Here is a 121,896-nt window from a genome sequence, read left to right on the forward strand (position 1 = left end):
AAGGAGAATGACAGGCAGTAACTACTGGACAGCTGAGCATGCACAGAGCAAAAACGCAAGAGGGATGGTTTGATTGGGAATGCGTCTGACAGACAAGGCAAGGATGGTATGCAATGCGGGGATTAATTAGTAATGATAAGCTAGAAAGGAATGATTAATTCTACCTCATGCAAGGACCGATGGGCTTTTGGCAAATGTCTCCACATTTGTGTGCTTTAGTGGCTCCTGAATTCAGGCATAGCATTTCTGCAACGCGTAGGCACGTTGCATGCAAAAGTGAGGGTGAAAAATGAGTGGCAGGTATTAAATCCCCCGGGGTTTGATACAAAGCATGATTCGTTTCCAAGGTCAACACAGTGCAGATGAAAACGTGGGGAGCACCGGCCTCCGGCACGCGATTGGTTGCGCGAGAGCCCGAACTGAGTCATTACATCGCAATATCCGCACTGGTCTGTCAGCAGCGGCACTGACGAGATGGACAAGTCGGGGTGCTTTCTGTATGGGACCCATTGTTTAGCAATCCAGAGGGCCTTCCTATTTGGTTAATGGGTCAGCAAACTCTGTTGCTTTAATGGTTAATCATCTACTTACATTGTTCAACAAGTAAACCCAAGCAGATAATGCTCCTTGCCTACAGTTCATGTGACAGGCCGACTTCCCAGCTGTGAGCAGGGAAAGTATTTGGCACTGGGAGAATAAGGGAGAGGAGAAATGCCAGGCTATGAGGCTCTGACTTCAATCTGGTGGAAACAACAGGAGCAATAACATACATAAATGCATAGATGTGTACATACACATGCAGAAATACGTGTATTGCACACACAGACTCACCTAAAATGAATATTTCAACTCCAGACCATTTTCCAACAATTAAATTAGCTATCAGATGTCACACAAATGGCTGCAAGCTGACGTGCAAAATTCACTCCAAACTCTTTTAAGCCGTAAATCAGATTGAGGGCCGTCACCATTCAGGATTTCAGAGTTTCAGTAGTATCTCTTATTCTGATTGCTTGAACATCATACAACTCTAGCTTTCTGCATCCCAAACTTGCACATCCCACCCCTGCACCCTATGCTGTCTGAAAATATCCAGCAGAGATGTTGTGGACCTTGGAGTCAGGTGGCCAAATTCTACTAGGTGTCATTTTGGAGGTGTCTTTTGCTTGGACATGTCTAATACAGGGAATGCAACAACACTTTGGGTCTTGGAAGCACCTGGAGTCATCCGGATGAGAAGTCAGAGCTTGTCAGGGTGAAGGCAGGAGTCACTGGGTGCAATTTTCTGATTTACTATATTCAGGTTATCAAACTGCATAATTATGTCTTGATCTAAAAATCTCTGTCTCTATGTGACAGTGATAAAATAAACTTCAGGGGCTTGATGGTAATGGTGATTTCACTCCAAGCTCCCCTAATTTGGCAAGAGTTTAATTCTAAGTGTAGAATTACATATAAACTAAGCATCCAGCCCCACTCTCTCGAAATGGTCACTTCCAGAGCACGTTCTGTCCCTTCCCAAGGCAGGTGTCTATGAGTTGATGGGAGGAATCACCAGCCACCAATATGCAGGGGAGATGTCCTTTATAACTATCCTTGATACATTTCTGTTACTTTGAGTAGGATGCAATGACTTTCTGATCTGCTAAAGCACACAGCCAGGCAATCCAACATGGAAAAAACCTGACATTTACTGCTAGATGAAAAAAGACACATCTCAGACAATGACGGCTAACAGTCCAGACAAAGGACTCCCCATGGTGGTCTTGAAATGCTTGTGACTCAATATGGTCAATACACTTCAAGTCCACTTAGGAACAATGGCCTTGACTTCGTGTCATCATCTAGAGTGTTAAGGGGTAATAGGAGAACGGTCTACAAATACTTGGAGTGTTTGTTCCTCCCCGGCGGATACTTGTCACTTGGGAAGTACTTCCAGCCTTCCAGGGCATGGATGGGTAACCTTTGAAGTAAAGGTCCCCTTCCTGTCTGGAGAGGCACACCAACACCGCAACCTCACCAGATTTTTTTGTCGTTAAGCATTGAACCTTGTGCTGGATGATGGGGAGAGGTCATGGCCGCCAGGTTAGAGAAGTGGATCAGCAGTAGAAGTTAGTAACTGTCTGCAGGAACAAAATATTCTTAAATTCCATCCTAAAAATGGTCTGCCATTTCTCCATATGAAAGTAGACTGAGATAAACATCGATGGCCTGAGGTGGCATAGACCTTTTTGCCCTAGTTTCAGACATGAGCTTCTTCACTTGTCCTTGTGCCAGAGCTTTCTGCACTGCTGGAGGAGTTTGTGGGACTATGTCCACAGCCCAGCTACTCCAGATGATCCCACTGCCTTGGACAAAATAGCTGTACCCACTGTGGGCAAAGGGTAACAAAGAAACGGACCTTCTTTTGCTTGGGGACCATAAGGCAGAGCCCTTTCACCTTGTAGTCCTGGATTTGACCTGTTTCAGCACTCTTTTCTCACCCCAGCACAGGAATCCACATGTCCTTCTTAGCAAAAATAAGCCTTGGCCTGTCTCAGACTTTCCACTGCTTCAAGAAAGGGTGTGTCCCCTCTAGAGAGGGTCACAGGACAGCAACCAAGATGAAAAGAGGCCTCTTGAAAAAGGATCTGTGAAGGGCAATGGAGCCCTTGTTTGCTGTAGGGGAAACCAAGAATTGATGGGGTCACTGCTGGGAGAGGAAGGAAATAAACCACTCATGTAGAGGGGAGGCAACAACAGGCTCCGAATGCAGTGACACAAGCTGAAGTTAAACATTAGTGTGACCCGTCTGCTAGCCCATTTGGCAGCAACATGGACCGGGCTTAAGTGTGAAGGGGTCACTCAGAAAACACCAGCCTGGGCCTCCAATCTCAGGAACCTGAGGACATCCAGCAAAATGCTCTGGTGCCCAGTGAGCTAAAACTCCCTTGCTCACCAAGGCAAAAAAAATAGTTCAACAAACAGCTATTTACTCAAGGAAAAGGCAACAAAACAGAAAAACAAAGTAACACACAAAATCCCTCCCTAGCACAAAAAATTAACCTATGTAAAATAAACACATTTCACAGCTGCCTGTTTGTTCCCCCCATTTTAGCTCTGCTCCTCTCCATCCAGTGCCAACACATCCTCCTGCCTTTGGGATCCTGTCCCCATGAAAGGCACCTGTGATGAATGGGTTGTTTTGTCTTTCAAGCCTTGGCTACCAGGCTTGTATTTTTTTTTTTTTTTAACTGGGAAGCCAGTAAAAACCTGGAAACAACCTGCCTGGGGAGGAGATTCCTGCCTGGGGTCATCTGGGTGTACGCAGTGCTGTCTTGAGGCAGGGCAACAGAGTAAATGAAATCCCCAGGACCATTTTCCAGTCTGACCAGTGACAGCTTTGTGAGAGCCACCTCTCCCTTTTCCAAGGGCCCTAACTCATGAAATTCAATTAAAATTAAAATTCCACCTAATTTTCTGCTGATGACTTCTGCAAGTTACAGAAAAACTATGCAATCGAGCCATGCATCAGTCATTTTTAACAGCATACCTGCCTGCAGATCACTCTGCTACTTCTTGTAGCTGGTCTCCAGTTTTCCCATTTTCACTCTTTCTTTCTCCTTTGCACTATCTAAAAGAGTGGTGACTGAAATGCCAGGAAAGAGAGAGGCTGATAGCCCCCACCAGAAATGCCCAATGCAGATCATTGTAATACAATGCAAGTAACCAATAGGTCTCTCCTCACCCAGGTTTCTTTTTCCAGCAGATCCAAGGTATTTTTTAGGTAACACTAATTGTTACCAAAAAAAAAAAAAAAAGCTTCAGATTTTAAATTTCCATTCCTTTACAATGTGATTGGTGTAAAAATAGCCTGGGTAAAGCTATTGACATTGATTCTCGGTGGTTCCCCTTCTGAATGTCCACCACTTTCCTGTAGCAAATGGTTTTATTTTATTGCTTCCTAAGTGCTCCACGTGAGCTCTGGGACTGTCAGGTCTATGGCCAAAGGCAAGACTGGCAGCAGCCCAGGACAGCTCATTCATAGCTAGGTAGGGGTCTGCTAGTGAGAGAGCTCATATCCAAGAAAATGAAGCAGAAGGTAAAGACCTACCTCAAGGTTCCAGCAGTTTGGCTGTTTTCTTCTCATTTGCCACTGCTGACCATAGGAAGTTTTTGGATTAACCTCCGCCTTGAAAGAGCCATAGGAGTAGGATGTGGCTGCACATTAAAGCACCTAAATTTTAGTGTCTACATCTGGAGACACAATTCAGTTGCTTAAGCACGGATACCTACTGCCATCTAAAATGCTCTGTGGGATGCCCCACCAGCCTCCAGCTGCCACCACATCTGAATGCAGTCCTACAAAAGGTCCTGTGTCCTGCAGGCTAGTCTCATGTGGATGTCTTGGATGCCCCAGGGTGTCTCAAATAGCACTAGACACCTACGTTGAGGCAGCTGATTCGAGCTTTGGGGTCTCCATTTAAGTGGATATCTAAGTTCCTGTTACAATCAGTGGAAATCTGATCAATGGGGACTGTGAAGGGGTTCAGGCAGCCATGTGTTGGTATCTCTGAGTCTCTTACTCACACCAGCATGGGGGAGAGCAGTCTGGATTGGTGTCAGTGAAGGGGGCTTGGCTGCCATGGCACTTACCACCATCACAAAACACATGGGCAATCACTCAACTGATCTTGGCAGACACACAATGACTGCTTATCTCCTACTCACGTGCTTGGACCTCGTTGAGCTGCATGGAGTGACCTGAATGTAAGGAAATGTTACTTGAATTTGGTGGATTCAGCAAAGCCTTTTTCCAGGAGGTTTCTAGGGCCCAGAGGTCCATAAGTAGCAGATTAACTTGCACATCGTTGCCCACTGCCCTCAGCTTTGATCTAGAATGAGAAGCAAAACTTGACCTCGGAAGGATCACAGAACAGACTGACTGTGGTTCTGTGTTTACATCCTTTTCTGCCTACCAGGGAGGTTATGAGAGCCCTGATCATTAATTTCCAGTTTACTTTACCTTCACATTACTTTTACTGTCCTTCATCTTCTGGTTTTTTTGAGTCAGTGCCGGGTTTCCAAGGACGAGATAGTAGGAAAATGTTCTGCTGTGTGCACTGGAGATGCTGGATGCTTAGGTCTGTTTCTTTATGTTGCTCCAAAATAGTCGTACCACAACACTGGACCATGTGCATAACTCACAGGCTGGGTGGTTTGCTTGGGAAAATTTGTCCAAGCTTTTTGTTGTTGCATGAAACTTGTACATGTGTATATCTGGAGGAAAGGGTCAGAGTATATATGTATATGTATATGAGTACAGGAAGTGGAGCGATAGGATGAGGGGTAATGGTTTTAAAAAGAAAGAGGGGAGATTTAGATTAGATATTAGGAAGAAATTCTTTCCTGTGAGGGTGGTGAGGCACTGGGACAGATTGCCCAGAGAAGCCGTGGATTCTCACATCCCTGGAGGTGTTCATGGCCAGGCTGGATGGGGCTTTGAGCAACATGGTCTAGTGGGAGGTGTCCCTGCCCATGGCAGGGAGGTTGGAACTAGATGATCTTGAAGGTCCCTTCTAACCCAAACCATTCTATGATTCTACGATTCTATGAGTATGTAGGTTTTTGCTGGGCACTTTTATCTTCCAGTGCATTTCTGGGGAAAATGTAATTTCCCCAGGACCGAATTTAGGACAGCCACCCTATTTGGAGGGGGAACACCATGCAGGTACCTGGATGTGTGTTGTGCCATTCTGCTTGCCCTCAGATGCAGAGAACACACTCCAGCTTGTTTTACTAGTGGCACAGATATTGCCACAGGCTCCTGGCTCAGACCTCAGGTTGTTGGGCCAACACAGGCAGCACTGCAGCCAGCCTGGCATACCCGAGTTCAAAAAAGCAACGTGACATTTTTAAAATTGCTGCCGGCATTCACGTGTGATGTGCAGGGTTCACGCCAGGTTCCTCCTGCAGCCGATTCCCCATCACCCATCTGCCCTCCCCTCCTCTCCCCTTGTTTTGGTTGCTGCTAAACCTCAATGCGGAGCAAAAGGGAAGCAATCTGCTCTTTCACCCTTCCTTGCACAGCTGATGGCACTGGACCAGAGATGCAGAACCTGTCCCATGCCAGGGCAGCCCAGGGGATGGAGGGGAGTGCATAGCTGCCAGCAGGCAAGGGCATTTCGGCACCTGTGAGAGTGTGTGTGTGTGTGGGCATGCAAACCACTCCTGGCCTGTAAATCATTGTCAGCTTTCACACATATTAGGCCATAGTTCAGGGACTAACCAACGAAGCATCCACTCTCAAACATACCATCATACTGCTGATTTACAACACTCCCAAGACGGTTCCTCATGGAAATTCAGAGGTTTGGGGAGCACGAGACATTTTCAGGTGCTCCTGTGTCACATTCAGATGCCTCACACGTGGAAAATTCTGGTTTCACCAGTGAAGAAATGTTAGAGTGCACCTACCTCTTCTGACAAGAGTGAGCCCACTTGACCACTGAGACACCGCATTGACCACACTCTCATTCTTGTGATTTCTGTGGGTAAGGCATGGGCAAAGCACGGTACACCATAGACCATCAGCCATATGCCATGAATCTCCTTCAGGTTATCTACTGAGAGATTTTGTGTTTCTTAAGCACAATGTTGATTGTTAAAGTGAGCTGGAGCTGGGCAAACAGCAATGTGGATGGAAAACACAAAGATCATCATGGTCAGCTTGCATAAGCCTCTCTTAATCCCCTTAACCTTTTTATTAGCCTAGGTCTTCTCTTTCCTCTATTCCCACATTCTTTCTGCATCCCACCTCCAGGCCAAACGAGTGTCTCCCATCCATCTCCCAACATCTGCCCTCACCCCTAACCCAACCAGATACCTCCTGAAATCCCTACCAACCTGAATCATTCTATCTTTCTGCAATTAACCTTAATTGCAGTCCTAACCCCGTTCCAGTTAGGACAGGGTTATGACAGGATTTCAGTGCACCATGACGGTGGTAGGAAGGGGCTGGAGTAGGTGTCCCAGTTAGGTCTGTGTGATCCCACGTTCAGGGAAGGGTGCAGCAGTTTGGGTTCCTGCGGAGAGGAGTCTGTGTGCCCTTCCTTCCCTCTACTGTGGCATGTTAAAAACCTAAAGGCATGTGCAGCTTCCAAGTACGTGTTTCTGCTGGCCTTTGCTGTTGGGCAGGTAAAAGTAATTCTCGTCTATTTTACCCACTCGCTTTAAATCCTCAAAAGTATGTATGAGTTGGCCAAGGTTTGTTGGCAGTTTTAGTACAGGCTGGACTTAGTCCATCCTTCCTTCAGGTCCTGTCTTGAAGGAGAGCCATTCTGAAATTTGTAAGGGCTCATGCAATTGCAAGTTGCAGCAAAGCCTGGGATTGGCAGGCCCAGCTGGAAAGCGCTGAAATAGGTCTACAGCAGCAGATGCTTTTATAATGAATGCTTAGCTGCTGAAGGTGACCTTGATACTGAAAGTAAGTGTCCTTGTAGTCTTGGCCAGAAGCAATAGTAGGAGCCTAGAGCCTGGGAAGAGGTTTTTGGGTGAACCAGTTTGTCTTGAGAGAAGATGAAGGACATGGAGAACGACGGAAGAGAAAAACTAGGATAATACAGCATTCCTTATGGTGCAAAGTTTGGATATTTTCTACCTGGGAAGCCCAGGACTTGAATTAACAGAGAGAGAGTGGGAAAAGTTTTCTTTTTATTTTTGTCAGCCAGGTTGACTCGTATCTCCAAAAGATGGAAGGGTTTCTTTGAAACTTCACCTCTATGAGTTCTGGAGAAGTGAATGCAATTCTCTCTTCTAGGAAGGGAGGGTTTCCTCAGCTGAAGATTTACCTAAGTCTGCAGTGTGCAGATATTCACAGAGACTTATGGCACCGATACGATGCCTGCTCTAATAGGTGCTGATGGTGTATATGTAAGTGGTGTATGTTCTGGGCTATCTTGTCCTGCTGAAATTCCTTTCTGGTGGACACCAGTGCCATGCTTCTCCACCTTGCTGGGATTTCTGAGCAACACGAGTGATGCTGTGAGGGGACACAAGTCTGGAAACAGAAGTACTTCCACAAGCGTGACTGGCAGTAGCCTTGTAAAAAATATCGGACTAGCACCCACCTGTGCTGCTGGATCAGGGTTGGGTGACTCAGACATGCCCTGGATTAAAACTGAAGCTTGCTGGCTTATTCTTTGATGTTGGAGTTTTTTTGCTTGTTTTAGAGGCTTTTTTTTTTTCCACAGGACATGATTAATTATTCAAAGGTCCAGACAATCAAGTCCACACACAGAATGGCAGCTAGCAGGCCAAAGCAAGTCAGAGCACTTACTCTCTTCCACTTGGCCATTGCATCATGTCTAAGGGGAATTAATCAGCAGGAAAATTCTGCTGTGGGTGCCTTTATTTCTGCTTTGTACATGTTGAGGTCCTATTGCACAAGCAATCAAAAATGACTGTTGAAACTGGAATAAAAGAGGAGCTCCTATCTTCCTCTCCAACTAGCCTTTCTCCATTTTTCCTGCTTTTCCAGACGTGTAAGAACTGTTTTTTTCTGCCATTCTGATGGACCCACTGCTGGTCCCAGATCCCAGTCTGGGAATCCTGTGATTCATCAGGGAGCACCTGACCTCTCCAAAGTGCCTTGAGTCACTAAATTATTAACAGCCTAATTTCCTCAAGGCGCAGAAGAGTCCCATATCAGTACAGGTGGAAAAGTTGGGGACAGAGTGGGTGCATTGCCTTTGGTTCTGCTGGGTGTGGAAAGAGTTGGGAAAAGCTCAGTGAGGTTCTCTGCTGGGGTGCCCTGCTTTGGCACACCAGGAAAGCCTTGCTTCTTCTCCGAGGAACCAACGCTACAGCTCCTCCAGACTTTATTGGGAGAACCGGTGGGTTTTTATCATGGGAAAGAAATGGAGCAACAGACTTGTTCCTGCCTGTCTCCTGGTCTTTTGCAAAGGGAAGCAGGAAAGCCCAAGCATTGACCTTCCTTCTGACAGCATTCCCTAAGCACATACATAGGAAGCCTTCATCCCATGGACGCAGGCACTGGGAGAACCTGTTCTGGTGGACTTGAAGGGAGTAGGTGTGGAAATGGCCCCATCTATTGGCTACAGAACTGATCCGGAGCACAGTGGCCTTCAAACCTTGCTGAAATTACACAAAATTGCTCATCTACCACTGGATAACAGCCCTCAGTTTCCAGCTTCTCCCGTGATCTCTGTGGGCTTCTCAAAGCATGAGCCCATCATCTCCTGGAATGAGCAGATGTACATCTCCAGTTGCTGCTACTTAGCTGCAAGTGTAGAGATAAATAGCAATGAACCTAAACTAACCCTTGCCCTTGTCAAGCTACATACACTTATTTCAGGCGCTTTTTCTCCTTAAGAAAGCAAGGCTTTGTGATGAGGGAGTGAAATACTGCAGGAAGGAACAAAAAAAAGGTGACTTTTTTGTACATTCATAAATGAGGAAACCACTGTGCATGGTATCTGCACCAGTTAAGTAGGAAGAGATGTGAATCTCCAGGATCTCAGCTCTGGCCAGGTGGGAATAAAGCTCTCCTTGTGTTCCTGATAACCCAGCAATCCGCAGGATCCCTGGGAATGAGCGTCTTGAGGAAGGGCTTTAACCAAAGCTGAGGAGCATAAGCGTCTGGGATGGGTAAGGATGCACCTGTTCCCACATGCTCCTCCATGGAGAACCAGTGCCATCTTCTGGCAAATGAGACCTTTCCCAATCTAGCACCAACAGGCAGCCAGCACACGGCCTGGGGATTGCTGGCCAGCCAATGCATCACACCAGATTTGGGGGCACTTTGTACAGGGAGGTCTCCAGAAGATGGACCGACATTGTTTATATTACCACCACACTTTGCCTCATATTACAGCTTTGTTTTGCTAGACAGTGTGCAGATGTAGACTAAAAGATTGTCCCTGCCTGGAAGACCCAGAAATCCTTTCCTTGTCCATGCAGTATTATGTGATTATACAATGTTGTGCCAGTTCAGTTTTGGATTTCTCAGAAACACTGCAGTGGAGAGTGATAAAATAGCCTCACTTCAACTTTTCCCATGGATGATCCAGGGGCTAATTGTAATTTCAGTCCCATTTTGCTGATCCACTGAGAGCGAGGCTGAAATTTTAGCTCTGAGACATGGCTTGGGACCATCCTGAAGTAGCTCATCTCATGCAATGCTGAGGCTGTATAGGTGGGAAACAGACCCCTTAAATCACAGCTTCCTAGCAGTGGGTTCCCTCTTACATCAAAGACAACACTATAAATTGATTTAATGACTTTAACACTCTGCTAAGTGAAACTGTCGGATGAACCTTTGTGGCTAAGCTCTAGCTTGAGACAAAAGGACAAATATAGGCGCTGGAAAGGCAATAGGTGCATAAACCCCTCAAATCACCCTCTCCATAGATAGGACAGCTTTTGCTGAGGATACAAGCACCTAATTGCTCTCAAATATGGTAGCTGTTAAGGACACTTCAGTGAAGTGTGTATTCATGCTGAAGGAGAGCGTTGCCATCCAGAAGGACCTGGACAGGCTTGAGACATGAGCTCCTGCAAACCTCATGAAGTTCAACAAGGCCAAGTGCAAGGTCCTGCACATGGGTCGGGGCAATCCTAATCACAAATACAGTCTGAAGGGAGAATGGATTGAGAGCAGCCCAGAGGAGAAGGTCTTGGGGATGTTGGTGGAAGAAAAGCTCAACATTCATTATGTGCTGGCAGCCCAGAAAGCCAACTGCATCCTGGGCTACAGCAAAAGAAGTGTGGCCAGCAGGTTGAGGGAGGGGACTCTGCCCCTCTGGTGAGACCACACCTGAAGTACTGCGTGCAGCTCTGGGGCCCACAACATAAGAAGGACATGGGCCTATGGTCCAGAGAAAGCCACAAAGATGCTCAGAGGGCTGGAGCACCTATGCTATGAAGACAGGCTGAGGGTGTTGGGGTTGTTCAGCCTGAAGAAGAGAAGGCTCCAGGGAGACCTTATAACATCCTTCCAGACGCTAAAGGGGGACTACAGGAAAGACAGGGAGGGACTCTTTTTCAGGGAGAGCAGCAACAGGATGAGGGGTAATGGTTTTAAACTGAAAGAGAGGAGATTTAGATTAGATATTAGGAAGAAAATCTTTACTGTGAGGGTGGTGAGACACTGGCCCAGGTTGCCCAGAGAAGCTGTGGCTGCCCCATACCCAGAGGCATTCAAGGCCAGGCTGTACGGGGCTTTGAATAAAGTGGTCTAGTGGGAGGTACCCCTGCCCATGGCAGGGGGGGGTGGAACTAGATGATTGTTAAGGTCCCTTCCAAACCAAACGATTGTATGATTCTACTGTATTCTGTTCCCTCCTGCTCAAGAAATGGCAAACCAACGGACAGTACAAAGCTGTCTCCTGCTTTAACCCTTAATTATCTTCACGTGTACCTGCAGATAGGCGTAGTGTCTTTGTCTGAGGCCAACATGTCATCTCCTCTCCCACATCCCCTTGAAATTGCCCCTCAGGAAGCCAGAAAAAGTTTTCTAGGAGCTGTGAGCCGTATCATGGTCACTAGATGGCGGTGACTGTTTACATTTGGCAGCTCTAGACAGGTCAGGGCTATCTAAGGGTGAGAAGAAATCACTGGCACTCGGAATAAAGATTCCCAGCGAGGACATTTTCATCAGCTGCGAGGATGGATGCTGAACTGTAACACACCAGGAGAAGTTACCTAGTGAAACAGCGAAGCTCCTTCAGCAGTTAAGAGCAATTTTGGATCAATGTGTCACGGTAAGTCGGAGCTGGGGTCTCTGCACTCCTTCCCCATCTCTAGTTGTGGGTACCGCCAGTAGCAGCAACAGCTCCAGACTGCTGCCCACTTAGTGCTGTAATGTGGGTGGACTTAGTTTTGCATCAGCACAGGACAGAGGGATCCTGCCAGACGTTTAGATCTGTAACTCCAGGGGCTCTGACAGCAGGTGAAATGGAGTGGTCTGGGGTCATTCAGCCTCTCTGTGGCACAGCAGACCCAGGGTTCAACCACGTCCCTGAACAATCTTGTTCCCTTGGGACACGTGGGTTCACATCCCCTTCACACAGGTCTGACCTCTTGGTTGGCCTCTCGCCCGCGCAGGAATTGCATGCAGAACCATGGAGTTCAGCATGGCTGGTGCTGCCCAAAGCCTTGGGGAATCCTCCAATCATTGTCTTACACTAACAACAAGGGAGGTAGCAGAGTATTTTGCTGGTGACCCCTTTTTCCCTCTGTGAATCCCACATTTGTATCACATTCAGGATATGCTTGAGGCTAACAGTTTGGGAACTGTTGACTAAAAGGTTGCAGTGCTGTTCCAGACCCTATGTGTGAGATGCTCCTTTCACTTCTGAAGTAAGGGTAAGTTTTGCCATACATTGTTCACCAGTGGAACTCACTGCTGCAAGATATCGAGGTAAGACAACTGCCAATAATTTATTTCAATAACAAAACGGATTACACATTTATCCTCTTTATAAAAGCATAGGACATATAACAGCAAATGGGAAAAAAAACGTACATTGTGACAAAGTGAGAAGCATTCTTATTCCAAGGCAGAAAGCAACTCATTACTGCTGTATTTGAGCAGTCTCCCACAAGATCATTCCCCAGGACAGCCCTTAATTGGGCATAGTTTGTAGATGGCTATTAAGTGAGGTAGAAAACTAGTCTGATCAATTATGGTTGGCCCAATGGTTGCATTCGCCCCATGTACATTTATCTCCTGAGGTAGACAACCTCAGGTGATGTAAAGAAACCTTTGAGAATCTGGGCCTCAGAACATGGAGGAATCTACCTTTCCTTGGTTAACCACCGCTCTGACATCTTTGGAGACCTGGGTCTGAGACGCTGAAGGCACATCCAAACATAATGCTTTGCCTTTCTGTTTGAACACAGAACATCAGTGGAGCCTAAGCATGTCCTCTCCTGAGCTTGTCCTTGGCTTGGTGTCTGGTACAGGTGTTTCCAAGTCCACAAGGGGTGGGGTTCCTCTGTGACCTCGAGTGGGCATCCCATTGTCTCTGACAGTGCAAGGGGTTGGGAGAATAGAAGCTGTTGTCCACTGTGTTGTCTGAAGTACCGTGGGGAATGGAGAGGAGATGGGGGAAGAAAGGTGTCCATTCCCCATCTGAGAGCATTGCTCTCTGCTCTGCAAGGGCAGCTCATGAGCTCTGCAAGCCCATGGTGGTGGCCAATGCCATACAGACAACCTTGGGAAAGGAAAAAAAAATTCTTTAAAATAGGCTTTTTTTGACAGTTTTGGAACATACATCCCATTCTTGCCTGGTCTAGTGAGAGGTGTCCCTGCCCAGGGCAGGGGGGTTAGAACTAGGTGATCTTTAAGGTCCCTTCCAACCCAAACCATTCTTTGATTCTGTGATTGTCCATTTTTTCTTGAAAAACCTGAGATGGAGTTTTAAAAAATCATCAGAATCCAAACAGCTATTTTTAAAAACACCCTAATCTGTCCCACAGATGAAGGCTTTCATGGTGATCAGGATTGCAAGGACCTCCCCTAATAACAATGAGAAAATTTGGGGGTTTTGCAGGATATGTCTCTGGATGATTTTAAGACCGTGGCACATTTTCCTGTCCAAATCTCACCAAGTAATACAATTCTTAAAAACCATACAAAAAGGGGATTGGATGAATTGGTTCTTGTTAACTTTTTAACAGAATACAGGGTTGAGATAGCTGGAGGAATTGTTTTAGCATAATTTTTTGGGGGCGGTCAGATCCACAAGCTTTTAATATCAGCTGAGACTGGACCTCACTGTCAGTACATGCCAAATGGGCATAGGGTGGTGGGTGCTCATCTGGGATGAGGATTTTTAATTTTGAATGTAATATCCATGAATAATCTACAGTTATCCCTTGTAGTCAACGAATGCTCACGTACCGGTATGGTGAGTGTGGGGGGGAAGAAAGAGAAATTTATTTGCAAGCTCATCTCCATTTAATCTGTGTCTGTGATCAAGTGCCATCACTTTGGGAACCGCAAAGCAGCCTTACAGATCCTAGAAACCAGATCCAATGCAAGCTGACGTTGAACATCCTCAAGGGACCTCTAGAGAGGCCCAAAACAGAGACTCCAAATCATGCTGGAGGTGTTATTACAACACTTCCCCAAAACATAATCTGGAATTATTTCATTTATCAGAGCATAAACCTGCTTTTTCGTTTCTTCTGGGATTTCTTTCTTTTTATTTGAATCCCACTAAATGCCTGTGCTGTCTTGTGGCAGTGAGTTCCTCAGTTTAATCATTAACTATGTATATAAAAGTGTCTGCTTTTACCAGTTTTAATTTCGTTGCTTTTAATTCCATTGGGCTGGTATCATGAGTCAGAACAAATTATAGCTTCTTGGCTGATTGCTATCCTGCTCATTATGTTGTACATCTCTTACTCACAGCCTCTCAGCAATGAAACCCTGATATTTTAAATCTGTTCCTCTTCTCTCTCTTTCTCTTCTTTTTTTTCTTTTTTTTTTCTTTTTTTTTTCTGTTTTGACAGAGGGTGACTGGAGCCCAATAGTTTTCATATTTAGGCAATCTCATGAGTTATTCCCAGCATTATTCCCACTTTCTTCCTAGATGTATTCTGGTTCCCTTTCTCTTTGTTTCTTTTAGATCGTTCCTGCACAGGGAGCTGTCCATTGAGGACAACGGATTTTTTCAGGGCAATCTGTGGAGAAGCCTTGAGTGGTGACCACCAATCTACGTTCTTCAAAGGCAACATCACCTACTACCTGTACTGGATGCTATCAGCCAGTCTCACTTGCCCAATCAAATCTCACCTGCCCTAAAACATCACTGGAGTTTTTACCACTTTGTTGCCCCTTTCATAAGCTATTTTTTAACCAATATGTTAATTTGGACGGTTCCTTCTTACTCCACCTTCTTTAACGGACACTGGCATTTTCCCTCCCGTTCACATGGTTTTACCTTTCCTTTTCCCATCTCTTCATCTTTCCATCTCCCCCAGCAGTGTTCAGCATTTTCTTTCTGGTTTTGTTATTTTTATGTTCTGGACAGCTGCTGAATTCTTCATGAGACATGCTATCCCTGGACCCTGACAAATCTATCCCATAGACAGATAGTCCATAATGCTGCAGTAATCTTCAGTCTAAAGGAGGTGACAAGCCACCATTTTACATCCAAGATAATGCAGAAAGCTGGAAAATGCTTGAGATGCCTTTTTTACCCTTTGTTAGGTGTTGTCTGTGGTTCCAGGGAGGACATGTGGTGTCGTATCTGTTTAGGGATGCAGGGACTGAGCAATGATGGCCCTGCTTCATCCGGCTGTCCATGTTCAAATGATACGCTGTGGTGTTTGATGGTGCAAAGCTCATGAGAGTATGTTTCCTCTAACCATCCAAGACCATCCAATCATCTACATTTCTCAACCCACACAGGTCGAAGAGACCTCTCATTTCCTGCAAACCCCAGGAACAGGAGAAAGGTTTAAACCTGCTCTTGTCACCTACCTCTCCCTTGAAAAGCCTCCGATGCCCTTTCTTCATCTGTAACTTTACACTGGGAAATACCCTCAGAAGCTTTAAACAAGGTCATTGGGGTCTTTGCTTTAGGGCATTTTCCAACTGCTTAGCTGAGATGAGAACTTCCTTCTGTTGACCTTCCTAAAACTCACTGCCCCGTGTAACCACGGGAGCTCCTGAGTTTGCCATATTCAAAACTGTGCAGGAAGTGTCAGGCAGGCTTTGGATGGGGAGGTGTGATGAAAAGAGTTTGGACAACATGTTTTTTTGTCCTCTCCCACCAGCAGCTCCCCACACCTTCCTTTTACTGGCCACACCGAGCTCATGGGGATGTGTTCTAATTGCCCCTCACCCCCAGCTCTTCAAAAGAGCTTCAAGGAGATGTTAGAATTGCAAAGAAATAATGGCACCTGCACAAAAAGTGAATTTTCTTCTAATATAAAAATGCTTCCAAAAATTTGCATTCTTTATGACCAGTCTTGTCTACCCCATCTGAATATGCCTGTCACTTTTTCCATCTCATGCATTACTTCCCCAAATGTCTGTACCTCCAAATAGAGTTACCAAATATCTCAATATTTGAGGGGTATTTTTTATTTTCTTCTCAACACACCAGCTTTCGCAGTCATACTGTTTTGTGCAAGCATACATCAAGTTTGTGCAAATTGTTTCAGAAACCATCTTCCCCACCTATTTTAAAAATTCAGAAACTAGAAAGTAACTCATGATTCCAAATATATATGTTTCCTTAAAACCTTAAGTGTTCTGGGAGAATTAAACAGAGGCAGAAAAAGCTGACTCTCGATGTCGGGAGCACCAGTGGTTTATTGCTCGATGTCATCTGAATTTACAGGTTCAGACTTGTGCAGCTTTAGCTCCAAGGAGTCCACTGAGGGAGAGAGCAGGTGAGGAGAGTCTGAAGAGAGGACTCAGCAGCCTTGAACTATATGCAGGTCTTTCCTAGCAGGTGGCTGAAGATCTCACTGCTTTCCAGTGCAAGCAGTATTGACACCATGGCCCAGGGATGGGAGCAGAGCAGTCCCTTTTCTGGGAAATTCAGAGTTGGGAAATGATGAGCCAAATCATAGAATCATAGAATCATATAATGGTTTGGGTTAGAAGGGACCTTAAAGACCATCTAGTTCCAACCTCCCTGCCCTGGGCAGGGACATCTCCCACTAGACCAGGTTCCTCAAAGCCCTGTCCAACCTGGTCTTGAACCCCTCCAGGGATGGGGCAGCCACAGCTTCTCTGGGCAACCTGGGCCAGTGTCTCACCACCCTCACAGTAAAGATTTTCTTCCTAATACCTAATCTCAATCTCCCCTTTCAGTTTAAAACCATTACCCCTCGTCCTGTTGCTGCTCTCCCTGATCAAGAGTCCCTCCCCAGCTTTCCTGTAGGCCCCCTTTAGGGTCTGGAAGGCTGCTATAAGGTCTCCCTGGAGCCTTCTCTTCTCCAGGCTGAACAACCCCAACTCTCTCAGCTTGTCCTCATAGCATAGGTGTTCCAGCCCACTGATCATCTTCATGGCCCTTCTCTGGCCCGTTCCAACAGGCCCATATCCTTCTTGTGCTGAGGGCTCCAGAGCTGCACGCAGTACTCCAGGTGGGGTCTCCCCAGAGCAGAGTAGAGGGGTAGAATCACCTCCCTCGACCTGGTGGCCATACATCTTTTGATGCAAATCCTTCCAAGAGAGCCAGAAACTTTGAACTGACCTAAATATCCCCAACACTGTGCTGTCCCTACCTACCACTGGGCTGAGGCCTCAAGGTACCTCTCCTTTCCAGTACACTGGTCCCTGGGAAGTCCTACCTGAAACCAATAAGTCAGAGCCATGAGGAACTGATCAGAGCTCAACAACTGCCTAAAAAGAGAAATAATCTCTATAGTGGGCCCCACTGCAGGCTCCAGGCTTTAACACTTACCTTAGTAGGTAAAGGCATTTTCCAGACACTGGACAAGCTCATCCCTGGTGTGACACCAACAGAACAACGCGCATGGGTGACCCAGTATCCTGTGAAGATCCAAGCGCTTTTTTTTCTACTTGACATGGTTACAGAGAAAGAGTATAACCTTTTTTCTTGGGGGAAAAAAAAAAAATTGCATAGTTGCCAATGGGGCCAAGCCCTGCAGATTTTACTCCCTTCTTACTCCACAGAGCCAACGGGATTTCTGGGTAGGATCGAAGCCAAGCAGGGCTGTTAGGAGGCAAAGTTCTTCAAACCCTGTGATTTCCTTGCCATTCCCATGAAAAAAATGACTGCAGCAGAGCCCAGCTCTGCTCTCTTGCTGAATCCAGCCAAATACAACCCACATTAAGGGAGTTGCTCTACATTCATATTGAAAAGCGGGTGCTTGCCAATGTTAACGTGCCTTAAACTTCTCGTTTTAAACTCCTGAGCACTGGCCTGGGGAAAGGATTGTGTTGAGGAATATGTTCATACAGTGCCTGGCACTGGGGGGTTCTGGCTCAGGACTGGGTTTGTAAGCAGCTCCTGCAAGACTTGCAAAGCGCTGTAATGCATTTGAAGTCTGGTTTCCTTGGGAAACTTGGGTGAGCTTATTATGTTGGGTGTCTCTATCCGCTCGTTTCCTCCCCTCCAACTTCTGAACCCCTCGGCCAATCCCAGCCCAATTTGGCAGAAAGATAAAAGTTTCAGAGAGATTAAGCTGTATGAAAATAAGTGTACAGGTAGGGAAAAAAGACCTTATTACTGCATTTCCCTCCTTTCCCCCTGGGAGAAAAGGGCTGTGATGTGAGCTCAACTTTTATTAGGCACCAGATAGCCCACATAGGAAGGGGGAAGGTCCAGGGGACACTGAGCATCATGAGCATCATTTCCCACTGAACTACTTTCTGCTTAAGCCACTTTGCTTCATGCCCATGGCTTGGAAAAAACCTTTTAAAGCAAAGTGAAGAATGGGAGGATCTAAGCTTAATTTTGGTCCTGCAAACATGCGGTTGAGAGCAAACTGGAATGATGCAGTCCCCCGCTTCTGCTCCTTTTCATCACTTTGCTCCAAATCCCCTGGCAGAAATCCTTCCCTAAGGTGTCCATTGGGTCTGTACAGCACCCAACACACATCACCTCAACTGGGAGCACAGCCTTTCCTCAAGTCATCCTGTGGGCTTTACAGACCCATGCACCGATCTCCAGTGTCCACCACTGCTTACACCAGAGCAAAACGGGCACAAAGAACCTGACTCATGGCATTTTGCCCCATTTTGACACATGCACTTGGATGCTGGGCAAGAAACCATCTGCAGATGTCACTCCTGCACATGAAGTAAATGCACCAGAAGGAAGTCCGGGACAGGTGGCCACCCGGCAACTACATTAAGACATCATAACTTTGACTAATTTGTAAACAGGCTGAAAGAACATCCACCCTCCCTGGAAGGGGGAGAAGTGTCTCTTTAAACCCTGGGGATATGACCTCTTGTCCTCTCTGTTTATAAGAGGGAGGGGAAGGAGAAAAAAAAAAAAAAAAAAAGGAGGGAGAAAGGGAGAGAAAGTCAGACTTGTTGCCCTGTTAAAACCTCCCCCCCCACCCCCATCAGCTTTTGTGATGAAAATGGTAAGGGACACTCTCCAGAGCCTGGTTTTCTCTCTTTGTCATTCAGACTTTGCAAGGGAGAGCTCCTTTCTGTTTATTTATCAACTTGGATCCCTTGTCAACACCTCACTTGACTGAGGTTTTAGCACCTTGGTGGGATTTGGCAACTTTCTTGTGCTTTTTTTTTTAACTCTCTCAGCCAAATCTGTCCCTTTTCCTCCGCCTGAGTGCAGGCAGATCTTTTCTTCCCATTATTTTTGCAAGAATTAATCTTCTCTCAGCATGAGAGTCTCCTACAGCAAAACACCATACAATCCCCAATCCAGCCCTGTCCGGATCTTACCAGTGAGAGTGATTTTTGGTATGCGTGAGAGATATTGTTGCTTGTTTTTATTATTTTCAACTGCATGGCAAAGCTCTGGCCCAGCTCATCACCCTCCCCCATGTCCCCTCTCGCACGCTGTGGAGGGCTGGTACCGCGTGCAACACATCATGACAACTTTGCCGTTGTGATATTTCATAATAAGCCATTTTAAAATAAACCCAATGCCAAACAATCAGATAACCTAAAAATCTTGGTGTTCTCCACTTTTAAAATGCATTTCAAAAAGGTTTGGAGACCTCAACCAGGACTCTATTGCAATACCAGACAGTAACAGGCATGCCAGTCTAGCAGATGCTCCTGTGCTTTCAAATTGTACCCTAGGTTCCTAGTTACTGGTTTTAATGTATCTTAATTAGCTTGCTGTGTGGCTGAAGAGAAGACACTCCAGTCTGGGTAGTTTTTCAGTCCAGTGCTCGTCAGCAGCATAGAGTAATCCCTGTTTAAAATGCATATTGATTTGCAAGCACACGACTGAATCCCAACATTCAACTTGAGCAATAGTATCACTTGGGTTTCAAAGCAGGGTGTTACGAGTGAATTCACAAAGGGATAAAACTCTGGTTTCAATTTTAATTTTTGTTTTGTTTGTTTGCACCTGCAGCAGGAGTGTGGACAGCCCTTTGAAAAGGGGTTATTTGAATTGTATGTTAGAATGGGATTAGAAAATTTCAGTATCAGTGCATCGATGATTTAATAAATAACTGTTTCTGTATCATTAATAAATAACTTAGTTTTCCTCTTCTTTTTTTTTTCCTTAATCCAATGTATATCCCCTCAAAAAATCACTTCTATAAAGAGTGACTGGATGGAGCAGAGTAAAGAAATTACAATTTTTAAAGCCAGTCCTTATTCTGAGTGCGAATTTGAAGGGAATCTTCCCCAAAAGCCTTGTTCTGCTCCTGTGGTTTTCTTCTGAGACCAGAAATATTGCATTTGTAGTGATGCTCATTGCAGTACTGACAATGCTGAGAACCACCTTGCTTGATGTAGGTGAAGGTAGCTGTCTAGGCAGTAGTTAGTGAAAGGGGGGCAGAAAACAAGGACCCCAAAGGACATTTCATTCCACCCATCCATGCACGTCACTTCCAAGGATGCGAACTCCCTTTGGATGCGTGCTATTAACACGTTGTCACCTCTCTTTTAGATGCTGAGACTTGGCGAGATGGATGTCTACAGAAAAGGATGCAGGATTTGCCTCCAGGAGCCAAAATACTAAACCCTAAAATGTTTCTCTCAAAGAAGGCGGGTGTTTATTATTACTCTCTTGGAAAGGTTTCATTGTGCTCAGTTATTAGCATCTACGCCTGCATCGTCCTATGAATGGTTATTTGTATACACAGTAGCAGGTTTGGGTCCCTAGAGATCGTCAGCTTCCACTGCTGGTTAATAGATTTTTAATCTGAAGCTGGCCTAGAGAAATTCCACGTAAGCAAACACACAGTACACACGCAAGGCTCAGGTTGTGTATACATTTATTAAATTAGAGTCCTTAGGGGAAAACTTACACTGATCATATTCTTCAGGTCCTATTTTGGGTTATTTCCTCCATGAATCTGGAGATCTCAATGTGACAGAAAAGCAGGACTGTTCCTTACGTACTCGAGGAGTTAAGTTTGATTTTGACTTCAAATGGTCTTTTGCCTTCAAAATAAATTGTTTTTCCCCAAATCTCATCCCGCGAGGAAGATCCCAACCTATCCTTCGCAGCACTCATTTGTCACAGGATGGTCTCCACCAAGTGATTTTTCCACAACCAGGCATCTGCTGGTGGAGACTGCCTGCAAAATTCTTCTTCGCCATCAGCAAATGGACCTACAGAGCAGAGCACTGACTCCTCTTGCCCAATCCCGAGGGGCTGTGAGAGGCTCTGGAGAAGATGGTTGAAGGTGACCAGCTCAGGGGGTTTAGGAGGAAGGTGCAATGAAAGGAAATGTTTATCTGAACACAGACATGGCACTGACTTCTTGCTGTCTAATAAAACTGTATACGCATGTTCAATTGCCTTCTGCTGTCATTTGTTAGGGGAGATTTGGGAGAAGCCCGTGCTATTTCTAGTTGCCACCACTATTCTCAGAAGATATTTTGCCTGTCTGTGTACCTACTCTTCACCAGGGCAGAAGGTCAGGGCCAGCGGTGTTGGTGTCCCCACCTACCCTTAGCTGTTGAGTGGGCAGGTGACAAGGAAATACCTGCATGGTTGCACCATCCCAGAGCACTGAGCCCTCCTGAGCATGCATGGAGGAAGCAAGGGAAGAGGTAGCACCCACAATTCATCCTCCCACCTTCCAAGGCAAGACCTTACCATCTTTATACCCACCAGGCCTCCCTGGTATCCCACCAGGGACACAGAAACAAGCCCCATCTTGGGCTCTGCCAACTCTTCAGTGGTGGGGAAAGGAAACCAGAAGTTTGGTTCTGCAGATCCTGTGCACTGGCTGCATTGTTGGGACAGTTTTTTCTCTCCAGGTTTGTTCTCCTGCTATACCACTAGGTGGGCCAAAGCTACACTGGTGAGAGTCCTACATCTCCTGCAGAAGACAGGCAAGGCAGGTGCCTGCCTGATCCTTGCCGGCCAGGGGACACGCAGCTGAGGGACAGGAGATGGAGGGAAGGAAGCTGTCAGAGAGCCCCAAGTTTCACCTTGAGCCTTGCTGTCATTCAAGCTCTCACAGGAGAGGTGTCTTATCCTAAAGAAGTGACCATCTCAGGGAGAGCAACCCCGATGGGGCATGACATATGCCAGTGAAGTTGCTTGCACAAAGTCTCACCACAGACTGGTGGCAAAGGCAAGAGCAGAGCCCCCCACCACCAGTTCATGGCCTGGCCTTACCACCTGCTGCCTTTCCAAAGCAGCTTACTGATGGCCAGGACATGCTCTGGTACGGAAGAAACAGAGTCAGCACCAGTGCCTGCAGGTAATAACAGGAGGCACATACAATATGAGAGGAAAAACCCTTCTCAAATTAACATTTTTCTTCCCCTAGGATGAGGTGACAGAAACTCCTGTATTTAAAAGTCCAAAGGAAAGGATTATCTCCCATAACAGATTTGCTCTACTCTGCAAAAGATCTGGCACGTTGCAGTGCAGCTCTTTGGGTGCTCTTCCTCCAGTAAACTGAAAGCCATGTCATGTATCTAATCCTCCCTGTCCTCCTGGGGACATGCCAGTACTGGATCTTATGCTTTCAGCCATCCTCTGTTTCTCTTATGAGCACTGTGATCAGAGGGTAACACTTTTTATATAGAGTTGTTTTGATGGGAATCCAGGAGCAGCCAAAATCCCAGTCTGACATCGGCACAGAATAACCTGGGCAGATGGCAGCCATAGCCAAAGTTGTCCTAGGCAGTGTCAAATGTATACTGTTCCCTTGTAGTTGAGGACATCTCCTTGCAGCCTAAAGAGCTGAGAAACCCACCCCGAATGTGCTCCTGATTTGTTCATTGCTATCAGTGCCTCTTTAGAGCCCAGAGAAGAGGCAATGGCCTGTAGGCATCTCACCTAACTTCAACTATCTGAAGATTAGGCACCAAGTCGAAACTAGTTGCCAAACAAAGAGAAATGCAACTCCAGAAGGAATCCACCCCACCTACCATAGACTGGTATCTACAGTGGGCTGAGCTGCTCAGGTCTCCACTGCATCATTGACCACGGAGGTAGCCAACATTATGTAGTCAGGCAAGGTGAAACCCATGCTATTAGTATAATTTGCACATTTCTAAAACCCCTCTCCATCTCCAACATTGGACCAACCTCCACTTCTGGATAGCAGTCTACAGTAAAAACAGCTGGTCAGAGAGAGACCTGTTTTGAAAAGGGGACACAAATTTAGCAGCAAAATCCATTTTTTCACCAGTTCTGCCACGAATCACATCATGAGCCAGCCATTACTCATCTTCTGTCTTGTTCTTCACATCTGATAAGATAAATATTAACTTACCGTGTTGCCCCTTGTACTGCTGTGACTTCTGGTTGAGATGTATGGATGACATGGATCTCAGTCTTCAGGGACCTTAAAAGGCACAGAGGCAAAATGAAAGAGGGAAGCTGAATGACATGCCACAAGTCAACAGGCCCAGGCCAAAGCCAGTGCCCAGGCACTGAGATCCCAGCATTTATATTTTCCAAGCATCAGTGGAAGGAGGACGTTTAGTGCGCACAGCATGTTTTGATATCTGGGTCTCCAGATATCTGTAGCAACTCCTACAGGCTATTGGGGCCCCTCACCAAGAGGAGCTATTGAGGCTCCGAGCTATTGGGGCTCCTCACGTTTTAGGGACGATGGGTTACAAAGCTGCCTGGTGGGAATTCACTGGTGCTCCCATTATCCCAATGTGCCACAGTGCGGTCTTCTAGGCGTAGAAGGAAAAATAGGCAGTGACTTTCTCACGCCACCATGGTGGCTGGACCCAACCATGGAGACCACTGTTTAGAGAGTAGGGGAGACAGTGAGTGAGTTGCAAACAGGGAAGAAGAACCACCTTCCAGCAAGAACCAGTTGCAGTTGCAATTTGCAAAAGCAGATAATGCATCAGCTTTTACTGGTGGGAATTAAAATATTAAAGAGGGAAGGGGCAGAATGCACTTCTCTCCTCCACCAAAACCAAACAAAACCTTCTGCCCTGCGAGGAGCCTTCCCTGGCTCTGTGTTTGCTCTCAGTGAGGAAGATCTTCCCATCCCACAGCCATAACAAATCATCTCCATGTAGGGCAGAGGGGGAAGGAGAGTGAGAGAAGTGACACAGAGAGAATTTGAGAAGTGTGATGGGCTGCATTGCACCCGTCTGCCCGCCTTCCTGTCTGCCTGGATCCCTCCAAACCTCTTCCTCTTGCCCATGATTTCTTTACATAGACGTCTCTGAGGTGGAAGCACCCTGGATGTGTCTTTATTTGAACATGGGTGAGCGCAGCTGTTGCCTCTTGTGACTAACTGCACTGCGAAGCACTCATGTTTCTAAATCCAGCTCTATTTACACACTCAAGTGGGCCCTGAAGATGCCAGCTGGGCCATCCCCATGAGTAAGCAAGACAGGACCAGCTTGCGATGCCTTCATAAGGCATTCCAATGCCATGACGATGAGGCCTGCTCTATGCCCTCCCATCCCCTTTTCCCCATGCCAGCTTGATAACTGAAGTTACCCACCCCTTTTCACAGCAGGCTTATGGGGCTGAGGCATTGGCCTAATGGCTGTGAGCATGGTCAAGGCTTTATTCTCCCTTTCAAGAGTCAGGGTGGTGGACCTTCACCTCTTGGGGAAGTCATGAACCAAAACTGGTGTTTACTTTGCTGGTGTAAGGATGGGAACCGTGGAAAATCTGTGCAAGGCTCCACCAGGATTGAGACTTAGTGTCTACCACAGAGGGTCCACAACCCTGCAACGCAGACTTCCATCAAAAGTTCTCCCTGGGCACTGGTGAGCAAAGTCAAGAGCAAAGAAGCCAAAGCCATGGCACTGTCACCCAATGGAGAGACAGATCCTGCCCATTGCAAAGCATATGTCTGAGTATTTGGGAGAGGGATGGAAACCACTGGACCACCATGGAGGAGCTTAGGTAGGTTTTGACATCAGGCCCTAAAAATAACTGTTGGGAGAAAATGCTGCTGATTTGGGCAGCCAAATGCCAGCAGTCTCATACCCATGAAGCCCATAGCAGACTTTTTTCTGACTCTAATGGACTGCAAAATCTGGCCCTTAAAGGGCTCTGGCTCAAAGGTGTCATTGCTAATAGATAACTAATCTACAGTAGTCTTCCTAGCGATGGGAATAGCTATTATACACCCAACTACCTTTTTATCGGTGTAATTAAAAGCAGTTGGCGTCAGAGTAAGTAGCAACTGCTGCCTGCTGTAGAAATCAATACGATCCCGCTTACATATGTGTGTGTGTGTGTGTGCGCGCGCGCGCCTATGACAAAGTGGATTATCTCCATCCTCCCCAAATAGCAGCTGCAAAGCAAAGAGGAAAAGGGAGAGTGGCTGAATTTGTACCTTCAGGTGAAGTTGCCTGGTGCTTCCTGGTGGGAGGGGCAGAAGCTTTGGGGGATGTTTAAATCTCTCCCCAGGAACAAAAGGAGGGGAGATCAGCTCGACCCCTGGAAGGGATGTGTGTCCTGCCCCTTCCTCCCCCTCCATTCCCGGTTTGCCGGGACCCCGCGACCGGGCAGGCGCTGGTGGCTGAGAGTCTGTGCGTGTGTGTGTGTGTGTGTGTGTGTGTGTGTGTTCCAGTCTGCAGTGTGAGCAATTTCACTTGAAAAGACAGAGAAATCCCCTCCTTTGAAAGTCTCAGCATTTGGTTCTTTCCAGTAATGCTATAATTGGAAGGGATTTTCTCTAATACAGAGGGAAAGTCCTTAAGATGATTTTTCACACACCACCAACCCTCCTCCTTTTCCTCGTCCTACCTTCTGCAATAAAACTCCCTTCTGCCTCTCCAGCTCCAGCTCCTCTGGGGAGGGGGAGCTCCTGAAGGAAAGCCGGGGCCGGGGTGGGGGTGGGAGGGTGTTGAATTAATACACTCCATATAATTGCAGCATTGACACCATGGGGATTTGCTGAGAGAGACGGAGAGAGCATCCATTCCTCCTCGGGAAGGCAGCGAGAAGCCGCTGAGATCGACTGGAGCTTGGCTATGCCGGGCGATTAGATCTCGGAGCACTTGCCAGAGCTCACATTTGCAATCACTTGTCATCCAACCCGAAAGAAAAATAATCAAGGCCCGACCCCTGCCAAATTCCCAGTGATTTAAATATCCCCGAATGAACTGCATTTCTAGTATAATTTCACTAGAATGAATATATCTCTCCATCTAGCTAAACACAAACATATCTTTATATATATGCATATAAAGCCCTGTGTGTGTAAATAGAAATATTCCCTACTAAGGGAAAATATATATGCAATTCTTAATGAGAAAGAAAACGCATTTTGATTTGAGCTAATGCAAGGTTGCAAGCCTTCCTCCAACAAAGTCATTAAAAATTGTACCTCTCTTTGTTCCGTGTGAGCCACAGAAATTTTCTGATTCACAGATAAAATAAAATAAAGTCAGAGAAATAAATAAAATCTCATCCAGTTTTCTCTCTCCTAAAAAAAAAAAAAAAATAGGGCGACAAAAAACAGCAAAAGAGAAACCCAACAGGCAGCAGCCACGACGACAACAAAAAAATTGTGCAAAAGAGAATCATCGGTGTTATTCCGGGAGAAAATATCTCCTAGCTCATCCAGCACCTCCATTCCCTCGTTTTCCCCTCTCCAGCCCCCTTTCGAATGACCCAGGGAAAGGGGAAAGCCTGTCAGCTGGGTGACACTTGCTCGCAGATACAGCAAGATTTAAACAATATGTTCCAGAGGAGCAGCAAATCTAACCGCGGACCCAGTCTCCAGGAGCTACATCTTTATAATAATACTAATCATGATTTTTTTTTTCTTGTCTTTTTTTTTTTTTTTCCCCCTCATTTCCGCCCCACCGAAAAAACTTTTTTAGGAACCACCCCAACCACCCCAACGCACCCCCCGCCACCGCCACTGAAAGGAGAGAAATTGTGCCAATATGTAGAGAAAGAAATTAAAAAAAAAAGAGAGATCAATTACTACTGCCCCTGTGGGGTGGATCTGGTGGATGAAGTCGTTTGCAGCAGCGTCTTCGCAAAGTCCGGGGCTGGGACTCCTGCAAATGGTGATGATCTGGATTGAGCCTTGTTGAGATTTGCATGGAAGAAGTTGATTTCTTAACAGATGTCTTCAGTGGAGCTCTTGGATATCTGGCTGGTTGGACTGGTGGGGAAGGGGTGTGCATGTCTTGGGGGGGGGGGGGGTGAGTGTCTGGGGGTGTGTGTGCATGTCTGGGTGTAAATCCTCTTTTTTTTTTTTTTTAAATGAAAAAAGGAGGAAAAAAAAAAAAAAAAAGAACCAGCTGAAAGTTTCTAGAAAGTTAGTCCCAAAGCGTCCTGACCGTCACTGTGAGGAAACGGGGATTTGAGAAGAAGACAGAATGGCAGGAAGGAGCATATCGAGAAAATAATAATTTAAAGAAAAAAAAAAATCTTCACACTTTTTTTTTTTTTTTTTTTTTTTTTTTTTGCATTTTAGTAGCTTCGACCCAGGGAGTGAAATCCGGGCAGGTTGTTATAGCTACCCAAATCCACAGGGGTCCCCCCTGTCTATTTAAACCCCCTAAATCTTCCTTCCCCTTTTTAAAACTACATTTTATCCCTTGGCTTGTGGGCCAACGTGCCCCCTAATGAGTATTAAAACACTATCTCCTTGCAATTAGCTCATTCCTGACTTCGCGCTCCTGATTGACAGAACAAGCCAAAGCATCAGAATTCTCCCTTTGGCAATAAGTGCTGATTGGGTCCTTTTTAAGAGAGCTACTTCAAACTTTTTTTTTTTTTTTTTTTTTTTTTTTTTAATATTTGCCTTCAGTGTCTTGGCTGAGAGAAGAGTTTTTTACCTCTCTGAGATTTTTTTTTTCCTTGAGAGTAGTAGAGGAAGCAAAGAGAGGATTTACCTGGTCGGGTTGAGTTCACTTCATTTGACTTTTTTTTTTTAAATTATTGTTATTATTATTATTAAAATAATCATCCTGCCTCAGAAGAAAGGAAGGTTTTTGGCAACTCTGGTTAAAAAAAAAAAAAAAAAAGAAAGACAACTTTTCATCAATGGCCTCTTTTGGATATTTCCTGTTTCTTTGTGGGTTGAGTCAGGCTCTGTCAAGTTACCCAATCTGGTGGTAAGTTTTATTCTTCTTCTTTTTTTTTTTTCTCTCATTTTCATTTATTTTTCCCCTCCTCGTTTTCTCTGCAACCCCTGTGCTTAAGATGACTTGAAATTCTCCTTTCGTTGCCACTCAGCTAAAGAGGTGGGATTGTTCCAGCGCCAGCAAGTTCTTAGAACCTGCATTTCACCTCTTTTATTTATGCATTCACTTTGTTTATTTTGACTGGGTTATACCTGATCTCTCCTTCTCCTACTGTAAAAGAGAGAGAGCGAGCGAGAGCGATCGGAAAGTTATTTTTTTTTTTTAAGTGCTTTGATCCTCTCCTGTGAAGAACAAAAGGCGCTGCCTGAATTAAAGAGATAATGATACAAGTTGACATGAGCATTTCAAGGTGATTTCGAGCTAGTCAGGTGGAAGGAAGGGGGGGAAAAGGATGAAAACGTATATTATTTTTTCCCTTCGTTTTAAGGAATATTTAGGGGAAAACAGGGAAAAAAAAAAAGGGGGGGGGAAGGGAAAGAAAGAGAAAAGAGGTGAGAGGAGGCTGAACAACCTGGTCTGGTTCTGGAAAGGCAGAACAGGGAGCAGAGACGGGGCTGGGCGATGCTGCCGCGGAGCTGCCCCGCGCAAGATCGGCAGGGACCTGCGCACCTCCTTTTCCCCCGGGATAACGCACTTTTTTTGTCCGCCTTGCAGCTCGTTTTACGGTTTGGGGCTGGTTTTGGTGTTGTTTTTATTTTCCGCGCTTTGCGCCCTACGCCTTTAAGAGCTTTTTTTCTCTCTCTCCCCCACAAAAAGCAAATGGTGCTGGGCAAGGCATGTAACTGCAAGATCTGCTCTAATTACCCCGCGGAGGTAATTGGGCTCAGGGAAGCCCTAGCTCTGCAGGCAGCTGGCGGAGGAGCGCGGAGGAAGCGCGGAGCGGAGAGGCGCGGGGGAAGCGGCGGGGCTCTGCGCTCTGCCGCCGGCTGCGCGGGTGCGGAGCTGCCCGGCGTTAGGGAGCTGCCCCCGGGTTAAGGAGCCGCCAGCTCCGCGCCCGCGGAGGGGAAAGCAGGCTGCGTGGCCCTAACGCGGAGCAGGGACCGCTCCGCACCCGGGCCGGTGCTGCAAATAACTCAGAAGCGTCCAAAAAAAAGAGAAATACTTCTAAAAATAATAATTAATTATTTTTTTAAGTGCACTTGATCTCTGCCCACCCACCCACCAGCCCCCCTCCCCGCCCCCATCTGCCGTTAGCGGGGTTCAGGTGGGATGGGCGGTGAGCGGGGGCCGCGGGCGCGGTACCCCCCGCGCTGCCCGGCGTTACAGAGGTGAGGGGTGTTGAAGGCAGCCGCTCCAACTATTTCAGGTATGTCTGAAAGCAGGGAATTCGTTGGGATGGGAGAAAAAAAAAAAAAGAAAAGCAATAAAATGCAAATGTGTTCTTGGGAAGACAGGCAGAAAGAGCACCTGGACGGGAGTCATTAAAAAGCAATCTTTTATTCCCAGCCACCATCTAACTTATAATTAGAAACTCCGGTTGCATTCCTGATTGGAGAAGGAAACGCATTCCTCTAATACCAACATAAATATTCCCTTGTCACCAATCGAGGAGGGCAGAGCGGAGCGGCCGCGTCCCCGCGTCCCCGTCCCCGCCGCAGCGACCCCGCAGCCCCGAGGTGCGCGACAGGCGGCTCTCGGACCAGGGTGGGGGAAAGGGCAGGGAAGGAGGCGATGGAGAGGGGGACAGGAGGGGACAGGAGGTGCCTTCCCAAGCCGGGGCATCAGGTGTGTGCAGGGGGACCGCAGCGGCGACTTTCTGGGGAGGTTTTAGGTGTTGTGGTTTGGTTTTGGTTTTTTGTTTTTTTTTCCTTTTTCCATCTTTCCCCGCTGCCAACCAGCGGTTTTCCAAGGTTCTTTCGCAAAGAGAGCAAAGCCCCCTCAGGCCATGGAAATGCAAAAGAGGTTTTGATTGGGGTGGGGGAGTCGGAGGAGTTCCCCCTCTCGCACACAGACACACAGCCCTTTCCCTCTTTATTTATCCTCAAGCGAGTTATAAACCCAGGGCCACCCCGCTGGCTGGAGGTGGGAGACAGCCCCAGGGACGGGCCAGGCGGAGGCTGGAGGGGGACACAGGGGTCCCCCGGACGTACCCGGGAGCATCCCAACATCGGGAGTGCAGGTTCTTTTCTCCTCATCAAGGACAACCTGCTCCCAAACCAGCTAATTTAGCCAATCTATTGCGCTTAATATTTTATTTTAATTTAATTTCGTTCTTTTCTTTCTTTTTGGAGGGGTTTTGTTGTTGTTTGTTTTTTTTCTTTTTGGGTTTTTTTTTTTTTTAGTCTGGTAGTTCAAGCAGCAAACATCTCATCTCAACCATCTCTGTTTAAAGCCTCCCCTATATTAGCTCATAGCGACTTGACCACTTACAACAGAAAATCCATAATTTACCATCCCCAAATTGTTCCCCCCCTCCAATAGTAGTTTCCAATTAAAGCGTAAACTCATCCTAAAGCACATAGAGCTACGGATATTTCCTCTGCTTTTAGCATCAAGATAATTTGTGCAAAAGCGCAGACTGAGAAACGATATTCTCCTGTAGGTTTGGGTTAATTATTCTCCCAAAGAAAAGAAGTTCAGGGAAACATTGAGTGTGTGTTTGTCAGGGGGAGCAAGCAGACGTGTGTCTGCTCCTGTAATTTCTGTCTACCTTTTAATAGGGCTCCATACTTGGCTGAGCTGTTTAAATTGCTGTTCCCACCATGGCATAGGGGCACGGGTTTAAAATCAGGCCACACAGTGCTGGTGGCCTCCGCACAGCCCCGGATGCGTGGTACCACCTTTGGAAAAAGTTCAGTGGAGCAAAAGGGAAAAAGATCCCCCCAGAGCAATGATGCTCTCACACGCCATCCATGTCCTTTCAGCGACGATGGGGTAGAAAGCTACGGGAGCTTCTTAAAAATAGAAAATTCCCAAATAACCTATTTAGAGAGGGATGAAACAGGCTTTTAAAACAATGTTTCAAAATCATGAAAGAAGAGGGTGCTGTTTCTTCTTGGGACTGACGTGGCAAGTTTTTAGGGATGTGCTGGTGTGATTTATTGCGGCACAGTAACCCCACAGGACCTTCTCCAACGTTGCCCTGTTCAACCTAAAGGAGCTACTGGTAGAAGCAACAGGCTTTTCCGCACCCAGGGGGCCAGATTAAGAGCAAAAATGTTGTTTGGTTTTTTTTTTTTAAACGTTAGTGCTGTTCATTTTTTGGTTTGTCTTTAAAAAAAAAAAAAGAGACCAGAGTGAGTGAAGGAAGATTTACAAAATTCAGAAGCAGAATTCATGGGTGGGAGAGGATTAGATGTAACCTGTCCCCTGGCCTGTGGGGATCTGGGGTCCATGTGGAGTCACAGTAGCAGCACAAATGACAACTTTTTCCACCTAACTTGCACTGCCTTGGCTGAATGGCTGCACATGGAATGGAAAAGGCATTGTATTTTACTTTTTAATCCGTGGCATGAGGTCTGACTTGGTCTGAGGACAGCCAGAGTACAGAAATGATTCAGAAGGGAGAAGAGTTTCGTTCAGGAGGAAAAAAAATAGTGATAAAAATTAACACAGAGCTTCAATGCTGGGGCTTTTGACCTCCTGTAGCCCAGGAGGCTGGAACTAGGGGAGGTGATCACAGGAGAGGATGTCTGGGCTGAACTGGAAGTACAGGTAGACCTCTTCACCATGGGAGGAACCTGCCAACTGGCACCTCAAATGTCACCCTTCCTGGGGTGTGAGGCAGCTTGGTGCATGCTGAGGGATACAGGTGGTTAAAGCTTGTGCCTGGAGAGGGACTGGAAGAGGACATCTTACAGGAGGTCCCATGTGGCTGGGACCTCATGTGGTGGCATCACTTTGGGTGGTGAAGTCTGTCCCTTCCTCTGTTCTGCTGGTTGTGGTGGAGATCCCATCTCCTCTGCTGCTCTCTGTAATGCCTGTATCGTGTTCTAAGTAGGATGGGATGAGATTGGCCCCATTATGAACTGGTCAAGAAAATGAGCCATAACAAGTAGTGGCAGAGGGGATGCAGTGTTACTGGAGATGTCAGGCTGGTATTTGGAAAGTGGTCATGAAGGATGTATGTTAGGAATATTTTCCTGGCTGGGACCTGTGTTTGCTCTTGGCTTCTTATTGCTTATTCCCCAAGATGGGTCACAGAAGCTGTGTTGGTTGAATCATCCATGTAGGATGAAGCAGCCAAAGCCCGTGATATCCTGCTGTCATGGTTTGGGCCTCAAACCAGGACACCTGTAGTAGCCACTTTACAGCCTGTGAGGATGGAGAAAGTGGTCTAAAAGATCTTTCCATCTCTATCTTTTGTGATTCAGGAAATGTAAGTGCATGGGAGCAGGGTGGGAGGGAGCCTTGCCAACAGAAAGACAAGTAACCTGGTGGCATTACTCCAGCAATACACAGGTGCAACACCTGAACGTGTCCCTGTCAGAGTTTGATGGCATCATCTCAATAAAAGCAGCTGCATGGATGAAGTCCTGGCTTGTGACCTGGTTCAGGTCTCTCCTGGGATCTGTCCCCCTTGGGATGGGTGGAACAGCCCCCAGTTTGCACTGGGGTGGGTGAAAGTAAGGCCAGGTTTGGGATCCCATGACAAACATGATCCTCCTTTTCTTGCAAATCCTGGAGACTCAAGCTGAGTCTTGGCAGGCTCCGCACTTGAGAAAGCAAAGCTTAGGTTTGGCAGAGAGCAACCGTGTTAAGTGAGAGATGATCATCCCTCGTTAGCCAGGAGGGAGGCAGAGCCTTGGAAGGTCACCCAAGGGACAGCGTGAGCCATGTGCGTTGGCACCAGAGCTCCTAAAGCAATCTCTAGAGCTCGTAAATATGAATTGCATCTACCCACTTCTCTACTCGATTAGCCGGAGTTGAGGATTTTGACATTTCCGAGGTGATGGCATTTGTCTTCATTTCCTCTGCTTCTGCAGCCGTGGGGCGATGTCAAACAGCTGCCGTGCTCCTCTGCAGAGGTGGCTGCATTTCATCTCTACACAGTGCAATCCCCATACATGTGGCCCTCTCCCACCCTTGCCCCAAGGCTTGGGAATTGTCTTTACATACATGCGTCTGTGTTACAACAGTATCTTACATGGCCCCGTTTTGCCAGGCAGCGTATAATCACGGAATGATGTTTTAGCCTATTCTTGGATATCAACTCACCCACCAGCTTGGATTTTCTGGAACACAGCATGGGGGATTGGCCCCCAAGCAGCAATGGGGACGGAGGGCACCTGGGTCAAGGAGATCTTGTTGTGTAGATGTAAACAGTAGAAAACAGCCCTTAGCTGGTCCATGCATAGGGTATAGTGTGCAAAGGGTAAGGGACATATTTTCCCATCTCTGTTTTTTCATGGTGGGACGGGAAAAACAGACTCTGATGGTATTTATGTTGTTCCTGGGACAGTCGAGGCATGGAGGAGCTGTGCTGGTAAGATTGAATGACCAGACCAAGATCACACAAGAAGCCTTTTTCATGGCAGAAATTGGAAATTTTGCAAGGTCTTAGCAAGAATCCCCTGTTTCAAACATGGGGAGGGCTGGGACTCTCCCAGCGAGCACAGTGTGTGCTAAAGAAGTGCCCTTGTCTTCTCAGATTTTAGACTGATTTAATTAGATTGTGTTGTCCTGCTACATATTCACTTGATTTTTTTTTTCTTTCAATTTTAAGAGGATTTTATTAGATAAATTAACCTGAAAATTAGCAACTTGATATTCAAAGCATGGAACGAGCTCATTGCTTCAAACAAGCAAGCCTCTCCTAACTAAGATAAGGAAAAGCAAATAATTTTTTTCCCCAGACCTTTTCAGGTAGCCCCAGAGGCAAAATATATCCTTTACAGACATTTGAACGCCTCTAAGACTTCTCATCTGAAAACCTTTGAACACCTACTAACACGGCTTAAGCTCTGGTATGGGCCCAGGAAGGGAGAGGAAGTTTTTTATTCCTGCTTTGCAGGTGGGTAAGCAGAGGTGGAAGAATTTAAAGGCCCTGCCCAGGCCCTTGCAATGAGCCTGCAGCAGGGCAGGGTGTAGCACTTGGTTGTCCAGTTCACCAGGGGAAGGCAGGTCTTTTCGTCTTTCTAAAGACTTTCTGCACATACCCTGTGTCCTTGGGTGCTATTGCAGCGCAGAGCACCAGGGCAGGGTAAAGAAGTGTCTGCTTCAGGGCCAGTAGACGCTAATGAAATAAGTGGGTTCTGTTCTCCTCTCTGAGCACCTGTGCGACCTAGATGAGTCATTTCACTTGTGCATGTGGCATTTCTTTTCCCAGACTCAGCTCTACAGCTAGACCTGCTGTAGGTAGAGTAGATGAAATAGGGGGATGGCCATAGCCCTTCTTTCTGTTGGCCAAAAAAGACTTTTTGACTCTTCCCTCTAAAGGGTCAGGCTGGAAGAGCCTTGACTTTGGCTGTGAGTTTGTGGTCTTTCCTAGGAAAGAAAAGTCAAGGAATGATGATTGTACCAGTGGAAATGAGGCTGACTCACTGGTGTCTCCATCCCACATCTATGGGATCCCTTTCCTGCTTGCATCTTGCTTCCTGCAACTGGGATGAGCCAACTTGACTCCAGCCCTGCAGCAATGCTGTTGCTTTTCCAGACAGGGAATGCCACTCTCTGCACCTCTTCCCTTGTTGGTGGTGCTTAGCAGGGGTGCAAAGCAGCAGGGGAAGGAGACTGTCCTGTGCTAGACCTCATGAGGAGCAGATGTTTTTTCTTTGCATGTATGGGACAAGCACAAGAAAAGCCCAATGCGACAACCATGGGTTGATATGCTCGCTTCCCCCTTGCTCAGCATCTGTGCTCGAGTTCCTCGAATGCATGATTCAAATAGACCAGCCGCATTTCAAAGGACTTTATTGGGCATAATGATAGCACTTAACAAGTATTGCACAAGTGTGTCACAGGGGGAATCCTCCGGGCTCTGAGTCACGGATGCTCCATTTGGACAGCTGAGTTGTACGCGGTATGACAAAGGCAGTTGGTTGTGCGATGAGCACACAGTCTCATCCCCAGGGCCTCCTGCGAGCAAGGACGAACTGGCCCTACTCTCACTAACACTCATCTTGAAATTTCCTTCCCAGAGCACGACCAGACTCATGATCTTGCTCTGGATCCCAAAGGAAACCCTGCAGGGCCAAAGAATGCAGCTGGGAAGAGGGGAGGTGAAGCATGCAAGAAGTCTGGAGACCATTGCTGCAAAGATGGAGAAGTACTATCTAGGCTCAAAATAGCAACCCACTGCCTTCTGGTGATGTGGAGCTTGGTGCTTTCTGCCTAGTCAGGTGGTGGCAGGTGCTGAGGTGATGGCGCCAGTTAAAACCACTGAAATATAGTGGAAAGGAAGGGGAAATAACAGCGGGAGAAGTATCAACCAGAGCACGTATGTCTTGTCCACATGCTCAGCTAAGGCTGAATGGGGCACAGTCCCAGGGCTGCAGCAAGAGCTATTTCCATCCTGTCTTACTAAACCCATCTCTGCTTTGCTGACACCACCAAGAGCCAAATGAAAGTCCAGGGTCCATAAGAGCCAAGACAGGTCAGTGTGGCTTAATAATGAAATGACAGGAATACTCAGGAAACTCTGTAAGTACAGGAGACCTCCCATGACATATCCACCAGGGCTTTGCTGGATCAGGTGCAGGGTTGGTCTTGCAGAAAAGCCACTCTTGAAACTGTCTATACCAACTGTTTCCATTTAGCTTGGGCCATTCATAATGCTTTTCTCCCCTTCTGTCTCTTTAAAAGTGGCAAGGTTTGCTTTAAGTCCTGTTGCCACTTCAGCACAACATGCAAAAATGCATCAATTCATCAGTTCACTCCAAATTCTACTGGTGCTTGCAAAAAACAAGGGAAGGGAAGAAGAACCAATACATTAACTCTCTTGTTCTGAACTCCTAACATAGGGCACTGCTTTTAAAAGCAGCCTGTAAACGAGGGGAGAGCATTATGCATGACAAAGATCTTGTTTGCCTCTTTTCCTTGTTTGTCACCTGCATATTCACAGTCCCCTTCCCACTTGGATGTTGCTGATACCCAGAGAGCGCTTTGCATTTGTAGAGCCTGGGCCATCAAAGAAGTTTAAGGTGCCTTTGGTCTCCTCATCACAGTTTCTGTTCTGGTATAAATAATACTCAGTTATACTTTATATAGGTGTAGTGATAATTCTTAGCAGGGATGCTGTTACTCTTTTCCAACATGGATATTCCTCCACACTCTATTAGTATGAAATGCTTTTCTGTCACTGCATCTTTGCACATTCTCAGGCATTGTCAACAAGGTCACGTCATAGCATGCGGGCTGGTTCTGTTCTCACATCACAGGCCTCACAAGACACCACAGATATTTGGGATGGACATCTCTCTTCTTCCATGGGGGATCTGTAGGCTCAAAGTGTGTTGGAGTGTAGGTTTGCGTAGAAGGCTCTGAGAGTGCCTTGAGCTCAGATCATGGTAGACTCTTACTTTTCTGGGCTGGCCTCATGTCTATCACAGATTATGGAAACTCTCCTAGTCACCATGCATCAATCCTAGTGGTCAGTTTAAGCATGACTTCCAGGAAATACATCTAGTAGTCTGAAAAAGATGCCTGGGTTGCCATCAGGGGCCCATGCATAGGTTCTACTTCCAGTTAAGATGCCCAGTGGCATCCTGGCTGTCCTCAGAGGCCTGGCAGGGACTGTATACTATCCACTGGTGGCACACTCCTTTCTCAGCAGCAGATGGAGGCCAGTCGAGGAAACCCCAGAGCATCCCAGTGTCACTTGATACCTATCTGCAGGCAACTGAGCAAAACCTCGGGGTGGAATTCTTTCCAGCTATGACATGCCTGCAATTTCAATGTCTCCATCCAAGGCAGGTGCTCTTGGCTCCTTTCATTGATGGGGAGAAGTGGGCACTTTCTTATGGTGCAATTCATGTCTCAGTCATTCGATTGAGCTTCACTGGTGAAATCCTCTGCGTCTGTGGAGGAGTTGAGGCAACCAGCTCAGAGATATCTCCACCACTGTCATCCAGGTTTAGTCAGATTATACCCAAAACAGGGAATCCTCTTTGAGAGTTTGCTCATTTGCCTATTTCCTAGCTGTTAAAATATGAGCTTTATTTCTAATTTCCATTGTCTGGCCTAATTTCACATGGCTAAAATTGAGTCGTGGACTTCTTCTCCATCATTTTCCTGTATTTTAACAAGCTCTTCAGCGTTTAGTGCTCACTGGTGTATTGGAAAGGATGCAGCCATGGCATGCTATTGCAGGAATGTGTATGCTATCCAAGCGGGTACTAAAAACCTCTGGGCCACCCCTCTCCTCAGCAAATTCACATCAACTTGTATTTTGTCATGTCTCAGCATAGCTACTGAAAGCCTAAGCAGTTTGAGTGTTTTGCAGCTTTCTCTGTAACATATTTAATCCTGCCTCTAATCAAGCACTCTCTAGAGCACAAATACTTCTTCCTAGTGCTCTTTATCCTCAAAAACATCCAGAGTCTCCTACCATCCTCCAACCACATCCACAAGTCATTGACTCAAGCTTGTAATAGAACTTAATCTCAAAACTTTTTAAATAGAGATATAAAATGTCTTTCTTGCTTCCCTATCATGGCAGTTATCTCAGCAGAGGACATGATTACTCTTATTAATGCAAAAGTTGTACCTGCATTTCAGAGAAGTCTTCTGACTTTGTTTTACTTTCGGTTCTCTGAAATCAGACCGCTTTTTTTCCCAGTCTATATCTCTTAATTTCACTTTCCAGCTTCGTATTTCTTCTACATCTCTTTTGGAAGATGCAGTTTAATGCCAGAGGTTATGCACATTCAGGTTTCCAAGGAAGCAGTTATTCAAAAGATCTCACATTGTGGGACGGAGCAGCGAGAAAAGGCAGAGCCCACCTCTGCTACAGCCAGGCCTGTGAAACAAAGCCAAACAGCACTGCACAGAGCAGGAGTTTCTTCTGCTTCCAAAAGGGTTCACCTTGTCTAATAGAGATATTTAGTAAGGGGTGGGAAGGCAGGACTGAAACTCCTTGAGCAGTTGCCAAGCCTACCATTCAGTTTGTCCCTCTGCCCCCAGAAGAACAACAATAGAGCCTGTTGCTAGACAGTGTTGTATGGCATGACAGAAAGCAACTCTAAATCCTTTGCAGGCTGAGGGACACACTTAAGGGAGCATTTCCACTTTTTTACGAGCCTACAGTAGCCGTGAAGAAATGGGAGAGTCTAAGCTCTTGCTGGACAGGTAGAACTCCATTCGAAGCCCAGTGAAGACTGGGAAAACACCACTGGGAATCTGGTAAGATTCATAGAACTTACTGGGAGACACACAGTTCCTTTAGGGGCATAAAAATCTGGTTAATGCTGATTTTTTGGAGATGCAGGTTTGATTCCTATTCCTTCTGGAGGGAGAATCATCTTGTTGCTTTAGCAGTCTCTAGTCAAATTTTCTTTAGAGTTATTGGCAAGAAATAGGATGCAACTCATCTGACATATGTTAGACCTTTACTTTTGGATGAGATGAATCACATGTCAGCTGTGCCAGTTTTCTCACCATTGCCTGCAAAAGGATCCTGGATGACTACATAAGACAAAGATATCTCCTTTTAAGCAGATGAATTCAGCTTCTTTTTTTTTTTTTTTTTTTCGCTTTGAACACACTCCTAAAGGCTAGGAGCATCTAGGCATTTTATGATCTACGTAGACATGTAGAATACTGAAAGAGGATACTTCCATTGGAAGACCCTTTTGAAAATCCTGGTGGGCATTGCTTTACATCTTTAGGGACCGAATTACCTTTAAAAACCCATCACTTGAAGTCCTGGTGTTGCATTCCACATATTTATAGAAGAGCTGAGCAAAAATACCATTGCTCAGAAGGGTGTTTGAAGGGAATTCTTATGAAGTATCCATTTCTTGCATATTATTCCATGGGAAGAGCAGACCTGATGCGTTTGTCGTGAAATAATTTGCTTTACCAATCCAAACCAGAAGATCTGGGTACCTCATTTGATCCTGTGTACCACAGGAGTGCTGCCTCACCTTGTGGCTTTGTAATGCTGGTGGAGAGCCACCCTGGAGGCCCAGGGAACAGTACTCTTTGAAGAAGTGTAGATGCTGGGAAGAAGGACTAAAGATGTTTTGAAGTGTGTGTTGATATAGTCTATTATTTTCTGGCAGTGAGGGGTCCAGGGACTGGGAGGCTCAGTCCAGCCTGGCTCATTCATCAGCTGGCTTGAACAGGGTGTGCTGATTTTTTTTCAAGGCCTTGATACACTCTCATTTACAAATAGTGTAAATCTACAGAGAAAAAAGCGGCAGCCTGATCTCCAGGGCCTGAAAGCATTAGCAGAGGTGAAGTTTGGTCACCATCTGGAAAGATTTGCTGGTGGAAGTGCTCACACAGCACAATAAAAGGCTAAGCGGAAAAGGACCAAAGAAGTGAAGTGCAAGGCTATTGAGACACATAATTCTTGCTTTATGCCTTAGACTTATTGACTGCATTGCTGCAACCTGATCAATTAACTGATTTTACTGAGCTGCCCCTTGTCAATGGATTGCAGTGACTGGTCCATGAATACCCTTAGCTCAATCTGAATGTCAGTAAAAGTGGATTAACTCCATTGCTTTTATTGAAGTGCTTATTTCTCCTCACTGTGCCACAGAGAGAACAGAAGTTAAGCAGGACAAATTTAGCTGTCTAACTGTTAGAAACCTTAGGTTAGCTGAGATGCATCTCACTACATGTTTGCCGTAATAGGTATAACAACTTCTGCCATTATTAAATCATCTCATCCATCCTCGTGTGCCCCAGGCTGGATTAAATATACCTAAATCAAAATTGTGAAGAAGTAATGGATATAAGAGGTAGTTAGCACCAAGCCATTACTAACAAGAATATCAGCTGGATAAGGAAGGAGCGGCTGGATCACAGCCTTTTTCTAACAGAACAGGTCATGGATATTAGTGGATTGATTGCAAAACCTAAAAGTCACTTACGACACAAGACTAAGGGCACAGTGGGAACTAGTTTTTGCCTGAAAGAGTATAAGGTCCAGACAGATGGAGCAAACAACTGAGTTGAAAGAGAATAGATAAGACACATTAGCAGAAGATTGGGAATCAGACAGGGAAATGCTAATTCAGTGGCCACTGAGATCCGTGGTGCAACTTGCCCACAGGCATATGGGAAGTTTGTGATAGAAAGGAGCACTGAGTCCATCTGTCCTGCTGAAGTAATGTGTAGTCTCAGTCTCCTGGTGAATGAAAGGTTCAAGCTCAGTCATAATACAAGTGAGTTGCCAGTACAGCTTTCTAACAGCTCCACTAAAATTAGAAGTAAACTGTCATGTTTACCAGAAGAGTGTCTAAACTGTAGTACAGAAAGTAATTCAAGGGTTATATAGTCTAGCACATATTTACAGCCTCAGACACAGTGGTGATGTCTGCCACCAACTAGTGATGCTGGTGCTCCTGTTGCCTCTGACACTGGTACTCAGACAGAATAAAATGAGAAATTCTGTCCTGCACAGAAGCTTCAGAAGTATGGCAATACTATCTTGGAAATGCTACATTAGGAAGAAATTATTTACTCTGAGGGTGGTGAGGCACTGGAGCAGGCTGCTCAGAGAGGTTAAGGGTGCCCCATCCCTGGAGGTGTTCAAGGCCAGGCTGGATGGGGCTTTGAGTAATCAGGTCTAGTGGGAGGTGTCCCTGACCATGTCAGGGGGGTTGTAACTCCATGATCTTTAAGGTCCCTTCCAACTCTAACCATTCTATGATTCTATAATTCTATGAACACGGGCTCTTGTTTGGATTCTTGCATGCAAGAGTCCAGTTTTGTCCATCCTATTGTACAAGAAGGGTAGGGCAATATGCAAGACCTTGGTTATCTAATGAATTGCAGACTCTGTGATGAACCAAGGGAAAAAAGATAACTCAGGGGCTAAGGCATATTCTACAATTCTATGTTTCTGTGACATGAGATCTCTCATTATATCCCTTCTCTGCCCTCCACAAGCCTAAACAAATGGCTTGGTGACCTGGATAGATGAGAATCAGAAATCTGGAAAACAAGAGAGTTTCCTACAGTCTCTGTCACAGGCAGGCTGCACACATCCCATTTCAGTGTACGGTATGGGGTCACTGAGCAGAGCTGGAGGTACAGGAGGAAAAACTGTACTGGAGTTACTTTGACTCACTGTTTCAAAAAAAAAAACCACACTGAGGTAAGGATAACATCCAGGGTGGCTGGACACACGTGAGTCAGTACAACAGAGACCATGAGCAAAGAGTTTAGGTTTGGTCACTCTATTGTAGAGACCTACATAATGCTTACGCACTGCAGCCATGCTGAGTAGGATTTGTCATACTCCATCTCTGAGCTGGACATCTCATCTGGGATAGTGATCTAAGCTCCCTTCCTAGTCAATGAATGAGGGCTGAGACTTCCTTACTGTGATTCATCAGATCTATCTTTGACGTAAATCTTTGGATGCAATGGCTCTCTGTAGCAGCTGATCTCTCTATGTTGGTGGTCAAAAGAAACAAGATGACTAGTTGGGTGCCTGACTTCTGGATGAACAGGTTTAGGTCAAATGCTCTAACTATCACGTCCAAATCCTTGTGTTCATCCTTCCCACAGCTGTGTGACTCCATGGACAAGGATTATGTATTTCTGCAAAAGTCTTTCCCTTTTGGTTTTCTATGGTGCTAGCTTACAATGCAAAGGCTGATTCAAGAAAAGTGCTCTTGTAGAAGCAAAATTCATCAAAGAAATAGTAATCTGGACTGATTTTTGTAACCAGTTATGAGACGTCAGGTGGAGGTACCGTGACAGAGACCACCCTCAAGGCCAATCACAATTCTGAAATCACTGCAGCAAGAGTCACCAACTTATATTATCTTCTCCTGAGCTTGAGATTTTTATGGTTCTGCTGACCTTGCTGATAAAATCTGTACAAATTCATTCACACACTTGTGCTGTCTAGTCCTCAAATTCCCAGACTATTTCTGTTACTGTGAATGAGGAAGGGTTTGGCTTATCTTAAATTTCCTTGATCTTAAAGATGTCAGGAAAGATGCCTGGGATTTTCTTTGATGCCAGATGAATACGGTGGCATCAATATAATGGCAAAGTGAGAGAAGTGATGTGAACATACCTCTAAACTGCCTAAATTTTAGGTCTCTATATAGGTTTTGCTATTAAAACTGTCTGAGTGCTAAGTTAGGCATGAACTTAGCCCTAGGCACTACTATGCTAAGTTAGACTTTATTATTAATATTAGGAGACAATAGATGGAGACACCTCAGGTGTAATTTGTGTAACTTTCAAACAGTGTCGACCCCCTTTTCTGTGAAGTTATGGCCCTTCCAAAGTGTTTAAAATGCAGACCTGTAGTTGTAAGAGGAGAGCTGGTGCAAAGTGGCTGATGTCTTTCAGGGCACGTGCTTCACGGTCCCTGAGGGGCTGACAGGCTGGGGGCAAGGAGGTGCTCATGGAAGAGCTCTCAGATGCGTTGCTCCTCTGCTCCATCTCTTGCAACTTGTTTCTGCATGAACCATGGCTTAAGCAATCCTGCTGCCTGTCCGTTTGTCCCCCTAATGACATTTGAACCTATTGCCCTAATGAGCTTCAGCTGGCAGAGGTTCTCAAAGATATTGGATACCCACAAGTTTCAGAAAAAATGGGCAGTTAAGTAGCAGAGAGATGTGACCAGTGCCCTCCCAGAGGGAAAGGCTGCAGTGTGTGCACATATGTGTGTGTGCATGTGCGCATGTGCGTAAGCCTGCACATGTGTGTGCAAGCATACGTGTGTGTGTGCAATGTTCCCTGGACATCAGAAATCCAGACAAGAGGACAGAGAAGACAGTACTCACTAGTTTTATTTTCCATTCATCTTCTGTTTCTTCCACTTTCTTTCTCATTTCGACTACGTGATGTGTGGGAGAAAGGAGAACATAGAAGATGTGGGCCATGACATGAATCTCTTGATAGACAGGTTACATTGATGACTGAGGAAGAGATGAAGAGAATGAGCCTTCTCATTAAGTTTAAGGAGGGTGGAGGGCTCCAATTCTTGGAAGGTCCATGCTTCCCAGTCACAGTTTGTCTCCCATACCAGGACAACACATACCACATGTCCCTCACCTGGGAGGCACCTGACAGCATGGCTGTGCATTGCAGGCATTTTGGTAGAGAGTCACAAGATAGAGAGAATGGGAGCGATGAAGGGTTTGTGAGAAAGGTCAGCTTGTGTTTGGCGCGCACAGGAGCAGCACAGCTGCAGAAATGTACCTACTTCCCTGGAGGAGTGGTGTTAGCAGCTCCCAGTGACATCTAGAACAGTCCAGTTAAGGACTGCTTTGAGGATTCTTCGAAGAGAAGAAGCACCTCTTATGAAGGAAGGTAGTTATATACATATATATAATACATATGCCTATGTATACGTGTGATTAGGCATAGACAGGAAATGGATATATCCCTCTCTTTAGCTTTAGCAATACTCCAAAGACAGATCGAACTCAAGGGAAATCTCCCCTTGACTTTAACAGATTTTGGAGCAATCTCTTTGTCTCATGTCTTAGACTCTGAGCTCCGTTAGGTCTTGATCCTGCAAGCTGCTTCACACTTTGAGTCTGGGCCAGGAAAGTTCTGCTTAGCTTTGTGTTTATCCTTAAATATCTGGGCAGTTCTGTTCATTTTCTATGTACAGGCACCAAGCTGGGTCGCACAGGTTGAGATCAAGCCTGAGAGCAGGGAGAGTCTTTCCTGTGTTGGGCTGATACATAGCACATTATTATACATGCTATCAGGGACATACGGTAATAATGTATGTAAATTACAGGCATATCTCTCAGTCCCATCTCCTATCCCATTGCAGGAGAGAGAAAGATCCCAGTTAAGGCTTGTATATATCTGACAACATGCAGCAAAACTTGGCTGGGAGCTGGATGGGGTTTTGGGGCATGCAAAGACAGAATTGCAGAACTTCTGTGTGTATCCTAATGGGCTTCAGCACTTGCAAAATCCATCCATATATTACCTATCCTGATCTGCACCCAGGTCTCAGATACGATGAGCATTGAGAGCTTCAGTTTTGAGCTCCAGAGGTTTCTGGCTGAATCCCCAGTGTTGGCCAAGACTTAATCAATGTGAATAATTGATTTGGTAGTTCTGTGGAACAGCATAATCTGTTGGCTAGGGTGTGCTACTGAGATTTGAGAAACTTGGGTTCAAAACCCTGCTTCAAATCAAGCAGAGGAAACTTATGAAGCTCATTTTCCCATACCATGGGTAAGTGCTCTAACCACTAAGTTGCTGACTATGAGTATAAAGGGGACATTGCGTCCTCTAACTTCACTTTGGGAATGGCACCTTAGGGGATGGGCACATGAACAAATTACCACGAGGTAAATTAGGGTGTGAACTAATAAGATGCCAGTTTTTCTGTGGTAACTGCCCGTGTGAATGCTCTTACCCTGCAATAAATACAAGATGGTTCATATATACCAGGGGGTAAGAACGTTCACATGGTTGTTCACATGGGTGTTCACATAGCCCACACCCTGGTTTGATTCCCATTAACTTGGGTCTGTGCCTCTAACCTCAGTACCCTTGAGAATCCATCCTGAAAAAAAAAAAATAAAAAATCAAGCTCTTCTGTTTTACAAAACCACCAAATATGACATTTATGCATTTTCAATTATAATTGTTTTAGTGCATTTTTGGTATGCCATAAATGATTTGCTGAGCTTGATTCCACTGCCCTGTTTTGGCAGAGAGCAGTTCCACTTGAGATCCTTGTGGCCAGCTTTGGCCAACATGGGCAGATAGTCTACTGACGCCTCACAAGCTTTGCCTGCCTCATAGTCAGAGACCTTCTGGGCACTGACATAATGTTAATATTCCAATTTCTCACAGCCAGACCCTGAGCCCTGAAGAGGTTTAAACATGTGGAGATATGAAGTTAGGTACAGAAAACCCTATTTAGCCATTGGAGAAAAGGTGGTGTGGTTGTGAGATGAACAGAGCTTGCAGGTTGCCTTGAGATTGCTGGATGCTCGGCGCTTTTTCATGCACTTCCCATAGGCCTGGAAAATGGCCACAAAGGCAGCAGCTCTGAAGAGAAGACCTTGATTTCACTTCTTTGTGTACCGGTCTGGGAGCCTTCCAGGGTTGCAGAGATAGACACCTTTACCTAGGAGCAGGCTGAGCGTAACTTTGCATGAGCCCAAGTGACTGAACAAGGGAAAATGCCTTTAAAATGTTCCAGGAACTGGACTAAATGTTCCAGTCAAAAAAAACCCAAAACACTTATGGGGTGGGACCTCGTCTCATGATGATGTTAAAGGCTGGCTGACTTAAGCTATTTTGAGGCATCTCCTTTCAAGTTAGATTGGGAAGATTCAAGTCATCCTTGAGGAAGCGTTCCACCAACTTGGGACAACTCTGTTTTGAAAACAGAGCTTTCTCAGAAAGTTTGAGGGCACCTTCTTTTTCCAAGCATACAAGGAGTTGTACCTGTACTCTACTGGGTCACAGCACACTCCCCTAACAGACCTCTGGATGGAATTCACTCACTTAATTTTAGCCATGTAATGCTTAACTATCTGAGCTCATCATCTTACCTCCCTCTAGAAAGATGAGCATCTTCTGAAGGAGATTCATCCTTCCTGAGATAGGTATCTCTTTAGTGGATGTGATGAATCACTGTCTGGAGTTGCCTATCTTTCTCCATCCATTCTAGAAACAGCCTAAACACCTACCTTTTAGACAGCTAAATTTGAGAGGTATGACTGAGTGCCTGAACACCCAACCAATGTCATTGATGTGATGCCAATTGGTGTCTGGAAGGTTTTTATCCCTATTTTAAGGGTGGCTGATGAGAAACCTTAAGTGTTTGTCAGCTCCTTGACCTTCCTTGGTGATTTTGCCTGGAGATAAGAGGTAAAAGACCCAAATCCTCTCAGATGCAAACAGCACAACTCTTCCAATTTAAGCGCGTCAACAAGCTGAAGTAGGTACTGCTTTGCAGAGTTACTTCAGGAGAAAGAAAAAGCTTGTCCTTAAAAAACGAAAACTGAATGGGAAGGCATGTGTACTTCAAATACCAAAAAGGCCTCAGAAAGAAATGAAAATGACCTCCCTTCCCAGGGAAAGTGTGTTTTATATTCTGTCCTGAGGTTGTGCCAGAACCTGCCAGTTTTTAGCTTTGGGGTGAGCAACAGAATGTTAATCAGGCCAAAACCATAAGGTTCAAGAGGATTTTTCAGGAGAATTTTTCAAGGCACTATTTACAGAGATATTACAAATATCATTAGTGACAGCAAGTATTTGGGGGCTTTTATTTCTGGGCTTAAGGTGACATCTGACTATCGAAGACCAAGAATAAGATTCATGCAAGGAAACAGCGTTCTGCAAATGTCCTGTGCAGAGGGCTTACATTTTCTTGTGGAGCATCTGGTTCTGGCAACTCTAGGAAAGGGTTACTGGCCTCAGATCTGCTAATTTACATTTTTCTATAGGACTGGAGCATTGTTACCAGTCTGGTGTGCAAAGTGCTAATCCATTTACAGCTGCAATGGGGACACAAAGATCTTTGTAGAGAAAATAGAAGCAATTTTTCATCACTGCACCCTTCAGAGGGCAGCTGATGGTTTATGACTGGCCAGTGGCTCAGTATAACTTCAACAATATTTTGGAGAAACATTAAGCTGAGTTGCCAGCAGTGCGTGCTAACCATCCTGAAAGGCGATTTAAAAACCTCCCCCTCTGAACTTGCTGCTGAATTTCGTGTTTGTGTACATGTGGCTCTTGAGAAGAGTAGGAATCATCTTAGCAAGCTTCTGCCATCTAAAAATTAAACATCTAGTTTATGGCTTTCATGTAGGCCCCTTTTGTAGGGACTAAATCCCCCAGAAAGCAATTCAGCCCATCTAGACACCTGTCATATGAGACATTCAAGGCCAGGCTCAATGAGGCTCTGAGCAATCTGATCTAGTTAAAGGTGTTCCTGCTCACTGCAGGGGGGTTGGAGTAGATGACCTTAAAGGTCCTTTCCAACCCAACATGTTCTATGATTCTATGATCTTAGGACAGAGCAACTTGCTCTTCTGAGGCCCCTATCTCTCTGTTATGAGGATAGAGGGGGCCTAGGTGATATCATTAACTGGATTCCTAACTTTTGGGTGGCTACAGAGAGATAAGATGAACTCTATTCCAGGTGACCAGCTTTGGTGTGAGCATTGATTTCCACCATAAGCATGCGTGAGATTTCAGTCTTAGTGAATTGAGACTTTTTTGCAAATCTGTTGAAGTCCTGCAGCCTTGAGAACCTGTTTAAAGCTGAAATTGTGTGAACTGGCACAGGTCTATAGCCTAGAGGTTGAGGACCACAGCTGACAAATATCACAGCAACAGTATTACAGTGCAGGGATGAAATATGAGGTCATCGTGGCTGAGGAAGCTACGGAAGCTGCTTGCACAGTGTTATGGCTTGAGAAGTTTACTAGTACCTACATGTCTTTTCAAAGCCTAATTGTGCTAACACTATAGCAACCTTGACTCCAGGGAAGTTTTTAACCAAGCTATGAATCTCTGGAAGCTTCCTTCTTGCTGTGCTTCAAACCTCTACAGTAAGAAAGTCTCCAGACTAATTTCATAAGCATAAACCTTGGCATTTCATTAGGCTTTTGTGGATGTGTGCTCAGATGAGGCAACCTGGAAACAGGAAGATTTCCTCTGAACATCCTAAGCAAATGAGAGATGTTGTTGCAACCAATGTGGCTTTGCCAGTATGGGTCTGGTCTCCACTGACATTCTAAGTCCCATGGCAATTATTTATTTATTTATTTATTTATTTTAATAATGATTATCCCATTCTTACTGTTATGGCAAAAGTGATAACAACTGAATTTCTCAGTAAATATAAAGTTTCAGCTCTGCAAAATTTAAACAAAATTGTCCTAATTTTTCTCTAATTGAAACTTTCATCTACTTTCCTGTAACTCTACAATGTCTGATCACCTTTCCCTTTATTTTCCTGCTCTTTGCATTGTGTTTCACCTAGGTTTTAAGAAACTCTTTCATTTGTTGGTACAGTGCAAACCATGCATATGCATTATTTAAGAGTTTAGAGGAAATGGTGGGAGTAGCAAGATCACCTCTTTAGCATAACACTGGTCCATTTTCCCAGGACTTTCTTATAGATACTGAGAGCTTGGTCTCAGAGGTGACTGGGGACCCCTGCAGTCCCGGATAGATACGGTTTAGTTGTAAAGTACTCTGTGTGTGTTGGTTTCATTAAAGCCAGAATTAGCCCCATTGAATATTTTTGTATGAGATATCTACATGTGTATGTCGCAGTCTGTGAACTGGGTCCCACCCTGAGAAACTTCAGCATTAAGGGTCTGCTATTTTGACCCATTTGAAATGGGTCTAGGATGTAAGGCTCTACAGGATCATTTATTAAGATGACAATGAAGATTTTACCACATTTTCCCCTACTTATCCAAACAACTTTTATTGGACTGAAATACATTTTTGGGAAGAGTTTTCAGTTGTGCTCCCGAAGCTGTCAAGAGGGAGGGATAATCCATCCTTTCTCTTGATGGACTTGGCCAGTTGGGGAGTCATCAACTTCACCCTTCTTCAGGTCCAGCTAAGAGCTGAATTTGGCTGTTTTCAGTGAACCATCACTAGTTGCTATTTCATGGTTAGATTGAAAATAAGCCCTCATATAATACAAGTACCTGGTTGGGAGGTTGTCTCCTGCTGAGTACGTTATTTCAGGAGTGCCCTGTGGACCACTGGAGATCTGGGAAACAAGCATTTCTGTATTCTGTCCTGGACTTGGTGAGGCAAGCAGGTCTCCCCCGTATGTTGAGATCGCTACTGAACGTGTCTAGCTTCTGCCTTGGCAGCAGACAACATAGATGTGATGAGGGGGAAAAAAATGGTCAATCTCTCTCTTGAAAGATGTTTCTTCTAACAGCAAAGAAGTCGTGTTTCTGACTTAAAGCTAGCTGGACTGTCATGGTACCTATGACTAAGGACCTTTGGTGACCTTTATTTGTTATTTCCCAGCTCAGAAGCAAGAGTACTGTTAAGTTATTTATAACTTAATTTATTTGTAAGAAATAAATGCATTTTATTGTTTTCTGTTAGGCACAGCTCAAGGGATGCTGGCTGCCTCCAGTGAAACAGATTTGTTGCTATTTGATACAAGTGGCCCTTAATGTTTCAAGCTGGAAAAAGTTTCAGAAATGTAGAGGTTTTTTTATTGTTGCCACTGTTAGATACTTCATTTGTGCAAAACGGAAGTTTTTGGAGGAATAGGAACTGAGGCCCACCATGTCGTAGCACCTTCCAGCAGAGAGGGGTATCGGTGTGACCGCTCCCTCCTCCTTAACACAACTTTTAGTCAATTTTGTACTGCCCGGGGCTTTAGCAGAAATTAGAATCCAGGTCTAAGGATTTGCCTGCATGTGGAAGTTATAGCAAATTAAACTCATGATAGAGTTTCTGCGGTGCAACAAGTTACCACACATCAGCTGACCCTTGGTAACCGTCTGTGCGCTCTCTGCTAGCCTGCAGCAAGCGCGGTAATTAGACTTTGCTTACCCACAATAAAAAAAGGGTTAATTTAAATCACATTCACCAGCATTTGCTGTAGGCTAGGAATCCACATATGTAGGATTGCTGTGGGTCAACTAGCACATAGTAATTTGAGCTCCACTTGCTTGACCATGATATTGAGCCCTAAGTGGAGATCTGAATTTATCTTGCAATGGTGTCTGTGTACTAATTCCTTCAGGATGCACTCCAGGACATCCATGCTCAGACATATGCAACAGAGACATCTCTTTCTGTCTTCTTTACAGTCAATAAAGAGGAGAAATGGATGATTATAGTGAGACATTTTTCTTACACTAAAAAATGTTTAAAAAAAAATAAAAATGAAAACACATTGAACTGTACCCTAAAATGGCATATTTCTCTTAAATGCTGAAAAGGAAATCTGGATGACTTGCTCAGATGTAGACCACTACATTGCAGGTGTCACCAGTTGGACAAATGAATCCCACCTCCCAGCGCACGCTGAGGGATCAATTTTGTTGCAGGCCATAAGGGTCTAGTGTCATCTGAGGGGCCTCCACCTGCCCCTCCAAAAGGGCTCCAGTCTCCTAAAGATCTTGTGTCCTATCTGCCGATCCCACAGGCATAGCTCGGAAGCTATGCCCTAAATGTGAAGTGACTTGCCCCTTTTCAAAGAAGGAGTTATTTTTGAGACATTCCAATGTAGATCATTCAAATGCACGTACTGTTGACTATTTTATTTCAGGGTTTGTGAGGACTAGGTGGCAATTAATATATTTACAGTCTAGGTTGCTATGAGACGATGTCTCACATAGGTAAATCATTAGTGATTCCTATACATGTCCTATAGATCTTTATGATGACTCAGAGAACCGGAGATTCTCTGCAGCATGCAATTCCTGCCTTCACATGAGCCAAAATTATAGAATTGGTCAAATTCCAAGGTAGCTGAGAACCTGAGCCCACAAGTGATGAACAGAGAGGCTGAGAATTGTAGAAATAATGACCCAACCAAGCTTTATTATCATCATCATCATCATCGTCATCGTCATCATCATCAGTATGTTTCAATAGCCTGTACAATGCTGCAAGTTTCCTTTCCCTAGCGCAGATCGCCCTTTCTGTAACCTCACTGTTGAGACTCCTTATTTCTGGTCCAATCTGAACAAAGGAAAAAAGGAGAACTTCAGTCCTGTGCTGCATTTTCAAACTGAACACTAATAATCCTGGCTGGGAGTCTGATACATTTGGATAAAAATAGGTGTTGAAAGCCATTTTAGATTTTCCTGGATTCTGTGTGCTCCTCCAGAAGGGTACAGGTCTCCCATAGGTCCCATGTCATATCTGCAAGCCTTGTGTAGGTATCTCATATATGGTCTTTCATGTGGAAATATTTATGCAATTGAATTGATTCCTGATCTCCTTTAGATGGAGATATTTTCATTTGGCTTTCTACAATATAGACATCAATGCTGAGCTAGTTATCTGTGTCCTGCTACAGTCGGTGGAGTTTTAAGGTTCAATATAGTTATGTATGCAGAAGCGCGTAGTGCCTTTCAGGATGCTTTATGTCATCTGAGGTATCCACATGCTTTAGAAAGGCAGGCTGGAGCCAGGTGGACACCGTAAAGCACCTGAAATGGTACTCAACACACCTATGCTTAAGCAATTGAATTCCACCCTGAGAATTCAACATGTGATAAACTAAGGAAAGAAAAAATCCAGATCATTTCAAGCAGGCATATACAATTTCTCCCAAAAAGCAGCTGTTAGCAGGCTTGCTTCAGAATGTGTGTTTCTCAACTAAAAGTGTTGTGTAAAATATTGCTATCTAAATGATGTATAACAATGAACATTTATCCTGGTAATGGGAATGAGACGTCTGCTAGCGTGGCCATGGAGCTCTTGACTATAACAGGACATATTGGCAGTCAGTGATCATGGAGTCAGTGGGACAAAAGATGAAAGAAAAGAATTAACCATCCTCCTGTGTTTTGGTTCAGTTCATTTTGGGCCAGGTTTAGCCTACTTTCAGGGAAGTGGAAGTTCACTTTGGATATGTGGAGATGAAGGAAAACCACAGTTTCCAGAAACTAGTGGTCTAGCACCAGTCAGCAATTTTAGTTTGACTTTAAATACTTTTCACTTTGAAGAGTAATACAATATTACTGATATAGATCTGTGTCTGATTACTGGTGAAGAAGAAAATTAAGACGTTAGTCTTACCTAGAAGGATAAATTCCAGTGTTGCACAGGATAATCTTGAATTTACTACCACAGCAGCTACACTGAAGTTAAGGACAGGTGGCTTATCAAAGCATTTGACTTCCTTTGTGATAAAAACATGCATCATCTTCAGATGACTGATTGCAATATGGTTGCTGTGGCTCAATATGTTACCGGCCATCAACAGCACTGCAACATCTATACATGACCTCAACTTAATCTAATGTCAAGGTGAAAGGAAGAGACTTAAGGCTGTTGGTATAGACTAAGAGCACTCGCATGGACAGTTGCAGCAGCTCTTCTGGCAGGCAGCAACTTGTCAATTACCTGATCTCATTCATTGTGTGCCAATACCCTGCTTCTCGTCACCTTGGTGAGTAAACAGAGGAAGGTAAAGCCCCTACCTGCACTTTTATGAAAAGCGTTGCCATGTCAACGTGCACAACTTCACATAGATAGACATGAACAGATCAGCTATGCACAGGCATGCATCCTTCAGCCTAAGTGTGAAATGCAAGGTGACAGGAAAGAAGAACCCGCATGATCCAATGCACTGAGCCCTTGAATTGAGTTGATATGATGATATGGCTCCAGAGTGAGTGCACCTGGACTACTGTATTTCATCCCATGCTCATGCCAGGAAGATGTTGACAAACTGGAGGGTATTCAAAGAGCCAGAGGGCTGGAAGGACTGATGCTGATGAGCAAAGATTAGCAGGTACTAATCCGGGCCAAATAATGATATGATAATAGCTCTTAAACATTTGTCAGGTGTATATAGTAAAGGAACGCAAGGAAGAATCATTCCACAGGATACCAGTGGGCACAACTAGGAGAAGGAAAGAAAGGGGGATACCAATTAGATGTCAGGGAAGGCAACTTGTCTGAAATTCTAGAATATCACAGTATAGAGGAGTGTTTTTTAAATGGTGGAAATATCATCACTTGACTTACTCAACATGATCCCAGGCAAGACCATGGAGAATTTATGATGGAGTTTTCTATTTTACAAAGAGGCTGGGTGGAACTAAGGTAAATCAGTAATTTTTTTATGGAATTCAGTGAGGGTTTATCTTCACCTGGTATGAATTGCTGTAGTTCCTCTGACTTTAGTAGAGTTGTTGTAGATATCCAAAGACATAGAAGAGGCTACTGAAGAGCCGGGATTCAGTATATGACTGTATGGACTCCTAGGCATTAATCTGTGTACTTAAAGTGAGCACTTGGGCATTCATTTATTTAGATATAAAATTATGAAATTGCCAATTTGTGGGTTTGTGTAGCAGGTATAACAAAGTGTGTAAACTCTTTTCCCATTGACTCCAATATTTTGCCTTGATTAGACTTGTGGGCCTTCACAGTGTTAATCATGAAACATATCTTCTAGCCCAATAAGTAACGGTATTCCACAGATTATTTTTTTTTTTCTCACTTAGCTTATGATAACTCAGACACGTTAGGTTGAATTGCCCCCTGAAAGTCCCTTTCCTTCCATCAAATCAAGTAGGAACTGGATGAGTAGGTGAAACTAAACATCTACATTTTAGATGGCTAATGTTAGGTGAGATGGGTCCTACCTGAGCCACAAACGAGCATTTGAGAAGCTCCGGAGTGTATGAGAATGGATAATAATTTGTCAGAGACCCTAAACTAAGGTCAATGCTTTACTTCAGATTTTCATAAGTGAAGACAGTGGAGTGATTTCCTGTCTCCTGCTAAAGTAGGACCTAGATGTTCCCCTCCTTTGGACACACCCACAGTCTGAGATGGCCATTTTCCCAACTTTCCTGTCTTACAGGGCATGTAAGGGCTGTACCTACAGCAGATGTTAAAAGACTCTCAGGGTCAACACTATTTAAGCGCTCTGCTACTTGTGTCTTTAGCACCCTGCTCAAAAGTTGGGCAACCAGCATGCTTGACAGGCTGAGAAAGTTGGGGTTGTTCAGCCTGGAGAACAGAAGGCTCCAGGGAGACCTTATAGCGGCCTTCCAGTACCTGAAGGGGGCCTACAGGAAAGCTGGGGAGGGGCTGTTTGCAAGGGCATGTAGCAATAGGACAAGGGGCAATGGTTTTAAACTAGAGCAGAGTAGGTTTAGATTAGACATTAGGAAGAAGTTCTTTACAATGAAGGTGGTGAGACACTGGAACGGGTTGCCCAGAGAGGTGGCGGAGGCCCCATCCCTGAAGACATTCAAGGCCAGGCTTGATGAGGCTCTGAGCAATTTGATCTACTTAAAGATGTCCCTGCTTACTGCAGGGGGGTTGGACTAGATGACCTTTAAATCTCCCTTACAATCCAACACATTCTATGACTCTGTGATTCTATGATTATGCAGAGTTGGTGTTAAAGAAAAGGCTCCTCACAGGACATGTAAAATGACCAAACAAATGCATATATATGGGACAAAAAGTCAGAGTTTAGCGACTAAATTGACAAGCTACAGACAGAAGAAGGGAATATGTAACTCGCAAACTCATCTATGCTGGAGTTCCTGTATCCTATTAACTGTGGAGTTGCCATCAATGCTTCAGTCACTGTGTAAATGCACAAGTATGTAGCTGGTAGGAAGGAGGAAGGCTTTTGTCATCACAGTCAAAGTAGGGTAAGTATCTTTAGAGACAGACTGGCTGCTAAATACCTTTAAGGACCTGAGTCCTATTTTTCTGGGAGTTCAGGAGTGTTGCTGTTTGACATCACCTGAGGATCTGTCTTCCCTCAGAGGTGATAGAGATCATTGGATTTCAGCAGTGTTGTCATGTTACATTATGTACTGCTCCAAAATGCCTTGGGATGAGATTTATACAGAAAGCTGCAGAGGACAGAGTGTGGATGAATTATGTCTGCAGTGAGCTCCTTCCAGCTGAGACAAGCTCGGGAGCAGAATCTCACACTTCCCATTCAGCTGGTGGCCAAATGCACAAACAGATCCTCCCCACCCCTTCTCCCAGCATTTTGGCTGGACTTCATGTCTCACGTGCACATTGCACAGAGACCCTCATGGTCCTTAGGCAGTAACTCTATTAGGTGAGTCAAAAGTGGAGCCTCCACCCCGTTGGCCGAGCTGTGCTGAACTTGTTTCAGCTGGAAGTCACTGTTTGCATATTTTACCATAGCTACTGAAATACGATTGATTCCAGGCTGAGGCGTGACATGTGGGTTCCTAGCTCATATAAGCAAATTTGCCTAGTGAATTTGGATTGCCTCCCAGCTGCTGAATTATCCAAGATATATTTTTTTTTTCCTTTGTCTTTGTGATGTTGTATTCCAGGATCTGGGGTGCCCAGGAGCCAGGATCTCAGACACCCAACATTTGGGTCTAAAGAAATCCTTTTGCACAGTATTGGCCTATCAATCCAATCTAACAGACCTAATGCCTCCTTTCACAGCCCGAGGTAGAGATTGTGTTAGGCACATGGCAGGAATTCTGCCATGCAACAGCATTCCCCAGATTCCTGGGTCATTAAACAGCTCCGAGAAGCTCCAAGGTTATTATCAATTATGTTAGTATCTAGATTAGTCCCTGCTCTGTCACCTTATCAGTAACAGAGTCATAAAGTTGGCCTTTGTGATTCTTATCTCCTCACTTTGATCAAATCCCCGGATCTTGATTGTGCGCTAAGTTGATCTTGTCTGCACTGTATGGGTACCCAAAAGCAGTTAGCTGGCAGAAGCTATGTGTTGGACTCAGGGCGTAAAAAGGTTACCAAGATCCTGCTTTATTTTATCCAAAACCCTGGTAAAGCTCTGAAGTCAACTCTTGCCAGGAAATACTGTTGTCACTCAAAACAGATTGAAGTGATGAGCATACAATTAGGGAACATTCAAAATGCCTTCCATTTACCGTTCTTCAGCAGCTGAGCACCTGGGTCCTCATTCTTCATCACCTGAGCACCAGTCTTGTTTCTCCTGGGACAGTGTGTGTGACAGTTGTGGCCACCTGAATCCAGGCTTTTTTCCAGTGGCAGCTTGACCACATGATTCCTTACCTGTCTCTGTGAAAAAGGGATGAAATAGCAATCTTCAGCAACCTGAAGACTGACATTCTAAAAAATTACAGTGCTTGACCTGACTGCCGCAATGCTTTCTTCTTATGTAACCTTTAAAATAAATAGAAATAGAAGCTCCCGACTTGTTTTGAGGGGGAGCTGATACAAGAAGACAGCAAATGTATGCAGGCCTCATGCAACAGTGGTTGAGCAGAGTTAAAGTGAATATGAGAGCTCAGGACTCTTATCTGTGTTGTATTTGTGTGATTGTCTTGAAGGTCGATGTCTGGTCAGGACTTTTGCCTTCAGCTCTGTGAGCACCAGACTTCAGACAACTATGGGCTGCTGCTTCTCTGGTTCATGTGTGCTTCCTATCTACTTGTGCTTTGCAGGCTGAATTTGGCCTGTTGGGCATTATTCAAGAAGATGCTGTAATAGAAAGAATAGGCAAAATCATGTCAGTTAAAATATCCGTTGTGCAAAGACACAAACATTCCACCTTGGTATTTTCATTTCCTAGCTCAGGCTACTCTATCATGCTTCTGTTTCGGCTTCCCTTTAAGCCAGCTTCAACCAGCTGGAGAGGCAGAGGATTCTTAGAGATCTCATCCTGGACATCTCTACTTAGCAGTAGTCTTTGGACTACATGGATCAGGCTATGGATGAAGCCTTCATCTAATGTAAGTGCATGATGTGCCCACTTTCGTCTATGACTTCTGAAATATCCCCATAGGTCTTTGCTGACTTAGCAGCTGATATGAAGAAATAGTACCCTCGGTATTCAAATTCTGAATTAAATCCATAAATGGATTATTATCCAAACTTGCCTGGACATGATCCTGTCCAACCTGCTCTAGGTGGACCTGGTCTGGCAAGGGGTTGGACTAGATGATCTCCAGAGGTCCCTTCCAACCCCTGTCATTCTGTGATTCTGTTATGGTTGGTAACGTAAAGCTGAAGATAGATTTATGGGAAGTTTTACCTGAAGGGTTTTTTTGTGGTTTATTGTTTTTGGTTTGTTGGTTTGTTGCTTTTTGTTGGTTTGGTTGTGTTGGGTTTTGTTTTTTTTGTTTTTTTGGGTTTTTTTTAACATTTGGAGATTTTCATGCTTTTAAATTCTGAAAGTCTCAATTTAAAACATAACACCAATTTCTTCAAGGTAGAGTCCAATGTTACAGAATCTAAGAGGAGGAAAACCTGGGTCATGCATGGGATTACTCACTGTTACTGCATTAAATCTAATCCTTATGAAAACTTTGGTTCAGCCAAAAACTTAACCACATATTTAAGCACCTGGGACATCCTGTCCTTACATACTTGTTTATATATTGATCCATAGCTCAGTTGGGGCATTGGGTAAATCAGGAACAAATGTAATTGACCTAGAAGTGAGAGAAGGAAATTTCCAGCTTCCCACCATCTGCCCTATCTAGTTAAGTGGATTGAAAGGTTGAAAACAAAAATTGACCAGTGATCAGTCAAGGTTTTACTGGAACTACAGAAAACAACTCTATTTGGTGTTGCTCCGAAGACTGCAAGGAGAAAACTTTATGGATGAGTTGGGCAGATTCCAACATAGAAATAACCTCCCCCACCCAAAATAGTGTTGATAGGTGCTACAGTGACTGGGAAGGCAGGTTTGCATACTCTATCATACTTACTGTTAAACAGCTGGTTAGAGGCAGAGACATGGTGTGCATCTTTGCATCCCTTCTAGAAGAAAATACATTCAGCTACCTTCTGTTCCTGTGTTCCTGTGGTTGGCATGAGATCCAGTTTACTACTGCAATATGGCTCATTTATTAATAATCTATCATCTAAGTGTTAGTAGCATTTGTCTTTAATTCCGTAAATACATGGCTATTTTCATGAATGTGTATGGTAATATTGTTCCCACTTCACAGATGGGAAATTGAGGCAAACCAAAATGCCTGATTTGCCTCAAGTCCACAGGGGATCTTTTGTGCAATGAGATATTGAACCCGCAGTCCTCTACCCATGCCTTAATAACTTCTAATAACATCTTCTCTCCTAATTAAAGTTAGTCACTGATATAATTGATCCATGTGCACACTGGAAGGATTATTATCTCAAATCTAATGTCAGCTCCATTAAGGACAGGTTCATAAATGTAATCTTTTGTTGTTGAAGGTTCTCCATCTCAAACAAGAAGTCTGTGAGGTTTCGTTAATGCTTGTGTAGTTTATACCTGTGCTCAATCCAGAGTTGCAAGTCTGAAATTATCATTTGTAAAGTAAAACAAAAAAAACTGGGGAAAATCTGCTGTAGTTCTGATTGGCAGTGTTTGATGATTAAAAACATGATTCATTCAAAAACAACCCACGCCTTTCAGTCTGTTCCCAGAGCTCTGGCGCCAACCAGATTCTGGGTACCGAAGAGACATTTCTGTCCTGTCACAGCAAGCAGCATAGAAATTGCAGCAAGGCAATTCCTTTTCTTCTGCTAGCACAGGGTGTCTTTCACAATGACGACCCAAACTGAGTAGAGTATCACTTACAGGGAGAGTCTGGGGAGCAAACGCCTTTCTTGAGCAGGATGCTGCAGCACAATGGAATGAAAGGGCCACAACTGAGATGTTTCCAAACAGTGGGTTTTAGTTTAGGACCTTTGCTGATAAGTGATTAGATGCTCTAAACAAAAAGGTGGTGCTAAAAGGATCAACAAGGAAAGTCAGTGCTGAGTGGGAGCAATTTGCCAGTGAGAATCAACATCCTTATTCCTGTAAGGCTGAAGAAGGCTGGTAATTTCAAGGCATAAATCCCTTTGAGGCTTGCCACATCCTGGTTTCAGCTAATGCTGGGATGGGTTAAAAGCAGGAGGGGCAGCATTGTAAAGCCATGATCTTATCCAACTCTCCTCCAACTAGCTATTTATACGGTTGTAGATATATTACATCCCATTGTCTAAGGCAGATCTTGCTACTCAGCCCTTTGAGGGCTTGTGGTGAATGCTCCTCTGATCAGAGAATTTTATAGCACTTGGTGATAGGGGACTTTATGGCCTGAAGCCATGGACCATCTTGGGCCTGATCGTGTCAGATTCCTTACCTAAAACAATAAGGTTGAGTCACTACTTGGGTGGGAAGCCTTCAAGGAAATCTGAGTATGATTCTGTCTCTTCAGGACCATTATGACCATGAGGTCTGAGAGCTACACCTGGTCACTCCTTTATCAGGTCTCATAACTTGTGTTTGAGCTTGAACATTTAAAGAGTTGTTCAAGGTGGCATTTCCTAAAATTCCTGTAGTTCTCATTTAGACCATTATTCTTAGACCTTAGAGGAACTTATCAGTGGCATCGGCGATCAAGAAAGTAATGAATAACTTGGGTCAAAACTCTAGCTCTCTCTGAGTCACCAGAAAGAAGCTTTGGTAATATTCAAAGCATCTCCTGTATGTGACTGACTTCAATCCTGTGTCCGCTTTCCTTGTTGTCTGTAAAGGGAGGAATGACGTAGTAGCTATGGACTGCAGATGGTATGAATCACTTGTTCTTCTCAAACTGAGATGTCTTTCTGCTTCTCCAGGCCTTCTCCAGCTCCTCAGTATATCTGGATGTGGTATTTTGGTAGTGTCCTCACCAGCACTGTGTGCAGAGGTTATGGTCTCCTCCTTTGTCCTCACTTTCCTAGCCAGACCTGTTCTGTTCAACGTTCACACCATGGGGGTCAGTCCCCAAACCCCTGCATCCTCTTGGAGCCTCCTCATGGCTTATGTCACTCCTGCAAGCCTGACTTGGCATCTGGGGCTTGAAGGTGGCTTTAGGTGGACACATCCTGATCCCTCATTTTGTGCTGCTGCCTTGTCCATATCCTTCACTCTCACTCCCCTGGTGCTTCAGTATCCTACAGACTTTTTCAATAATGATGTGATGGAGGTTATTTTTGGACCATTAGTAAGAAAGTTAAATAGCACTGAGATGATCTCAGTTTCAGTTAAAAACAGCCCCATCTGATGAAGAATTCCAAGCAGGATGATACTGGAGAGCTGTCAGTTGTGCATCTATTTATTGTATACTATATTATTCCTATATATTACCACTTTGAATTCTTTAGTCATTCTTTTTCTTTATATTCTGATGAGAATGTTATATCAACAGAATTACTTTTATCACCTATGTTTAACAATCTCATTTTTAAATTGCATGAAATTAATTTTCTGTATAACTGTGGTTACTACCACTAATTATATTACAACTCTTTCATTCTCTATGGGCTCAGTCTTGTATCATCCATTTCCCTTTTGGGCCAGATAACAGATTTACAGTTATCCATTTTCTCTTTAACAGCGCAGTAGATTCCTAACCTATTTGGCATTCTCTTGTTTTCCATCATCACTTTGAGATTTATTACAAATGTTAACAGCAGTTATCCAGAAATATCCTAGATTCCCTTCATTCTTTATCTCCTTGTTTATCTGCACATGGTTAATATATTATTAAGGATTATAAATATATGTTTGTGTATGAGTGTGTGTGAATGTCTTTGTATATTCTCTAACAATACATTAAACAATTATTTATCGGTCATTCTCATATTCTTAGCACCACTAGTCATGGATTATTCACTGATGGCTTGAGCTTCCCTTATCACTTATCTGCCTCACTAAATCCTAATTTATATTCACTATGTTCACAATTTCCCACTTGTCTCACATTGTTCTTGAGTGAGTCTGAGATTCATGGGCAGTGCTACGAGCTGAAAGATGATTTTTAAACTATCCCATGGGATTTCACCTACATTGTAATTTTTTGGTAAAAGCAAAGAGGTTCATTTAGGGAATTACATCCACTTTACATAAATTTCTCATGCGACTTCACCTGGACAGACTTTTCTTTTACCCTCCCTGACCTGGACTATAGTTCAGTGCTCCTGTGTCACAGTCCAGGTAAAGCACTAATTCCTTTTTTCTGTATACAGCCAGAAAATGTGTGCATTTTTTTACCATTGACTAAAAAGAAAAAAAAAACAATACAAAAAAACCCAAACAAACAAAAAAACCCACAAAACTTTCAAAATATTTTAGACCCCTGACAGCCCCTCTCAGTCACTTTGTTGTCATTTCACACCTCACCTTTCAAGATCCCTCCAATTATTTATTAATTGCAATACATTAGCAGTTGCCAGTTCCAAGGAAGTCGAAAGGCTCCCTCTCCTAAGCACTGTATGCGCATATAGCAAGAGACAGTCACTGCCCTGAAGCACTTCAAATCTAATCTAAAGAGACAGGAAAAAAGGTGGGTGAAATGAAGAATTATTAGTATGGCACGATGTTAGCAACTCCTTACCCTAGATCCCTGGCAGCTTTCCAGCCCCGAAAAGGGACATGACTGCAGATATCTCTTCTCAAGGTAAGAGAAATGTAGGATTTTTGTGGTGGAAAGCTGTCCACCCTGATTTTGCCAAGAGGAAAGGGTTTTTTCTGGGCATTTGACATACTTGGAGCAGAGCTCTATCAGTGAAGAGGCAATGGCAGCAATCAGACCTGTGCGTGGCTGCTAAAGGCTCTCCCACTGCTATGTCAAAAAAAAATCCACGTTTCTGCAGCTGGAAAATTCAAGGGAGCATTCCCCTTCTCCCTGCCGAGATTTGACATGTGTGGACACAGACAAGGAGCGGGGTTTGCTTAGGCAAGGCACCAGTGCTGACTCCTGCTATTCTGCTAACTGCTCTTCATTTTCTACTTACTGCTGCCTCTCATCCTACCTCATTCCTGGCCCCTTTTCTCTGTTTCCTTCACCCCTTCATGTCCTGCCTGAATGCAGACAATGAGCTTTCTACAGCAGGAATTGGCTGCTTGATGTTTCTCCATCAAGCTCTAAACACAATGGGAGCCCTAATCTTAGACTCAGGTTCAAGGCATAATAGTAATAATTATTGTTATTATCATTATAATAACAATGATGGAGAGATTTAGAGAAAGCAGGAAAAAAAATGTTGCTAACAGCAAGGGAAGATTATCCTGATCCTGGAAAGAGGTGTGTATCAGCAACTTTTATTCACCAGATAGCTGTCTTCTTCCAGTGTGGGATGGTACTACTGTCTGTGAGCTCCAGTCGCAGGCTGTGATGGAGCATATACCAGGAACTTTGTGAATGGGTGGGTGACATTACAAAGAGGTGCAAAAAAGCCATTTTCCTAAATGCAGGTGCAGAGAAAGATGGGGAATGGACTGCAGGCATCGGTCCAGGTTCATCAGCAGAGGGTGGCCCAGACCTCATGCAGAGAGAGGTCAACATTTGGCCACTTCTGGGGTATTGTAGTACGGGGTTAACAGGCAACATGGGCATGTAGGGCTTTCTCCCTCTCTCTTATTTCTTCTGAGCACACCAGATAAATAGCTCGAGGTGAAGGCCTGCACATTCTTTATGAAGCAAAACGTGCTGTCGGTGTAAGGAGGCGAATCTGTGGCCCGGGGCACCATGTGCAATGTAATGTGTCTCGAGTCCCTTGCACAGGCTTGTTTGAAATATGTGTCAATAACACCAGCAGCAGCAGCTTGCTGCTCAGAAAGTAAAAGGAGGTTAGCGTGGTGGGGAGCTGAGGGGAGAGCATCATGAGGTGGAGGGGAGGTAGGTCCCCCGTCCTCCCCCACGAGCCTCCTTAAGCAGTGCAAACCTTCCCCTCCTCCCAACCTCAGTTGGTGAGATCACCCTCATTAAAGTGAATACCCAGCAGAAGCACTTCCAGGAGAGATCCAGCATATTTGCTTACAAACTCTTTTTTCAGCAGAAGGAATAAATGATCTCTTGTAGGGACTGGGTGAAGCCTCTAATAATTATTTTTAAGGAAGTAAACCAAAACCAGATTAAACAATATGGTGTACTGACTGTCTTCCCTTTCTTGCTTCCTATTCTAGACAGGATTCAGGTCTCACTGATTTCAGTGGAGTCAAAATTAGCACCTGCCAGGCCCACATCTGGAAAGCCACATTCCTTTTGCACAAGTCTCTGCACTGTGGTCTATGATTGCCACCGCTGCCACAAGCGTTTGGCTTCAGCATCTCTAGCAGCTCTTACCCACAAAGGTGGTTAGCCATCAGGGAGAACTGGTAGATTCCCCATCTCTGGGTATCTTTGGATCAAGACCGGGTACCTTACTGATGGAGGTGATTCAGCTGAACAAAAGCTGATGGGTTTGCTCCAGGTGAATCTAGTGTCTGAAATGCAATGCCCAGTGGCCTGGAGGAGACAAGTTATCAGGTGGCCTAGCTTGGAAAGTGGATCCATTGATGAATCAGTAAGATTACAATGTTGTTGAGGAGAAACTTATAAGAAAGCAGTTACTTTTTTCTTGAAGAATTTCAGCAGAATTCCTAGACTTTTGGGATTGTCTCTCACCAGTCCCCCTGCCCCAGCTGAGGAAACCTATCTCACAAGGAGGCAAGTGAAGGGTCCTGAATCTTCAGTTCAGAATGTCTTATCTCAGTGAGGGTCTCCCTGTCCTGGTTTAGGCTTCTTTGGGAATTGCTGGGCTTGGGTCTCTGTTCCTGTACTTGTTACACTTCCCATGGAGGGAGTTTCTACCCCACTGCAACCCCTCTTTTCGTCTCAGCAAGTCTCTCCAGAGCTCCTCCAGAACCAGGTCTTTGTTTGGCCAAAGGGTCTGGTAGAGGTGAATACAAACCTCCTGTTTATCACCTGACCACATGATCCTGAGTTCAAGGTGGGATTCGTGGCACTAAAGACCTACAGTGTCAGTAATTCCCACCTAAGGTATAACTCTGTTATAGCCAGTGGAGTCCAACACATGACTTCACCTTGAAACAGATATCTAAACTAAGCCAAATTACTTATGTGCTAATTGTGCCCTTTTCTTTCCAAGGGACACATGGGAAACATAAGATGGCTAGCTCAGGTCTATGCTGTAGCCTTCTATAGGGTATTGAGCTGAATTCCACCCAGATGAGTGGGCCACATCAAGACACCCAGTTCTGCCATAGATTCCTGGTGGTACTCAAGACGCTCAAGTGGGTCTACAACACAGATCCTACAGAAGAAGACCTGTACCCTTTTGGAGTGGCAGCTGGGAGCCAAGTAGGATCCCCAAGCATAGCTGGAAGGCTGTGAGATGCCCTTGTGCAGTCAACGAAACTGACCGTCCGATGTGTTGAAATACCTCCTCAGGTTTTGGAAGTTTGACCCACCTAGTTCTGATCTTCTGATTTCCAAATATTATTAGACAGTACTAGTAGGAAAATAAGATGTAGGAAAGAGTTCCTTGAGGGCACTTAATATTTCTGGTCAATGTTTGGGTGCACTAGAGCAGAGAAATTGTAAATCGTGTCTCCTCAGACAAGGATGTGTCAATAGGTGTGTCTCTGCGTGGGTAGGAAGGGACGGGAACAGAAGACAGAAAACATCTGATGGTGGCATCAAGGATAAACATGTTCTTGTGTTCAGGGGTTTGTTTCCATTGCCATTTTCAGCCTTGCAGCTAAGGAATAGATTGTTCTGTCCAAGGAAAGCTTGCTCATTGACCTCCTGGTTGGTTATAAATGGGCTAATGTCCTGTAGATTAAGTGCTTAGAAATTTTTAAACCCTTGGCATCTTTGTGCTGTCAAATCTCCAGGTGTTCTTGCTTTGTGTAAAATAGGTGATCCCTTCTTATTCCTGCTAATCTCTGAACCTCGATGATAATTTCATAGAATCATAGAATCACAAAATAGTTTTGAATGGGAGGGACCTTTAAAGGTCATCTAGTCCAAACCCCTGCAATGAGCAGGGACATCTTCAACTGGATCACGTTGCTCAGAGCCCCATCCAACCTGACCTTGAATATTTCCAGGGATGGGGCAAAAACCGTGAAATTAGCGCAACTGAGTTCCATTAATTAATACGTTGAGCATTGTAGTAAAATCCAGAGTTCTGCAGGGCCTTCTAAGATAGTAGTTGTAACATCTGTATAACACTTAATATGTTGTTCCTGTAAAAATCCTTGAGAACTGAACTTCCTCTTTTCCAGACAATATGGACAGTTGGAAATTTCTTTATTTATTAATCAAAAAAGTTGCTAAAATTCTGAGTTATTTTTTCAGCTTAATATTTCTGACCGGTCAAAATATCTCCTTTAGATTTCTACTTTTCAATGCTCTAATGCATACAGGACTATAGTGAAAAATTATAATGCTAAAAGTTGTTTCAATAAGCTACTTGTACTGAGACAAAACATTTCATTTTTTTAAAGTAAAAAACAAAACCGTAGCAGGTTAAACCCAACAATGGCACAGGTTTAGTGTTCTGTATGCTACCTGTGCATCATGGAAGAAAATTGCGAAAACACACAAAAAGCTTTGTGAGGATTTTAGCACAATCTCATCCAGAGCTTAAGGTTTTGATTCAGTACTACTAGAAAAGAAATGGAAGGGAACATTCCTGCAGACTTTCTGTTTCTTTCCCTGCTATGGTAGGCACAGCTAGATGTTTAGGATCTATGAACATAGGAAAGCCAAACACTTGAGAGTTAACAGTCTGGTTGATTGTTCCTGCAGCTCTTTGGTGAGACAGAGCAGCTTCTGTTGCATGAATGAGACCAGCTTGGTGGCAAGCAGCAAGCTCCTGCTGCAGAGAACTACATCGTCCCTGTGGCTAAACAGGCTCCTTAGAGCCAAGTAAAGTTCACAGGTCCACATGAGATCAATGTGGATTGATTTTCTCCGGTGGAGCTTCCTTCCCACGGCCTCCCATTGTCACTGATCAGATCTCCTGTGAAACCCAATTATTAACATTGCATAATCCCCCAGATACATCAGTGCATCGGTTCTGCAGGTAAACGAGGAGAAATCCAAGCTGGAAGGAATCCATCTGCTAAGCTGAGTGACCCTGCAGCTTTATTATTATTATTATGAAGAGGAGGGCTCGCCTCTAGTTTCTAAAGTAAACACAGGAGGTATCTTGGCAGAGGAATGTGCAGCAGAAAGCTGGGATTGCTTTCCCAAATTCTTGGCCGCTTCCCTCGCTGCATGTCAAAGCTGGTATCTTTGCCTAATAGTGATCACCCCTCCGCAAGCTGATCACTATCTGGCAGCCTGTCTGCATTTCCCCAGCCACTTTCAGAAAGAAATCATTAAGTCTCCGATGCTGCACAGAGAGGTCTACAGGTGCGGCTCCTGGCTGCCACCCTCTGAGAGTCCTCCTGCAGGAGTCTCCTTGCCCAAAGGGTCATTTATCCTCACCAGCCAGGGAAAAAGAGCCCACTGTGATGGTTATTTGTTCTTCACCCAGCATCTTATTTCATCCTCCAAGTCCGAGATTTGGGTTAGCTTCTCCTCTTCCAAGGACAACTCCCTACCCACTTTCTTTCTTCCAAATCCTACCCCTCCTACACACTTCCTCTCTCTCACTCCAGTTTCTTCCCAGTTTGACGTCCTGACCACCACCAGCCTTTTTCCAGCCAGGCACTGAGTCACCAATCACACTAAGATACTAGGCTGCAGAACAGTTATGTTTTTCTGAGGAACATCAAGGCACCGCATCTGCTGAGTCACTTGGAGAAGAAGCTCTTCAACCCACAGCTCTGGGTGTGCAAACACCAAACTCCAGCAAGTTTAGGGAGAGAAGCCTGGAGAAGAAAGCTTGGTCCTTCTCTGCGAGGTCTGGTGTTGCACACATGGCGCTGTGATTCTCCAGCTGTGTTGCAGGAAATCAGACTGGGTCTGTTACTTGGTTACTCAAAACATTGGAAGAGCTTTCCACCCACATCCCCTTTTTCTAAGAGATCTGGAGACCCTTGGAGTGGGTGGCCTGTTGCTTAAGAGTCCACAGAAGATGGCTAAGAAAAGCAAGCTGGTTGTGATTAGGTTCACATTACATATATATACGGCTTCCCATCTCGAAAGCAGTTTGTAAAAGATTGACTTAATGTTAGATGATTGTCACAGATGTAACAAGTTGAGGGGTTTTGTTTAGCAGCCCAAGAAAATTAAGCTGCCTTATGGCTGAAACATCTCTGCCTTTTCCATTCACACCAGAGCAAATTTTGGGCTGAAGGAGACCCACTACATCCATTTCTGTAAACAGGAGATACCCGCAAACAATGGTAAAAATGAGTGCTGTAAAGCAAATTGAATCTTTCTCTTCTTTTCTTTCACTGCATCAGGTTTTATTGCTGTTGTTAATTCTTCCTGTTCTGAGAGATGATCTTTGAGGGAGAATTTTTCTCTCTCTCAAAGCGTATACAAATGCCAGGACATACACTGGCATTTTTCCTGTACCTTTGAGCGACTCATCAGTCTGTGCCTCCTTAATTTTACTGAGATCTAGCTCAAACATGTCAAGGAGCCATGAGGATTTTTTCCCATGCAAAGTAGTTTCTTTGCAAAAAAAAAAAAAAAAAAAAAAGTAATCCAGTTGTTCTGTTGCAGCAGAAATTGCCGTTTCATTTAAAAAAATAGTTTTATAAGCTGCAAAAAAAGAAGTCTAAAGAAGTCTGAACTTTTGTCTCATGGCAGCCCCGTAAGAATTGAGCTCTAAATGAGAGTTGACTTCCCTTTGGGTTGGGGTGTTCCTCGTGGCCTTCCTCCACATGCATTCTCTGTTGTCTAACAGCTGGTCACCTTTTGCTGGAGCCCTTCCAAAACAAAGGGAAGGAGAAGTTAAGTAGGTCTCTTCCCTTCTGCTCCTTTCCATTTTTTTTCTAAAGAGAAAAACATAAACCTGAAAATCTTCAATGTTTTTTGAAGGAAAGTTTTTCTTCCCTGACTGACTTCCATGTCCCTTTCCCATACATGTTTGTACCAAGATCCGGAGAAATATTCTCCTTAGTCCTAAATCCATCCTGTGTACAGAAATGGTCCTCAAAGAGTGTGTAAGACGGATTTGTATCTATGTATGACTTTGGAAGAGTTGATTCAGTATTGATAAGTCCTTGAGCCTTTCAGAGGGATTGAATGGGATGAGTCTTGTGACATTTCAGACCAAAGGAGGAGCAGATTCTGTGAGGAATGGATGATATGAAAGGAAGAACAACCATAATTTATTGCAAAGTAATTAAATGGGATTTTGATGGATAGTGCAACTAGATGAAAAGCTCTTTCAGGTTTGGGATCTTTTTATTATTTTTTTTTTCAGTTCAGTGGTCCAAAATGGAAGCATCGTTTTCATGGCTGGGAAATCAAGTATTTGATCAGAAATTCTTTTTTCCACAGAAATAAAAATATTTCACTTCAGTTTTGAAGTTCTGAGTATTATAAGATATGCATAAAAGGTTTTTACACAAAGTAAAATTGCATGCAAAACAACCCTCCATAAAACTGTATTTTTACAATGGCCAGAAGAACCAAATTTATTCTGAGTGTTTGGCAAATGTGGCAAACTACATAGATATGTGAAAAATACTCAGAAGATTCAGGGGGTGGAGGATATATATGTATATGTATTTTTACAGGAAATAGATTAATATGCAAAAAATAATGTGCCCAGTCCTAACTGGCAGTTTCAGATAAACTAGTGTAGGAGTTTGCTTTTCCTCAGATGATCAGGGTTGGGACGCAGTGGCCATAAGAAATGGCAAAATTCCTGATGCAACTGGAACTGTGCTCTGGGTCCAAAAAGGAAACAGTCCCTGAGATTGCTCAATCAAAACCTCTAATTTGGTATTGATAATTAAAAAAAAGCACACACAAGAGCACACAGGTGTAACAGAAATTTCCTTACTGACTGTCTTGGTGCAATAAAAGTCCTTAAATGCATGCTTAGTCTTAAATATGTGCTTAAGTCTCATTGATTACAGTGTTAACTTCAGGCGCAGACCGAAGTGCTTTTCTAAATCAAGGCTTTCTGCATTCTCCTTAACAGTATTTTACGACCAGAACGAAAAGTAGCTGTAGGATTCATTAGAGGGAGAAGGGAAAAGAAAAAAGAGAGAGAGAGAGAGTGCAAAAGGAAGGAAAAACAAAGAGGAGGAAACTTTATGGCTCCGTAAACAGCTGTAAGCAATGTCTCTGGTCGGGTCAGACCGGTCTGAGTTGACAAGGCAGTGTCTCCAATTATATAGCATGCTGTAGCCTGTAAAAATGAAATCAATTTGTTATTTTTCTGGGAGAACATTATAGCGTGAGTTCACACATTTGGTGAGCCTGATGACTCAGTGAAAGCCAGAGAAGGAACTCGCAGACGTGTGTGTGTGTGTGCACAACTGAGTGAGGGTATATGTGTGTGTGTTTAGCGTGACCAAATGCATATGCAAAATACGTTCTTGGGAGGAAAGGGTGAGAAATTTAACTAACTTGCTGTATTAGAACAGCGGACAGTGAAAATCGTGTTGTTCTTATAGGAAACACCACAATGATGGCGCTTTCCATCCATGGTTCTGATTTCAAAATTGGCTTCATCACTAAGGAGTTTCAGGATAAAATTCCCCCAAGCACTTAAGCACTTAAGCAATTTAGAAGTCCAAATCCAATCTTCGCAAGGATCTGAGGTCTTTGAGCCCAGTCCTCCAAGGTATTTAGGACTGACATAGCCCAGAACAGACCTCAATTCAGGGGCATGAACATTAATGAGAGGTTTGAAACCACAATATACAATTTATATTGCTGATCATTTGAAAAAGGTTCAAGTTGGGATGCTTTGGGGGTGGGGGGGAGCTAGGAGGGTTAAGGCAAGCCACACTCCTAATTATTATTGAAATTCATAGTAGGAGTCTAAATATCTTTAAATACTGTAGGCATTTAAAGATGCCTTCTCTCTTCCCTCCATTCCCCTAATTTAGCACACGTGACCCAGAAAACTTGATCTATTTTCATCTAAAACTTGATTCCAATGCCCAAGGTATCTAAGCATTTTACTGGGTAGAAAGAGGCAGGTTCTCTCGCAGGCCAGCCAGTCGTTGCATCGCAAACACACGTCTATGCATACTTTCCATTTGTCATGAAACCCTGATAGGGGTTAGGCTGGGAGAAGTCAGAAGTAAGGCAGCAAAGGTGTTTACATGAAACTTTAAATTACTCTTCTTTCATTTGCAAGTAACTGTTGTTCCTCATCCCAGGTAAATTTATCCATCAGCAATATCATTAGATGAGTTCATTATAACCACGAGATTTACAGCTCTCATAAACTGCCGTGTAGGTGGCAGATTAAAATGTTAAGGCTTATACATCTCTAATACCCTGTACTGCGATCCTGGCAAATCTTAGAAGATAAATGGAGCTGGATGGAGGAAGATCTCAGCAGGGAGACCTCCAGGGAGAAGCCCCAGATGTAGGATGTGGTTATGGAAACAATGTCAGGGTCGCTGTGTCCTGAAGCCAGGCTTGAAAACATGGTTTGAGGGGCTATTATTCTGCTGGATGGGTTGTTTTTCAGATGACATGTATAACAGAGGCGTTAATTGCCTAGGGTAATTAAAGAGTTCCTGAGACTTTTTGCAAGGAACCAGGTTGTTAATACTCATATTCTCTCCTCTTCTATTCTGTTCCATAGATCCTAGGGGAAGACAAAGTCAAAGAAACATCTCTTGCACTTAGAGTGGAAGGTGCTGAGTGTTGCGGTGTGCCTTAGTTCCTGTGGGAATTCACTGTCCTGGCCAAACCTCAATGCAGATAATTATACTCTGCTTTCTTAGCATCCACACAAAGTTGCAATTGAGTGTGTTATTTTCCAAATCCAGACCCAAACTACTATTGGGTGTTATAAATAAGCTGTCATGTCCATATTAGAGATAACTGACATCTGTCTCCCAGCAAAGACATTCCTTGGTGTCCTTTTTGCAGCCCTCCAGGGATCTCTGAGATTCAGCAAAAAAGGGTGAGATTCCTGGTCCCTACCTTTAGCTTGCTAAAAACAAGGTGTCTAGTTTATGCTCATCACTTTTCCACAGCCAGTGCCGCCTCTTAAGCTTCTCCAGTGTGATTCAGCCCACCTATCTAAGGCACCTATCTTAGGATGGGCTGAATTGCCCTCTGGAGATGCTGATCTTGCTCCATGGACTTTAGTAGACAGCTAAGTTGGCCAAGATGCCTAACTTTTAAATGGTCAAAGTCGGGTGAGATGAGTCCCACACTTAGAGATCCCCTGATGAAAGGTGCTAGAGAAATACAATGCTGCATCATCATCACCATCTTTATTATTAATGCAGGGCAAGGGTAAGGGAATTATTCATGGGAGAAAAGTTACCTCCATGCCTGTGTGTTTGCAGGATCGGACCCAGCCGCAAAATTATGTACATACTTTCTGGGCTGGAAGAGAGAAAGAATTTAAATATAGCTCTTGTGCTCTACTTTAGGATGAAAGAAGAAGTACCTAACAGGAGAAGCAGAAAGAACAGTTAATCCAGTAGGTTTCAGGTTTTTTTTTTCTAGACTGCAAGAAAAAGTCTGGAAGGACAGAAACCTGCACAGTGCATTTGATCCGTCTAACAAACGGCTTAGATTTCTTAGTTCTTTTTGTGAACTTCTTAGGAATAGTTCTGACGATAGCTAGATGCTCAGAGACCAAAAGTTGAAGACCCCACTGCAATCAATGTTGCAGACACTCATAATTTCTGAATTAAAATAGATCACTTCTGTAATCAGCGTTAGACTCCTTAGGCCTAGGTTTGATTATTACTGAGCAATACACAACAAAAAGAAACCCTCAAACTGAAAAAAAAATATTTTTCATGATAATCAGTTATGTCATTCATGTCTTCTAGAGCTAAACCTACTGCTGATCTCTGGTAAGGTAGTTTTCAAATTTTCAAATAAAACATTAATTAAAAATTTCTTTAATGTCCATATTTTGTAATTGCTTGGGTTTGGGATACTTTTATGTCATAGAAGAAAATCACTTCCATCCAGGAGGGATGTTAGTTAGCAGAATGATTTCCTTTTCCATTTAAAGTGATGGTGTTTGACAAGTTCTATTTCCTTTCTTTCCATTCTAAAATTTCTCCAGGTTTTATTTTCATTTTCTTAGGAAAACAGAAAAATAATCACAACATATGCTAGAATATTGGCTGTTTTCTGTGAAAAAGCATGCCATTAAATTAATGTAGATTAATTAGGTTTTTTTCTGCCTGTCCACCCACCTGGCCTCTGGGCAGGTAGTTCAACTCTACAGAAGACTGGGAATTGAGGTATGTTATAGGAGTGTAAAAGAAGACACAGTAGGCTCAATTACTGTGAGGTGTTTTGGAGTATCCTTCCCACCTTCCAGTTGTCCGCGTTAGGTGGGCACCATAGCTCTTCAGTCATGTGTGCCAGCCCTGAGTGGTGTGGGTTTGTGGGAACAGAATCAAGGGTGACTTAGTGATCCTATCCCATAAGTCTCTTGAACATTCAGGTGCCATTGGCCACTAACAGCTGTATCCATTTTCTTGAAACTTCACAGCCTCTTAGTAGCTCAGTTCTCTCCAAATGTGTCTTCAGGCATCCTCAGATGCATGAAGTTCTTGCTCAACCTTAGCAGCCCATGGAGGATTATGGGTAGGGCATCAGAGAGGGCCTAATTCTGATGCTGTAGAATGGAGTAAGGGCTGCCCACTCATCACTTGAAAGCAGCTTGCCTGTGAGCCCTTGTGGCCTAGTATGAGGAGATGTGAGACAACCCTTGCTGGGTTTTACTTATAGCCTGACAGGACCTATGAAGACTTCTCCAACCACCTTCTTAATTTCCATACTTTAGTGTCATAATACCAAGCCCGTGTTCTGAACGTGCATCTTTTTTAGAGAGGCAGCTCTACACAACTTGTGTCCTTCTCCATAGTGTGGCTGAGATTCATCTTCAAAGAGTTAGACGTGGCGCCATCAAGAGGCAGAAAAAATGAGTGAGAAAGGAAAAGAGAGTGAGGTGAACCTCTGGAGATCTGAACAGGTTATGAGAAAGGATTTGGAAGAGATGTGACATCCCCCTGTTAGGGGATCCCATGCAAAGGGAGCAGTGTGAAAGAAAACCTAGGGTATATGCAAGTGAACATAAATACCCTCTATTATAAGGAGATGGACTTCCTTTGACTTTACTTCTGCAGCAGGACTGGCTGCCACCTTGCATTTGGGTAAGGCAAAGGGAGCAAAGTCACTGCTATTGCTCAGTTCTCAATATTCAGTAGGGATTTAAGTGCTCTCTGGGTCTTATCCTGGGTCGATAGACAAGTTACACTCTTGCTGTACAACATTAACAAATGCAGTTACTCTACCTGTGTCGGGCACCCCAGAAGGACATCGGCTGAGGAAGTTCTCAGCCGCACTTGGAGACAGCAAAAGGCCTCTCCAAGATGAATAGCAAAATAGAGCTCCTACAGGGTTCAAGAATAACAGAATTCAGGAAGAAGCAAGTAGATGTATGCGCCTCTACATGCCGCTATTGATGTGTCAAGGACTTTAGACAGCCATATTGAGAAGGTAGGGACCTTGAAAAGTCAGTAGAGTGGTGCTGTACAGCAAGGTCATCCAGAACTGAAGCCTTCTCTTTTTCTGAAAAAGCTATGAGCATATATTTCCTGCATATTTTCTTCCTCATAAAATGGCTGGGGTGTCCATTCAAAGAGGGAGGGTACATGTAATTTATTAAGAAGGTGGCCAGGTACTTATTTACAACAGCTCTGCTGAAGGAGCAGATAGATTGAGATAAGGGAAATGAAGAGCTCTCTAGGTGTGTTGGCACAGAAAAATTCTCACTGAAAATTGAGTTAAACACTTCAGGGCATGCAAGGCTTAAAGATAAGCCAAGAACTTTGGCTGTGGACATACAGAACAGTGTTTTCATGCCTCCTCCTGAATTAATGGGAAGAAAAAGCTAATTGGTTTGAAAAGAACAGCTCTTTGACCCTTTGCCTTGGTTCAAACTTGAGCTGTACCTGCTCTGGGGATGAGTGTTTTTGTAAACCTGAGTGCTTCACAAATTCTCCAGTGAAAAAGGAGAGGTTCATGTCAATGCATCCAGGAAGTGTTGGTGCTCCAGTAATTCGAAGATGATGCCTGGTTAGACCACAATAGAGGACACTTGGCCCATTCCTCGACACCACATTTTCAAAATCACCCACATGCCAAAGATAGTTTAGAAGCAGATTGCAGGAGAGCAGAAAATGCAAAAGATGGGTTTAATGATTGGAAACAGTGAGAAAAATGAATGATGGAAGCTACTAAAGAATTGAGTAACACTGAAATGAGATTCCGATCTTTATGGACTTTCCCAATGTTTTGTAAAGGTTTTGGTTGTTGGGTTGTTGTTGGTTTTCGAGGGGAGGGGAGGGTTGGAAGGTTCATAAGATTCATATCTCATGATCAATAAAAATGACAGGAAACTGAAAGAACTTCATTCTCCTAAAGATAAATTTACTGTAGAGAGAGAGAGAAAGTGTTTATATCTGGAAGCTAGAAGCAAAGTAGAGACCAAAAGAGGGTGCCCTGATAGGTGTTATCACACTTCAGAGTCTGCAAGTGAGCTAGGAAGAGGACTCTGCTTAGCTGTTTAACAGCAGAGGCACTCTTCATGGAGAGATGTTTTGAGATTCCACCTTGTATCTTCAGCTGAAAGTCAAGTGAATACACACTCCTCCATGAAACGCCAAATTTGCATTACACTGTCTCAGTGCCTGATGACGCCTTGAGAACAAGGCTCTTGCTGGAGATTGTCTTTTGCAGATTAAACTTTCCAGACTGTAACACAGATCAAAGCAAGGTGTGACTGTTTCCCTGCTGTATTGAGAAGGGAGCAGTGTGAAAAGCAATTAAAAGTATTTCTCCATGTTTTTATTTTTTTGTTATCTGAGATGATCTTCCCAGCAACGGAAACGAATAGTTGAGGGCACTAACCTATAAACTCCTCTTCCTATGACTGATGTTTTCACTCTACCACTGTAGTAACCACCAAAAAAAAAAAAGAGACAGGCATGAGTTTGCCTGTTCGCATAAATTAAAGCTTATGAGATTAGAATCCTAAAGCTTCATCCAGGTCCTATTGAAATAGCTCAAGAAAGTCCTCCTGGCTTCACAACATGATGGATGGAGCTTACAGCAGGTTGTTTCTCTCTCAGTGGATACATTGGTTTTGGTGGGAACTGGATGGGGCACTTTTGAAAGTTTTGGGAAGGATGCTGGTGACTCTAGTTAACGTGGGAACAAGCTCTACCGATGTTTCCACCAAAGTTAACTTTAGACACTGGAAAGTGTCCGCATCCTGTACTCCCTGTATAGTCAGTGGCTGAACTATTTTCTGAGGGATGAGTCAGAGAAACTAAGTTAGCGCTCTTTTCTGGAGGCTTCCATGAAGGCATCTATCTCTCCCCATTGTTTACAGGGATAGAACCATGTAGCTCCCGAGCATAAAGTTGGCATCTATGAATATCTCCTAGCTCCCAGTCCTCAGGAGGCTGAATGAGCTGAGATTTGGGGATGTGGTACCCTAAGACTCCGCATTCCCAACAAGGCCGTGGAGGCAACACACTCAGGTCCTCTGAAGCCTGAAACAGTGTTTTAGAAGATGCCTTTAGTCCAGAAACTGTGATATAGTGTTTTGTCTATAACTTATCAATGAAACAGAAATGTACACAGTGCAGTCAAAGTGAAAACACTCTTTGGCTTGGCATGGGCTCCATTTCACTGGTGCTTTTCTGCCACTAGTTGCTCCCCAAATTAATCTAAAGCTCAAGAAAACCCACATCAAGCCACTTAGATAGGGAAAACAAGTTAACTGGGTCTTTTCCTTCGTCTTCTCCTGTGGGTTCCTGTGGGTTTCTGAAGGCTCCTGCAGGAACTTGCCTCCTTCCTACAGCTGAGCTCTTTTCATGGACTTCAACACAGCACCTAGCTTTCCTGGGTGGGATTTTTCCAAGGAATTTAGCCATCCCAATTTGTCGGTATCATGGCATGATTCATCTGGACACTTACAGGTGCAGACATATCACACTCAACCAGTCACCCAGGCTCTCTTGATAGTCTAGCCAATGCAGTCAATGGAGGCAACGCCATGATTCACCTCATCCCAAAGCAGACGTCTAAAATGGGGCAGATGAATTGTGCCCTAGAAGTGCCTGTTTCTCTCCACTGGCTGATTACAAAAGCAAGCTGGGGTGAATAGATCAGCTGGAGATGTCCATGTTGCAGACATCAAAAGGTAGGTGAGATGAACATGATTCCTAGTCAACGGGAGCTGCCTGCCACCCTCTTTGAATTCAATGGAAGGAGAGAGGAACTTGTGGAGGGCAATTCATGCTACTTGTCTCATTCTCCGTCCCTAGGGTAGCATGACTTGTCCTCTAATATCAGGTGAGATCAGTCTTCTTCCAAAGGTGCAGCTGAGGTGGAAAGACGCACCTAAGTTTAGGAAATCAGCTGAAGCCCTTTTGCTTTCCCAGGTACCTTCTGCCTTGCCCATCTAAAGTTCGCTGTCTTGGCACTGTCTTGGCTGAACTCATTATCTTCGTGCTAGACTTGTCTAGCACCTAGAACCATTTGGGATCCAGAAATTGATGTTCTATGTCTCACCTACATGGAAAGGACTGATTTGTAAAGCCACTGAATTCAGACTAAAATCTTCATGTACCTGACCATCTGAATGTCCATCTCCTTTTCACTTCTGTCCCACCTTGATCAGGTACCCACCAGGAAGGGATCTAACTGATTGCAAGTACCTTTCTCCCATAAAAAGGACAGACATTTTAAAATATTTTTTATCCTAGCCTAGAGAAGTGCTAAAGTCAAGCTAATTTTCTTGTGATCTCCAGCAATGATAGAATTCTTGTACTTCTTTTTTTGTCAGAGCAATAGAGAGTGAAGTCAGATTCCCTGACTGCCCTGTTGATAACTCAAACACACCAGGCTGTTCCCAAATGAAAACCACATAGCAAAAACGAATGTAAACAGAAATACACACTGCCCAGGCAGGTTTCTGTTTGTCATTAATTCTGAGAAGAAAAGCCAATCAAGAGATTTAATTAGAAGAAAAGGAAATTATACTCTAAAAATCCCTTCAGTTTTAGTAATCAAGGTTATTATTAGAAGCACCAGTAAAATCACTTTAACAATCTATCTAATTAGCTACATATCTGCTGATCTCTCTACATAGCTGACTTTTTGTCTCTAAGGCTTCAACCAACATAATGGTTCATGGACACTCCTTTCAACAGACTTCCATTTGGCTGAGCATAGAATTTGCACTCAAGTTTTTTTGGTGGTTTGGTTTTTGTTTGTTTGTTTGTTTGTTTGTTTGTTTAATTTCACTCTCCTCTCTTTAACCGAAGAAATTTATAGATTGATGGTCAAAGCACGCTCTCCAGGTCCGTGTGACAGTACAGAAAACCTGGCATTGTTTTGTGAAAATAAACCCCACTTTTGAAAATTCTCAAATTTAAACCGGTGTGAAAGTAAAGTGAAAATGTGCTAAAGTAATATTCAGAAGGACGCTGGCAGCCATTTTAATAATTTATTTTTAGAACATTTCAACCAGATTAGAAAGCCCCAGTATTAAGCTTTGCAAAGCACATGCTTGGATTAAGCAGGTGTGGAAATGGTTTGCTAAACAGTAAAAGTCTTTTCTGGATCATACTTGCAAGGAGGTTACAAATATGCCAGCCATGGCTCCAAATTTTTATGCACCTATGCATGAATGTTTCTAGGAACATGAGTACCACTGTTCATACAAGAATAGCATTGATATTGGTCCTATATTAAGCCGTATGAGAGTTTTTCCCCTTTTTTTTTTCTAATCCAGCAGGGTTATAACTCCATCCCCTTTCCTCTACAGCACAGGAAATGTAACTGCTTATGAAAGCACCACAGAGTAGTGAGTTTATGTTGTACTCCGGCAACGTTTAGCTCAGACTTGGGTTTTTTAGGTTCTCAAGGTCCAAAATGCTTGAGTCTTGAGGGTCAGTTTCAGTGCACAGAAGTTACCTGGTAAGGTTCAAATATATAAGGCACAATGCTGAATTGTATGATGGTTGTCAACCTTTGTTGTTCCCCTTCTAAAGACTTGGAGCATGGTTTCTTCTAATGTTAGGGTTATTACTTTGTGTAACTCTGAAAGTGCTTTTGACTTCCTAATACCTGGACTTCCTCAGCTGCAAAAATTTCCTATAAAACCTACTTGCTCTTGTACAGGTGTGCTTGGCTTTCAAATAAAAAAAACCCATGGTTTTGACTCTCTGTTTGCAAAGTAAACTAGTTGTATGAGCTGAGCATTTTTGGGAAGAAGCAGCACAATGGTGGGTTAAGGCTTGAGAGGATGAAGAAAAGGGAAGGAAGACATTAAAGGTAGAGTTGCTTGCCTTGTTGGGCCTGTAAGGAACTTCAGGAGAGAGATTATATTGTTTTGAGGAGGGATGAGAGTGGAAAGAATGTTTTCTGGAGAGAAGAATGCAGAGGAACTGAAGATGTTGATTTTCCATCCCTATTCTTGTAAACCAAGTACAAAGGTGAAAGCCAGCTTGACAGCATCTCTTTTTCCTTGTGTGTTTTTTTCCAGGTCCTTGGCAATTGGTCACCAGTATTCCTCCCTGGGGACTCAGCCCATCCTCTGTGGGAGCATCCCAGGACTGGTACCCAAGCAGCTACGTTTCTGTCGGAACTACGTGGAGATCATGCCCAGTGTGGCAGAAGGAGTAAAGATTGGGATCCAGGAATGCCAACACCAATTTCGAGGGAGAAGGTGGAACTGCACGACCGTCAATGACAGCTTAGCAATCTTTGGGCCCGTGCTAGATAAAGGTGAGTGCAGTGCTACAGGTTTGGCAACAACAACATCCATGGTGGAGTAGTGGCAGAGATCTTGAGAAACCTACTGTGAACTCATTTGCTTGTGATAAAGTGCCATGTGAAATGGACTGCCAGAGACAGGACTTGAGCTTGACAAAGGCAGGGAAAATTTTGTTGGCCCAGGACCTCATCCAAGCAGTTCCAACCTGACCCAGAAGGTCTTTTGTAGAGACAAGAAGATAATTAAGCCTTGTCATAGGAGTAGCAAGGAAATCTGTGCCTCCTCAATGTAAGGAGGGTGGTTACCCACCATCTCCATTGTACAGCCAACATCCAGTCACAGGTAACAACTATTTCTACCCCTAACCTCTATTGGTATTGTATAGGTGACCCAGAGAACTGGGAAGTGCCCCATTTGGCAGTGGGCAGGGAGTGGGGTCATCTCTGACCCTGCTTGGAGCAGGCAGTTGGACTAGAGACCTCCCAGGGTCCCTTTCAACATGAATTATCCTATCATCCTATATCCCTTGGAAGAATTGTTGTGTTTTCAGTGGTCAAGCTGGATGTCTGGCTCCTTTTCTGATGCCATGGCATTTCATGCCACATTTACAGTTCTCTCAATAATTGCAAAGGGGAAATGAGGGGCTGCTGGGGATGGTTCCTAGGGATTGGACTTATCAGATAACATCAGTTTTGGTACCATAATGGCATACAATCAAGTTCAAAGGCCTGAGGAAATCACCATCAATTAATGGTTCTGCTTTCATTGGTTATGAACGTGGCAAATTAAGACAGGGTCCTAATGCACCCGTTGATATAAGTGGGAGCTCTTAGAAATGTTTTGCCTTAAGTTGTTGAATGCAGTGGGATTTAAGCACTTGGCTAACTCTGAGTATCTGGTCTTTTTCCCTATAAGTTGGCAGGAGCCTATTTTGGCCTATAAGAACTGTTTTATCCTTCTTTGCCCGTGTTGCCTTTTAAAGTCCAGCCTGCTCCTGCTGGTCTCAGCAAGTCTGGATCAAGCTCTGCCTTTCCCTTTAACACAAGGGGGTTCATCCAAGAGGCAAACTCATGTTGCATTTGATTCCTGCCCAGATGGTAAGTCCATATGCCCTCTGCAGAGCTGTGCAGGAATATAGAATCATAGAATGATAGAATCATAGAATCTTCATGGTTGGAAAGGACCTTTGAGATCATTGAGTCCAACCAAACAACCTACAATTTCAGCCACTAGAGCATGCCCTGAAGTGCCACATCTAGACGTTTCTTAAATACCTCTAAGGATGGTGACTCAACCACTTCCCTGGGCAGGCTGTTCAAGTGCCTGACCACTCTTTCAGTAAAGTCATTCTTCCTAATGGCTAATCTAAACCTCCCCTGCTGCAACTTCAGACCATTTCCTCTGGTTCTGTCATTGTTAACCTGGGAGAAGAGGCCAACACCCACCTCTTTACAACCTCCTTTCAGGTAGTTGTAGAGGACAATGAGGTCTCCCCTCAGCCTCCTCTTCTCCAAGCTAAACATGCCCAGCTCCCTCAGCCTCTCCTCATATGACCTGGTCTCCAGACCCCTCACCAGCCTGGTAGCTGCTTCGAATATGGCTGCTTTCTCTGAGGAGAATATTCTCTGGAGAATATGTCTGCGTTCTCTGAGGAGATCACCAACAGAAGAGGCTTGGAAATCCTTCCTTCCTTCCTTCCTTCCTTCCTTCCTTCCTTCCTTCCTTCCTTCCTTCCTTCCTTCCTTCCTTCCTTCCTTCCTCCCTTCCTCCCTTCCTCCCTTCCTCCCTTCCTTCCTTTCTTTCCTTTCTTTCTTTCTTTTTCAGTTTTGCAAAAGAGTAACAGTTACAGGTTCCTGACAGTCTGAGGGTTGGAATAACTTTGTCTGGAATGGCTGAGTAGCACGGTTTGACATCGTATGATAGAGGAGGGAGCACCTGGGATAGTTTCAGGGAATCTCCTGAGTTGGTGTATGTAGCTGAACTACACCCATTCTGGGCCACATTCTTGCGTTCTCCCAGTGCTTGCCATCTGGAGATAGGGGTTTTGTTTGTTTTTCCCTGGCTGCATTACTCAGAAGAGACTTGGGTATTTAGTTTTGAGGGAATTTTGAAAAATAGGGGAGCCAAGAGAGAGCAAAGCCTTGATTTGTATCATGGCAGGGCCTCCACCAGCCAGAAGAGGCATTTTACATGCACCCAGCAGGAGAATGAGTGGTTTCAGCTGGTGGGGTTATCGCATTAGAGCTGGAGAGCTGGGGCACCATATTAATGCTGGTGTCTCACTATTTGGGTTTACTGGTGAGAGATCATCCCAAAATAATTATGCCTGTAAGATCTGCAGTGTGGTGCACTTAACCCCATATCGAAGTGTCATACCACAATATTTTGCATGATTTAAAACACCCGTTTTGGGTTACATCTCCCTTGGATTGAATTAGGCCAGCACAGCCAAAGTGAATATTTTTCCCATACACATAAACCCGGCGTGACTTCCCCAAGGTCATTCACTGGGTGCAGGCAGTAAGTGAACCAGATAACCCAATGTCTTAATAACCAAGGCTGGATGTCCTCAAGGACACATGGAGCACCTTGTGCTCCCAGATGGTCTTGGGTTAGACGTTCTACACCTCCTGTAGCAATTGTACCCCGTGCCTGAGGAAAGCGATCCTCACCTCCTTGCTGACCGAAGGAACCCCAATCCTACAAGCTCGCAAACACTCTTATCTCACAACATTGTCGACATGAAGGGTCTGTCCCTGCTTGAGACTGCAGGCTTTCGGTAGCCGGGCTCAGGCAGGGGAAGAAGGCTGGGACGATTTCATAACTGAAGAATGTTGTTCCTTGAGGGAGAATCAAACCACCCTTCAGTTTTGCTTCACCTACAGCAGGAGGGGGGAGAAAAAAAACAGCTCAGTCACATTCTTGTGCGGCAGATCCCCCAGGGTAGGAACATATTTGAGCTCCTACCCAGAAAGAGAGAAGGAGAAAAGGAGAGAAAGAAAGAAAGAAAGTAAAACTCCACTTTGCAGCTTGATTTTAAGTCACCCGAGATCTAACTTTAGATTCTCATTTGAGTCAATAGGGACCCCATCCTCCCTCAGCACAAACCAGCGTAGTTGCTAAAGCAGCTCCCTTTTGCCTTACACAACTATCTGCAATTCTTTCATTGAAAAAGACTGATTTTAATGCCTTCAGGAAATACTTTCTAGGCCCAAATCTCACTGAGGCTGCCTCACTGTCTGGGCTGCCCTTGCTGCTTTGGCCTCTCATTGCTAATTCAGAGCTAGGCTTGAGCTGTGATTCAGCGGTGCCAAACTGTCACCAGACTCTGGTCCTGTTAAGAGACATATTCCAATATCTCATCTGAAACTAGACTCTTTTTCCCCATCAACCTGTTTGTGGAAGGAAATCCCACCTGTTTTAGCTATACAACTGTATTTATGTATATTTCTTTTTTAACGTTTTCATAGCCAGGCAAAATGAATCACATATTAAACAGCAATGGTGTTCATGGTATTCATGAGCCCAGCTACAAAGGAACGGTGATGTTCAGGGGATCCAAACTTGCTACTATTTGGAGACGATACTTGGAGGCTTGGCCATAACTTGCTGTAGCTCTTCATATGTCACTCAGGACATACAAAGAGCAGAAGTCCCCAATCCCATCCAGCTATTCAGTTACTCAGTTTTGCCTGTCCTTGGCTGTGGAATGAAAGTTCCCTGTTCAAAGACAACAGAGTCACTTTCCTCACTGCGCTGTACTACCTGCATGGGGAATGACTCAGGCATTAGCAGGAGTTGAAATTCCTATGGGGCTATTGGAAGAGGGTTTTTCTCCTCCTTTGTGGTCTTGGGAGCCTATGAGCAGCTGTGCAGCTCCATGGGCAAACATTCAGATAGGTGCCACTCTTGGGTCTTTCTTGCAAAACACTAGGAAATAGTTGACTTGGGTATCCTAAACTATTTGAAATGCAAAGAACAGGATGCCTACATAGGAAAAGAAGTGAACCTGGACTCTTTACCTGAATGTACCTATCTGTCAGTCTATCAGATATATAAGGGACTACAGTTCATATGATTTCTAGTCTCCCAGAATTTCAAATCTCAACTACTGGACAGCAGGAAGAACCGCTCACTTGAACTTTTCTAATGGAGTAATTTCTAAGGGAAAAAAATTTGCTCTCATTTGGTTCTTCACCTATATTTTGTGAAGCTGTGGAGCAGAACATGTCTGTAGCCACATGACCTTAAGTGATCGCCTTAGCCACAGCTCATGTCCAGCCGCTTACCTGAGAGGTTTGGCAGTCTGTAAGGCGGTTGCTGTATCTTTCAATTTCCCAAAGACGGCAGAAGGTTTTTGAGTTGCCTTTAAAAATATATAGGATAAAACTTTGGAGGATGTAGTAGAGGGACATGCCATCACCGGCAACAAAAAGTGAACTGTGCAACCTAAGAGGCGTTTTCCTCTCAAAATTAAATGACGTTTACTGGGAATTATGTTTTTCACCCTACTTTAATATTTACGGACTGAAGACACTGTTCATTTTTAAGTTGGGGTGCATTTTCTAGTCTCTCAATGCCGTGCAAACTCTCTTTGAAACTCCTCTGGGCAGAAATATGAACTGATCTCAAGAGGAGTAATACAATAAAAGCTTATCATGGCCCTGTCTCTTTAACAGACCTCAGCACATAATTAAGTCAAAATAAAAGTTTCCTCCCTCTCCTCCCCCCATTCAATAAAAGTAAATTACCTCAAACTATTTAAGCCCCCAGTTCGTTTAAATTTAAAAAGGGAGCCCTTGTCTATCTATTTCTTTCACTCACTCCCACCTCCTTCTGCTAAAGACTGGCTGGGGCTTTAAACCTGCCAGCTGGACTGAGAAATGGTTAATAGTTATTGTGGAGGAGCAGCTTTTAATGAACTATTGAAGAATGATACATTGATGGAGTAATGGGAGTTTAAGTCGCTCTGTAATGAAACAGGTTCTCAGCGCGGACCCATTGTGGTGTAAATACGGCACGTCTCTCCCACTGTTTGGTCAGGACTAAATAGCAGAGGCCAGAGGGGGGTCAGCTTATGGGGTCTCCGCTTTAGTTAATCAATCTGATTGGATTAGGGTCACTGCGATCACTAATAATGTCAAAGGTTACGCCAAACTGGATTAAATGCTTTGTTGGGGAGGGCTCAGATTCTTTCAGCTTTTGCCGACGGGGCTTGTTTATTAGAGTTTAACACTCGTGCAACCTTGGGAAGCCACACCGTCCCTTTTTGTACATCGGGGCATTTGCTGGCATGTGAGGGGGTTTGAACGAGCCGGGGCGGGTGCGCGTGCGTCCCGTTGCTTTGTCAAGTGTCTGCACCCGTCGGATGTGCCCTCTGAGGACATATATCAAATTCCCCACTGGACAAATGAGAGCCTAATGGGTGATGCAGAGGCTCCAAGGCATAAATTCATTCCGGAAATAATTGTTGGCCATCACCCCTGCTAGAAGGCAAATGATGAGAGCCACGAAAGTGGTGGAGTGACCCACTGTTCAAGTCCCTCTGGTTTAAGGCCGTTCCTGTCCAGCAAAGAAATATTCTTTTTGATACAGCTCCTGTCTGTGCAGTTACCAGGATGAGCATAGAATGAAATACAGAGTATTCAAGACCACCTTATTGCTTCATTCTTAAACTGGGTAGATGTCATGTCTTCCAGCACTTCCAACTCAAGTCAAGGTGGGATGGGATGAGATCCCCTTGTCATCTTACCCAGGGAGACCATGAAGAATTACTATTATCTTCACTCATGATATTCCTGAAGATGACACTGTCCCATAGACATGGCAAAGTGTCCTTCAGAAAATTATACTAAGTAATCTTTTGAAGACCACCTGGCAATGAAAAGGGGCAGCAATAATAGTGCTATATTGGAAGAGACAGGAGATCTCTGGATCTCAAATGCCTCTTTCCTTCCTGCAGTAAAGCACACACTTTTTATAGGTTGCCAGGACTGTCGGATTATCCCTGTGTGATGCAGAATGGAGAATCTCACCTCAAGACTTCTGGAATGAAACAAAAATCTGGATTTGTCTATGACATCCTTCCCAAAGGACATCTTGCCAAGAGCTGCCAAGGGATAGACAGTCTATCTACCTCCCCTTTTACAAATCTCCTTATTTCTAATGCAACATTCCTCTGGTGTTGACAGCCAGTCACTGTATTTTCCTTTGCTAGATTCAGAATAACTCTTCTAGAACAGAGCACTTTCTTTGCCACTTACACTTTACAAAAAGTTAAAAATTAGGTCTGCAGAAAAACAGTGGGTCAGCAGAAGTTTGGGTCCATTATATCAGACAGCAAGACAGGTCAAGGGAGTTCCATCTGATTCTGGGGTCCTCTGGGCCATGATTCATCTGATGTATTGTAGACAGGATTAAGTTACTCACACCCTGAAGTTTCTACATCTCTCCATCAATCACTGAGGGAATCCAGGGAGACTGACTCTTGATGAGAAGACACTTGCTCCCAGGGACCACATGAATGGCAGAGCAGGCATTCGTCTAGCTCATGAGAGGTGGGATTCAAGTCACATCCCATTTCATATGGCATGCTGGGCACCGTTACCTTTGCAGCTAGGCTTATTTTAGACTCTACATCTTTGGGGATAAGTCTCATGTCTCACCTCTCTCAAGAAAGCCAAAACATAGCTGTGTTCATGGATTGACTCTTTTTGTCCCTGCTACTACTGTGGATGAGAAAGCTCATGTTGTGTCTAGCAAAATCCATGGAAGTTTTTCCCCAGGTTTAGCAAGAACGGAACAAGGCTTTTAAATTCAGTTATAATACCTGGGAGACACAAGTCTTCTCAGTGTTTTTTTCTTGCTGTGTCGTAACAAGATCGCTCCACAGGCTCTCTGATAGGGCTGATCTCATCTCCCAGAGTTAGATGTCAAAGTCTGAGCTAGTCACCCCAGGCTCCCTTTGTAGTCACTGGAGAGCAATCGGCATCTCCAGAGAGCAATTCATCTGACCTATCTTAGACACCTATCTCAGGATAACATGAATCATACCAAGATGTTTATTTCTCTCCATTGACTATAGAGGGAGCCTAGGGCTACAGGCTCAGACTTCCATGTGTATTTCTTAGAGGCCCAGTTTGGGGGCAAATAGCTCCCACCTCCTGTCTTTCTCCTGTTAGAAAGCAGTTCTGACATCCAGCCTCTGTTGGAGAGGCCATTTTACTAATGCAAGAACGTGGCACTGGAAAGGATCTCCTGGACCACGGAATACAGTCAGTCCTTTGCTATTTCAGGCATAATCCCATTTCATAATATCTTGCATGATTTAAAAGTAATACTTTTAGCAGACCTCATAATATTTTCCTGATGGCTTTCTGGCATCTCAGTTGTCTCAGTGCCAAATGCTTCCCCCCCTTTCCCTGCTCTAGATCAGACTTCTTCGCTTCTGCAATAAAGTAAGGCATGAGCAGAAAGCCACAAGATACTGATCCATCCAGGAGGTTAGTTACATGTAGGAGGTACTCTGCTCTCTCATGAAACTCTTCCCAAGAGGATCTGATTTCCAACCACACCCTGTCTACCTCTCTGCTAATGGCAATTTGGGCAGCTGCCCTGGTATCAACAACGGAGATCTACAAACTCTACCCTGTAACTATGGGGAAGGAAACTGGAAGGATCAGGATTGAAAATGTGACTATGCAAGCTCCACTCAGCCGTCAAGATGCATAAATACTGCAGGCCAGAGATTTGCCAAGGCTGCTGAGAAAAAGACTGGCAGATCCTGGCTTGAGACAGAAGCATCAGTTGTGTTTAGTGTCAGTGTAAATGGAGCTTGGAGCTGGGGATTACTGTAGGGGATGAGACAGGCATAAGTGCCAGCATATCACTGCATTGCCTGAGTCCGTGTTCCAGCCCACAGGTACAGAACGGTCCACATTAATGGTTACAGGATTTCTGAACTGGCTGTTACCTAGCTAGCTCAGTACAGGCAGCAGCAGCAGGGAGGAAATGCAGCTTGGGGAGGTCTAGATGAGCTGTAGCCACATCTCTGATTTGTAGCCCACATCAGTACTGGAAGATTAGCAGCTTCTACTGAGCCATGGCAAGAGCTGCAAGTTGCAAGGACAGCAAACAGAGATGCTGAGGAAGCTTGCCAACGTGTTAGTCCTTCAGCCTTCAGGAGCAGGATACCAATGAAGTAGTAGAGGAGCTCCTTCTCTTACTGCTGGAGCTGCTGTACGGCCAGGGCACCATCAGAAGGGGTGACTTCAGCCTCTTGTGACTTCAGGGGTGTTCAAGGGCAAGCACTGGACAGCCCTCTGGTACAGTAGCACCCAGAAGAATATGGTTAGCACCACATCTGGCTGCATTTGTCTCTCCATTCCCAGTGCAATCAGGTGAATCAACTGGAGGCTGCGCACAGCCTGGGTTTGGTGGGCTCAAGCGTCGCCCGGGCTTCTTAGCAAGAGGCCCCGACCTCATCACCTCTCCATCTGCAAAGTGATCTCCGGCGCATCTGTACAGTTCTCTGGAGACAAGACAGCCCATGTAAACAGCTGTAAACAGCCAACACCCAGACGCAGGCTGCAAACCCAGGAGAGCGGTTGTGGTGAAAAGGAAATGGCAGCAATGCCAGGAGCCGATCCTCTTTTCTTTCTGTGCTCCCTCTACCTCCCACTGCACCAACCCTCATCTGTCAACCCTGACATGGAGATTTTTCTGGCGACTAAAACATTAGATGGGGGATCAGGGAGGGGAGAAGGAACAAGACAGCCCGTGGCTACAAAACCGGTGGTGGCGTCTCTCCCGGCGGCGGGAGGCACTGGAAACTTCTGCCTCAGGCAACGTGCACAATACGACGGGCTGGCAGGGAGCGGGGCTGCACGGAGTTATAGATTCATTTCCTTCCCCCTCCCCTCCCCTTCCTCCCCTTTCCCTGCTGGGTACATTGCATTCCCCAACTGGGCTCAGGCTGGTTGCAACAAGGAGCTCCCTCTGCCGCATCCCAGAGTGCCAAGTCCAAGCGTGGGAGCTAGTCCTAGACAAAAGGGAACAGTAGAGGGAGCTGATTAGCATCCCTTTGTCCCGGGAGAATCCCGGCCCCAAATGGGCCCTCGGCGCTGGACAGGAGCCAGGGAGGAAAACGGGGATGATGGAGGCTTGTTCGCCTTCACCCAGGCGCCCGGGGGGAAGGGGAACGCAATGGTTTTCACTCCTAAGCACCGCTATGGGATGGGTGCTGAAATGGGGTGCACTGTCCTTAGGTCCGTGAGGGTGGTTTTCGTCAATTGAGGAGCTAGACATGCGTCTGCCAGCGCTTCTATCTACCAAACAGCCAAAACAAGCAAAGTCTTCTGACAAAAAGGGATCCAAGTCCATGAATGTGGCTTTTCTTCCCTGTGAGATGTGTTACGAGCTGGCAGAGCTGAATAGACGCAGGGATTTTAAGGCCAGAAGGGGCTGTGGGATCATCTGATTGGATTCCTGTATAACAAACAGAGAATTTCTTCCTATTCCTCCCTGACCAGACATGACAGGGCAGCAAGAGGAAAAACAGGGCATATAAAGATGCCCTGTATGCTTCTTTCTGTGCTATGGGCTTGCACAGCAGGGGAACGGGGCTGTCTCCTGCAGGGCAGACACGACAGAAAGCCAAGGCACTTAATGGCAGGAGATAGGTTAGCATGCTCCCTGCTAAGGTCTGCTGCAGGAGGAAGCATGCACTTGATGGATCAGCTTCTCTTGTTCCTTGCTCCCCCAGCCCCATTTTTCAGGGAGCACCTCCTTCAAAGGAAGGACTCATCATCGAAAAAATCCAGAAGATTAACACAAAGAAGGGGTCAGCCACCAGGAGAGAGAATGATTCCAAGGGATTGTTATGACTGTTTGGATTTCTGTTGCGCAAGTGAATGATGTGCTCATAGGAATGATTAGGGAACAGTTGATTTGAGACTGAGCAGGGAGGACAAATCAAGAGTAAGAGGAAAGCAGACTTTTGGGGCCTCCAAAGTCTTGGGAGAAGCAAAGACACAGAATCAGAGAACTTCATGTGAGGCAACACCCGGAGGAAGTAGGCAGGGACTTCCACCACTCCAGGGTAGGCAGGGGTGCTGTACAGAATTGGCATTTTTTGGAAAAACCGCATGAGATGGGTGAAGCCAAGGTAGATGAGAATTGTGTGGTGAAGACCCCAAGACATTCAGCAGGGAAGTATATGTTGTACGGTCTCCTGCTCACCATTCAATGTGATCCCATGGGTTACTGAAATGCTTCTGGAGAGTATTTCCTACAGCAGATCACTGTAAGATGGGCCCACAAAAGAGGACTATAGATATATCACAATATGGATATGCTTTAGGGAAGGACTTGAAGGAAACTCTCGTGGGTTTGTTTTAGTTTGGGCAGGCTTTTTTAGGAAGTAGAAAGTGACATCGTGAACCTCAGGGAGGTTCTGGAGCTTTGGATGTAGGTGAACCTAAAACTTCATGGCAAAGCACAGACAGAAAGACAGAGAGCCCACGGCATCCTGGGAAACACAAAGCCATCCACATGTTTGAGGTGGAACTCAAGAGTGGGTGGAGGAACGGAGAGTGTCTTTCACTTTTTATTTCATCTTTACTCATCTCACCCTTCCTAGAGAAGAAAAATGGTTTACAAAGCGTACGTGTTATTTGGCTGACTTCTCCAGATGCAGCCTGGACCAGTGACAGGAAGCAAGGCAGAAAAGACAGGTTCTGGTTCTGGCTCTGCTTCTGGCTGTGATGGGGACAGTGGAGCAGGTCCTCCTTCCACTGCATCTCCGCTTCCCACAGAATGCACCACAGAAACAACTGGATACATCAAAGAGAATTATACCAAAGTAGGACACATGTAGGACCCTGCAGCTCTTGCAACATAATTTAGATAGTTTTATTGGCCTGCTTATGACTGTTGCTCTCAAGTTTGATCGACAGGACAGTAATGCTTCATGGAAAGCTTCCTGGTAGGCTGCAGTTTGTTGACTAAGCATCTGGCACAATTTCCTCTCCATTATTTCCAGGTGCTAAATCACATTAAATGATAGCTAATAATTATGGTTTATCCTTTCCTAATAATGCTACTTTCCCAGGGAAGCTGTTGCCACAGGGAGGTTGTGGGAGTGCGAATGGGTGGGGAGGGCACAAGGAGATATTTCGGTTCACCCAGAGCCATAAAAAAGTTGGAGACCCCTTAGGCTAGGCATGCAGGATCCAGCCTGGGAGATATTATATCTCGTCAAAATGTATTTATTTATTTTCTGGGCCAGTTTTCCATCAGAAAAGGCAGTTGCATCAAAATGGAGAGGTTTTGCAGGACCCTCTCAATTTCAAGGCAAAAATGCACAGTTAGGGGTTTCTTGTTTTGCTTTGCACATTTCAGATAGTTTCATTTGAATTCTTGGGAAAAAAAAAAAACAAAAAAGCACATTTTATTTCTTTTTATTTTGAATGTGATCTTATGTCAAAATAGAAAGTCATTAAACTGTCAAAGAAACACACTGCAGTACCTTTAACATTCTATAGAATATTGGAGTGTTTTGATATTATTGAGGTTGAATGACTTTATCTTGTCAAACAAAAAATTGTGATGTCTTTCCACTTGATTTTCAACTCTGAAAATTGAAACAAAACAGAAATTCCCATAATACGGTAATTTGACTTTTTGGCCCTCCTTACTTGCTTTAGGCATGACATACTCTCCAAACTCCTTCATTCTGACAGGCTGCCTAAATCCAGATTAACTGAGAGCTAAGCAATAGCAGTGCTCTCCTAAGGACCCCTCTAAATTCATAAAGCAGCCTTACAGCTCTGTAAAACGAGAGCTGCAACAGATAAGCCCCAAATCCATGACTCATTCTCCCCCGTTATAAACACTGGATCCTGTCATGAAATGCTTCAACAGGAAATTGCCCGGATTCTTCTTAGAGAAGAAACAAAAGGCCGAAAAGTGGTTTAGTGCTGTTGGGTTTGGTGGAGAAAGGTGTTTGTGCTCATACAACATCTTCAGTCTGCTTTCCTAACTGCATTTTGGATATAGATTCCTTGATAGATGAATTTTGAAGACATAGGTGTATCTTGAGAGATGTAGACAGGAACTCTGTGGAGCGTGCCCAGTCTGTTAGATGTTCAGTCTGGGTCCAGCACAGCGGCACTCTGGTGAGATTTGCAATTGAAGTATCATCTGTGCCCAGCATCTGAAATGAAGAATATTCTCCGTATTTAGCTCACCTGAGCACAGTGTCTTCCCAATCAAAAGTTAATGTACAAGTCACTTGCACCTGGACACATCAGAGATGACTTAGGGAGCTTCTGAAGGCAAGACTTATGATAATAATTATATTATTAATATAATAATATAATAATGAGTTTTGTAAAGTCCTGTTTATGGCTTTATTAAATATAACCCTGGTCCAAACACATCCCCATATCATCGATCCCTGCGGATCAGCAAAGAGTTGAAGTGGATACAAATGTCTTATCATAAGATATACTTCCATTCAGTAAGACGATGGAGTCTTGCCTTCTTGTTTTCATTCTCAAAAAGGCCAGATGGGCACTGAAGTTTTTGAACTTCTCATCCAGTAGAAAAGCACCATCTTGGTTTTCAGTTCCATATTTCCAATGTTTGTCCAAAGGCTTCAAATCACCAATAATCAATATATAGGAATAATCAAATATAAGAATTAAAAACTCCCTCAAACCTCCTCACTTCAACCAAAGTGAACCGCTAACCTTCAGAATATTCCTGCCCTATCAGTCATTAATACTTTTGTTCATTATTCAAGTTAAGGTTATTGTGACTTCCCTGAAATCTTTAAATCAACCTGACATAAAGCTAGTGTTTTTTCAAAGAGACCAGACAAGGAAAGTGAAAAAGGTGTTTGTTTTGTGTGTGTGTGTTTTTTTTTAAGGTATCCAAATATATCTCCATGTTTAACCTGACTTTTCATGTAAATACTTTATAAATCGATGATACTCTGCTCAAAAGGCCATGCTCACCATTACAACTGTGTGACAAGCCTCATACACTAGTACTGGCTACAAAATAATAGTTATTCCAAGTCTGCAGAATAGGGTAGATGTAATTTAAAAACACATGTATCAGCATTACAGCTCCACTAGAAAAGAAGCTGTAGTCACCGATGTTGCAACTCAATGAGGTCACTGCGTCAAGCACTCTGAACTATTAACTACAAGTATTTGCCTATTTTATGGGGTTTACCACTAATGTGGTTGACCAGAAGCTGAAAGTATATTGGGCTTTTCTTTCTAGGGCTGGGTCTTCTGATATTTGAGAGGCTGTGGGGCTGACTGCTAGTTTGTTAATCCCATTTTATGCCTGCTGATGTTTTAGACCTTTCTTTGGTTCCATCATCCCTGCCAGAAGAAAGGCATTCTTTATTCAAACTGGGCAACTGAAACAGGTAGTCTGGTTTAAAATAATAGAAGAGCTAATCTTGGCACTGATTGGGGTCAGACAGTTTGGGATGAACCCCAGTGCAGGATGGTGGATTTTCTTCACTCTACAAGCCACATGTGGTAAGTCCAGGGTAGTGGTGTACCAGGATTGCCTCAGAAGATGACGGTGGCTCCTCTGGTGCTGGCCTGGGCAAGCAAGCCACATGCCAGAGTAATACAGCCCAGCAATATTGGGCTTCTAACCCCCACACAACATATCCCTACTTCTCACCAACCACATGCCATAGCTGGGCAAAGAACCATATGCAAAACTTTGGAGAGCCACATGGGATTCAGGAGCGGCTGGGGAACTGCTCCTGCCCTAACCATTTGAACTTAAGCTACATACCTGAACTCATACACAAACTGCCTTGCCTTAAAAAACTGTTTTAACCTGACTTAGCCAACTGAGGTTAACCAATCTGTGTGAAGTATGCGTGTTCTTTGTGGGCTTACCAGCTGGGAGCTCTTCATTTCTGTGCTTGATCTCTAAGCAGCCCTGTGAGACTGTGAGAATCTGCAGATTGTGGACATTTTGCTTCTTAAGTTAGATGTATTTATTCAACAGGACTTTGAGCTTCAGAGACTGGAATGTTGCACTTGGTATTAAAATAAGGGCAAACACAGGCCCTGAAATTTGAAGAATCTCTGCAGTTCCTCACCAAAATCTCTCCTCTCTAAATGAGACCACACCTCCGGGGTGAAGTGGAAACCCATACTCAGCTCTGCTTTGCTCAGCTCTGCTCTGCTCAGCTCTGCTTTCAGTTCCTGAGCTCTCTGCAGGCTTCCACCAATCCCCCACATTAGCACCAAAAGTTAATGGTGATTCCCACAGCACCTATATTTATTAAGAGTAGAACACCAACCATGCATGTTAGAAGAAAAGCATACCAAAATCTCCACCATAGCCAAGAAACATAGCAGAAAACCTGCACATATTCAAGGAAGCCAAGTGGATGGCAAGGCCCAGGTATGATTTATGGGCAGGACACAACATTTCTTACCAGCATTGGCATTGCTACACTGTAGGATAGGATTGGGCAGTGTATGGGTGACCAAACTTCAGCAGCTCCAACTGGCTGACTGCCTTCCGCACCAGGAGGTCCAGCAGTGTCCACACCACCTGAGCCCTGTGTCCGATCGCCGGTGACATACCCAACGTGGGAGCCATGGCTGAATTTCTGAAGAGTAATTCTCAGCTCAAGAGCAACAGTGTGGTCTCCAGGAATAAGCCAGGAACCAAACCTGATTTCCTATAGGCCACTGACAGCTTTCCACCCTCCCCAGCTTACATCCATTGTCACCACATGCAAAGGCTCCGTATCGTATTGCCAGTTGCTTAATCCATTCCTTCCCGCCCCACCATCAATACAATAATACCCCACAGAGGAGAACCGCCCACCAGGAAATCCCCCTTTAACACCCTGCAAAGGAGCAGCCAGATTTATCTTTGCCACTGTTCTGGAAAACTAAATGAGGACTCATCTGCTCTAATCCCCTCTTAAGATTTCAAGATGAGGCCTGTGTTCACGTATTAGCATATCTAACAGCTCCTACGTGTGGACTGCAAGGCTATTGCTCCATGGAGGTAAATCACGTACCAACACATACTTCAGGTACCCTACTATCTCCCCGCTGAAGACATAAATGACTGAGCATTTGCAACAACCTTATAAAAATGCCTGACATGAAGACTTGGGTTAAATGGGCCTGGAGATCTCCAAGAAGAACAAATCCCATGACTCATCCACAGCCTCCTGATAGACAGTTTGGGGACCACTCCTTACATGTGATGCACAACATTTCTCTTGGCCTCGTTTTTGGCATGGCAGCTGTGACTTCCATGGTGTGGATAGGAAACAGGCACTCCAGTTTGAGGAAAATTCTGAGATTTCTACAGCTTCCTTGGGCTTGCACTGGAATGACAAGGAGGCCTTTCAAGACTTTCACAAGTCTTGAAAAGCCTTGAAAATGTCTCAAAAACCTGTAGGTAGATGTCAGCCATGGAGCAGCTGAAGGTTTGGGGTGAAGGTGTCTGTTTGGGATGTTGATGACCAAAACTGGTCATCGCTTTTCTGGAGGTTTTGTTGTTTCATACTGAAAGTGTTGAGTTTATTAACACTGACAATGTTAGGAAGCACAAGTTTTCATGGCTTGTGGCGGATGGCAGGAGGCTGGGAAGGGGTAGGGAGGACAACAGTCACCATCAGCACCAACTGGTGTGGCACATGGTTGTAAGTCACGCAAGACACTTGTGTCCTCACGGTTATACCACCCGCTGTACACTGTGCACAGCACACCCAGCCGTGTTGTGGGGAGTTGTCCTGGGCAGACTTTTGAACTGAACCACTATTACACAGTTACCTGAAATTGCTGGAGACCAGACTTTCTGACCAAGGTTGTGAATTAGGTCTGGATGATCGTAAACTGAAGACTGGGTGACTTGACGTCAGCCTTTTCCCAAGACCCAAACCAAGTTGTTCCTCTTAGCATATACAAATTCAGATATTTGCTGGGGGGTTTTGGGCCATGGTTTCTAACTCCTTCACCTTAGTAGTCCCTGCCTATCTGGAAGCAGGAAATACTAATATATCCACTAAGCTCCCGTATGATGTTGTCCATTAAGAGACTTGTTGGGCCATGTATTATGCAAGCCAAAGAGTTTTCACTCCCCCCAGCTAACCTGGGAGAAGCATCTGTTTGGAGAGATGCTTTTTCAGGCCCATAACCGTCAGAAACTTTGTTGTGCCGGCACAAATGCCAATTCCCCTTTCCTACTCAGTCCTGCAAGCCTTGTGCTGGCAAGTCTGGAACTGCACTGAAGACCTGAGCCATTTGCATGATTAAAGGTTGCAGGACCAAGCTGATTAGAAAGATCCGAGCAAATTCTCCAATCAGAGCATTAGCATGGATCCACTAGGTGAGGAGCTGGCTCTGAGTACATAGTTGGCTTCTCCTCAGAGTAACTTCCACTGGTTTCCACTGAGAGCTGGAAGTTCTCAGCTTCTCTCAGGATTGATCTCTGCACCTGCAGAGTGAGTGCCTGTAAATATTGTTGTGGGTTTGGTGGCTTTTTCTTTATAATATCAAAACCTGCTGCTTTGATTAGAGATGGGTGGAAAAAATCTGACAGTGTTTTCTGGCATTTAGTCCCTAATTGGAATATTCCCTTTGGGTATTTAAAAAAAAAATAAATTGGCCCAGATATTTTTTTATGAATAACACTTTAATTAAATTTTTACATATTAAATGTTCATCAATCGAAATAGTTAGACAAATAGCATGAGTGTTAGTCATGTATAAGCTAAGGGATGAATCAGTCGAAGATTGCGTGTGTTGCAACAGCCTCTCCCTCTGAGGGCACATGTGAGATGCTGAAAGGCAAGAGTAATTAACACGAGAGATGGAAGGAAGTGAGAAGAGGGAGCATAGAAAAAAAGTCCAGGAGAAAGGCGAGGTACCCGGTGGGATTAATAAGGTAAAGGGCTCCCTTGCTTACGCAGGCATAAATTATGGAGTCAAGGGACCTGAGCTCTATTCCCAGCTCTTCCACAGATCCACTACACAACTCCACAGCATTACTTCATTTTCTCCTCTTCCTTGCACTTCCATGTCCTCCTTCGGTTTGCCCAGGTTAATTTGACAAGTTCTCCTCTACGTCAACTTCAATCGCAGCCGGGGGACTGGGGTTAGACTTTAGGAAGAGCGGTCTAACGGTAAGGGTAGTGAAGCATGAGGATAGATTGCCTGGGGAAGGGGTGGGAGCTCCGACCTGGGAGGTTTTCGAGAACAGGTTAGACAAACATCTGTCAGGGATAGTTAAGGCAGAGTGGATCCTGCCTTTGGGCAGAAGGGTGCGAGGTCCAAGTCTGATCTCTATGATTTTAAGGTTTTCTGAAGCAGGGGCTGAGCCTGCCAGTGCACCGAGATACCAGTTTCATGCAAAATAACAAATGTCTCATTAGAAAAAGTAAGGTTTTGTAGGAAAAAAAAATACTTCTATACCAAGATGCACCCCTAATCATGCTGGCCTAACTTTTCTGCCACATCCACTGAATTAGATAAAGGTTATTCTGATTTACACCACGCCAAGAGGAGAATCAGGCCCCATGTTCTGCTGTTGGCCAAAATACATTTTTTACTTTACTCGATTTATTCAGTAACTGATTTTCAAAGATATTTCCTAAGGGTTCCTGGTTGGTCTTCGCCCCCCCTCCCCCTGCACTTCACATATGATCTACCCCCACTCATTACATAGGGCAGCAGCAGTGTTGCCACCGAGGGAGCTTACATTTAACAGCAAGAGAGGAATCTTTAGCAGCTCCCGTCCCAAGAGACTGCAGGATGTGTAGCTTTGATTTTGTTGCTGTGAGATAGGCAGGGATGAAAGCGATGTGCACGGTCAGTAAACCGTTGAGGTACTGGGTTCCTCCAGCAGCTTGGTGAATGGCTTCCACTCCCACTAAAGTCACTGAAGACCGTGTAGGCAGAACAGGTCATCACCCTTCCTTGTCCCCCCCCCCCCCCAAGTTAATATGCTGGATAAGGAGCCATGTGTCTTTCCCACCATCTTGAGTGCACACACCCATAGCCGTGGGGTATGGATGCTCTTTAACAACCTGTAGCAGAACTACAGGAGCATTTAAATTGCAAAATCCTAAGGAATAACATCATGTCCAGTCACCAAATACAAAGGCAGGGGTGACATAAGAGCAAACAGGCATTGGGTGAATCAAAAGCAGCAAGAATGAGAAGTATTAGCTGGAATTGCAAGTTTTCTTGCAATCAGGTTGGCAAAGCTCTGGAAAACCCTCACAACATGAAAGAGAAGAAGCAAAAATACTGTAATGATGTATAGCCTGAGGAAGGGAGTGCTTCGTCAAAGCGTTATCATTTGGCTTAAAACGGGTTAACACAGACAAACCCAGAGACAGAGATGGAAGCTGGATGAAAACCCACAGCACCTGCCTCTTCCTCCCACTTGCTCACAGCCCCTGTCTCTCTTCAGAGAGACTCCAATCCCCACCTGGAGGTTATTCACAGTCTGGGTGCCCATTGTTTTCCTTGCCTGGGAGGGCAAAACCCATGTGCAGTTTAGACTGGAAGAGATCACCTCCGTAGGAGAGAGGATATCTGCACACTTCCAGCTCTGCTCGCCACGAGGGCTGACGAGTGCATGGCACGGGGCTGGGTGAGAAAACTGCGTCTCTGTAATTAGGTAGGTGGGTGTTATTCAAGCTTAAGAAACCTGCGCAGAATAAGGTAAGCATAAGATTAAAGAAATTGGCTTGTCTTATGAATACAAATAATCACTCGTTGAGAAAGTTGTCTGGAGGTGTTTGGTATCCTCCTCTTCTACAGCAGGTTGGGGTTTTTTTGAGGTTAAGTAGCTATCTCATGCTGCAGCAACTGTGTTGCAGTTTTGATTACGGGAAGGATCGTGTAGCAGCAGGAGAACTGAATCTTGACAACATCTATCCACAATTTTGAAATTGTTTTGGGGTGACCGGTTCAAAAATCTGCATGGCTCATTGAGAGAAATCATCATGTCTGAGAGCTTCTTGGTGGGCATCAGAAAACCCAGACCATTTTCCTAACCCAGATTGGATGTTCCAGTTGAAGACAGCTCAATCCTTGAGCTGGCTCCTCATCTCTGCAGTAAGAGCATGTGGCACTTGCCCAAACGTCAGGATGAGAACTGCATGTCACCAGCTCCACCAGTGTGGGCACGGGCACGTGGGTGGACAGTTGTCCGTCACAAGTAGCCCATTGACATTGGTGGGGGCAAGGTAGACACTGTGTGTGCAAAAGCTTCATTGTTTTAAATCACAAGTAGATACAAGTTATGGCTATTTTATTGTTGATATTATTATTTAACTCCTGTCTGTCATTTGACAGTGAAGCTGACAGAAAACCGTTTATCTCATTTCTGTGGTCTTATATTCACCAAGAGCTCAAGTTCTTTGTCTTATTCTGGGTGTGACACATTGCCAGGTGATCTCCTAGCCAAAGATTCACCTTGCATGTTTTTGCTTGGCTTCCCAAATCAAACTGACGACACCCTCCAGCAGAACGACAGGCTAACTCTTTGTGGTAGCTAAAATGAACCTTTATTAGGACATATGCACAGTAGAGGGTGAGCTCTAGTTTGAAAGCATTGTGACACTGATCCTTTTCTTCAATTTTTAAGTACTAGGACTCATTTCCTTGTGTCTGGAACCAACACCAGGCTGATCACCAGTTTGCAGAGTTGTTTTAGCCATACTGTCAATGCACAATGGTGTATGGGTAGATATAGATACATTTTTTTTTTTTTTCACTTTTGCTGTTGTGATTTTTCTGAGTGTGTCTTCCTAGGATGGAAATGCCTCTTAGAACATGAGTGTTGGTTATAAGTGTTCCTGCAAAGGCTTGGCCATAAAAGATCTATCCATGAAAAAGTTCAAGGTCTTCACCTGCTTGTCTAGCAGAGGTTTTTATGGAGGGTATAGCTATTTCCTTCAGAAAAACTTGGTGCAGTTCAGTTCTTGAGGTTACTGTTTTCGATGGGTGAGATGGTAGATTTCTTAGTTTGCTCACCCTTGGAAGATGCCTTCCTTGCTGTAGCGTCCTCATGTGCACTCCCTCCATGATGGACAAGTACAGAACGAAATATAGCTTCAGACAAGTGTTCAATATATTTATCTCCCTTTTCCACTTGCAAATTGTACAAGAGCTTCAACTATAATCAGAATATCTGTCATCTAAAGCTTATCTGCTGACCTATAATTGCTTGTAAATCACCCAGTTTGTGTCCGGGGCTTTGCCATTTTCTTATTCCTCTCTGTCTAAATAGATCTGCAATCACCATTGCTTCAGCAGCTAGTTGGTTTCTCAAATGCTTGGGATTAGAAAGAAGGAAGGTAATGATCACTTTCCATTTCACAGGTGGGCAATTGGGGTGGTGGCAGGGCAGATGAGCTGCTTGAAAGTCTGATATTTCAGACTGAGCCCCTTCTTCCCCAGGAACCACAGATCCAGCCTCCAAACCATGCTTCCTCTCACCAGCCCTTTGTGCTTTGGGAGCTGCATAAAACTTTTCCGCCTCCCCAGTGGGGTGAAACTGAAACCCACAAAAAAATAAATTAAAAAAAAGATTGCCAAAGCCTGCTGCAGGGGGGTGAGCCGTTCCCTGCAGTTCCTTCAGCACACAAAGCCCCCTCCCTTCTCCAAATTGAGCCTGCGAAGCAAAAACTTCTGCAAGCCGAAAAATTGCTTAATTGCCTCAAATTGATTCCATGGTTTTATTAAGATATTTGCCCAGCTCTATTATGGTTAATTATTTGTATTACAGTAGACTCTGAGGCCCCAAGCAGAGATCAGGGGCCCATTGTGCTAAATACTGTACAAGCACATAATAACAAAATCACTCCTTGCCCCAGATAGCCTACAATTACTTGGAGAGCTGCAGTGGAAGCATACCACAGGTCGTGTGAACACCTTCTAGGACAGGCTAACGTGGATTTCAAAAGCCAAAAGGGTCGCTCATGAAAGCCCGGGCTGCTTTCACTGTGCACGTTCCCTGAAGCCATGCTCTTCTTGATGGTGGGAAAAATTCAAGGGAGAACATTAGACAAGCAACCAATGCAGGAACCCCCTACTTGGCCAAGGCTTCGTGATGGGAAAGGGGGGGAAACAGAGAAGAGGAAAGAAAAATGGGGAAAACAAAACAGGTTTCCATGCTGCTTTCCACTTCTCCTTTCGTTTGTGCTTGGAAGCTTGGCTGCGGGAGGTTCATGAGGGAGCTTGTTTCCCTGGGGATTTCCAGCCTCATTTTGCAGATGCAAAGAGTTCCTTGTTGAGGTAAATGTTAAGGTGAGCACCCAGCTTTCAGCTAGCCTTACGGAGACCCCGCACCTGCTGCCGTTGCCTTCCTCCGCTTCCCAGGCAAGGAAGAGGAGTGTCCAAAATGCAAAAGGGGGAACCTTACGCTTCTCCTTCCCCTTTTTCCCACCCTGCTCCACAGCCAAATCTCTCTGGTTGCATCTCATCCAGGTGCAGGAGATCTTGCTTGTTGAGGGGTCAGCACTGGGGGAGCTTTCCCACACCTGTGAGTGAGTGGGAAGCCTTGCTGGAGGTGATGCTCGGGGCTGGGAGAGCGGTGGGTTTGGGGTGAATGGCCAGCTGCTGATTCAACTGAGGGTTTTGCTTGTGCCCTGGGTGGTGCTGAGCTCTGGGTGACCCTCCAGGGATGCTCAGGAGGTACCTCGTAGAGAAACCATGCATCTCTGCATTGCCCACCTCTTTCTTGTGCTTTTCCCTGTATCGCAACCCAGGGTGGAGAGGATGTGAAAGGCAGAAAACCGTAGCCCAAAACCAGGGGAAAATCCAATTGTTTCCAAGCACTAAACTCAGGCCTCAAGCAGAGCGGGAACCTACGGAGATAACGCAGTGTCTCTGTGTGTGTGTGTGTGTGTCTCTGTGTGTAAAATGGCCTTGCAGAATCCTTCAGCTTTAGCAGGGCTTTGAAAAAGATCTGGGTGGTGATTCAAAATCCAGGTTATGACCTGTGACCTTTGGATGAGAAATTGTTGCCATTTAGGATGTGTTAGGAGGTCCATCCTTTTCATCAAATGCGTGTTTCTTCTTGCTGCGGGAGGCAATCACACCGGTATATCATTAACTCGCAGAAAAGGAGGCTGTAAAAGAAGTTGATGGGGGACCTTAGCCCACACCCTGCTGGGGTCTGCTCAGAGCACAATATCCCAGCGACCATGAGATTAAGCTAAAGAGAAAAGTGAAAATGCTTTTCACGATTCACACGCCCTTTAGATTGTTTTATTAAACCATTTGAATAGGGATTTCCCTTTCGGCCGACAACGGGGCCCGGCCAATGCATAGTTCTAGGTTGCTATGACTTAGTTGGTGCTGGCTAATCACAAGTGAGGGCAAATTTCATATAAAATATCTTGGGCCATTGTCAACCTAATGCAGCGTGACAGTGCCAGCACAAAGGGGGATTCATTCACCCCAGCAGGTAATAAGGACGATTTGCCATACCAACCAGGCAGTCTCGAGGGGGGCTGTCAAATACGATCAGAGCAGCGAAATGGAGCCTCACATTCCATTCTCAGGTGGGCGAAGGCGATCCTTTTGTTCGACCATGTTGCTTCTGATAACAGAATACAATTTTTTTTTTTCTTCCCCGTATCCTATTGACCAGCAGGGCTGTTTTGCATAGCGGTCTTTGGGGCTTGTTTTTTTTTTTCTTGCCTTTTTTTTGTCAAGGCCAGAAGGGACCCCGGTGATCCTTTAACCTGGAATGCACCCCGGAGAATTTCACCCCAGTCCTTCCCCACTCCTTTTCCGCCTTCCCCTTTCATTAAGGACTCGGTCCTGCCACAATGAGCGTGCTGTATCTCTGCTAATAACCCCCAATTGGCACACAGCTTCCTTTTGTCTAGATCCTCCCAGGGACATCGGGTGGTTGGGAAGACGAGGGGTCGGGGTAATTTTGGGCGGTTCGATGGGCCGAGAGGACTGTGCTGTTTCAGGACTCGAGACGGCGATGAAATATTCAGAAGAAGGCATTTATGGGATGGCAGGGAGGCGGTGAAGGGGGATCAGACACGAAGTGTTTCACACATGACCAAGCCAACAGAAAGATAGATAAAACGTGCTTGCATTAAGCAGGGTAGGTAGGGAGACATACATGGTAATGATTAGATCGACAGAGAGATAGGGCGATAGAGAGAGAGATAGGGGGATGTTTGCTTTGCAGGTATCAGACTTGGGTTACTGATACCAGACCATCCTGCTGATTTGCCTATCTTGGGGGTCTGGTTACCTGTGATCACCTGGGGTTATTTTGACAGTAGCTAATTAGCGAGAGCATTCCAGCCCTTGACCCACCCTCAGCTCAGATGAGGGCTCAGAGGGCGGCAGGGAGCACCGGCCCTGCTCCCAGCACCGTGCACAAGGCTCCCAGGCTGCTCCGGTGTCTGACAATCTGGCTCTACCTGTTTCTGGTAAAGCCCGAAAGGTTTGGAAGCACCAGCACCGCGCTGGAGATTGCAGTTCTCTTGTGCTGGGTGCAATGATAACCATAAGCAACCAGCAGAAAAAAAAGCATGAAAAAAAAAAAAGGAAATGAAAAAAAAAAGCATAATTCAGATGTTTTAGGGGAGCTTGGCCTTCAGGATTTTACAAACTGCGTTAATCCAACCTCCTTCAATACGACATTCCCTCTTATCTGTATCGCCTTCATGTTCCCTGGCAGGAATTGCCCATTTAATAATTTCCCTCCAATGATCTGAATCACGGCTAATCTGATCAAATGTCTTTTTAGGGCCTTTCATCTTCCCAGGGATGTGTTGACACTAGCACGCTGGTTCAGAGGAAACAAGAACTCAATCAGAACTTCGTTCAAAACACAGATGGGACCCAAACCTAACCTTTCCTTTAAGATATGCAAAAGTGTGGTTAGCTTCTTGTTATTATGCTTCACATTTGCATAAGTCTTTGCATTTAGGGGCCTGATTTTTAAAAGGATAAAAAAGTCAAACAAACCCTGGAGCTGGATTTTGATGAGAAACAGTGCAGAATCAGCTGGGCATGGGGTTGGCTTGGCTCTCTGTGAAGAAGGGCATAGGCTGTGGCATCACGCAGAGCCTGGCATGGATCCGCGGGGCAGCTCCTGGCTGGCATCACTTGCTGCAGTGTGGGTGCTCCGAAACTGCATTTCTCCCACCGCTGCATCTGCTTTTGGAGCTGCCCCCACCCAATTTCAGAGTTAGACCTGAAAGCCTCGATTATCTGCATCTCCCAAGGACTGGTGATTTTTGCGGAGCAAGTTTTCGCAGACCTGCAGATAAAATAATTTGGGAAATGCTGCTAAAGAGTAGGGGACCTGAGACAAGCCTACCAAGACACCAGACAGCGGCAGCAGGTGGTTGTGTTTCACTGGTGTATGGCTCCAAATCTTTCAGGTCAATCTGTAAGTCTACAGTGAGAGCGTAGTCTTCAAAATGGATCTTTGGGGAATGGATTTAGTGATCCTTCTGCATCCAAGGGATCCCAGGCAATCATTTAGGTTCTGCTCTTGTCCAAAGGATCCCATGCAATCGTGCTCTTCTGGACAAGAAGTGTGAGGGTTTATATAGCTCTGGACATGTCTTCTCTGTGCGATGCAGAGCTGCTCTGGAAAGTCCTGGAGCTACTGCCAAGACTTACAATGGCTATAAGCCCAGACAAGGTGCTCAAGGTACTGACGTTCTCATGGGAGGCCCTATGGAAAAAGAGTGATCCAAGCATAAGCATCTTTCCTAGGGTAATAGGGCATCATGCAGTACTGGGTGAGGAGAAAAGTCCTCCCTTTTGCACCTCTCCCCTGTAATGTTTTAGGCTGAAAGGATGCTCAAAGCTCAGGCTATAGAGTGCAAGTTGAGCTTTCTGTCCCTGTCCTGTAGGGACTGCATGCCACATGCAGTCTGTGATCTCAGTCAATGGTGATCATCATTTGAATGAATTCATGAGTGCTTTTTATGTGCCATGATATATTAATTTTCCCCTCAGCTAAGGGGGAAGCTGAGGCAGAGTTTCAGAGTTGCTTATGTCCAGAGAGGGCCTTTGTGCAGCATTTGTAGCCCACTGGGTGAGGCAGTCACCAGGCTCTGATCTTTCTGAAGCTTCCAGAGTCTTCTCAGAGCAACAACAAGGACTTCCTGACTGATGCTACTGTGATTGAGCAGAAAAACAGGGTCAGGGTACTTGGCTGCTTGGTGTTCAGGCTTGTGAATGACACCAAGAAATGAAAGCTTTAAAGAAGCTCAGGATCTCTTCCTAAAGCTTTGACTTTGGAAATCATTTTCCAATATACCCAGTATGAATACAGCACATGCTGTAGGATTTGGGAATGTGCTCTGTGGAATGATTCACCGTCCCACCAGGGAACCTGACTTGTCCCCTCCTACTATAGTTGTTCTGTTGAGCACATCCAAAGCCACAACTCGCTCCTCTCCACCTTCCCTAATGGGCAGAAAATGAATCTTTGAGCACAAACAGCAAGCATGGTACAAAGATCCCCTTTAGGGGTAAGGAGGTCACTGGGGAGCCTTCAGTGCCAGGCCAGGAGATGCTGTTGCAGGAGACCAACGTGTTGAGGTTGGTGAGGATGGGTCAGGGGAAATATGAACATTGGAAACAGGGGCCTCTCCAGAGAGGAGCTGAAGGAAGCTTGAGGAAGAGCCAGGCAGTTTATATAAAACCCTTTCAGTTGGTTTATCTGAGATGGGATCCTCTATTGCTACAATCAAGAGGAATGCAGTGAAACTGAAGCTCGCTGCCTCCAAGGCCATGAGAGCCAATATTTTGTTTCCAACGTTCCCAGTATTTTCCCCACAAGCAATGTCAGGCTCGCAGCAGCCATGACACCTCTGTGATCATCCTCCTCCTCCTCCTCTATGATGGGAACAACACTTGTTCCCCTCCAGCACTTGGGCACCATCTCTGCAGCGTGGATGGATCTGTCAGCCGGCGTGTGCCAAAGGTTTCCCTGTTCTCCATTTTCACCTGGTGCTGGGCCAATATTTAATAGTTCTGATTGGCAAACAATTTGTTGCCTTGTGATCGTAAAAAAAAAAGAAGAAAACAAAACACTTTTTAACATTTTTCCCACCTTCCCTCCTCCTTTCCCCGGGGAGAAATACATCCTGTGCTCTGAGATGTGACCATTCATTTCTTACAGTCACAGAATCATAAAATCATAGAGTCATAGAATAGTTTGGGTTGGAAGGGACCTTTAAAGGTCACCTAGACCAACTCCCCTGCAATAAGAAGGGACATCTTCAACTAGATCAGGTTGCTCAGACCCCCGTCCAACCTGACCTTGAGCGTTTCCAGGGATGGGGCATCTGTCACCTCTCTGGGCAATGTAGACCTGTGTCTCACCACCCACATCATAAAAAATTTCTTCCTTATATCTAGTCTAAATCTTCCCTCTTTTAATTTAAACCCATTAACCCTTGTCCTATTGCAGCAGGCCCTACTAAAAAGTCTGTCCCCATCTTTCTTAAAAAAAAGCTTAAATGTGAAGAGCATCATAACATGGGGGACATCATCCCCACGTCCCGAACGCTTGGTTCTTGGCTCTGAGGGATCTGCTGGTTGGCAAGTTAAGCAGAGAGGCCAGCAGTGAGGGGACTGGAGTGTCTTCTCCTGGTATCTGGGACAAGCAGAGCTGCATTGATGCAGGTGGTCCTTGCTTATTGTGTAAACAGATTTTAGGGCCAGCAGGTGATGCCATTCATGTTAATATAAGCCAATAATGATCTCCAAGTACACTTTGGCAGCTCCTGTGAGCTCTGACTCACGAGTCCTGTTAGATTTCACTTCTGCTATTCAGAAGGTAGCTGCACCTACAAAGCTGTCAGTGTGAGCTTAAAGAAACCCACTTGCCCTGGGAGTCGCCATCTACTTAACATCTGATGAGGCTCTGGCTGAAGATAGTTCTGACCCTTCAGAGCCGAGGCCTTCCTCCAGCCTTGGCTTCAGTGTAGTTGTAAGCAAGAATCAGGCACTGACTTTTACACCATCAGTACTTCAGCCCCTGCATCCATGGTGAGGAGCATTTGGTAGTAATCTTTTCTGGCGTCCTTCTTTTCCATCCAAAGTGGTGCAACATGAGCTTTCATTCAAGCCCTTCTTTCTGGTTTAGCTTTCACCATGGAGGTGTTTATGGGTGACCTTCCCCACAAGGGAATGCCGCAGCTTTCCTCCCGTATCTAGGTAAAGCAGCTCTCTGGATGGATCCTAGGAGGAGACCACAGTGTGCTGATAGCAGCTGGACCCTCTTTATACTCCGGTCAAAAAAAAATTAACTTCACCTTGAGTCAAAGACTGGGCTTCCAAAACTCTCAAAGCTCACTTCACTAATTCCTCATCACCTTCCTCTATTTGACAATGCCTTCCTTCTCTGCAATCCCCACAATTCAAGAAGGACCCTGACCACAGTAATCAGGGGGAAAATGAGCTGTCAGGGCAGGTCCTAGCGTAAGAAGCAGGGCTGTGCTGGCTCCAAATACCAGACGCACTAGTCTGCCCCCAGTTTTATTTCTAGTTTCTTGTTTCTTGGGGTTTATTTAGATTTTTTTCTTTTTTTTAATCCAGAGTCAATGTAGTGTCAACTGTTTTGCAAATCCTAGCATGAGAGCTGTGAGTTTGTATCCCCTCGGGCCAAGGAGGGAATTGAAACCCTTTCTCACACTTCCTGGGTACATGCCCTTCCAGACAAATGTTGGAGAGACTTTACACCTTTTGCCCCTCAAAGATGGGTGTTGGGGTGTCTGGAATAGCTGACACAACAGGTAGCTTTCTCTTGTCTTTCAGCTTTGAAAAATGAAGCTGAGAGAAAACAGCATGTCTCCTCCCTGCAGTCCTGCTAAGCAGAGATGATATTCTCTCCATTTTATCCCATATAATAAGTGACTTTCCCAAGAGCACTCAAGACATCTGCAGTGTCAGAAATTCAAGGCTTGCAGCCACACCATTGCCATGTCTGCCCTAGTGTGGGATGGGGAGTAGGATCCTCTGTTCAAGAGTAGACATGCTAATGAAGGTTAGGAGGAGTGGCTAAGATGTGGGAACTCTTTGCTTCACTATCATATATGTCCCAGAGCAATCTGAGACAATTCTATTCTTTTCTATGTTGTTTATACATTATCCATCCCAGAAAGGCATTTAGTCAGTGTTTTACTACATTAGTTTCAAAAATGATGGTGACAAAGTCCTGGGCAGTAAAGAGTGGTTGGCATGGGAAGTTTGTCTCCACAGAGCAGACTCAGTATCTGTCCTGGAGACATCAAGGTTCCTTTTTCAAGGGATCTTCCACACCTTCAGGAAAACCATCTAGAAAAGTGGGATTCTGAGTGGAAAACCCTTAGAGCAGGGTCCGTCTCTACTCTTTGGCTGTCTTTTATCCAGCTGCTGAGGTTTGCTTCCTTTCTCATAATGTGTATAGCCCAGAACCACCTCAAGCAAAACATCTTTCTCCCTCCCTTCCCTCCCTTTCTTTGTTTCTTTCTTGACTGCACAGATCTCACTGCTTTCTTTTAAAGAGCAGTCAGTGGAAAGAGTGTTGTCCCCTTTCTAAAATACCACCTAGTTCTTTGGACTGTGGTCCAGGACAGAGGACTTTCAACTTCAGCTCCCAACACATGTGAAGGAAGGTTGCGCTGCCCTGTCCCAGGAACCCACTGTTACCACCAGGCCACTGTGTAAGGAGGAACGAAAGATTTAGGGTGTCAAGAGCAGGGATAACAGGGGTTCAATACTCTGGTACAAAGGTGGTAAAAAAGGACTATAGCTTTATAAAACCAAAATAAACCATTATGTTCATCTTTCTACCTCACTGTAGTCATTCCTCCCTCGTATCTGGAATATCTACCTGACCTGGGGTTAATCATTTAGTCATTCAGAGAAAGATTCAGGGAAAATAAGTCACTGTCTGGGCAGCAGAATCCATGAGACCAGGTTTCATATATTAGACAGTGAAGATACTTATGCAGTTATTCATTTGCCTTCCTCCTCCCACATCTTGATGACCTTTTGTTCGGCTCCAACCCCTTCTGCTCACAATTCTGAAAACGTCGCTGAATTTATCATTGCAGGCTCCTGAGGAGATAAGCGGGATTGTCCCCAGGTGTATGGATAAGGAAGCAGAAGCATAGACTGACTAAAGGATTTGCCAAAAGTAACATTAAAAAGCTCTGTGAAAGCAAGAAATCAAATCTTAGGTCACTTCATCCTCAGGCCTCTGAATTCTCATATTGTTACTGCCCAGCCATGTGTTTTTGCATCCCAAGATGTTTCTGCTGCTGAGGCAGGGCGGTCAGAGGTGTTCTGCATGGGATGTTCAGGCTCCCAGCTTCACAGACTGGGCTCCTTAGGAAATTATTTCTAGAAGGGACCAGGGACTTAGAGAGCTCTGCATAAGCGGGCAGCTGCAAAGCATCCCTAAAGGCCCTCTGTAGGTCTTAGCACGTTTTTCACTGATAGCCAGCCCCAACAAAGGGTCCAAAATGGGGTAGGTACCTTGAATCTCCAGCCATCCAAGTCTCTAAGCCCTGCAGGGAAACTCAGGAGCAGGCAGGAATTAAACAAGCTGAAGCCAGAGCTTTGGTGACCTTGTGCTGCACTGAAAACAAAGTGGTTAAAATGCTCATAAGTCAACATCCCCATGAGGTATTAGTCCCTATTAACCTTCTCTTGCCAGATGACTTTCCAGAAGCTCTCTTCAAGTCATAACGAGCTACTTGTCTCCTGCTACCAGAACCACCCAGAGAGGAATGAGGCGACCTGACAAATATACTGCACTTTCCTGTTATCTTTGCTAAGTCTCTTGCATTTTTATATGGCACCTTAATAACCCCTCATTTCCATTACAAGTGCATGCTTTCCTTCTGCTTATCTGTATCTCTATACACTCCTTCTCCATTCCTGCAGCCACACCGCCTCCGGCTACAACCTGGGGAGCTCTTCAGAGCTCAGCAGGGTCAGGTCTGCTTAGTAATCGGAGGACAGTCCTATAACTTAGGAGGTGGCAGGACGTGATTCACGCGATGGCACTCTTCCATCTGCGTCAATATTGAACCTGGTGCCTTAAGTTAGGGCTAGGGGATGTAAACCCAGTGCCCTAATTTCATGGAGTCATTAAGAGATCGGCTGCAACTTTCTCAAGAGACAAACTCCTAACCTCAGTGCCTGGGGCCAGATTTCAGCTTCTTCGCTCTGCCTGCCTACATTCCCCAGGTAGTTACCATCAGATACAATGCTATTTGCTTCCTGTTGTGTGCTGTTAAGTGGTGGCTGCACTCCACCCCAGGGGTGGTTGCATTTCAAAAGCAGGGGAGTGATTACTTCGTATTCTGGCTGTAAAAGGCATCGTGTTCTTTCTGGGAAGAGGAGAGCAGAGTATAATCGGTGCTTCTTAAGGCAAATCCTATCAATACCCTCCTGGAGCTGCAGACTTTCAGCAAGGGCTAGCACCAGTGGAGAGTTTAGGTAACGGACCTGGGTTTTAGGCAGAATTGGGTATCTACAACCAAATCAGTGCTCCTGTAACCCCTTGGAAAGCTGCAACCAAGTCCTGGAAAATAGAGAAAACCTGCAGACCTTCTGTCTGTGTTGCCTGAAGCTCCCTGGGTTTTTGGTGAGCTCTGCACCTGAATGCACAAACACCTCTGTGCTGAGCTAATGGCTCCTGTTGAAGCCTGGGTGGGATCCACGACCTGTGGACTCCTGAGCCAAGGCCATCCCTGTCTTCCCCATGCAGGAGAAGGTTTCCCGCACAAACACCTTGGCTGCAGGTGCTTGCTTGTCAGTCCCAGTACGGCAAGGCACAGGGGCTCTCCATGGCATTTGCAAACATCACTTCAGCACCTATAGCACCTTCCCAAGTAGTTAAAGGTCTGGATCAGGTCTCTCCTCCTGAGCAGAGGAAGGGGCGATTCCTGAAAGATGAGAGCTAACCTATCCGAGCAATGTGCTTTAGCCATTTCAGCTGATAGATAGAAAAGGGGAACAGAAGAAGTGTGATCTTCCTTTCCCGTCCATGGCATAGCAGCACATCAAAAGGTTTCAAGATTAGTTAGGCCACAGTAGGAGGAGACAGAAGGTGTGTCAGCTATTCTCTGGTCAGGCACTATACCCTCTACTTCCCTACTAAAGGGTAACGGCATTCATCCCATCAGTTTATCTGCTGCATTCTGTGAGACCTTTGCCTTTTACAGACCCCAGGGATGGTCATTAATGCCCTTGGACACACCATACCAAGCCTCCTACCCACAAGATTTGGTTTCTGGATTCTATCTAGGCTTAGGCAAGTGCAAGTTGCTAAGTCCACAGTCCTGTTAGAACTGGACTCATCTGTTTATGCTCAAAAGCTGAGCTTTCACACAGCTCAGGAACTGTATGGTCATCAGTTGCAGGAAGCTGGGATCCTCCAGGCTGGACAGATGCTGAACAAGGGATTTTCAAAATCACATTGTGGAACTGAGGGTTCTTGCATTTTCCTTTTTTGGTTCCAGCCTTCGGTGACTTACTAACCTCACGATGCGTATTGACATCATGTTCCAGGCCATTGCTCATACCTTTGGCTTGTAAGTTCATGCACATTATGTGATTTGCATATTGTTGTATTTGGTAGTCTTCCCAAAGCAAAGCAGTGCTGCACAAGTTCTTGCTTAAGCCCTCAATCCAGCCGGGACTGCTCTGCAAGCATGCAGTTTTGATTTCTCCCCGAGAACATGTTGGCTTTTTGGCTTGGCATATTAAAGTCTCCTCACTTTAGTAAAGCCTGGAAGCATCTAGAAGGTAAAGATTAAGCCAAAATGCCCAGGGAAAGCTCAGATCAGCAAAATATCATACAGAGAAGGTCTGAGTGGTTTTGAGGAGGCACCTCGTCAGCTGGTGCAAAGCTCAGTAGAGGCTGGTGAAGCTGCATCAGCTGAAAACCCAACATTCTGCCTTTATGGATCCATTGATATTTCAACACTCTCCTAGCCTAACCATCTAAAAGGTGTCGGAGACAACATGCTTTCTTGGCTAACTGGTCTGTAGACATACAGTGAGCTCATCGGGGAATGGTATAAGAAGTTAAGGGAGGCCAGTTATCAGAATCGTCGTTTCTTCTCAGAATTGCCTCAGGGGGTTGAGAATAGCCCTGCTCATGATTAAAATGCCATTTTGCTGAAGGCTAAAAGCATTGCAGTGGTGTTTTCTGAGGTGTGGTGTTGAACTCCAGGGTCAATTCTAGTGAGTGAAGAAACATAATGAGACCAAAACTGGGGCTCAATAAAAACAGATATTTTGGTATATTCCCTATTTGCAAAGCAGTTTGAAATGTCTGATTTTCATTTTGGCACAGTGTAGGAAAAGCATGGGCATCCAGGAAAGCTAGGCTAATGCTGAGCTGCCCTTCCCCATCCAGCTCCAGCTAGGATGAAAGGTCATGAAGGAAGGTCTCCACAGAGACTAAGGCTAACCCTAACCATGAAATCTTTTGGCTCATCCCACCCACGATCCTGAGGCAATGGACAGAAAAGGAAAGCTCATTTGCAGCCCCCTTCAAGGGGCCTTAATCAGGCAGGTGAGTAAAACTTTGGATAGATGCAAGATGCCACATATGGAACAATGTCTTTAAGTGAGGTAGAGAGGGTAGGAAAAAGAAGGTGGCCTCAGGATGGAAGGTGGGAACAATGTTTAAATAGTGAGGATGGGGGAGTATCTGGCCATCCTGGCGTTTTCCTATCTTCCAGCCATCCGCAGCTCTCCCAGTCAAGGAGGAGGAGGTGCTTTACCTGCTGCTGGTCCCACCACTAAGGGTGGAGGCTGTCCTTAAGTGTAGACCTGCATTTTCCATGTTATGGAAACATAGCCCAAATTCTGTGCATCTCAGGCCAAGACTGCAGCTCAGGGTATGGCTATGTGGTGCGTTGCCTGCAAAGTACTATATGGTTTATTCTATATGGCCCCCTGAAACTCAGGTTCTCACTGCTTTTTGTTTTGCCCCAGCCCTATCCTAAGACCTTAGGATGACCTTAGTCAAAACTTCTCGGCTGACCTCAGTGGCCGTGAATCAAGCCTGGTCCTGTCTACACAGGAGCTTATTTCCTAGTATAAGAAAATGTCTTTGGAGTAGGTCCAAGCTGGACCACAGGGAAGAGGAGAGTTTCCTGGCCTTCTGCCATGCCCTTAAGAGAAGGCATTCACAGGGCTGATCATAGCCATGCATGGTCCCTTCGCTGGACACTATTCATTGATTTCTCTCTTTCACAGCTACCAGGGAATCAGCCTTTGTCCATGCCATTGCCTCTGCTGGAGTGGCTTTCGCAGTGACCAGATCCTGTGCCGAGGGCTCGGCCACCATCTGCGGCTGTGACACCCGCCACAAGGGTTCTCCTGGGGAAGGCTGGAAATGGGGGGGCTGCAGCGAGGACGTGGAGTTTGGGAGCATGGTGTCTCGGGAGTTTGCGGATGCCCGAGAGAACAGACCAGATGCTCGGTCAGCCATGAACAGGCACAACAACGAAGCTGGAAGGACCGTAAGGACATTTAATTTCACCTTTCTCAATCTGCCTTTAATCTTTTCTTACCTGCCACAATGAACAGTGGGAGGGAGTAACCCAAACTAAATCTGGGCTGGTTTATATCATGAAACAATGCTACCTGCCCTACCATAGCTCTTGTCAGGGAGTTGATTGATGTACTTGACCTATGAAAGCTATAAATAAATTGACCCACCCAGATGTAAATGTCTACCTTGGAGTCAGTGTTCCAGATGTCTTTATAGAGAATGGATCAAGACAGACGGGTCTAGGATGGGGTTTCATCCCAGCTTGAAGGAACAATTTGAAATAGCTCGGTTAATGATGCCCTAACTGGGCCTGTCCGTCTCGGCTGGCTGTAGGAAGGGGAGCTGTGCAGCCAGAGATATCTGTGCTGTAGGCATCTGAAGTTAAGAGAGATGAAACAGGGTTTATGGGGAGGATTCAGCTGCTTAAGCAGAGGCATTTTAATATAAACTGAGATATCATGAAGTATCTAGCCTATCCTTGATCTGCTACTGGGAAAGACTGGAACTCCTGCAGGTCCTCTGCCAAATTTAATTGGTGCCTTGGACACTCCTGGAGTTCACAAATGGCTTTAGATGCATGTGTTTAGGCAATTGAATCCTAGTTTGAGTAAAACCATTCATTCCCCTGGGACCACCATCCTGCTCAGTAAGCTTGAAGGTGGGAAAGAGCAGGAGAGCATTTTCCACCACCCCTCTTCTCAACACTGTTCCATATTTATTTATTTAAATATGGAACACTTAAAAAAAAATCTTTAAATATGGAATATTTAAAGCAAATAAAAGGGAATGTGACTCTGGTGACTCTTGATTAAACCTAGACCATGCCTCAAAGCCAGCTAAAGTGTTTTCACTTCAAACAGTTGCAGAGCAAAATGTATAAGGGTACTAAAAGTACAAAGTCTTACCCTGATCACAGAGACCCCCTCGTACGCAGTGAACCTTTTCCATAAGGTGGAACAACCCCAGTAAGAGGACATTCTCTTTTTCATCTCAAGAAAAGCTCGTAAATGCCAGAAGAATGCAATTTATGGGAAACAATTTGTGAAATTCAATCATAAAGCTCTTGCTAATAGAAACAATGCCACAGCTCCTGTGAGATAACAGCATTTTTTCTCACATAGTAAACCTGAGATAGTTTATCCTTCAGTGGAAAATACCTCACTGTAATCAAAAGAGATTAATAAGGTCTTGTTCTCTCAGCAGAAGGCCTTACACATGCCTAGGAGGACATGCAGTGAGCTATAATAAAGCCACCACAATTGCACTGTGCTAGGAAACATCTGTCCTCAGGCAGGCTACGACTTTGATCTGAGCTCCTCAGGTGGACACCATCAAACCCTGGTGGAGTTATCCCACCTTACACCACAGGAAAGCTGGTCTGATATAGGGACTAGAACGCTTCAAAATCAAAGACGACCAGAAACAAAAATTACCTGCAGTGAAGACAAATACAAGCAATAATGTGGTTTCCTCCAGCGCTGGCCCAAATTATCCCACGTACCACAAGGTATTGTGCATTGCTGGTGGTAGTTGCTGGGATAGATAGTTGGATATATAGGACTGTGGAGAAACTGGGTAGAGTGGAAAGGAGGGATTTCCCTTAAAGTGAGAATCCTTGGAAAAATTGAGCTTTGAGCAAACATCCCTGTGATCGCAGGCCTTTTTACTGCGTGTCTTGTTACTTGACACTGAGTTGTTTTTGAACATTTTACAGGTGTCAGAGAGCAGATGTCACACCATTATCTGAAATCCTACTGTTTTATAAAACACTATTTTTTTTTTCCATTCTCACCATACCAGCACTCATGGGGTAGTTCTTCCAGGCCTCCATGCTCAAATGTTTCCAGCTAAACCTGAGCCATGGGCAATGTTTCATATTAGTTCCCATATGAACTCAAACCCTACTACCAGACCAGAAGCTTTGATTAAGTTCAGCGTGATTATATGAACCAAACATTTTGTGGTTCTCTCTCATCGCTAATTACAACCTCCTTTGCGGCGGGTGATACTCCGTAAATAACACAGGAAAGCACCTGGTGAACACCAAGGTGCTGATTCATGGCAAATCTTTTGGACTCAGGCTGGCACTAGTCTGTTCTTGTACCCGGAAATTTGCTGATCAGTCTGAAAATGCAGATTATCAAGTAAGTTGCATAAGGCTGTCTCCCACCTCAGAATACTGGAGGGCAACACCTCTAGAAACCCTTAAACTAATTTCATAAGAGGTGGAGGCAAATAGCAGACTTCTGGGATCAATAATCACCTTTCCATTTATTCCAGGACAGTGTTTTACGTTGAAGTCTAAGCCTTTCAAAGTCAAAAGTTGGGTTCCTATTTTTTTTCTTTGAAATGGTTTTAGAAAAATCATGAGCCTGTCTTAAAAATAGAAATACATTACTTTTCAGGTTTCAGAACACAACTGCAGTGAGGCTAGAGCCTTGTTTGCTTAAGTAAACATGAAACATATGTAAAAGATGGAGCTCTGTGCTAGATGGTTAGCATGTTTCATATTTCTTTAATTTCCAATGGAATAGCTGTATATTTCATTTACAAAGGCATTGTTTTAGAAGATTTCTGTGTTCTTCGCTTCTCTGCCTACATGTGTCTGAATTGTGTTCCTGGGTGAAAGTACTACAATATTCACACATGAACATTGGTAAGATAGAAGTTGGTATGTGCAGAAATCATTTCAGCCATTAGTGAGAGCCCTCGGTAAATGCTTAAAGTTGGAGTGGGAATCATAGATAGTCACTGAAAAGTATAAAGTTGCAGAGGTTTTATCTGCCACAGATCCAGCATCTGTACAGGGCACAGACTGGAGGATAAGGTGGCTTTTGTCCGTAAGTGTGTAAATATATCTATGAAAACACTGCAATTCTTTAGCAAATTGTGACTAAATAGCAGAATGCAATATGTGTTTTGATTACAGGCTAATGCCTCCCTTCTTCTCTGCCTTTCCTCTCCTCTTTTTCAGTCTATTATTGAACTCATGCATCTTAAGTGCAAATGTCACGGCCTCTCAGGCAGCTGTGAAGTGAAGACCTGCTGGTGGTCTCAGCCAGACTTCAGGGTCATCGGTGACTACCTCAAGGACAAGTACGACAGCGCTTCTGAAATGGTGGTGGAAAAACATCGAGAATCCCGTGGCTGGGTCGAGACCCTCAGGCCCAAATACAACTTCTTCAAGGCTCCAACTGAGAAGGACCTGGTTTACTACGAGAACTCACCAAACTTTTGTGAACCCAACCCTGAGACAGGTTCCTTTGGGACCCGTGACAGGATCTGTAATGTCACTTCCCACGGGATTGATGGTTGCGATCTTTTGTGCTGCGGCCGTGGACACAACACAAGGACTGAGAAACGGAAAGAGAAGTGTCACTGTATCTTCCACTGGTGCTGCTACGTCCGCTGCCAGGAGTGCATACGAGTCTACGATGTCCACACGTGCAAATAAACCAGGCGAAACCCTTCGCTGGGCTCCAAGTGGAGACATGGATTTGAGCCTACTTCCTCTGAGGTTGCAGACATGGGAGAAGTCTACTTTTTTGATATTAAAAGAATAAAAACTTTAAAAAAGGCTAAAACTGGTTGGATAGAATAGGTCTAATGACTTCTGGGCTATCCTGAGGTACATCTGGCAGTCACACAAGTTACAGCCCAATCATGCCTCCTGTAGGAGACAGTAGTTTTTCAACCAGCTGACAACACAGAGCTGGAAAGAAGAGCAACAGCAAAACCATGGATTTGCTCTGCTCTCACCCACCTGAGTGACTCGTGTGATTAAGTGTCTTTTGAAAGACTTGCATCTTCCTAAATATCTCCTTTTCCCTCAGCCAGGCAGAGGCTGTGTTGGACAGCAGCACTAAGCTTTCTGAGGTCTATCTACATACCCAAATGGCCAGATTCTGTGTATAATATGAGCAGCAACAACAGCAGAAAAAGAAATAAAAGTGGATAAATTAATGATTTAAAAAAAAAAAAAATGCAAATACTCCTTTGCTTTTGCCCTGAAACCAGAGAAGTCTACAAATATATAATAGAGCTGTAGAGTGGGCAGGCTCTTCACATGAACTTTTTAGCATAGTAGTAGCTTCTGCCAGATTTGACATAGGATTCAGTGACATCTGTAGAGAGGGAGGGAGGAGGGAGAAGGAGAGGGAGAGAAAGAGAGAGAACTTCTGGTGGTTTCCTGCAAATGTCCTGTTGGTACACAGGTGATGTGCATGCTACGGAAAAGTTCAGTGCCTGATATGTGAAGTGAAGAGGACTCAATGTGTACATTGAGAAGGAGACAGTTCCACAAACAGAGATGTTGCTCCAGCTGTGGCCTGATACATGGCTCAGCCAACAAGTCTTCCTTGGAAATGTGCAGTGTAGAGTGAGTCTCCTGGGGATGGACACTTGCTGCTGGGTGTAGGACATCCAGCTCCTCGGCACCACAGTTTGTTCCCATAGAGGAGGAGAGGGAAATTGTTTACTCCTCCCACCTCATTAGAGAATGCCGTCACCAACAGCGGAAAGTGCACTTAGTCCATCTACTCTCTGCACCTCATGCAGGCTTCCCCCTGGGCACTTTGGAAAAGCCTTAGACCACAAGTCTGTCGGGAACATGACTCTGAAGGACTGCTTTCATCCATTAATTTACATGATGGTGAACCAACCCATCACCACCACCCCCCGCAAGCTGGAACAGTTTTGGACTCAAGCCGAATTTTGTTCCACACATAATTTCTACTGCCATTCCCATCTCTAAAAGTAGCACAGATTAAAATGTACAAACTCCAGACTCTGAACCAGCCCAGAGTTTGGGCAAGTTTGGATGCAGAGCCAAATCCCAACTCTGCAGTGCTGGCCCATCTCTGCTGTTCACCTCTGACTCCCCGTCTTTGCACGCTGCTCTACTTCTGATTTCAGATCAGGATTGCTGGTTTACAGAAACAGCTCTCACCTCGTCTGTGGACATCAGGGCTTCCTTCAGCCATGTGGGTAGCAGGCGTGGATCTCAGCCCATCACCTTGGTCTTACAGAACTGTAACTCTGCTTGAGTTATTCCTGGTTGATACTCACATATATGAGTGATAATCAAGCATGGAGTCATAGCCTGTTCAGTCTCAGATGCACTTGTCCTGTGTCCTCTTTTTTTTTACCCATACCTTTGGGTTTCTATCCTGGGAAAAGGACAATGGATTGGTATTTTTTCTTCCTCTTTGGTACAGGAAGGGAAATGGGGCTTGATCTAACTCCCAGTGACCCATAAGAGTCTTTTCATGCCAATGCAATCATGGCTGTTGGCTAGTTCACACCTGAATGTCTGTGTAGAGTAATCAGAGTGCTCTTCTCTCCCTGCATGTCAGCTTATTCCCGGGAACCAAAGGAATATGCAGAAGAAGCAGGGAACAAACAGAGCTTAATCCCATCAGAGAGAAAACAGGAGGAAATGATGCCTCCAAGGACTGACTCTGAGTCATGGCGTCTCCTGGGACTACTCCTAGGCTGGTGCAGTTTATGCATCACCCATTTGCCTCAGGGCTGCACCCAAGGGCACAATCTAGCTTTGCTTATTTATGGAGGCACTTCTATCGACGTTCTGCAAAAAAAAGCTGCAATGAAATGAGAGCAGAGACACAGAAGGGAGTGAAGGAGAGAGGAAGAGATCAAGAGAGACAAAGGAAAAATGGGGAGAAAACCAATCAATCATATCTGTAGAGATAAACACTCTACCCAATGGATGGCCACACACCAGGTGGTAGAAAGCAATAGATCACTAAAAACTGAGAGAAAGATGGATCAACTAAAAGATGCATGACTAATTTTTTTATAATACAGTCTGGGAGAAAAAGTAATCTGAACATTATTGCAAATGCAGAAGGAAGCTACTACAGGGGTAAATTGCCACAATAACCAATATTCAAACACAATCTGTCAAGAAAGCTGAAGAAAGCCACACATGCAGTGAAGACATTGATGAATTGGAAAAGATGGGACAAGGGAAGATACGTCTGATTTAATTAATATGATATAGTGCTAACAGTGACAGCAAGAGATGTTAGACACATCCCACCAGGTACTTCCATCAGCGAATGGTGCCCGGACAGCGAGGATGCAAACCATTGCAATTGTCAATCCATTGACTTCAGCAGGGTCACTCCCTCAACTAATTTTGCCCTAATATTTTTAAGGAAGATGGTTTCAGACTCCTTCTTTTATACCATACTACAGAAGAAATGGGTTGAAGGATTTGGCTTCCATGCATGGGAACTGGACTCTGACCCCAGCCCATCCACAGCATGCTAACATCCACCATTCCTGCTTTTGCACCAGAAACAAGCCCAACATCACTAGCAGATGAAGCTCTTTGGGAAGCTTGGGGCGGGAAAAACTCAAATTAGGCATTTGCTGAGCAATTGCCTCTTAAGGTGAACAAACAGATTTTGACTGCAGCAGTGGAATTTTTTTCATCTGTCCGTCTAAGCTATTTATCTTGTTTTCTGCTACAATCAATGGCAAGAAACAAACAAGTCCAGAAGTCGATTCATCATAGCCTAGGATGATATCTAAGCTATGTTTGGTAAATTGCCCTCTGGATGTACTTCTGTCTTTCCTCCAACTTTAGCTGATGAGCTCATACTAGATGATGAGCTCATAGATGGGTACAGTCTGATGGTGTGAAGTCCACCATGAGTCAAGGAGGTGAAGCTACAATCTGATCATCAGCTGAGATGGGCTGGAAGTTGTACTCCTTCATTCAAAGCTGGGCTCAGGCCTGAAACAGCTCAGTGGCTGGGGACTCCTACCCCATTCAAGGGATTTTTAACAAAGCCTATGCATACTTGTTTGGTTTTGTTATGTAATTAGTCATCCACCATGATGATATAATGTAAGAGGCTGAGCAGCTGCTACTAAAGTAAATGAAAAATGCCTGCGTGAATTCTGTTAATCATCCCAAGTGCATCTGAGGGTGCTAGTCCTGGGTCTGACTCTGCCCACCTATGAGGAGGGAAGAGGGAGAGACTGCCAGGGGTCTGGGAGCATGCTGAGCGCACGTGCTAGGCCTGCGTCTGACCCCATGGCTTTGGCAAAGGGACTTGGGCGATCACTCCCTAATACACATGAATTCAGGAAGCGTCTTTGGAAAGCTAAGATCCCACTCCACTGCCTACGCTGAATATCTCAAGTCAGGGTTGCTCCTGTACTGATATGAAAGACTGAGCCAATGACGAGGGAGGTGCCATCCCTCCTTATACACCATCATATCTACATTGGGCCTTGTTTAGGAGATGGTCTAAATACAAACCAGAGCCTCCTTCTGCCTCAGGTTCTCCCATTCTGTGAAAACAGTAAGGCTTTCCTTACGGAAGGGACTTAGGGTTTCACTCAATAATACAAGCATCTGGGGACATTTTAGGTGCCCTACAATATCCTATTGGAATCCAGCTGTTGCTTCAATGACATTGGACTCTCACAAGTCTTAAATCTGGACAGATATGTCAGAGACTGTAGGGTGTCCAAAATGACACGAGATGCCTATGTGTACACGGTTGAATTTTGCACTTGTCTGGAGATGTTTTTTTTGTCAAAACTTTCCCTCCACCTCAGTTGACCAGTGTAATACACCAGCCTATAGTCAAAAAAAAAAAAAGAAGATCATTCATTTCCCACCAATGGGAGCTGGGAACTCAACCTACACGATCCATGGTGCCCTTCCCTTCAGTCTTCACTTCTGACAAGGTTTGTCTTCAGGCAGATGGTTTGTATCAGGGATGTGTCTGGCAGTGCCAGGGAAAAGGGAGAAGATATCATCCAACCAAGCAACACGGATGTCAAAAATGAAAATAAAAAAGGAAAAAAGGAACATAATTCCACCCTCTTACATGCTGCTATCCAACCTTTCCTTTAGCTGAACACATGGGTTTGACGGGCCCCATCAGTTCCACATCCAACCTCATTAAAGACAGTGGAGTTACCTGTAAGGCGTGAATTTGGCCTCATCTCTTTTCTTTCTATGAAAGAAACGGAAAGTTTAGGAGGGTTGTTTTGTTTTGTTTTGTTTTGTTTTTCTTGTTCTAGTTTAGTTTTAGAGTTTGGGAGTTTCTCTTTCTCAGAGAAAAAAAAAAACATGGGAAGGGAAATGCATGACATTTTCTACTGTGTGACCCCTGATGTGTCTCTTTTGGCTAAGTGTCATGCTCAGCACTGACAGTCTTCTCCAAAGCATTCTGAAGTCTCCAGAATTGTTTCTGCTCCTTACGAGGGGCTTCATGGGCAGAACTAAAGCAGTCAAGATTTAATCCTGGGGGGGGAAATGCAGAGAAAACCACACCACAAAATGCAATACAGTACAGAAATGTCTCAGTCAGCACCAACCACATCAGCCCTGCAGACAGAAGTGCTGTAGTCTAAGCTGAGCATTGCAGGATTTCTATATTAGCAAAACTCAGAGAGCAATTTCTTCTGCCACTCAATCTAAAATATTTTTGGTGTTTTCAGTGCATTCAGATACGTTGCCCCAGAGATGTCCGTGGATTCTAATACATTTGTCACGTGTCTCCATATGCTTGTCATGCCCCCATCCTTAAATTCAAATACAGGAGAAACACTATGAGCTTTGGGTTGCTTTTTTAGCTTCAAAGAGTGGTGTCAGTGCTGAAAATCTGGGCGTTGATGTTACTGGGGATATTCAGGGTTACAGCATGAGCACTCTGCAGGAGCTAGTTGTGGATCCAGTCCTAGGTTTTGCACTATGGAAATTACTCCAGGCTTCCCTTGATGCCTTAATGATATTGCTTTGGGAAGATAAAACAGGGCCATGAAAAGGCACCAAATCAAACTGCCCTGCAGACACCAGCCATTGCACCTGGTGAAATAGGCTGCCCATAGGAAAATGTCTCCTGGCTCTTCCAGAGACCTGCTCCAGAGCTGAGGCTGCCGAGAAGGCAACGCTCTGCCATCAGTGGCATAGCGAGAGTGAGATGTTCACTCAGACCTGTCAGTCATGTGACCAAGCAGCTGCTTGTATGAGAAGTTGTATAGATAGCATTAGACAATGGGAGAGAAGGTGGGCTGGGTGGGAGGAGATCTCATCTCTTCTTCATAGCTGCATGCCTCCTATTTTCTACCTCCCTCCAAACTAAATCTTAGTTATTATAGTAGGGACTTCTTAGTATGGGAGAATCTCTTTTCTAGATTTCTACTCTCTCACTGGGCAGCAGCAGTGGGATCTGGTTTGCTTTTTGCTGAATTGTTTTCTTCATGGCTCCTCCCTCCCCATGCTCATGTTTCCTGCCTTCCCTCGTGTGCTCCAACAAAAGCTGCTGATCTGCAGTTCATCACTACTCAGCAAGGGGACAGGACCCTCCTGCCTCAGGCCTCCACTAACTGCTGCGGAGTGCAGATACTTCCATTTGGTGGGAAATGGGGGCTCCTGTGGCCTCCATTTTGAGAAAGGGGTGTTTAGTCCTCTTTCCCAGCACTTACAGTGTCTTCATGGGCTGTGACAAGTCATTCTGCTCCCACTTTGCTGCAGTTTCCAGAGATGTCTTCTGTGCATCTCCACCTTGGAGGGGGAGATTTTCTCAAGCACAAACAAGAGGCCAGTAGTTAACTCCCAGACAGTGGTACCTAGGGTGGGATTCAGAATGCAAAGTGAGATGCTTAAATGCAGGTATCTTCATGGG

At 44.8% G+C, this 121,896-nt stretch overlaps 1 protein-coding gene across 1 annotated transcript; it reads left to right on the top strand.

Annotated features, from left to right (window-relative positions):
• The first annotated feature begins 26,075 nt into the window (after positions 1-26,075).
• On the top strand, positions 26,076-115,676 carry WNT3A (Wnt family member 3A). Its single transcript, XM_074573893.1, has 4 exons — positions 26,076-28,180; positions 78,404-78,645; positions 111,925-112,190; positions 115,197-115,676. Exons 1-4 carry the CDS (start codon positions 28,110-28,112, stop codon positions 115,674-115,676), a joined length of 1,059 nt encoding a protein of 352 aa, XP_074429994.1. The 5' UTR covers positions 26,076-28,109.
• Positions 115,677-121,896: the final 6,220 nt, after the last annotated feature.

This window comes from Larus michahellis, chromosome 2, assembly GCF_964199755.1.
Source record: "Larus michahellis chromosome 2, bLarMic1.1, whole genome shotgun sequence".
Classification (NCBI taxonomy): Eukaryota; Metazoa; Chordata; class Aves; order Charadriiformes; family Laridae; genus Larus; species Larus michahellis.

Coding starts and splice junctions, on each gene's coding strand:
- WNT3A (XM_074573893.1), top strand. CDS start 28,110: ATGGCCTCTTTTGGATATTTCCTGTTTCTTTGTGGGTTGAGTCAGGCT. Junction 28,181..78,403: donor TCAAGTTACCCAATCTGGTG/GTAAGTTTTATT, acceptor GTTTTTTTCCAG/GTCCTTGGCAATTGGTCACC. Junction 112,191..115,196: donor ACAACGAAGCTGGAAGGACC/GTAAGGACATTT, acceptor CCTCTTTTTCAG/TCTATTATTGAACTCATGCA.